The sequence below is a fragment of the Zingiber officinale genome, chromosome 6A (assembly GCF_018446385.1).
Source record: "Zingiber officinale cultivar Zhangliang chromosome 6A, Zo_v1.1, whole genome shotgun sequence".
Classification (NCBI taxonomy): domain Eukaryota; kingdom Viridiplantae; phylum Streptophyta; class Magnoliopsida; order Zingiberales; family Zingiberaceae; genus Zingiber; species Zingiber officinale.
The window spans coordinates 137445821-137567820 of NC_055997.1; the positions used below are offsets into that span (position 1 = coordinate 137445821).

General features: G+C 39.7%; 5 protein-coding genes and 1 long non-coding RNA gene across 10 annotated transcripts; 3 read left to right on the forward strand and 3 right to left on the reverse strand.

Moving 5' to 3' along the window:
• The first annotated feature begins 29587 nt into the window (after positions 1 to 29587).
• Positions 29588 to 31342, forward strand: LOC121995384 (putative disease resistance protein RGA4). The gene is made up of 3 exons (XM_042549136.1): positions 29588 to 30015; positions 30062 to 31231; positions 31306 to 31342. The coding sequence occupies exons 1-3, from the start codon at positions 29588 to 29590 to the stop codon at positions 31340 to 31342; spliced, it is 1635 nt and encodes a 544-aa protein (XP_042405070.1).
• LOC121998288 (phosphatidylinositol N-acetylglucosaminyltransferase subunit P-like) lies at positions 30751 to 36858 on the reverse strand. Of its 4 annotated transcripts, XR_006116474.1 has the most exons (6): positions 36600 to 36858; positions 36447 to 36519; positions 34826 to 34944; positions 34076 to 34219; positions 31209 to 31307; positions 30751 to 31107 (listed from the first exon to the last, which is right to left on the reverse strand). XR_006116474.1 is itself a non-coding variant. In XM_042553139.1 (5 exons), the coding sequence occupies exons 1-4, from the start codon at positions 36811 to 36813 to the stop codon at positions 34110 to 34112; spliced, it is 516 nt and encodes a 171-aa protein (XP_042409073.1). In that variant the 5' UTR covers positions 36814 to 36858; the 3' UTR covers positions 31741 to 33219; positions 34076 to 34109. The 4 variants fall into 4 exon arrangements, 3 of the variants coding, with proteins under 3 accessions (XP_042409073.1, XP_042409072.1, XP_042409074.1); XM_042553139.1 differs by lacking the exons at positions 30751 to 31107; positions 31209 to 31307 and adding an exon at positions 31741 to 33219; XM_042553138.1 differs by lacking the exons at positions 30751 to 31107; positions 31209 to 31307 and adding an exon at positions 31741 to 33250.
• LOC121998289 lies at positions 31428 to 31822 on the forward strand. Its single transcript, XR_006116475.1, has 2 exons — positions 31428 to 31565; positions 31744 to 31822. It is a non-coding gene; the product is annotated as an uncharacterized LOC121998289 (long non-coding RNA).
• Positions 36859 to 37602: 744 nt separating the features above from the next.
• On the forward strand, positions 37603 to 42628 carry LOC121998290 (tobamovirus multiplication protein 2A-like). 2 transcript variants are annotated; one of them, XM_042553142.1, is made up of 7 exons: positions 37603 to 37736; positions 37867 to 38150; positions 39290 to 39389; positions 40349 to 40429; positions 40524 to 40628; positions 42106 to 42315; positions 42410 to 42628. In XM_042553142.1, exons 2-7 carry the CDS (start codon positions 37903 to 37905, stop codon positions 42515 to 42517), a joined length of 852 nt encoding a protein of 283 aa, XP_042409076.1. In that variant the 5' UTR covers positions 37603 to 37736; positions 37867 to 37902; the 3' UTR covers positions 42518 to 42628. The 2 variants fall into 2 exon arrangements, with proteins under 2 accessions (XP_042409076.1, XP_042409075.1); XM_042553141.1 differs by having other exon boundaries at positions 37617 to 37736; positions 37870 to 38150.
• Positions 42629 to 46195: 3567 nt separating this feature from the next.
• LOC121998291 (SUMO-conjugating enzyme SCE1) lies at positions 46196 to 61397 on the reverse strand. The gene is made up of 5 exons (XM_042553143.1): positions 61236 to 61397; positions 61057 to 61140; positions 46793 to 46945; positions 46591 to 46704; positions 46196 to 46503 (listed from the first exon to the last, which is right to left on the reverse strand). Exons 1-5 carry the CDS (start codon positions 61302 to 61304, stop codon positions 46441 to 46443), a joined length of 483 nt encoding a protein of 160 aa, XP_042409077.1. The 5' UTR covers positions 61305 to 61397; the 3' UTR covers positions 46196 to 46440.
• Positions 61398 to 62382: 985 nt separating this feature from the next.
• On the reverse strand, positions 62383 to 66950 carry LOC121998293 (SUMO-conjugating enzyme SCE1-like). The gene is made up of 5 exons (XM_042553144.1): positions 66809 to 66950; positions 66638 to 66721; positions 63013 to 63165; positions 62810 to 62923; positions 62383 to 62717 (listed from the first exon to the last, which is right to left on the reverse strand). The coding sequence occupies exons 1-5, from the start codon at positions 66875 to 66877 to the stop codon at positions 62655 to 62657; spliced, it is 483 nt and encodes a 160-aa protein (XP_042409078.1). The 5' UTR covers positions 66878 to 66950; the 3' UTR covers positions 62383 to 62654.
• Positions 66951 to 122000: the final 55050 nt, after the last annotated feature.

The following is a 122000-nucleotide window of genomic DNA, read 5'->3' on the forward strand; positions in this document are numbered from 1 at the left end:
ATGCACCTATCCGTCAGGCTAGACTACAAAGCTACTAACAATGAAGCAGAGTATGAGGCCCTCATAGCCGGATTGCAGGCAGCACGGCATGTGGGAGCCGGTCGGGTGGCACTCTATTCTGATTCACAGTTGGCCGCTCAGCAACTTTCCGGCACCTTTGAAATCAACAGTGTTCGGCTCAAACTCTACGCTGAGGCTTTTGAAAAACTCAAAGCTGCTTTCCGAGAGGTGCTTATTCAGAAGATTCCCCGAACGGAGAACCAGGAGGCCGATGAGTTAGCCAAACTCGCGAGCTCAATAACGCCGGTCGCCGTTCAGCAACCAATTGAAAAAACGCTGCTGGTGGCGCATGTCGACCGGATGCAAGGCCTCGCGTTTTCAAATGACTGGAGGACACCTATTATAGAATTCCTCCGTTCGGGCACCACACCATCAGATGAATATGCAGCCCGGCTCCTCAGAAGAAGAGCCGGTCGGTTTACACTAATCGGAGATCAACTTTACAAGAAAGCTTTCTCGCGCCCTTTGCTGAAATGTGTAAGCTCGGAGGACTCAGCTTACATCCTCCGGGAAGTACATCAAGGATCATGCGGAGGTCATCCGGGCGGACGCTCGTTGGCCAAGAAGATTCTCTTGGCCGGATACTTTTGGCCAACTTTACAAACAGATGCCGCTCGGACAGTATCTACATGCCTTTCGTGCCAGAAGTATCACAACTTCTCCCACCGACCGGCAGAGGAGATGAAGGCATCAACCATCTCATGTCCGTTCGATCAATGGGGAATGGATATTGTGGGTCCATTTCCGATGGCGACCGGGCAGAGAAAGTTTTTACTAGTGGCAGTAGACTATTTCTCCAAGTGGGTGGAGGCCGAGCCGTTGGCAAAGATCACTGAACAAATGGTTAAAAAATTCATCTGGCAACACATCATTTGTCGGTTCGGCATCCCTCGCCGACTAGTGTCCGACAACGGACGGCAGTTCATAGGGAAGATGTTAGAGGATTGGTGCAAAAGCTACGGCATTGAGCAACATTTCACGTCCGTGGCCTATCCTCAGAGCAACGGTCAAGCTGAAGTCGCCAACCGGGAAATTCTTCGTATTTTGCGCGCTCGGCTCGACCATATGGGAGGAAGTTGGCCGGATGAAGTGCCGAGCGTCTTGTGGGCCATCCGAACGACGCCAAAAGAAGGGACAGGAGTCACACCGTTCCATTTGGTATATGGCGGTGAGGCTGTCATTCCGGTCGAAGTCGGCATTGAGTCAGCCCGGATCCAGAGCTATGGTGATGGCAATGCCGAACGAAGAAACATGGAGCTGGACTTGGTAGAAGAGGAGAGGGCAAAGGCGTCCGTTCGGCTGATGGCATACCGTCAGCGGATGAGGCAAAACTACAACCGGCGCGTCATTCCCAGATCGTTCCAGGTCGGCGATCTTGTCTGGAAGAAAGTGAAGCCGGTCGGCGATGTCGGCAAGCTTGAAGCTCCATGGGCAGGTCCCTTCAAAGTCATCGAAAAGCTCCGCTCGGGCGCGTATTATTTGGAAGACGAGGACGGTAGGCAGGTAGATAGACCGTGGAGCGCGAACCACCTCCAACCTTATCGGTCGGGGTGAAAGGTGTATCACTGTAAATCACCCTGTGTACTTCATTTTTCGACTAAATACTTGAAATGCAGAGATGAAAAGTCAAAAGAGCGAATATAAGGCATTATCATCGTGACCCGAAGGCCCCCGAGCCGATCGGCCGGGAGGTTTATGCCCGAACCGGGAGCTCGAACTCGAAGACCCCGAGCTGTTCAGCCGGGCTGCATACTAGTGTGGCAGGAAGGAAACCAAAACCCTGCGCTGATCAGGATGATAGAGGGAGATTATTGCCTGGAGAGAAGGCCTGAGCCGTTCGGCTAGGTACATTTTAGCCGAGACTACCTCAGGGATGATTATATACAAGCCAAGCGCTCGACGACGAAGGCCGCGCCGTTCGGCCGGGTGTGCAGTCTCACTGGACGCGCCGACGAGCTCCGTCGTTAAAAATCAAGAGCCGCGCCGACCGGCTATAAAAACCGCGCCGTCCGACGATAAATATCGAGAGACGAGCCGGCGTCTTTAAATAATCCGAGCGGACGCGCCGACGAGCTCCGTCGTTAAAAATCAAGAGCCGCGCCGACCGGCTATAAAAACCGCGCCGTCGAGCTCCGACGATAAATATCGCGAGAGCCGGCGTCTTTAAATAATCCGGGCGGACGCGTCCGTCGTTAAAAATCAAGAGCCGCGCCGGCGTCTATAAACCGCGGCGTCGAGCTCCGACGATAAATATCGAGAGACGAGCCGGCGTCTTTAAATAATCCGAGCGGCGCGACGAGCTCCGTCGTTAAAATCAAGAGCCGCGGCTATAAAAGCGTCGAGCTCCGACGATAAATATCGAGAGACGAGCGGCGTCTTTAAATAATCCGGCGGACGCGCCGACGAGCTCCGTCGTTAAAATCAAGAGCCGCGCCGACCTGGAAAACCGTCGAGCTCCAACGATAAATATCGAGAGACGAGCCGTCTTTATAAACTAAACGCCCGACGAGCTCCGTCGTTAAAAATCAAGCGCCGGCCGGCTATAAAAACCGCGCCGTCGAGCTCCGACGATAAATATCGAGAGACGAGCGGCGTTTTTAAATATTCCGAAACGCCCGACGAGCTCCGTCGTTAAAAATCGAGAGCCGCGCCGGCTGGCTATACCGCGGCGTCGAGCTCCGACGATAAATATCGAGAGATGAGCCGGCGTCTTTAAATAATCCGGGCGGGCCGACGAGCTCCGTCGTTAAAATCAAGAGCCGCCCGACCGGCTATAAAACCGCCGTCGAGCTCCGACGATAAATATCGAGAGACGAGGCGTCATAGCGAAAGGCGGACGAGCTCCGTCGTTAAAATCGAGAGCCGACCGGCTATAAAAACTGCGCCGTCGAGCTCCTAAGCTGGAGGTCTTGCGAAAATCCAGCGAAAACCCTTTGGAGACGAGGATTTCTAGCTAAAATAGAAGCTAAAATAGAGAGGAACAGAAGATTATCTAATATGCAAGTCAAAAAAGTCATTACATAAGCCGGGCCGAACGGCGGGAATTCAAAAAAGCTTACAAAAACGCTCTTCACACATCAAAATCAAAAAGAGCGTCGGGAATGGCATCCATCACGCTCGCTAAGTCCTCGGGGGGGGATGGTCAGCTCGGCAGACAGGTGACCTTTGGTCTTCAAGTAGCCCACCGCCGCCTTGATTGCCTCCTCGAACGTGAGGGATATCTTGTCGGTAAACTTCTCTCCGAAGCCTTCCGAGCGGAGGAACGCCTTCCTCACTTCCTCCGAGCGGGCCGACTCTCCCTCTTGATATTCCTTGAGCGCGGCATGGGCAGCGTCGCTAGCGGCTTGGAGATCCTTCAAGTCTCCATCGAATCTTTGGAGATCAGCCGAGCGGCTCTCTTTTTCGGTGGCCAGCAAAGCATCCAGGTCCTTAATGCGTTGCTCCAGCCCCCGGATCTCCACCTTCATGTGGTCCATATCATTGATGGCCTGTTGCTTCCGAGTGGTCGCCGTCTGGATCTCCTTGTCTCGTTGTTTAATCATTGTTTCAAGCCGAACGACCTTGCTCGCCAGATCAGCAGCTCGTTTCCGCTCAGCTTCTAGTGATTTTTTGGCCTTCTCTAGAGCGGCCGTCGACTGCCTGGCGTCCCCAGCTGTTTTTTGTTTCTTCAATTCCTCCTCCAGCTCGGCCAATCGATCGCTAATGGCGATCTGCTCCACCCAGTTCTGCTAGCAAACACGAGCAGGTTAAAAACTTCAAATAGGAGAGAAAAGAAGGGAAGGGGCCATACCCCGGTAGCTGATTGAAGGTTGCTGTCGCCGAGCTGCCCGGGAGTCAATTTGGCTATACTACTCCGAGCATCTATCCAAGCTTGTGTGAGAGGACCCGTCAGGGTGATCATCTGCTCGGGAAATACCGGCCGATCGGCGGCAGCCATGTACGCCTCCGAAGGGAGGCGCAGGACGGTTTTAAGTAGATTCTGGCCGCTCGACCCGCTCTGAGATGGCCCACCAGCAGAAGAGGAGGGTAGCTAGCCTAAACGCTTGAGACGTCGTCGAGTCCTCGAAGGGCTGGACGGCGGAACTTCCGAGCTGGCCCTCGGAGAATCCTGAGGGGTAGGGGTACTCTCGACGGAAACTGTTCCGGACAGCACCGGCGCACCTACACCCTGCTCAGGTTGTGGCTCATCAAGTGTAGAGGCAGGTGCGGATTCCGGTCGCCGGCGTTTCCGAGTGCGCAGCGGCGCATCATCGGCCGAACGGGCCTCCACTTCAGCTTCACTTCCATGTTCTATATTGCCCGTGGCCTCATCAGGAGGGGCAGGGGCGTCCGGGGCTTCTGGGACCGTTGGCGTCCCCTCACCTTCTTCGCCGGCCGGGTCAGCCGGAGCCAGGCCCCGTTCGGCGGCCTCCTTGCTCGTCACCGCCTCAATCTGAGCGGCTTTCAGTTTGAGCTTCTCGGTAGCTCTGGCTCTCCACATGACCTCAGCTGCAGAAGCAGAGAATAAATCAGTTAGAACAAAATAAAGGAGGAGATAGGGAAGCTTACTCATGCTACAAGGCAGATCGGCTGGTGCAGAAGACAAGCCGAATATATGCATTACTCCTGGGAGAAGCATCTTGTCAATGTGATAGCGCTGACCGACTAGCCGTTCGGCTGCATGGAGATAGTCTGCGTCACCTCTAAACTTGCCGAGTTCCGGTTGCGCAGGCATAGCTGTCTGCCACTTAGTGCGGAAAGTAGGCCGCTCGGGAAAACGAATATAGAAAAAATGCTCCTTCCAGTGTTTGTTGGAGCTCGGCATATTATCGAAAAGGACGAAGCCTATCCTAGATTGGAAAACAAAGGTACCCCACTCGGCTTGCTTGGGATAGTAGAAGTAGTGGAAGATTTTCGGGTTTAAGGGAATGCCGTTCAGTTTGAACAAAACTATCACTCCGCTCAGCAATCTAATAGAATTGGGAACTACTTGGCCGAGCGGAATGCGGAAATAGTTGCAAACTTCTAAGAAAAACTTGTGAGGAGGAAAACGTAGGCCGGCCAGGAATTGATCACGGAAGAAGACAACAGTGCCGGACGGAGGATCGTTAGGCCGATCGGAAGGCGTGGCTAACACTATTTCGTGGTCGGTCGGTAGGTCATATGCTCGAATAAGGCGCATGGCGTCTTCCTCGTCGAACCGACTTTCCATGTTCGAGTACCAAAGACCCGGAGCACCGCCGGTTGACTGCGAGGTACTGGTCATGATCGAAAGGCCAGAATGCGGGATAGAAGAGGATGGTTCAAGCAAAGGAAGAAAACCGACTGACGAGGATGATTAACAGAAAGAAGAACGCGTCTCGAGCGAGAAAAAGGATCTTACAAGCGAGGGAGATGATCGGAAGTTGCCGTGTGATCGTCGGGAAGTCTGAGCACAAGGTCGCCGGCGAAAGGAGGAGCGACAGGAATCTGGAAATGAAGAAGATGAAATGCGGCGGAAACGGAGTCAAGGGCTTTATATCGCCGCCCGGAAGCGATCTCCACCGTCCGATCCAGGTCGTCGATATCGAGGTTGTCATCTGATCGTCCGTTTCAAACGGCGGCTGTCCCATCGGAAGTGACGCAACCGCCATACTCTGACAAATGCACGATCGCCACGTGTCAGCCGGTTACTAGCCGCATTTAATGAACTCCCCTTACCATGCGCAGAGCACGTGATGGGAGGTGTGGGAGAACAACGGACGTCGATTCCAAGAAAATACAAGGCATGGACAAAGTATCGCCGAACGGACAGATATCGCCGCATGGATGAGCAGCCGTATGTCGCGCCGAGCGGCCTAATGCAATAATCATTGTTCGGCAGATCGGCAGTCCAGTCAGTCGGACTTTGCCTCCTTCGACTAGACTCGAGAGGAAGGCAAGTGATCCGGCGGTAAAAAGCCGGAACCCCACAAGGAGTCAACGCTGAGGGGAGGTCAAAGGGTCCAGTGGCTCACCCGAAAGGGGCGAGCCGACCGGACTCGGAAAAAAGGGAAATCTGATAGTAAAAAGACACCCTGGTAGGGACCAGGGTTCCGACGCTCAAATGAAGCAGTGCACAATGACCGAGCGGAAGGAAGCACCCCCCGGACGGCGCAAAGAATCAGGGCCGTCCGGACGACTTTCACCGCGTCCGGACTTTCACCGCCCGCCCGGTGGGCCGGGCTCCCCAGACAGGTGGTGGGTAAAAGATGGGAACATTTTCTGACAGCCGTCAAGTCGTATGGCTATGCCATACTTCTAGCCTGACAACGGGGGTCCTGCCGTCCCATCAAAGAACATTCTCTCACTGTAGTAGTATGGGATCAGGTAAGCTCTCTGACAAGTGCATACCGTGGTATGGGTTGCTGACACGTACGCATCTCGATGGGCGTGCATCAATTCTTTCTCCGTCCTATATAAAGAGGCTATTACTTCGCCAAAGGTACGCATGATACAGATTTGGCAGCCACTTTCTCCATAGCCTACCTGACTTGAGCGTCGGAGGACCGTCGCCGGGAACCTCTCCCGGCCCGATTTGTTGCAGGTTCGCCGGAGCACTCGAAGATCCAGCAGAGAGCGCCACGTGCCCAGCGTCCGCTGACTCTTGGTTCGGACAGGATCATAAAGCTTTTGAAAATATTTGCTAAGAATTTTTAATATAAGATTTTCAAAGTAATTGGGGTAGAATTTTCTAAAGAGATTTAAAGAGAAAAAATAACACTTAAGGAGATTAAAAAAACCTCCCCCTGAATTTGATACTCCTTTAATTTATTACTCTCCTTTAATTTATTAATTTTTCTAGGGGATTTAAAAAGAAAAAATTGAATCTCCCCCTGAATTGAATTGGTTACTCCCCTTAATTTAATATCTCTCCCTTAAGCTAATACTAAGGTTTGGTTGTGTCAAATTTCAAAAGCTCTAACACATTTGTTTAATTTAGTAACACTTATATTATTATCTCTGTATCCTTGGTATAACTGTTTATTTGAATTTGATTAATCAATTATTAATTAATTTTAGATTCAGGCGCGTAACTTTAGTTTAAGGTTAAATAAGATAAGATTTTATTAATTTAATAACAGTTAAGCATTATCAATAATTTATTGATTAGTTTTTACTTGATTTAATAATTTAATACTTAGTGAAATAATTTAAATTTCATATTACCTGATTGAGTTGGTCAATGAAAGTGTTAGTTATAATAATTATTATTTATTTATTTATTTATTAAATTTTTTTAAAAGGGATTTCTAAAACAGCATTTAAAAGGAATTTAAAATGATTTTTATAATATGTTTTATGTCAATTAACATACGTTTGATTCAGTTTTGATTTTAAATTTAAATTAATATTAGTGGTTAATTTAAGTTTAAGTTTAATTTTAAGTTTAAGTTAAAAATTTTAATTTTAATTGTAATTTCAATATTAAGTTTTAATTTAAGATTTAATTTTCAGTTAAGTTAAATTAACAAATAATTTTAAGGTTAAAATGACGTTTAAGATTAAAAATGAGTTTAAAGTCAAAATAATAATTTTTAAAGTGAAAATAATCTATAGAAATAATTTATTATTATTGCTATTTTTTTTGTTAACATAATTTTATTATAGTGAAAAAATAAGAAGAATTTTTCAAAATGATACAAAATTTTTAAAATAGTTTTAAAACAATTTTTAAAATAGTTTTTTTAAAATGATTTTTAAAAGTTTTTAAAATAATTTTAAAAATATTTTTTAAGTTAATTAAAATAATTTTTATATTAAAATAATTTTAAGTTCAAATAATTTTTAAGTTAAAATAATTTTTATGTTAAAATAATTTTTAAAATAATTTTTTAAATGAGTTTTTAAATAATTTTTTAAATGATTTTTTTTTAAAAATAGTTTTTAAATCATTTTTAAAATAGTTTTTCAAGAATTTTAAAATAAATTTTAAAAGTTTAAAATAATTTTTAAAAGAATTTTTTTTTAAAATAGTTTTTAAAGAATTTTTAAAATAAATTTTAAAAGTTTAAAATAATTTTTAAAAGAATTTTTTTTTAAAATTAGTTTTTAAAGAATTTTTAAAATAGTTTTTCAAGAATTTTTAAAATAAATTTTAAAAGTTTTTAAAATAAATTTTAAAAGTTTTTAAAATAATTTTTAAAAGTTTTTAAAATAATTTTTAAAAGAATTTTTTTTTAAAATAGTTTTTAAAGAATTTTTAAAAATAGTTTTTCAAGAGTTTTTTAAAATAAATTTTAAAAGTTTTTAAAATAATTTTTAAAAGTTTTTTTTTAAATAGTTTTTTTTAAATAATTATGTTAAAATAATTTTTAGGTTTAAATAATTTTTAGGTTAAAATAAATTTTTAAGTTAAAATAAAAAATTTTTAAGTTTAAAAAAAAATAAGTTTTAAAATAAATTTTTAAGTTAAAAAAAATTAAGTTTAATATTTAAAATAGATTTTTAAAAAATTTAATTTTAATTTAATTTAATCTAATTTAATTTTAATTAATTTTAATTTAATTTAAAATTTGAAATTTAATTTGAAATTCGGAATTTAATTTTAATTTGAAATTCAAAGTTTAAATTTAATTAATTTTAATTTAATTTTAATTTAATTTGAAATTTGAAATTTAATTTTAATTAATTTTAATTTAATTTGAAAATTAATTAATTTAATCCTTATTCATCTCACCCGATCTAGATTATCAATCAGGGAATCTTATAATTTTATCAGATGGATTAGATTTAATTACAGAGTTTGGTTTAACTTGTGTTAGATTCAGGTTTAGCTTTGGTCTCAACAAATAGGCATTCTTCGGATAAACTTCTAAGCTTGGTGAGTCACTTGGACGTCATTAGAAGTAACCAACCTTTCGAGGTTTTCTGAATAGTCCTATCCACGGAGCTTAGTACTAAACCTTGGTGTAACTAGTTATGATCCATTTAAAGGTAGCTTCGGTCGGTTCCACTTGGCCAAATGCACTAGATTGAAGTCATATCTTTCTAGACATGCGATGCCCAAGCTTCCCCAACGTACTATCATCAAAAAACTTCACCAGTACCATGATTCAAGTTAAACTTGAACCCTATTTACCTAGTTCTAATTACCCTGTCGGGTAGGTTGGTTGGGGTTACCCTTTTCGGGTAGGTTGGTTAGGGTTACCCTGTCGGGTAGGTTAGTTTTGGAGGTGCCGGCTATTCTGGAGCCTCCCCCTGAATTATTGGCCATTAGTTTTTAGTTCTGGGTTTATTATAGTTAAGTTTTGGTTAAAATTTAATGTTTAATTTGTAATTTAGATTCAAGTTTTTAATTTTGAATTAATTAAATTAGTCAAATTATCTTTCTTTAAGAGAATGTATTTAATATTTAAATTTTCTTTCAATTTCACTTTTATTAGGTTAATTGAATTATCTTTCTTTAATAGCTTATTTTTAAAGTTTAAGTTTTTATTCATTTTTAAATTTGAATTAATTAAATTGTTTGAATTATATTTCCTTAAAGATTTATCTTTTAACCTTTTATTAATTGTTAATTTTGAATTTTTCAGATTATCTTTATTTAATATGTTATTTTTAACATTTAATTTTAATTTTGTTAAATTTAGTTTTGATTTTATCAAAGTGTTTGATTTTATTCTTATTTTTTTTTATTTTTTAAGTTGATATAATTAGTGGAATTTATTAGATTATTCTTATCATTAAAATTTAATTTTTTATTAATTAAATTATCTTGGGTTTGGATAGGATTTTCTAGATTAATATTGTCTAGATTATTAAATAATTTATTAATTTTATCTAGATCAATATTGACCTTGTTATCTCTATCATTTGAGTTTTCAGATTTGTTTAGGTTCAAGTTTGAATTTTTTAAATTAATTGGATTTCTTTTATCAGATAATATCCTAGGGGTATTTTTGTAATTATTGTCAACTACATTATTTTCACATCTATTTTCTGAAATAATCAGATCAATGCTCATATTTTTTAAAACTACTATTAGCAGGGGTATTTTGGTAAATATCACTAACCTTGAGCGCAACCCCTAATTCAGTAGGCTTTTCGATTGGATCTAACCCGAGTTCGGATTCAATTTTTACTTGATCCTCGAGCTCCATCGGCTCCTCGTGAAGTTTGATTAATTGGGTCCAAAGCTCATGTGCATCTTTGTACTTTTTTACTCTACATAAAACATTGTTAGGTAAAACATTACAAATGATTTTACTTACATTTGTGTTTAGTTCTGAGTTCTGAGAAGGTTTTCTCAATATCAGCCAATAATCAAAGTTTATGCTTCCTAAGAAGCGTTCCATTAAACGCTTTCAATAGTTGAAATCTTGATCGAATGGTGGTGGTTCGTGGGGGTTCCGTCCTTCTTGAAGAGTCATTATTCTTGCACACAGAGAAATAGAAAAAAAATCCCAAGACTTGGTCTTGGATTAGCAATGCTGAAAAAAAATAATATTTCACTAATTTCAGAAAAAATAATAAAATATTATTAAAATATTAATAAAATATTTGAAAAAAAATATTATTTCAAAATTTTAAAAATATAATATTTTTTAAATACTAAACAATGGTGAAGAGATGACGATGTATTTTTCAAAAACCGTTTTGGAGGGAAAAAACGAAAGGCGTAAGGTTTTATTTAAAAGACAAACAATATCTAATTTTTTTTCTTTAAAACGACCCCCCTTTGCTTGATTGGTGGTTGCACCAAATCAGAGCGGTACATGCTCTGATACCCCTTGTTGGATCGTGAAACGTCGATAGAGGGAGGGGGGTGAATATCGATTTAAAAAATAGTGTTAAAGAGAGTTAAACGCAGCGGAATTTAAAAACAATAGACACAGTAATTTTTACTTCGTTCGGAGCCTGTGACGACTCCTACTCGAAGGCTCGTACTCCGTGAGTACTTTCATTGGGCAATTCACTAGCAATTTGAAATAATGATTACAAAAACAGTACAATGAATGCTAATGAAAATTAAAACAAAACTATACCGACAGAAAGAAAACCACAAGGACAAGAGCACGTTGTCGGAGCTTTGTTAGCGTCGTCGGAGCGCAGAGCAGCAGGGCAAGCAGTCTAAGAGTTCTGAGTTATGTCTACACCTCTGCCTCCGCCCCATCTTTTATATGAAGCTCGGGGCGCCCTGGATCCCTTCCGGGCGCCCTGGTGAGACGTGGTAAGTCCAACAAGCGAGCTCCAAGTGGCGACGCGCGATCAGGATAATTTTTGCCTCAAGGGCGCTCGGGTGCCTCCCGGGCGCCCGGACCTCCGGGTGCCTCCCGGGCGCCCGGACCTCCGGGTGCCTCCCGGGCACCCGGACCCCCTCCTGGCGCCCGAACCTCCGGGTGCCTCCCGGGCGCCCGGACCACCTTTTTCCAGCGAACAACTTTCCTGCAAAACAAGGTTAGTCCGAGACAAATAGATCTTGCAAAATAAAGTGTTAGCACAGTTTATGAGTTCAGTATAAGATGTATGACTTAGCAAAACAGAGTATGACTTAGATTCCATCTTTCCAAGACCGGAATCTAGTCACGATCTCGACTTAGATATCCGAAATGGATCTAAGCCGGATCGACGCCTAATGTTCCCTTCTCGGGAACGCGTCCTCGCAGTCACTCCCCTCTAGTGACTTACCTCACTTACCTGCCAGACGTCTAGTCAGCCCGTCGACCCGTCTGGACTTCGTGCCAGCTATCCGGTCAGCCCGTCGACCCGCTTGGTCTTCTCGCCAGCTATCCGGTCAGCCCGTCAACCTAGCTGGGCTTCGTGCCAAACATCCGGTCAGCCCGTCGACCTGTCTGGACTTCTCCTACACACTTGATCAAAGTGTCAGACAACAATAGACTAACTTAACCTGATTTGTCATTCATCAAAACCTAGGTTAAATCGTTAGTGCTAACTGCACCAACAGCTACATTTTGTATGATCGAGTTAGCAATATACCGACTGAGTGGTCGTCAGTCGGCCTATAGCAGAGCCTAGATACCTGTCATATCATAGTATTTTAGAAGTTTGTGCCAAAAACGATAGAGAATATCCAGTGTGGAGCCTACGGAAGAAATTTGATGGAAAATAGAGTTAAAATGGAGTCTAGAGCCTCTAAAGTGTCAGATCCATGTGGAACCTACACAGCCATGTGAAAACCCAGATTTTCCCATGCTCTGGCCATGTGGATTTTCTACACTGCAGACCAATTTTAAAACGGTAACTCTTTGGTTTATTGGAGTTACGGGTTGTTATTTATATCAAAATATAGATAATTTCAATATCTATAACTTTGTTGAAGACTTCAACCAGAGGAAACCATATCTTGATGGTTTAAAGGAAATTTCCATGAGACATAGCCAATACAAGGCCATGCAAGGGCCAAGTCATGGCCATGTGGAATCCACACGACCATCCTAGGGCCATGCAAGGGTCATGTCATGGTCGTGTGGAATCTACACGACCATCCCAAGGCCATGCAAAGGTCAAGTCATGGCCAAGAGGAATCCACACGGCCATGCCATATTTCTAGAGAAGAAGCAGACTTAGGCTGTGTGGAACCACATGACCGTGTGAGATTTCCAGAAACCAAGTAGACCCTAGCCATGTCGATCCACACGATCATAACAGGGGTCGTTCATAGCCCGTTCCAAATGCTATGAAAGGGATTTTTCTTTCTTTTTCAGTCATCTTGGATCCATCTTGGATCTTAGGGAAGGGTTCTCCCCCTTAGGGGAGCCCTAGGCTTTATATCCTCGCCGATCTTCACCAATCCATCTACCTTCAGAGTAAGGAAACATCTCCAAGGATGTCACGCTTCAAGAATAAGCATTCTCTACTCTCTCAATCCATGTTTTGAGTTGTAGATGCTATATTTATAGTCTTTTGGTTGTATCTTTCTTGTAATGGAGTAGATCTCTAGATATAGGATGTAGAAAGTAGTTATGATGTGATGTGATGTGATGCATGAACTTATATTTGGACATTTTTCTATGTAATGATGTGTTTACTACTTATTCTGTGTGTTATGCCTTTTATTTGTTTGACGAAATGTGTGAATGATGTAAACATATAGACGTGAGAGGTTTGTCTCTATGTTAAGGTTGTTGCTAGACTGGATAACCGGGGGATCCTTAGTGATAAAGGATACTCATTAAACCAGACATATTATGCCCTTAGTGATAAAGGGTATCGATACTTACCCACTTTCTAGAGTAAAAAAATCTTAACATAGGGACTAATTCTTGTTAGGGTATTCTAATTGGAGTGGATACTCCAGTGCTACCGTTAGGAAGTGACTGTGTAATCTAGGAACGTATGACTGGGGGTCCTAGGACAGAGATTCCCTCTTAACTGGACTTCCTAGGTTACCTCTCTATTTAATAATATTAGAACTTAGGTAGACTCTTCGGTGCAACCTATGCGGGGGTTGTGCTGGTGTTTAGTTAGAAAATTTCTACATGAGTGTAAGCACAGAGTTAGGTAGATGAACAATGCATAGGGATATTAACTAGTATCCTAACAAAATCGAAATCCTAACATCTATTATTTATCCCCTTCCAAGATCATCTCTTATTCCTTCTTTCTCTCTTCCTCTTTAATCTTTCTCTTACTTTCTCTCTCTTCCAAACAATCTTACGTTTATCTAAGGATTTCGCTATGTGAAATCAACTAGTGCTTAATCAACAGTCTTTGTGGGATTGATATTTTATTACTGACGATGTAGCCATGCACTTGCGGCTTCGTAACAATTAGATCAACAGCACATATAACTTTAATCCACTTATCATTCATCAAAACTTTGGTTTAACCATTGGTGTCAAATGCACTAACAGTCTCTCCCCTTTTAATGCAATGACAACTTGGGTTAAAGTTAGAAAATTAATGCAACACTAAAATAAAAATATAAAAATGATTCAAGAGAAATTAATGATTTTTGAATTTATTATCTTGAGCATTTTTAAGGTTAAGTTTTTTTAGATTTTCTTAGTTTTTTTTTTACTTTTTCTTACTTACCCCTACTCTTCTCCTTTAACATTCATTAAAAATTATATATATAAGTATACTAAAAGGAAGTAAAAGTAATTTGGTCGATTTCTGAAAGGAAAAGATAAATTGTTCAAGTAAAAATTCTTGCTTGAAATTTTAGGTCAATATTAGGGGAGATTTAGAAATTTAAAGATAACTTTTTTCCAAAGGAATTTGCAAAGCAAATTTGAAAGCCAATTTTTCAAAGCAACTTTTGAAAAGAATTTTCAAATAATTTTCAAAAAAATTAAACAACTTAAGTTTGGAAGCATTTTTAAAATATTTTTCAAAACAAGGATTGATAAAGTTAAAAAAGTAAAAACATTTTTTAAGTATAAATTTTGTCGGGTCTTCCTTTGTCAAGAGGTCGCGCCTCTTGGACTTCATCCATTACCAAATTACACTTGAACTTACGTTGTCAAGACTACATGCTTGTACTTACACCGTCAAGACTCACCCTTGAATTTTCCTCCTTGCCAAGATCATGCTTGGACTCTCCTTGTTATACTTATATCTTGCACACTCACATGTATATCAAATACAACAATAAACCTAACTTAAACCTTTGCTAAAATATCAAAACTTAGAGCACATAGATTACTCCAACAGTGCTAACCTTATGATGCAGGAAAACAAGTTGTTGAAAAAAGAGGTTCTAGGTGCCCAGACTATGTCCGGGCGCCGAAGGTCCGGGAACCTGGAGTTGGTCTAGGCTCTCGGGATGGGGCCAAATAGGGCGACCAGTGGAGCTGAGATGGCACACGTAGATTAGCCACCACATGCCCCAGTCTAGGAGCCCAGACTGGTTTATGCACCTTGAGAAGGATAAATTTTCAGAGATGAAGTTTTGCTAAGGAGCTGCCACGTCAGCAACAAAGGTGCTCGGGGGTGGTCCCGGCGCCCGGAGGAGGATAAGTCAGCGACATAGTAGGCCCTGTTGGAGGCGCCTGAGGGTGGTCCGGGTGCCCAAAGACGACATATAAAAAGGCCTTCGACCAGAAACTTCAATACAACATTCGCTCCAACTTTCTCTCTTGTGCTCTGCTCCGAAAAGGCTTTTATGACAACAAAAAGCTACTACAACAACCAGTAATCAAATTTCTTTTCCTTCTGTTGTCGGTACTCCTTTTATTTCTACATTTGTACTTAACTTTTGTAATATTTGAGAGCTTATAGTAATTGCCCAACAAAAGCACTCAACGAGTACGAGCCTTGGAGTGTGAGTTTCCAAAGGCTCCAAACCAAGTAAACTGAACCTGTGTTAGCATTTGTTTTATTTTTGTCTCTCTTTCTTTTCTTATATTTCCACTGTGCACCTAATTTTCAAAAGAAAAGAAATATTTTCAAAATAAAAAATCACTTGATTCACCCTCCCCCCCACCCCTCCCCCCTCCTCCTCTCATGTGCTCACGATCTAACAAGTCATACTAGTCTCCTCAAGGTCAACTCTATGAATAACTTTCCTTATAACCTTGACTTGACTCCTAGACTTAGAGTTAGTTCCTTAGCTATATGAGACTCTATGATATGAAATCATGCTTGCCTTGGATTTAGGTTTGTATCTCAAACCCTTCTTGTCCTTAGATGACTCTTATCTTCCTAAACATACACTATTTGTCATTTTCTCAAGGGTCTTTTCTAATTTATCAAGTCTTGATCTCAAAACTTGATTTTCAATCCTTAAATCACCAAATTTGGATTTTTCATGATTTCCTTGGATATTTTTTTTTAGGCATATTTCTAATTTCCTTATAATTCTTGCCTAGATTATTTCCATCTTTAGATTTTATAAGTCTACTATTAAACGCCCTAAAACTTTTATTATGCTCATGAAAATTTCTATTTTTATGGTAACTTGCACCAAGATGATAAAATCTATTTTTAACGTGCTTATTATGATATAAGGCAATACCATTAACTAACAGTACCTTAGTTTTACTTTTAAAAGCTCCCCTTGATTTAAGCTTTCTTTTTTGTTCTTGCTTGAAGATCTCCTCTTTAGACATTAATTTTGATAATGTCTCTTTTGAATGTACAAGAATAGAGCTGTCAATTTGGGTTGGGCCTATCAATTTGGCCCGCCCCGCCAAACAATTTAAGTGGGTTGGGTTAGAATTTTATTAACCCAAGCATGTCGCGGGCCGACCCGTCTAGGCCCGTGACTTGCGTGGGTCTGTCTACGACAGGCTTGGGTTGACCCGCGGGTTGAGAAACATATGTAAGCTAAGTTTTATGTAAATTTATTATCTTTCTTTGTTATAATTTTGAAATAAAAATAATATTTTTCATTAAATATGTGTACTCGTTTGTGTCCATTTATATTTAAAATATCTATTTTGGGATATATTTGATTGATAAAATTTTTTCGAAGTAAACCGTTGAAGATATGAAAGTTTTTAAATTTTTTTTTTTAAAAAAAAATTATGGGCCCACGGGTTGACTCGCCTAACCCGCAACCTGTTTTTGATTGGGTTGTGTTGGAGATTTCCCAGCCCATCAAGTTGACGGATCATCCTGCCCCATCCCGCCAAATGGTTAGCCCACCACGAGCCGACCCACCTCACCATGGGTCGACCCATTTGATAGCTCTATACAAGAAGTACACAATGTGCCCTTTGCCGTTTCTTATTAAGGTTTCAACTTCTTTTAACTTCTCTTTCACCTTGGGTGTCACTTGAGTCTTCTTCTTCTTCAATTTAGGACACTTGCTCTTATAGTGTCCTCTTTCTCTATACTCAAAACATAATATATAATCTTTATTTTTTAATACACTAATTTCTTATACCTTCATGAGTTGAGCTATCTCAACTTGTGGAGGTGGACCATGCTTCTTCCTTATTGGCTCTGAAAGTTGAGGGTTCTTGTCACATTGTCAATGAGCTTTTCCTCTTAATCCTTGAGGTGAATGCTTCTTTAATTTCATCCTCGAATGTTAAACGCATCTCAACCTCCGAGTCCTCATGCTCTGGATCCAAAGAGTCTCCATCTTTAGATTCATTTTCACTTGGCATTAAGGTTGGATCTTAGCGAAGCTTTGCAAGCTTGTTCCATAGATCCTTTGCATCATGATATTGTCCTATCTTGCACAAGATATCGTTAGGTAAAATATTTGATAATAATTTCGTTACATTTTCATGAGCCTTGGATCTTTGAACTTGCTACTTAGACCATTTCTTGTTCTTGAGAAGTTTTCCTTGGCCATCTCTCGAAACTTCAAATTCTTTTGTTAGAACGAGTCATTACTCTATGTCCATCATGAGAGTATTTCATCCTTGACTTCCAAATATCAAAGCTTCCAAATTCGAAAGGTGGGAATGCCCTAATTTCATATCCGAATCCATCTCGAGGCTTCATTTTGAAATTGAGCTCCTTTGAAGATTATTCCTTTGACTTGTTAAAATTTAGGCTAAAAATTTCAACTTCTTCTTCTTCTTCCTCCTCTAGTTCATGTTGGTGCAATCAACCTCTAGGGTTTCGATGTTTGACAATATATCTAAGTTTGATCAATTTGACCAAGAGTTGATCCAAACATGACTTGATATTTGAAAGAGAGAAGTCTAGTCAGGATCAGATGACTAGCAAAAGTAAGTGCTAACCAAAGGATGGGCAAGTGAGAAGTCTATTGAGTGACTAGTCCTATCTGAAGGTTAGGCAAGGTGGAAGTCCTGGTGAGTGAAGCCAAGCAATGGAAGTCCTAGTGAGTGAAGCTGGGCAGCCCTAGGGGAGGTAACCCTAGGTTAGGTCGACCAGACAAGCGAATCTTGAAATCTGTTAACACTGTCTTACTTTACTGTTTTATCTATTGTGCTAACTCAGTGTTGCAGGGAAGTCCAGCTAGGTCAATGGACCGACCGAATAGTTGGCACGAAATCCAGACAGGTCGATGGGCTGACCGAATGTTTGGCAAGATGGAAAGTTAAGGTAAGTCGCTGGAGGAGAGTGACTTGGTGAGGGCGCGTTCCCCGTTTGAGGGAACAGTAGGCGTCGATCCAACTTAGATCTATTTTGAAAATCTAAGTTGAGATCTTGACTAGATTCTAGTCAAGAGGAGACAGAATCTAATTACTACTCTATTTATTATATTGTGCTAATTTTGTTTTGCAGGGTGGTATAATTTTTATTGCCTCAGACTAACCTTCTTTTGCAGGAAAAAAACTGGTAAAGGGGGTCCAGGCGCCCGAAACTGTCTATATAAGCAGCCTTCCACTAGGAGCATTACACAACTTTCTTCTGCAATTGCCTTCTTGCACGCTGCTCCAAAGACACTCTTGCGACGCTGTGAAGCTTCTCCAACAACCTGCGATTCTGATTTTTATTTTCCTTGTAGTAGGTAATTTTATACTATAGTTCTTGTACTTATAGCGTAACCCTTTTTGCGAACTATTAGTGGATTGCCAACGAAAGTATTCGACAAGTGTGAGCTTTGGAGTAGGAGTCGACAAAGACTCTGAATCAAGTAAAACTTGGTTTGTTAGTGTTGTTCTTATTTTTCTCTTCCGCTGCATAGTCGATTTAATTCTCGATTTTTGACGATCGTTATTCATCCGTCCCCTCTAGCGTAAATCGATCGCTATTCATTCATCCCTTCTAGTGTTCTTTGTTGGATATTGGGGCCTTAAATGGACCAAAACGATTTTGAGGAAGGAAGCCATCAATTGTTGAAAGTCGTAATTGACTTCAAAATAAAATCTATGATTCGCGTAGATAGATTTAGACTATTAATGTGCTCAAAACCGATTAAGGGTGAATGAGAAATTAATGTTTAAAATCGGCCCAAAATAACATTTATTATTCATTAATAAAGTGCATGGGAGAATAGTCCCACATCGAAAATTCTCGATGTATGTTCTCTACTTATTAATGAAGATGTGTTAATGGAGTTAACACAAAAATAAAAGGACAGGTGCTCCCTTAGCCCAGGGCGAGCAGGTGCTCGCACCTGTGAGCCCGTCACCCGCCACGTGCGCAATGGGCGCTTTGTAGGCGCACTTTGCACTTCGCACGTCGTAGCAGTACCTATGCGGCATCCTCATGGGCAAAGGGAGATGACTGGACAGTTGACTTAGGGAATGGATCGCTGCCGTTGATCAACGTTGATCAAATAGGTATGATGGATCGCTTGTGATGCGATCTAGAGCGTTGGATCGCAAAGAGTAACGATCTGACGGCTTGGGATGAGACTTGATCTGAAGCATCGAATCAATGGATCCAGATCCGATGGCCGATGACAATAGGCGAGATTTGAGGGTCACAACTCCTCAGATCTGATGGATGAGATTGAAGTGGGCTTGGTGAAGGGTTACAACCCTTCAGAATGGATGATCTAGATCGATCCAGCCCAAGGAACACATCCACTCACCCAAAGGACACTCAACCTCTTCTTTCAGTATAAATAGAACCCTCCAGATGATGGAATATTCACTAAATCCTCTCTTCTCTTCCTCAAGCATTCATCTCATCTTGTGCATTCAAGAGTCCAAGAAGTCTACTAGAAGGTTCGCTGGTCCGAGACGTTCGTCGTCGTTGTATCTTGGGAACGAATTGCAACAATCCGTTAAGCACCGTAGCGGAGCAATATCGTTTACGGAGATAGTGTCGAACACTAGCATCGACGATCAGTTTGCATATTCCAGAAGCTACCCAGGGTTAACATTCTTTACGATGCAACGGTTCATCCCAAGTAAACAACAGATCATAAAGGGTCGACTTCTCTCCTAAGGTTAGAAAGGTCAACCAATCATTAATGTCGAGTTCTGTGTGGTGAGCTCTTAAAACTCTGTTTACCCTGAAGTATCGAGGAAGAAGAGAAAGGAATAAGTAGTGGGAAAAAAACTCATTGTGAAAAGGAAAAATATCAATAATAAATTAGCGAAGCTGAAGAAGAGAAGAAGGGTGGATAAAACTCACTGGCAAGGACTATAACCGATTGTGAATCCATCGGCGGATTAATTTTTAATTATTTTTATTTTCATCTAAATCGGATGAAAATCAATTTCTCTCCTTTTTACAATGCCTTTGCAAAGCTGAATTCCTTCTCGACTGGCCTCGCTCGGCTGTGGACGGCGGTCCTGTGAGGTCGTTGGCAAGGTGGCCCCACGATGTTGCTTGTGCGATCGCAACCTCACCAAACCTGACCCCGTGCGACCACGATTCTCTTTTGTTCTGTTTTTCTTCTCTTTGTTTTTTCCCTAAACATTTTCTCCCTAGTGAATTCTTTGTTTTTAGGATTTAGGAATAAACAGAGCCTACGTGTCCCTTCCGCTCGGCACGCATCATTAAGGAGTGTAAATGAATCAAGCCGCTCGTGAGTCATTCGAACCTCGATTTGATAAAAATTCATTTGAGCTCATTTAATGAGGCTCGTTAAGATAAACAAACCAAGCTCATACTTCGCAATACTCGGCTCGTTAGCTAGTGACCATGTTCGTTAAGCTCCTGAATGACCTTTTAAATTAAAAAAATAATAGTTTTGATATTAAATTTATAAATTTTACACTCTACTTATGAAAAATATAGATAAATATATTAAATTTATTTATTAGAATAAAATTATAAATTTTAATATGAATATTATAATTTTCTCTAAATATATAATTTAATTTTTAATGAATATTTAAATTTATAATTTATACTTATTGAGTTTGTTTAGGCTCGGTAAAAGCTCGAATAAGTTCGTGAGCCATGAATATATTCGTTAAATAAATCTCGAGTTCGGCTCGATTATAAACAAGCCAAGCTCAAATATTCAAAAGTTCGGCTTGGCTCGGCTCGATTACACCCCTACGCATCACTACGTTTAAATTCCCGCAACTATTATCCGTTCAAACCACTGCCCCCTTCCACTCTGACTTCCGCCCCATTTCAGCATTGAGCTGTCCTCCGTCGTGATCAAGTTCTCCCCTGTCGCGATCGAGCTCTCCTCAGTCCCGATCGAGCTCTCCTCCTTGCCGGATCTACCCTACTTCGGGCATCTCGCCATGGAACAGGGTATATAAACTCCGTCCCTCTCGTGCTTTCATTAATGTATCATTGTTTGTCACGGTCTCAAGGTGTGTTTGTTGTCCGTACTCTGTGATCGAATCTGTCTACCACCTCTTCCTTTCTAGTGTAAGGGCAGGACCAAAAAAAAAAAAAGTGAATGGTTTCTGATTAACAAAGCCTCGCCTATTGCTTGCCTTGCTTCGTGGTTTTCCCTTCCCCTGTTATTGTCCATTTGAGAAGGTTGATTCCGTCGATTCTTTTTCCAACAATTTGGATCGCTTAAGGTGCCACCACTAGTCACTAGAGAGGCACTCCTAATGAAAAGGCACTTCCATTCAACCATCTAGCCTTCTTAAATGTCCAATTTCTTTAATGAAATTCGTTTAAAACTTCCTTCTCAATCAATTTTAATTCAAAAGCTCAAAATCTTCATTAATGCTATTAACTTTCTTCGTTTTCAATATCTGCTTCGGTCAATTTTTTAAGTTCAAGTTGCATTTTAGTTCACTTTCATTTTAATTTCTGAATTCTCTTTTAATTTCCAGTAGGCAATTTCTACTGATTTTGATCTCAAAATATTCCATCACTTATTTTTCATTTTCCCTAAGAGAATTTCAAATATTTTCAAAAAAATTAAAATTTTGTGCATTTTCTTATGATTTTTAGGTCTTAAAATCTCATTTTTCTTCTCAGTTCTTTGATTTTCCTTAGTAAAGTCTCTTTTGGACAATTCAAAATTTTCACTTTTAGTGTATTTTTTTTATTAACAAAATTAAAACAATTTAAATCTATTCAAATGATCTGTATATTAAGTTACTTATAACTTTTACAACTTAAGGTAGATGTCCTGCATTAGATCATCTATTTTTTTTTAACTTATATTGTTATGTTGTTCTTTTTTATCTTGTATAATGTCATTTATTGTTATTGCTTTATCTTAAATGGTATAGAGGCTAAGGCTAAGTTTCAGGAGTTCGATTCTGAGGATGATGATTTTCCTTTTGGAAAGCAGAAACCAGATAGATGTTTAGTAATATTTTTGTAAGGGGAGTAAGTGAAATTAAGCTTGTTAAAAATTCATATGCATGTTTGTAGGGTTGGAAAAAAAAGAGAAACGAGGTAAGAATCCTGACACGAAGGGGAAGTCACCGTAGAAAAATCCTCAAAATAACACTTGCAAAATATGCAACAAGTATATTTTCTTCATTCTTACTTCTTCTGTAAATTTATCAATAATAATAATACATTGTTAACTATTTTTTTTTCAAGATCTTCAAGAGGAAGAGTGGTCTTCGTGATCATCTCAAAAATTCTTTTTGTATTTTGCATGGAGGGGTGAGCATTCGGTTAATTCGATTAATTTTATATTAATTTTGTATAAATTTTTTTACTATTATTTTAAACAAATTTAGCTAATTCGGTGTTAACTAAAATAACTAATTTGATTAATTCAGTTTTAGTAAAACTTTGATTTGATTCGATTAACCAATACTAAATCGATTTTTGATTAATTCGGTTAATTTATGGACCGAATTAACCGAATGCTCACCCCTACTTGCGTGGTGATGATTCAGTATAGAACCACTAAACATTCTAAGTGGATTTTCTCTATAAGGAAGTACAAACTATACTTTTTTTTTTTTTTTTTTTTTTTTTTTTTTGATACTTTGAAGCTACTAAATGTTTCAAATGCATTTTCGTTATAAGGAAGTACAAACTAAACTTTTTTAACAGTTTGAAGCCACTAATATTTCAAGTGGATTTTCTTTTTAAGGAAATACAAATTGAACTTTTTTGACTATTGAATATAAAAAAAGTTAAATTGAACTAAATAAGAATATATATATTTATTTATATCATTCTTTTTTAGTTTGGTTTGAAAAATAAAATAGTTGAATTCCTTCACCGTGTTTTCCTTTCTAATTTAGGCACGGTAATGTAAGGAGGAATATCCTTTTATTAATGCTATTAAATTGTAAATACATCCATGTTATATGTTTTCGAGTTTTGAATCCTTGATTGGGATTTTGGATGTATCATTTTCCATTTCATTCAGTAAATTTCTCTTTCCTTTTGTTCATTTCTTTATGAGATTTTAACCTTCTGTAATAAATCTTTAAATAGCGAATCTGGATCACACGAGGAGAATTCACTGGTTGTGTCCATTAATGGTACAATTTTTTTGCTATGTATTTTGATTTCTTTTTTATGTTCTTGTTTCTAATTTTGTATACCATTAACTTGTTATTGATATTTATTTACTTTTCTTCGATTCACGCTTTGTGGTTGTTTGTAATGAAAAGTCTAATAGTATAATGGTTTGGCAACCAGTGGTGAAACTATCAAATAGGGGAAAGGAACAATATTATCAGTCCATTGTTCCATACTAATTCAAGTGACTTGTACTTAAGCTAGTTACTGATGTGGTAGAGAGGGTTTTAACATCGCTCCTCTCTTTGGGAGGTGTGCTTGCCCTTAAGCACAAAATCGAAGAATTAAATGTCGGGCTTGATTTCCAATATCAACTAGGAGCCTATAAATTGGTTCAAATGGGAGATGATATTAGATTGCTAATTCCAAACAAAACGTCAATTAGTTAAACACTTTTGATGCTTAACTACATATGCAAATTAATTTTTTTGGTATTTATTTTCTGATTCACATGATTGTTTTTACCCATATGAACTCAAATTTTCTGATTCACATGATTGTTTTTGACCCATATGCAATCTTTTCGGGATGCTCCCAACTGGGGATGTTTTCAAAGTGAGTGTATAATTGAAGTCACGTGTAATCTTTCAGAGGCAGGGATGTTTCTAAAGTAAGTGCACTGTTGAAGTCTGATTTTTTCTAGGATGTTCTTAAAGTGGGCGCATGGCTGAAATTTTGTGTGATCTTTTACTCGGTTGCACTATCGACGAATGTAAAACAATAAGATCGTCTAAACGTATGGCTCAGGTCATCTCTATGACTATCTAATTGTTAGTCGTGTGACTAAGGTTTACATGGTTGTCTTCATCTATAGAGTTATTCGGGACAGCCATGTGGCTAGCCTGTGCAAGGTTGCAACTATAAGGCTATCTGAGCGCATGCAACGGACACTAACGACTTCTGTCGGAGGCATAGTACCTCGAGTGCTTGCTTGGTGTTTGGGACTTGGTGTTGATCTGACGCTCGACATTCGGCCGTTCAATTCTCGACCACTTAGCTAGGATTGGGACGTCTTCTTCGTAGCTTCTCGGGTGGGAGACCTGGGTACATCCCATGTCCCCCTTCCTAGTTGTGTCAAGGAAGAAGTGACAAGACTCAATGAAAGAAGTAAAGGCAACCTGTTCGGTTCGGCCTCCTTGGGTGTTTAACAATTGTCATGCATTCATAGTCGTCATTTAGACTCCCCTCCCTGCCATCACTTATCATTTATCAGTCATGCGTCATGAGTAATTATGCAACAACGGGCAACCTTAATTATCCTGCTGACGTCGATAGGTGTGAGGCGTGAAAATGGCTAATGTGATCTCCTTTTGACTAGGCCGTAAACGAGCATAGCCGAGCTAAGTTTTGAGGTGCTCAAGCTTATTTGATAAGGTAACCTACCCGAACTGAGCTTAAAATGAACCAAGTTATTGAAATGATTGTTCAAGTTTGACTTGATTTATTTTTTTATAAGTTTGAACTTGTTTGAAGTTTGACTTGAACTTGGTCCATTTAGATGTCATCAATCTTTCAATTCAAGCTTGGCTTGAATTTGGTTCGAACTTACCTTGTTTAGATATTATCGAGCTCTTAATTCAAACTTATTTGATTGTTTAAAATTTTTAGTTGTTTGATTGTTCATTGAACTTGATAATTTAAACTTATTTGTTTATTTTATTTTATTTTATTTTATTATTTATTTAGCATATTGAAAAAAAATTATTAATAAATATGGTTCGTGAACATTGTTCACAAATATTGTTCACGAACGTTAACGAACTGAACATATGTGTTCAAACTTATTTATTTAGTTTAATAAGCTATGATATGGATAAGCTTACAGGGGCCTAGGAGGAATTAGAGAGAAAGGGAAGGGCAGCTTGGTTAAATCACTATTAGGGCATTAAGGGGAGGATCACCGTTTCCACCGCTCACCAAATTACCGCCCCTCGGGGGTCGCCCCACACCTGCGGACGCACCTCGACGCCGCCTTCGCTAACTTCCTTCTCTTCTCTCCTTCTCCTCTAGTCGGCATACGCCTCCAGCCATCGCCTTTGCTAGGCATGCCGACACCACCTTCGTGAGGACATTGCCGCTGCTATCGAATGGACTCAACACAACCTTCATCATGCTGCCGCTTCCTCTCTCGTTGCTCTCTAACGCCAGTCATCTCCTACTCTGTTTGCCGTCGATGTCTGTCACCTCCACGACCGGACCACCCCTCTCTTCTCTTCCCCTCTCTCCAGTGGCTGCTATCGCATTTGGCCACTAGGACACACCTGGTCGTAGAGCCGTAACTTCCATGAGGCCAGAGAGGCAAGCGCCTCAGGGCCCAGTCCAATGAAGGGTCCATTCTTTTAATTATACTAAAAAAATGAGAGACATGAGCCCTAAATGACTGTTAAACCTATTCTCACGGCTCTGAGGTACACATCGACACATGACTCTTCTTGGCATGTAATTTCTTCTCCGATGTTGCTCTTCTTTGCACACGATTTCTTCTCCGGCGTTCTTTCTACCAAGGCATGAATCCATGGAACAGGAGGTAATCATAATCTTTTTCTTCAATAATCTTCTTCGTCTTGCAACACGTGGCACTAATTGTAACCTAATCGTGCAACAAGGATCGTTTGTGCGACCTAATTGCTTCAATTCTCGCAGTGGCTATCTCACTCGACGTGGGCCGGCGGTTGGCCTTTGCTCGTGTGACCTAATTACGTAGCACAGGGCTTTTGCACGCTACCTCAGTCGCTTGTGCGAACTGTGACCTAATTACATGGTGGTTACTACTTGTCGCCTTGCTACTGCTTGCGATCACCGCATTGGTCTTAGTGTTACATGATACACTAAATGAGCTATCAATGTTATCGATTGAGAAAGAAAGAGTTCGATGAGTAGTGTTTATATAATTATTTTAAATATTTATTAAGTCCAAGTATGATCTTGGCAAAGCAAGTCCTAGGGTGATTTGGCTAGGAGAACCCGACAACTAGGATGAGGCCGATGGAAGCTCCAGAAGGCAAGGCGTGAAGGATGGGGAGATATCCGAGGGATGCAAGGCTGATGGAGGAGGCTAGAAGGCTAGTTCAAGGTTGGTCTGGAATAGTCAAATGCTAGGCGTGCAAACCCAACAAGTCACGGTTGACCAAGAGTTGGGTTTGGGGAGCTGGACTTGAGTTTGAGTCAAGTCCAGGGTGTTCAATCGATCGGGCGATCGATTGAACAGGCTCCAATCGATCAGCAGATCGATTGGAGTGTGCTGCGAAGGAAGGAGTGACCCAATCAATTGGTCAATCGATCGGGACCATATTTCGTGAGCACAGAGCCCTTCCCAATCAATCGGGCGATCGATTGGGAGCTGCCAATCGATCGGTCGATTGATTGGGCACGAGTGTTCTCGCATGATCGCGAGAAGCACAGAATGCTTCTGGATCGATCCACCGATCGATCCAGATGTTCCCAATCGACCGGTCGATCGATTGGGAAGTGACCGTTGCGCTGGTTGCAGGCGATAGGCGGCTGAGATTGCTGGGTGATGACGTGGCAATCGATTGGGGATTATTTGAATCGATTGGGAGCACTGTTTAAAGCCTGGGCGGAGCGTTTTCTCCGCAGTTCTTTGCGAACTTTCTTGCGCGAGTTTACTGCGATCTACAGCGATTTTCTTCGAGCTTCTCTGCCAGTTCTTGAAGGCTCTTGGGGTGCATCCCCAAGGTTCAAGAGGCCACGACAAGCAACAAGTAAGCACGAAGAAGAGTGTATTGTGTTGTATTTTCGTTTCTTCTTGTTGTATTTGTGTTGTGTTGTGTGTGAGTGTTGTACGAGGCTTCTCCACCTCCGACTGCGACCGAGAAGGAGTTTTTCATAGTAGAGATAGACGTGTCGTGTGGATCCTTGGATTAGTCACCTCATCTTGAGGTGGATACCAAGTAAACCCTAGGTATTAGTGTTGTGAGTATTTTATTTTATTTTATCTTTGTATTCCGCTGCACATTATCAAGACGAAGCAAAAACGAGCAAGCGTGACAAAACGCTATTCACCCCCCTCTAACGGACACAAATGTCCCAACATGATTTACCTTTTTCTATTTTTTTTTCTATTTTTTAATATGCTAATTAGAAGGGGGAGAAAAAGAAAAGGGAAAAAAAGAAAAAAAAAAATAAATAGCATAAAGAAAGCATAACAGAAAATAAAAAAAAACATAATTTTTTTATTCATTTTTAATAATTAATTCTAATTGCGGGTGTATTTAACAATAAATTATAAATTGTCAAATTAATATTAGAAAATTACATATGCTAGTTTGTCAGCTGACCTAATTCAGAATTGACGATTCGACTATTTAGAATAGACATTTTTTGATAGTTTAAATTTATTGATTTGATGATTCTTGGAGAATCGACTTTTAATCTTAATCATTTAAGATGATTATAATTCATAGTTCATCATGATTTATTAGGGTTCAAGATTATTATATTATTTTTTTAAAAAAATATAAATTTGTAAAATTATTTGTCGGACCCTAATGTTGTTGGAATTATTACAAATAACTATATAATAAAAATAATTAATTTATTATTAAATAGATAATTAATATATGAAATCATTTACCGATTTAATAAATGATTATAAATTAATTAATAAATGAATAACTATTTCTCCTAATTTTCTTCAATTAATAATAATAATAATAATATAGTAAAAAAATATTGATTAGTTATTATATAATTAACTAACCTATGAAAACAATAATAACTATAGTATACTTAGTTAGGATATTTAATTTTAATCTATAATCTATGTTCAAATTCCTAACACATTTCTTTTTAATATCTATATTAAAAAAAAGAAAAACCAATTCGAATCTTTAAAAGAAAAAAAAGCGCTAGTTAATGGACGATTAATTTGGGCCTGAATCATATTTCGAATCTGGTCCATGATTAAAAAATAATAATCTCAATTAGTTTTATTAATTATCTTTAAGATATCGATCCTATGAAAATTTTTCACTGATCATTAGGATAAATTAAGAAATACACTACGGTCAATCTAAAAGTCCAGCATATAACATTGAAAATGTGAATGGGAAATAAATAGAAAATTTATATTAATATATATAAGAGTTTAGTTTAATTTTATAATCTAAAAATTGATTTATATGGAATCATAATTATAAATAATATTATGAATATATACAAATGAGAGGTTTTTCGGGTTCGATGACCAAGATAGAGAGAATGACGATGGTGGAAAAGAGAAAATTTTAATCATATAGATTATAACAACTTAATTAGGTCAGCATTTTTTTTTTTTATTAGACTTGAGATAGATTATAATTTCTAATTCCGTCCATGGTTTCTCGCAATATCAAGCTTTCCAAAGTATTATTTTTTAAAAAAAGTTGCTTAGGTACTCCGATCGGGAATGGATCGCCTTATAGCGTGTAGCATAATTTTCCATACACACCTCACCTTTTAAAAATAATCATAATAAATAAAAATAAAATCTAGGAATATAAAAAAACACTCATACATTAATATACGGCAACACAACCTTAACTTGTCGTGTTTTCCAAAGAAAAGGTGACTTTTGCTGCAGTTGTTCAAATCGTATTTCCATTCCTTGTAATAGGGAGCCGAAGTTCTATGCATTTTCGTAGTAATTACTCTAACAACATACAAATCAATTATTGACACCAAGATAGAAATCACTTTCAAATATCTTAAATATATTATGCTTAAGTTATACTCATTTTATAAGTATTCACGATTCAAATTCTAACTAAGCATACTGTAGAATAATTTTCTTACGTGGGAAAAAAAATCTAAGACGTTGGCTGTTAGATAAGAAGGCGTTGGCCAATCTGTGGAGCCGGACCATCCTCCTCAGTCCTCCCAGACTAATTGGATCAAAAGATACATGGATTATTAAAAATAAAAAATAAAAAACGAGAGAGAAAGAACGAGCCGCTTAATTGTCTCAATGGCAAGATGACTATAGGTTATAGTAGGTAAACAATCTTAATCAGAATGCATAATCGGAGATAAAGTATGTACTAGCTAGTGACTAAGCCTAGAGGAATTGACCAACATATATTATAGAGGTATGTAAACTACAGAACCTAAATTATGTACAAGTGACGAAGCCTAAAGAAGTTGACCAATATATATATATACTCTATGATCGTATGTATAAAAGACTTTCTTTAATGTAAATGAAAATGCATATTATAAACGTTAGTCTTTGTTCAAATTAGTTCCTCTTTTACATTCTCAAAAAGACTCTTTCAGGAACAAGGAAGAAGAAGAGCTTCTGAATCTTTGTTTCTTCCAGGTTCAGACAGCTATGGAATCAGCTTTGGTAACTGCTATGACTCGCATCATGGGTGAGAAGGTGGCAATTCTCATCCGACGCAACAAGAACGTCAAGGAAATAACTGATATTGAAGAGAAGATGGAGAAGCTCAAGGAGTTATTGCTGATTGTTAACATGGTGATCCAAGATGTCGAGTCCCGCCCTTTCACTTATGATGTGAAGATCTTGTCAAGGAAGCTCAGGTACTTGGTCTACGATCTCGAGGATGTTGTGGATTGCTATGATACTGAAGTCTTGCGCAAGCAGAGATCAAGAGCTTCTTTTAGGTCGGTGCATGATTTCTTCTCTTCTAATAACCAAATTTTGTTTAAGAGTAGGTTAGGCAGCATGATAAAAGCTGTAACAGAGTCTGGATTCAATTTTACTGCAAAAGTCGAAGCTTTTGAATTTGTCACAAGGCAATTTCTACATATCACCAAGTGACTACAAAACGACGCATTCCAGTATTAGCTCAGACATTATGGGGAGGGAAACAGAGAAGCAGAGAATTGTCGACTTGTTAACTGATGATGATGATGATGTCGAAAACAACCAAGATACCATGAAGGTCATCACCATCGTTGGGATGGGTGGCCTGGGGAAGACTAGACTTGCTCAGCTTGTTTTCAATGATGAGAAGGTGAAAGCTCATTTTGCAAGCTGGAGAATGTGGACAGTTATTGGGATGGAATTTGATCCCACAAAGATAATGAAGTCTATTTTAGAACAGGCTACTAATGCACTGTCCACCGTCTCAGAAACAAATTCAGTGAGGCAGAAGCTCGAACATACATTATCAGGGAAACGATTTCTGCTCGTGTTGGATGATGTATGGAATGAAGATGCATCACGATGGGGTGAACTGAGAACAGCCTTAACATGTGGGGCAAGAGGAAGTAAAATTTTAGTGACAAGTCGTAGCCTACATGTCTCTTCGATAATGAACTCATTCATTACCCACCAAATACAACAGTTGCCCCCAGATGATTGTCTGCCCTTGTTTCAACAATTTGCTTTTGGAGATGAAGAAAAGGATCAAAAGTTGATGGACATTGGCAGAAAGATTGTTGAGAAATGTGGTGGTGTGCCTTTGGCTATCATATCCCTTGGCAGCATGCTTCACAACATTCAAGATGAAACTCATTGGTCCTCGGTATTGAACAGTAAAATATGGCAGCTCAGAGATGAGGAACAAAAAGTGTTAGCTGCGCTAAAATGGAGCTACGACACTCTCCCTCCACAGTCAAAGAAGTGCTTTGCATTTGCCTCCCTATTCCCAAAGGGCTATACGATCGAAAAGGATGAATTGGTAAGATTGTGGATGGCAAATGGTTTTGTACAATCAGAAGGAAATGTCGATGCTAAAACAATGGGCAACCGTGTCTTTGATGATCTGGTACTGAGGTCATTCTTTCTCTTGACACCTTCCAAGGAGCATGATTTTGGAGATGATAGTCATGTAACCAAGTGCATGATGCATGATTTGATGCATGACCTGGCACGATCAGTGTCTGGAGATGTATATTGGAATGTTAAAGAAGACTTGGTGACAGATATTGGAAACAGAACATATCATTTGCTCTTATATGTTAAAAATTTATCAAACGCTTACCAGGCCTTACTAAGAAAGCCATTGTACTTGCGCACCCTTATATTGAGTGATTGCTATTTGTATCTGAATGCAAATCTACTTGAAATCATCTTCTCAGAACTGAAATTCTTGAGGGTGTTAGATTTAAGCAGTAATAAGATCAAGAAGGTGCCAAAATCAATAGGAAATCTGATACAGTTGAGGTACCTCAACTTATCTAGGAACAATATTGAAGTTCTACCCAACTCCATAACCCTTCTCCACAATTTACAGTATCTCAATCTTAGTTGGAATGAGGAACTTCAAGAGCTACCGAAAGAGTTAAGGAGCATGTGCAACATAAATGCATTTGTAATTCAAATGTGATAATAGTGACAGGTAAGATCATATTGGATATGCAGTAATTCAATTATATATACTTTTTTTTTCTTTCATATTTAATCATGACCCCATCTAGTAGGATAAGGCTTGGTTGCTGTTGTTATTGTAATATTTAATCATGATTTTCTTTTGACTCATTAAGTTCATTTGTGCTTTGTTTTTCTTTGACCTCTAGATTTGCAAGCTGAGGGTCAAGACTGGGCATGATATCTTAGTTGTTGCTCAAAGGTGTGTATGTAGCCTCTTATGAAGTCTTTGTATTGCAATAAAATTTGTGTTAATTTTTTATTTTCAGATATTATATATGTGGTTTTTGCCAACCCGGCCTATGGAATAAGGCTTAGTTGTTATTGTATTATATATGTGATTTATTATATGTCACACTAGACTTTATTTTATTGTTGGATACATTATGTTGTGTAATACATAAACTACTTGATATTGGGTTGATAATTTTGATTTAATATTGGTTATTTGTATATATTGTCATTTTTTTTTCTTATATGACAATGCCCTTTTGTATAAAATAGAGATGAGAGAAGGTTCTATCAAAATGTTTTTTTTTAAATAAAAAATTTTAAAAAAATATTAAATCAAGAAATTTCAGCTTTGATGTGATAAAGCTAATGCCTTTACAAAGTACAAAGTCCATGAGCTTAAGAAAATCCAATATTTATAACAATGTTCAAAAGAGCATTCAAGTTAAAGAAAGGTTACTTCACATTAAAATACTTACATATTTGAAATAAACTTCTTTATGTTGTTGGGTGAATCAACTTGTAAGAAAGGTTACTTCACAAATTTCAATTGCTACAATAGTTTTGGTTCTACCACTTTCAAAGCGGTTAGTTATGTTATAACCAGATGTGCCTCTTTCAAAGAAGCTACTAATGTGGCTCTTAATTCATTTAGCAATAAGAAGCAAACTAATTTGTCGCAAGTAGGTATTCCAGAAAAACAGAAAGAAGGTAGTATTTAAAGAAAAATAAGGACAGATTGGTAGCTAAGGTTACACGCAAATGAATGAATTAATTTCTTTGGTATTTATGTTACGCCAGCCAGAACCGTGAGAAGCCTTGTTCCACATTGATGTTTATAAAATTGACTAAAATTATAAAGAACATGGAAGCTAAGACCCATCAAAGCTCACAAGCTTCTTCTGGGAGAAGAAAAGGGCAACTCACATGAGTTGGAAATTTGGCCTATTTTGTGTTAATTTGCAACATTTTAAAGAGGTTGGCGATCTTTGTACAAAAGGTACTAAAATTATTTTGTGAAAATCTCATTGATAAACATTAACGAGAGAAAATCACAAGCTTACAATACTGCTCCATTAATCGCATAGATCATTCCTATATGCCATAGAAACATGTGAGCATTTGCCATCTTCAATCCTTGCTAAAAGAAAACTAAAACTCCCTGAGGGAAAATGTATTTCAAGCTCAGGAGTAGAGTGAGGAGAAGAAAGAATCAATTTTTAGGCTGCAAAGGCTGTGCATACTTGTCTATGGCCACCAAAATTCATCTCTCAGTAGGCCTAACTCGATCAAAGAATGACATATATATATTACATATAACGGCTTTCTATGAATGATCAGGAATCTAAGCATACCTCAGATCATATATCACATCCTCAGGGTAAAAGACAGTTCTGTTATAAAATATATATTGATAAACTTCCACTGCAGATACAACAAAACATATACATGAATTTTTGCAAGTTTAAAAGGGGTAAAAACATAGCATCTTTAGCAAGTATAAGATCATTAAGCTACTTTTCACTCGAGCAAATATTCTTTTTCTTGTTAGCCGAATTAGAAATTCATGTATCCTCTTTCACAAGTCACATGATGGAAATAGGAAGGATTATGAAATTTTTAAAAGGATAATCAGGAAAAGCCATTTGTATGAAGAATCACAATAATCCAGAGTTTGGCTGAAAGATATACTACAGGCCATTGCTTATTTATTAGAGGACATATAATTTGGAAAAATAAACAGAATGTGGTTGCTTGATCAAGTGAAAGTGAAGAGCAATGACTAATACCACCACTGAGTTAAGTTGGGTTGAAAGCATTAGTCCAAAGTTTAAGATTAAGACTACAAATCCCATGAATCTTTACTATGGCAATCAAGCAGCAATCTATATTTTCCAAATTGTAGCATTCAATTAAACAATAAAGCACATCAAAATTGATTGCTATTGCATTAGATGGGAAATTCAAGACAAGGTTATGGAGACTCGATACGTAATGAACAATTTAAGATTTGTAGTCAAAAGATGCATTAATATACACAACCTAGATTTGGAAGCTAGTATTGAGGCAAAATCCACCATTGGAACAAAAAAAAAGAAAAAAAAGAAAAGGAAAAAAAACTGATAGGTGGATCAAAATATTAACGTAGTGACTAGTGAGCAAGCACCATACATAAAGATGAAGACAAATTGCCATGACTCAAACATTTTGGATTGTCAGAGAATATAGTGCAGATACTTTTATACATACTAGTTCCTTCTTGGCTCAATGACTTGTTCTGTTGTCATCCAAATATAAGATTGTTAATCTGGTCAACTGGAATATCATAGATGGGCTCTATAGGTTGTTCCTCTCCTAAAAATGATACTGAAGGGCGCTCTCGGCTATGTTCATCTGCAAACAGTAATACATTACAAAAGCTACAAAGATATGTAGTTCTCGAACATTGAAATTTCAATTGAATTATAAAAGGAAATCTACAAATAAAATTTAAGTTATATTTATTTTGTATCAGGAGTTACTACTATCAAAAGATAGACACAAACCTCTAAATAGCCTCATAAGCAACCTCAAAAAAATGATTTGCAGTCCTAAATAAACAGCTATGCAGCATATTTGGTGAAAATTCTTCTAAGCTAGAGGATATATAAGCAATAAAACAAGCAAAGACATCAGTTTTAGAACTCAAATTATGGCCGTCCTATATCTTAGTTGAACTAATCTACTAAATTGTTTCTCATCTCTTAACACTCTTGAAACAGAAATAGTAAGAAACAATGAGTCTTAATTATTTGGATCAGTGGACAATGATACTGTTCAAACTACCAATATTTGACAAAATTTGGACAAATAAAATTTCATATCTAAGATTATAAGAGTTAATTATATGCGGCAATTACTAATGTCTAGATTTAGCTGCGATGACAGAGCCAAGTCCATAAGGGAAAAGTACCAACAAGCACAACACAACATTACCAATTCAAATGACAGCACACTTACCAAACAATACATTAAATGAAGTTGGAGAAGGTGTCACCATGAAGTTCAATCCCAAGTAAAATACCATTGCCAAAACCACTGTTACCATTATAAACGATGGAATTGCAATTGCCCAATACCTAATTATTACACCAACAAAAAAACTGAGATTAGTAACCATTATCATGGGTAAAATTAGCATAATAAATCATCTTAATCAGAATCTACTATTATTATGTGTTTTCTTAGTCATATTGCAAAATAGTTAATATATTATTAATAATTAGCATAAGGCGGCCAAGAATGAAAGAGACTCAAACTAGGATAATAACTTCATGATAGAGTTGATTAACAACATTTTTTTTCTTCATTTTAATCAGAGATTTATACAACTTGGATTTTCTAGTTGTCACTCTTGTCCATTATGGTCACTGATAACGATATGATAGTTGCAGGACAAGAAAGAAAAAATGATGGAAAAGGGAACCATTAAAATTCATAACCATCGCCCCAAGTCCTAGTGACATTCCAAAGCGCCCTTTATAAGTGTTTGGTCTAAGAAAACAAGGGTTTAAATGGTCATGGTTTCCAGAGAGAAACTGCTAACCTTAATATACAATATGTAAACTATTTGTGCAACACAAATTTGTATTACCTCCATCTTGTCAAAGCTAAAGAGATTATCAAATGAATTCAAAAACATCTAACCAACTCCTTATGGCATTTTAGCATGCTCATTATAAGTTTTTTCTCTAACGACAGTCAAAGTTTCATGTACATCCTATCAAGAACAATGCAATGAGTTCATGTACAATACATAACCACTTTATGTCCAACACTTGCACTTTTGGTTGCCTCCCTTCTTTCTAAGCTAAAGATTCCTCCGTTAATCTTGTGAATGTCTTGTGCAGTCTGCCATTAAGTCCAAACAAAATGTTGCACCTTTAATTGACAAAAAAAATCCATGGCTAAAAGACCTTGCAAGAGTGGTGAAGGGATAAAATCAATAGTAGTTGGGTTCTATCTAGATTGTAAGACTCAGATCTAGAAGAATATGCCAACAATGTAAGTACTATCAAATATCAGAAGGGTGAAGGAATCCAAAAGAAGAAAGATGTGCAATGGATATAGCCTATGAATTAAATACATAGATAGAACATTTTGTCGTGAAAGAGTGACCAGGAATCAAAGTCTTCTGAACAGCATACATAAGCTTCTATTCCTAAAGAGATGAAGTTCAATCTAACCATAGCTTTATTTTGGTCCCCTAAGACAACTAAGACAGGGATGCATGAATAATAATGATGGAACCTCTCCATGCAAATTTAGGTGCAGAATATATAATGCGCTTTAAATCCAATTGATATGAAGCAAAAAGCTACACGTGCTTGATAATCACTTTCAGTTAATATCATTCATGAACTATTAATAAAAACGAAAATATTTTGGTTGGTCACCCAAATAACATAGTCATGGTAATTTGATTTTGAGAACTTCAGTGAGCCATTTCAAACGCAATTATTACAAAGGCCGTCCGGATAAACATCAACACAGATCTCATGTCAAGAATCTTATCGTATCACAGAAAACAAATACATAATTCTCACGTAATAAGGAAATCACATAAGTAAAACTCACTTACTTACTCGGATAGTATGTGATTCCCAAATAATGCAACCACGGTTCAGGAGTGTACGCCCAAACTACGAAGATTACTGTCAACAGACGGGGAAAAATAAGATTTTTTGAGAAGTAATTTCTTTCTAAGAAAAACTTGGTTTTGTGTGGAGATTACCAGCGGCAAGGACAGTGGTGATGGATCCGACGAAGCCGTAGACCTCCGAGGGCTTCAGCCCGTGCTCCTCGGCGAACCCCGCAGCGAATGATACAGCGGGATTCTCGTCTGGATCTATAGCAGGATGCTTGTGCCTCCTTTCTCTCAGGAGGCTCAGTGTCCTCCGAGGACTATTAACCACCAGCGACGTCGGAGACGACGGTGGCGACTCCATCTCTTCCTGTTTTTCTTTTTCCCCTTTCTTTTCCTTTTTCTTTCTTTTTCTGTTCATAAATATTTAATCCTGACCATTCATTTGTGGACCGTCAAGATTACATCCGCTGGAATCGTATAGATTTTTTTGGGGGGGGGGGGGGGGGGGGTTTCCGTAATCTTCCATGAATACAGATTTCTGAAAATCACATGACTTATTTACAAAATATACATTTAATTAAAATATTTAAATATGATATTAGAATTAAGGATTGTGTACTCATATGGAAATTTAAATAATTAACTCATATTTTATTTATGCGGGAATATGTAGGTCGGTTTGTTTTATCCCTTTCCTTCTTTTTCATGATGTAATGAAAAGGAAAACCAATACTATATTTTAGTTTATCCATTCGATTCATTTAACTTTTCCGATCAAATATCAGTACAACTTAAAAATTGTTAATTATTCATTTAATATTTTAAAAAGGTATTTTAATATCCAAAGAAAAAATTTAATATTACTCAAATTATAAAGAGCATTTAAAAAAAATAAATATTGAGGATCATTTTGAAAACTACTTTTTCGCGTCCGGTTAATTTCACCGACTAGTGGCATTCATTTCCTGGACTGTTAGGTATGATATCATATATGTATGAAGTGGGACCCACCGCTTTCCTGGTTCCTCAACTTTTTCAACCGTCCATCACATCGCCCATCCTCTCCGTTGCTCGCCACGTGGTGGGACATTGTTCCAGGCTCCACCTTACGAAATGCAAATAAAATAAAATAATAATAATAATAATAAATAAATAAATAAATTCCTGGGAAAATGTTGGGTGACGGAGAGAGAGCGAACACGATCTTCGGCAGGGCAAGAGAAGGGCGACAAGCCAACCCCCGCCCCACTTCGCAATCTCTGGCGGAACGTACGATTTCTTCAGGTAGTTTCCTCTCCTAGTCGTGATTTGGCCTGCAACGTTTTGTTAACAAAAAATTATTGGCGTTATTCCAATATGTCCCCTGAGGTTTCTGTTGGGTTTGTTTGATTGAAACTGTCGGGTCTTGTACTAGGAGGCCGGTAGTTGGGAGCAGGTTTAGATACTGATCATGGCGTGCAAGGGATTCTGGGAATGTTTGCTAAAGCTTTTGAATTTTGTATTGACGGTTACTGGTTTAGCAATGGTGGGATATGGGATTTACTTGCTGGTAGAGTGGAATAAAATTGCCGCTGGTGGCGGCGGTGACGACGCGGCTCCGCCGGCGAGCAACGATTTGGAATTCTTGAAGCTTGGGCGGCCTATGCTTGTTGCTGTGTCCTTTTCATCCAGTTTTCTTGACTATCTCCCAAAAGCTTGGTACGGAATAGATCTGATTCTTATTTTTTCTTCTGTCAAGCATTTTGTGTATTTGATAACTTTGTTGCAATAAACATGAAATTTTTGTTTGTCAAGGGTTTATGTTTATTTAATGATTGCCAAACAAGTTTTGATTTTGTTTCGGCTTTTGTGTTGAGTTATATTACTAGTCATCCTCCTTTTCTCTTTCCTGGAAATCCTGTGCAATGGTAAACAGAATTCCCTGCTTGAATTAGTCAGGTAAATAATAATTGACGATTATGCTCAAATAATGTTATCCAAATTGGACCAGTGTGTGAACCAAATCCACTATTAGTTTTTGATGGCTTCAACTAGTCTGGGTAAAAATTTAGTCATTTATAAATAGAACAATCCAGTGGGACCTATCTAGGTTTGCATGTCGGATATGATTAGCTTTTTACCAAACTTCCTTTTAATGTTGAACTGGACTAGTTTTCAGTTCAGCCTCTTTCAAATGGGACAAGCTGAAACCTGCAACCCAATGCCCTTTCATCTATGGCTCCTTTCCAACCCTGAAATGGTTGATTTCCAAACAATTTGGACAACTTTGTGCTTTATGGAACCTTCAAAAGACAATCATCTTATAATGGCTTCAATTTCAGTTGCTTCCTTCTTGCAAATAAAGAGGCATTATGGAGGCAATTTCATATACTGCAATATCATCTCCTGGTTAATTAACTGGATAAGGATGCTATGACAGGCTATAAATGTTTATTGCTTCTTATCCTATTTTCACACACCTATTCTAGGATCTAATTAAGTCTAATCTCACAGTGCATGCCGGATATGCTCCAATGTATCGTCAACGCCATTGTATTTGTTATTCATCTAGGAAACAGTTATCGTACTTTTTTTCTGTGCTCTTAGATTTTTGTTTTTCAACTTTGATTTAGGTACTCATTGGTTTAGTATTTTCTTTAAATTTTCTTGAATGTTCCATCTTATGATAAAAAAAGTTGGTGTTTCTCTTATTGTTTGTAGTTTTAGTTATGATTGTCCAGCCAAACTAACATAGTATATCTTGGACAAACTTTTTCTTACTTTTTGATATATATACTTTTTACTTGTCATTGTCAAGTCTTTTTCTATCTAATTTGAATATATCTTTTCAAGTGCAGGTTTATTTATTTGTTTATTGGCATTGGAGCTGTTGTTTTTGTCATATCATGCTTTGGCTGCATAGGAGCAGTGTCAAGAAATGGTTGCTGCCTGTCTTTTGTATCCCTACACAAACTTATTTTTGGTTTCAAACTTATTTATATCAACTTGGGAAAAAAAACTTAATTAAGTACACCAATTTGAATTGTGGGAAAATTCTCATTGACATTTGACTGGAATGGCATTGTCTTCAACAGTTTAGTTGCTCATTTGCCCTTCACTCTTAAGGTTCATCAATGGCCTCTTCTTGTCCTTAAGAGCGTCATCAAACAGAAATAGAGAACCTGCTCTGTCTCTCTATTGGATAATAACATATGTGGATTTAAGTTCACTCTCTATATATCCTCTTATTTTAGAGTTATGGTTCATATTAAACTCTTATTATGATTTTGTGAGAAGGATGGAGAAAGAACTGTAAACTGTTAGTTGTTGGCCATATGTTCAGTTTAATCGCTGGACTTCAGCTGCAATTATTAGTTCATATATGTATAGAAACCATTGCTTGTGTGAAATAACCATGTTTTTAGTTTTCCTGGAAAGATATCCTAAGGCAGTTTGAGATTTGGGGATCAATTTGGATTCCTTCAAATTTTTTAGTTTTAAAATTCTGATAGTTGTTTTAAATATTTGTTTAGATTTTTAGAGAAGTCTGCTAGAGATGTTTATAAAATAAACTAGTCCATTATTTTACAAAGAATTGATCATATAATCTCTTTATAAAAGGAGTTAAGATTCTTGTAATGGATAACTTAATAACATTTTTGCTCGTCGGTGGATTGAGTATCAAGTTTTTGGGGTGCAATTTTTCATGCTGCATTATGTTGTTGTGCTAGAAGTACATAAACATTACACAGATAGGTTTGCATTGTTTACAGAAACACAACAATTTATACGACCTAATGTCATTTCACCTGTATAAAGTAGGATAATATTGTTTAATCTTTCTTGATGTGGCAGATTACTTCCTATTCTCAAACATTCTTGTCCTGGAGTTGATGTTTTCCTTAATATGAATTTAGTATGCTTTCCTAGTGTTTTTGTTGATCGTAGCTGAGTTGGCTGTTGCAGCTTTCATATTCTTTGACCATAGCTGGAAGGAAGTGAGTTTCTTCTTAACATCTGTTGCTCTCTTTTGTTTTTTTGTCTTTTTTCTTTTTTTTTTTTTAGCGAATTCTAACAGTAGATACTCTGCAGCTTATCCCTGATGATAAAACTGGGAACTTTGATGGAATATATGATTTCTTGGATAGTAACTGGAAGATAGCTAAGTGGGTTGCTCTTGGAGCTGTCATTTTCGAGGTAGGTCTTGTTTATGAAGCATTAGAATTATTGGTAACTGTTTGAACTTTCTATCAGTACCTCATTCTCATTTCTTTTATGTTGATGAATGTTCTTTGATAGTGTTGAGCTTTTAATTCACCCGTTTCTCATGGTAAAATTATTATCATGTAGAGATTCTTTTTACTTGAACTATAATTTAAAGTATAACTTCTTTAAAGTGAAATTAATTTCAAATACAAAATGGAATTTCAACCATAAGAGAAGTGAAAGAATGATTAAGATGGATGAATAGGAATTTTTTGCAAGAATTTTAGATATCTGGATTTATTATTCAACTAGGATGCATTGATGAGGATATCGTTTATAGAATAAGAAAGAGTAGTTAAAATGAAAGATCTTTTGGAATCTTGTGATTGTGTTGTGCTGTTTGGCAGTTAGGAAACAGTCTGTACAAAATGTTAGTATATCCAAGATAAGATAATAGAACTATATAACCAAGGTTAATGTATCTCAATATTTACCGTATTAATGTTACTTTTTGGATGCGCTTGTATTACGAATTTGCCAAAAGAATCCTACAAAAAATTGACACTTGTTAATTCCCATTGTGTTTTTGGAAGTGAGTGAGACTCAAAGATTGAGGGCCTGTATTTCTTGGAAAAATGACCAGATAATCAGGTTCGTGCTGGGTTTAAGGTGAGATGCAAAATATGAAACCCAGCCAAAATGTTATGATTACCCAATATTGTATGTTGAGTTACTGCATCTTTAGAATACCTGATGACACATTGTGTGCATAGTCGTGATTCTCCATTTCTGCAAGTAGCTAGACAACTTTATTTGTGCGAGCGAATCATCTTCATTCTATTAATCAATTATTCAGATCAACACTGAGGTTAGGTTTACTTGGTTGGAAAGATAGGAGGGGGTCCGCTACCTTAACGGCCCCCCTAGTGCCGGCCCCATGGATATGGAGGGAGATAAATACAAGTACACATATGTTAGACACATGGTGGGTAAATCCAGGAACTGAACTGAGAATCGACCTCTGGCCATGAACTGAGAATCGACCTCTGACCATTATGCCAGAGATGTCATGCTCCCACTGTATGCGCTACACCCGGGGGCAAGGGAAAGATACAAAAGAATACATGGAGCATGGATCACCATATACATTCTGTGTTACTTTTCAATATCTCCTTCCTTGTTGATTCTTTTAGAAATCAGGCTTTGTTTGGGTCATGTATTTTGCGAACCAGTATTTCAGGGGCCTTTTCATTCATTTGTTCTCTTCCTGTTGTATGTTGCAATGGTAGATTTACTTAAGAAAATTTTAACCTTCTGGTGCATGGCAGCTGCTGCATTATATTTTTTTTGTCCCTTGGCATTTGAACGTTATTTCTGATATTTACCTATAGATCATGTGATGGGATGTGATGTGTATGCTGAGCTACCTTATCAATCCAAGAATGATAATACAATCTACAAACTGCAGGGTTTTGTATTTGTGTTAGCTCTTATAGTAAGATCTGCAAACAGACCAGCTGAATACGACAGTGATGACGAGCTTATTGCTCCAAGATCTACCATCCGACAGCCATTAGTGAATCGGCAAGGAGCCGCAGCAAGTGGAGCACCTGTGCTTGGCAGTCTTGACCACCGTCCAAGCAGAAATGATGCCTGGAGCCAAAGAATGAGAGAAAAAGTAAACTGTTTCTTGTGTAACTATTTCAATATATTTTGCAGCTTATAAAAAATGTTGTTCTTACTGATTTTCTCTTTGCATATGCTTGTAACAGTATGGTCTCGATACTTCTGAGTTTACATACAACCCATCAGACCCAAACAGATACCAACAAGCCACTGCATCACAGACAGAAGAAAAGGGCCGCTGTACCATTTTGTGACCATCGCAGCTGTATCATTATACGACTGTTCTTCTTCTGGGTGAACTTTTTTGATGCACAGTGTCCAAGTCACATCTCTTCTATGTGAAGCTTTTAAGAGTTTTCCCTGTTTGCTCTTTGTTAGATTTCTTTCGTTTCATTAGTCATGATTTCTGCGTCAGTTGGTGATGCAACTGTTTCTTGTCTTCCTGTTTCTGCTGAATGCTGATTGCCAGCACCCCTTTGGGTGAAAACAATTGAATTGGATTCTCTCCAAAAAGAGACCTTTCTGCCACAGCTTCAAAGGGACAACTTATCAGAAGTGAATATCTCTGTTTTGACTTCTAGAGTAGCTCATCGAGTTGCAGTTCTATCACACCTGGGATGGGTTCATCGACATCACATTGTACCATCAACTCAGGGTGGCACAAAGCATCATCGGTGCAATTATTGCTCGATCAAATTGTTTGTAGCAGTCAACAAACCTACAGAATAATGGGATTCCAATCAGTCTTACCTTGATAACTATGGTATCCTTCATGTAGCCCCCATTTTCATCCAAACTTCCAGTGTTTCAGTAGCGGGAAAAGAGTGGAATGGAACGAAATTACATGACTTGACAACCTCAATAATATAAAGTGAGTAGGTTAGAATTATGAATCTTTCAAAAGAGAAAACAAGTAAATACAATAAAACATAAATATTTTTGGGCAAAAGTGAAAACAGCGTCTTTTGTGCTTTTTGAAATCATCAAGATGATTGTTTATTAACAGGGCATCCTACACCCATTTATAATACCCGACTATCTTCTGGTACAATATTTACTTCTGATACACGTATCTCCCGCTTAAAATGTCATTTAAATCTTGAATGAGAGTTGTGTTGTAACAATTATAATTTTATAGTTTGTAACAGTTTTGTTTTTATAATTATTACAACTGAGAGTGGTGAGTTATAATTTTATAGTTTATAACAGTTATGTTTTCATAATTATTACAACTGAGAGTGGTGAGTAAAAATATTGATGAAAGATTTTCGGATCTATTGTTGGCATATCTTTTATTAATTAGACAACATGGTCAAACTCTTTTATTAATGCAAAGAGCTTTTTAACAAAGTCATTATTTGCCTGTGAAAGAATTACACAATTTAAATTAGCTTTTTGAAGAATTTTAAGACTCCTTGACAATTGAAAAACTCATATTGGATTAGTTTTTAGATCGAGACTCAAATTAGTTTATCAAAAATAAACTCAAAAATATACGCATCAGATTAGTTTCTCAACTCAGACTTGGATTAATTTATTAGAATCGAATTCAAAGATATACACATCAGATTAGTTTCTCGATTCATAACGACCTTATCTTAGATTCAAAAAACATCAATTAAAATCTTTTGGAGAGTTTTAAAAAACTTTAGTCCTCTTTATTATAATTATTTTTCATATTATAATAGTTATAAAATCGTAACTACTATAACCGTAAAAGAGCTACTATGACATAGTTACTGCAACACCATTTTGAATCAAGATTTAGGTGGGAGATGTGTGTCAGAAATATGCATGTGTCAAAAGTAAACAATGGATCAAAATGTATCTGTGTCATTTTATAAGAAGATAGAGTATCTTTTTAATAAAAAATCAACATAGAATATCTATTTAATGATTTGATTAAAATTTTTTTTGATTTTTGACCTATATTTTTCTCATGAATGATCTTGTTTCTTATAATTGTCCTACTAGAGCTCTATTATTTTTTAAAAAAAAATAATTTAAAATCCTTAATATCACTTATACTATATTCCTAGAAAATTCCTTAACATGACCAGAGCATTGCCAACAGTAAATTGGTTAGAGCACCAGGACGAAACATTGCTAGTTCTTCTTGTTGGCTAGCTAGCACCATTGACAATTAGGTTAGACCATCATTTGTGACCAATAGATTATTTTTTAAAATAACTTGTAAATATTTTTTAAAAAAAATTATAATGAGAGGGTTTTAAAGTTGAGAGCTCTCATTCATTAACATAATCAATAACTTAACCATCAAACCAAATGGTTAAAATTGAGATAAAATATTTTTTGACGTTCATTCTTAATTTTAAACCTCATTATACCTCAATAATATAGAATATTTAATTATTTATTATTATCATCTTATTTTTGTATATTTAGTTGTTTAATGATTTTTTACATGGTATTATATAAATAATTATGGGAAACAATGGGTATTTGGTCCAAAATAACTATGATATATATGATTAATGCATCTAAACAAAGTAATTGCTCTATTTTAGTGCCATTAAATTTTAACTAAATTTTATTTAAATGTTAAAATATGTTTTACATTTATAAGAAATCACAGAGGATCCTAAATAACCATAATATGTCATTAAAATAATCTTATTCTAAGTTATATCTCTATATTGGCCTTCAATTATTTATTTTTTTAAAAAAAAATTTTAATCGAATGTTAAAGACATAATTCTGCTTAATCATAGGAAAAATATCAACCAGATATAAATAACAACCTATTCAACAAAAAAATTTCTTGAGGCATTTATTTTACATTTTGAGACAATTTATTCTAAAGGCATTTGAACTCAACTGCAGGGTAATTTAAAGTACAAGTGCCTCTCAATACTGCAAAAAGACTATTTGAACAGATGAAAAACTGAGATGAGATTCTCTGTCCCAAAAATAATGTGTTCTCATGTCTCCTTATCGATCGGACGAACTAAATCACATTTCTAAGATGCAATGTACATCACGGAAATATCATAATCATCCGATCGACGAAGAGACATGAAAACATATTATTTTCGAAGAGAGGATCTCATCTCTAATCTGATCTGATATGCTGCAAAATATCTGCAATCCTTCTATGATCATAATCAAATACCACTATAGTGGCTAGAAACTTTTTCAAATTCAGAACATTTTAAATCCACCAATAACTTTTTAAATCCATTAAAGACTTTTTAAAGTACAATTAAGCATTGTTGTAAATAACGATACACAGGGGTATAACAGTCAATAACTGCTCGTCGCCTAGGCAGTTAAAATTCTTTATATTATTTTTTATATATAATATTATAAATAATCATCATTCTTTACATAGTTAGACAGTGCTTCATCCAATAAATTCCTTCCTTAATAAGTCTCTCATCCAATTTACATGTGATCCAATCTTTTTTTTCTTTACAATACAATACCTCATAATCCCAAATAATATCACTAAACTTTAACTTTAATTTCTATCTTCGATTGTTTTTTATTTTCCGTCATTAATCTTCAATAATTAAATAAAAATTTAAAATAAAAACTTATTAGAAATATATAAAAGCTCACCTAATATGCTCAGTGGCGGGGTTGGTTCCAGGCAGAAAGGAAATCGATTATGGGTGATTTGGTGGAACTATTTATATTTTGAAAGGGTTAGAAAATGCATTAATATATCTAAGATTTTAAAATTTTGTTATCCGTCTCATCTACTGCCTCACCCGCCATCTCGCCCGCCTCACCAAGCTCTAATCTTTGACCGCCTAAGCACCACCTAAGACAGACAGTGCGATTGCTGGCCACCTCCCACCTAAGCAACGGCCATTTGGAAGACAGCAATTAAGAAATACTTCCATGAAGCTAGAATGCTTCGACTCCCCTTAGAATACTCGCATATGAAAATTTCAGCACGACAAGCAGGAACCAAAGCAACAGTCTTGTGAAATAGCATACAACTCCACATCCTGGCGGATGACCTTAAATACAGACGAGTTACTCATCAATTAGGTTTGCTAGTGAAAGGCAACCAAAACAACCATGCCCTGATCAGTTAGTTTTGAACAATATATACCGTTTGTTGCTGTATAAGAACACATCGTTCTTGTCCAATCGCATTCAAAGAGTTCGATGACAAATAGTAGCGAATATAATCACAAGGCTCACATTAGATCAGCGCTGGATACTGTTTAGCTTGCTGACGAACCCTCTTCTTATACTCGACTGGATCCTGCAAATTCTACGACTGTTATCAAAGAACCAATCTTATTAAAGACGATAAAATATCAATGAGAACCAAGGATGAAATATCCAAAACCTGGATAAATAGATGATAACCGTCTGTCTGAGCCGGGTCAGCAGGATTTGGCTGATCAAGCAGATCTTGTATCCCCACTAAAATCTGTTTCACAGTAATGGCTGGTCTCCATCCCTGAGAGACAGTGCAAATAATTATGCTATCCTCACATCAAAAAGGATGACAGCGTGAAATCTCATCAAGATTTCCATGGTTCGCTTACATAGTCTTCGTTGAGAATTGATAGGCACACAGTTCCGGAAGGATAGACATTGGGGTGGAAAAAACCTGCAGGAAACTTGCATTTGGGAGGTTTGCTCGGGTAGTCCTCACTGAAAAGAAGAGTAAGAGGAAAATAACCACCTTCCCAATCCGTCTGCAGCAGTAAATGGCAAACATTGCTTCAGTATTTTTGTTTCAGTCATATGTAATTTTTTAATAAAATAAAATAAAAGGCTCCTTATTAGAAGAGTTGGGAATATTAAAAAGTAACTAAAAACTTGTCAAATAATTTATTCTTGAATGTTAAACCGGAGACAAAAATTGCACTGGTTCAACAGACAGGTGGTACAAAGTTGTCATCGGGAAAAGTAACTTAAATGGAAGAAATTTTAAGCCATTTTAATTGCTCACTTACATGCCTATTTACAATTGGTTGAAGTAGCCCATGTCTACGACTTCAAGTTCCGATGATGAAATCCAAAAGACAAGTGTCAGAGACCATGGAATAAAATCAAGAGCCACCCCAACTGGCACTACCAAGATTAATCATTCTGTGCGGGAAACGAGACCAGACAATGGTTGGCATAAGCAAATACTACTCTGCTGCTCATGCCATCCATGTGGACCAAAACCAAGGCAATTCCAAATGGTATCAGAATACCAACCCATTTTTGTCTTATTGACCAAAACAAAGAGAAGAGGTTGGATAAAGTAAATACTCGTACCCAGATAGAAGCAAAGAGCATCAACTAGAAGTAGAGGAGAGGTGGGAGGGGAAGAAAGGTGGTTCTTCGCAGTAGGAAAGCTCATTGTAGGCAGTACCCAAGATAACGAGTGGTATTGACAAGGTGAGTGGGGGTTTAATAAAGTTAGAATATAAGTTTATATAACAAATAATAATTATTATGAAATTTAAAATATTAATCCTGACTTATTTAATACAATTATAGATTTAATTTATAAAGTATAAGTGCTTATTAATTAATCCTAATTTGTTAATGAATACGACAAACAAAAAAACAAGACATCTATTTTGAGTGAGGGAAACTTGACATGAAATAAAGTGAGAAAAAATTCCCAACTTACCTTTCTTCCTTTGAAGGCCAAAGAGAAAGGAAAGGAAAATACTAATGATTTCTCACTTTTCTTCTATATTACTTCAATTCGATTTGAGAGAAAAATAAAACTTCTGCGTGCAATTGTGCTCAAATCTTACCTTAAAATCAAGGTTATTTTTTCAAATCTATTTTTAATTTATTTTTTTACCAAACAAAGTTTTTAAAATTTTAAAATTTAAGTTTCCTCCCTCTTTCCTTCCCTCCAAGAGAACTACCTTTCCCTAACCCCTTTCTTTCCCTAGCCAGTTTTTTCCCAATGCCTTAAGGTTATATGTACTATTTAATGAGTAATATTTCAGGTATAAGTTATAACTTGTAAGCTTATAGTCGTAAGTTATAATTAAGTTACAATTCTAAAACAACTATACAGAATAATTAAGCTGTATTTATAACTTTAATATAAACTAAACATAACAATTAAGTTTAAATGTATATGATGTATATAGGTTAATGTTAATATTTTAGATAATTAACTCCATTTTAATAATTATTATTAATTTCTCATGTTCTATAAATTATAATTTATGAGTATTATTTTTAACAATAATTATTGAGTAAGATTATACACAAGTAATAACTTAAGATATAAATTAAAATATTAATTATATGTTGTAATTTACAACCTATTGTTTGTAATATTCATAAAATCATTGTTTCAAAGTTTCAATTTAATGTACTAAACCTCAATTTACTTCATCTCGGAATGCTTGGAGCGTGCTAATGTTCGTTGAGTGTCAGCATGGCATGGACGATACCAAAACTCTATAGTCAAAGGTCAAAATCCGGAATGGTATGCAATTTCAAAATTTGCAAGAGACAATTTGAGAAAGCCATTTCTATAAAAATGGTACTGACTGACTAAATATTTTCATAATGTAGTGACCACAAATTATTAAGTTGGAAGAAGTGCAAAAAATATTAATGAGGAAATCTATAAAAATTATTATCAATAAGATTAAAAAAAGAAGGCATGTGTTTTATGAGTGAAGGAAACTTGACACGAAATAAAGTGAGAGAAAAAATTCCCCAACTGCACGTTACCTTCCTTAGGAGGCAAAATAGAAAGGGAAGGAAAATACTAGCGATTTCTCTCACTTTTCTTCTATATTATTTAAATTCAATTTGAGAGGAAAACAAAACTTTTGCATGCAATGGTGCTCAAATCATACCTTAAAAAAAACAAATTTATTTGTTCAAATCTATTTTAAATTTACTTTTTTAACCAAATAAAGTTTTAAATTTAAGTTTAATCCATCTTCCCTTCCCTCTGTTCCAATAGAACTACTTTTTCCTAACCCTTTTCTTTTCCCAGCTAAATTCAATTTGAGAGGAAAACAAAACTTTTGCATGCAATAGTGCTCAAATCATACCTTAAAAAAAAACAAATTTATTTGTTCAAATCTATTTTGAATTTACTTTTTTAACCAAATAAAGTTTTAAATTTAAGTTTAATCCATCTTCCCTTCCCTCTGTTCCAATAGAACTACTTTTTCCTAACCCTTTTCTTTTCCCAGCTGTTTTTCTCCAATGGCTTTAGGCTATACGTACTAATTAATCAGTAATATTTAAGCTATAAGTTATGACTTGTTGGCTTCTAATAGTAAGTTATAGTTAAGTTACAAATCTAAAACAGCTATACAGAATAATTAAGCTATATTTATAACTTCAATATAAACTACATTTAACAATTAACTTTAAATTTATATTATGTATATTGGTAAATATTAATATTTTAAATAATTAACTCTATCTTACTAATCAATATTAGTTTCTTATGTTCTAATAATTATAATTTACAAGTATTATTTTTAACAATAATTTATTGAGTAAGATAATACACAAGTAATTCTTCAATTATAAGTTAAAATATAATCATATGTTATAATTTACACTGTGTCGCTTGTAATGTTCAAAAATTATTGCTCTAAAGTTTCAATTTAATGTATTTTTGAATTGTTATATATTTCAATTTGGAAATAGAAGAGCTAAGTGAATGAGGATTATAGAACAAACCTCATTTTAAATCATCTCGGCATGCTTGGAACATGCTAATATATGTCAAGTGTCAAAGCGCAAACAACACAAAACATATAATCAAATATCAAAATCGAACAGTATCAATTTCAAGCTTTGCAAGAGACAGTTTGAGAAAATCATATAGAAACAACACTAATTGACTAAATATTTTACCACCAATTATTAAGTTGAAAGAAGAGTAAAAAGTATTAATGACGGAATCTATAAAAAGTATTCATGAACAAATAGAAAGCAAGAAGACAGGTGCTTTATGAGTGAAGCAAACTTGACACGAAATAAAGCAAGAAAAAAAAACCAACTACAATTTACCTTCCTTTGGAGGTAAAAGAGAAAGGGAAGGAAAATCTAGCAAGATGTCTATCAATGAACAAGCGACATGTATAAAAAAAAATCTAGAAGTTTAACACAACATCCAAATCTAGTTGTGGTTCATCTTATCTTCCATTGAGCTTTATGCATATTCAAATCTGCTATATCATTTTTTTGGGTACATTAAAGAAAATTTTCTTAGGCCTCTACTTTCTACACCTGCTCTAATCCAACTCCTTTAACCATACAATCTATTGATTATGTTTGAAATGTCTATATACCATTTCAACTCATTTTATCTAAGTTTATTTTAGTAACTATTAGAGCTAATTTCTCTCTAATATTACAATATTTTTATTTTTGTCATTTCTAGTGACCAAACACATCTATGGTAGGGTTGTCATCAATATTTTATTAACTTTTCATGTGTATTATCTCCTGATAGTCTAGCACTCCGATTGTTGGGATGTCATACCACAATCTTACAAAATTTTCCTTTTACTTTAAGGAGCACTTGTGTTGTTAAAGGCGTTCCCAAGGCGCGCTCGAGGCATGAGGAGCACAAGGCGCTGGGAAAAGTATCTTTTCCCACACGAGGTGGGTATTGTTCGTCAAGCGTGCGCCTGGGCGCGCTTAGTGCGCCTTTGCACCTCAACTGAGGGGCGATCAAGGGACGTCTCGTGAACAATTTCTGGATTTTTAACCAAAAAAAAAACATTTCATTTGGTTTGGAATCAGGGCACGGAGAAGAAAATGATAAAAGGGAAGAAGAAAAGAACGCAAGAAGAAGAAACCTGAACCCGAGCCTACCCGGAGCATTTCCATCCGCCGCCACCGTTGCGTAAGTCGCACCGCCATACCTAGGTATGTGTTTTTTCATTTTTTTTTTCCTGTTCTTCTTCTTCTCTTTTTCTTTTTCTTCTATTATCTTCTTCTTCTCTTCTTCTATTTTCTTTTCTTCTCTTCTTATTCTTCTTCTTCTACTTCTTCTTCTCCTTCTCATTGTTCTGGTATCTTCTTTTCTTTTTCTTCTTTTCTTCTTGCTGAGTTGCTGGTTCGTGTTCTTGCTGCTGTCCGGTTTTGGCTTTTTTCTTGTTTTTCCAATTTTTTTATCATGTTTTTCTATTGCTGGTAGAGTGTTGATTTTATTTTGTTTTTGATTTTTCAAGCTATTTTCTTGTTCAATTATCATGGAAGATAATAGTGATGCTCCAACATATGCATCAAAAGATCCAGCATGGAATTATTTTCAAAGAATTAATCCGGATAACAAAAATGACTTGATTTGTAACTTTTGTCAAGAAGTTACAAAAGGGGATATCTATCATGCAAAACATCTTGTTAGGGGGTTTCGAAATACTACGATTTGCAAAAGATGTCTGGCTCATGTACATGAAGAAATTAAAAATTTCATGGAGAAAAATACGGAGAAAAGTAATCTTATTAAACTTGCGACATTGGACTTTGAGGATGTAGACTCTCTTGGTGATGATATTGATATGGATGATATTGGAGCTAAAGCTATGCCGAGTTCTAGATCAGTGAATATGCAAAAAAGGCCAAGACAAATAAGTTCAATGGATACGTATTTTGCTCCAAATGTGCACAAAAATGTTGAAAGTGAAAAGGGTAAAGAGAGGCAAACTGCGATAAATGAGGCATACAAGAAAGAATTGAGGGAAAAAGCTTGTATGATCATAACTGAGTGGATGTATGATGCGGCAAGTCCTTTAATGTCGTTAACTATTCAAGCTTCAAAAGGATGTTGGAATTGGTTGGCCAATATGATGTAGGTCTAAAAGGGCCTAGTTATCATGAGGTGCGGGTTAAAAAAGGTTGTTAATAGTGTGACAAATGATTACATTAAGTCGTGTGAAACAGAATGGGCCAAGTATGGTTGTAGTTTGATGGTAAATGGGTGGATATACAAAAGGCAGAGGACATTGATTAATTTTTTTAGTGAATTCTTCTAAAGGTTCAGTTTTTCATCGAATCGATTGATGTTTCTGATTATGTAAAGACTGGAGAGAAAATATTTCAGTTGCTTGATCGATTTGTGGAACATGTAGAAGAAGCAAATGTTGTTCAAGTTGTTACGGATAGTGCAAGTAACAATGTGCTTGCTGGTAAGAATCTATTTAATTCTTTCTTATCAATATGCTTTTTCTTATATATGTTAAACTTATTTAGATTCCTAATTTCTTTTGTAGGAAAATTATTAGAAGTAAAAATGTCACACTTGTATTGGACTCCTTGTGCTGCTCACTGCGTCGACTTGATCTTAAAGCAACATTGAAGAAGGCAATGAGTGTGAATGCCTACATTTATGTTCGCTCAGGTATGGTAAATATGCTGAGGCAATTCACAAGACAAAAAGAGATTTGTCGGTCAGGTGTCACAAGATTTACTACTACTTTTCTTACTCTTGAAAGGATGAACCTACAGAAGCAAAATTTAAGAAAAATGTTCATTTCAAATGATTGGACAGAGAGTAAATGGACAAAAGAAGCTAGGGGGAAAAAGGTAGCTAAAATCATCATGACACCTAGATTTTGGAGCAATCTTGTGCATATTTTAAAGATATATGACCCTTTACTCAATGTGTCCGTGTTCTGGTTGATTGCAAAAGAAACAATTATGAAAGTCTTTGAGGAGAAATACAAAGTGCTTGAGATCATTAATCAGAGATGAGAATGCAAACGTCATCGGCCTCCGCATACTGTAGGACATTATTTAAATTCAGAATATTTTTATTTATACACGGATTCAAATATATGTGGAGAAGTGGTAAATGGTTTGTTTGAAACTATGGAGAGATTGGTTTCAAGCACTGCTTAGCAAGATAAAATCACTACCCAACTCTCTATATATCGAAAGGCAGAAGGGTTATTTGAGAGGAATGTGACAATTAGAGATAGAAGAGCATTATCTCCAACAGAATGGTGGGAATGCTACGGAGCAAATACCCTAGAATTGCAAAAGTTAGCTATTAAAGTGTCTAGCCTCACTTGTAGTGCTTCTGGCTGTGAGCGCAATTAGAGTGTATTTGAACAAGTATGTAATAAATATAAATGTATAATACTATTAGTATGTTACTTTTATAAATAGAAAATATTCTTTGCTATTTTATTATACTTATTGTGATTTTTGACATTTTGTAGATTCACGGTAAAAAAAGGAATAGGCTATCTCCGCAACACTTAAATAATTTAGTATTTGTGAAATACAATCGTGCCTAAAAACTTCGGTATGATGCACGTGATCAGATTATCCCATTTCTTTGACAGATATTGATAACAATAATAAATGGTTGATGGATAGAATGGATGGAGAAAGTGATAATGAAGAAGATAAGTTGGTTTTTGAAGATGATGACTTGACATGGAATGTCGTTGCTAGGGCTAGTGGAGCTGAAGAGCCTGAATATTGTACTAGAGGAAAAAACATCGTATCCATGGCCTCTAGTTCACATGCTAGGCCTAAACAAGTCGAGAAGGGAAATACTATTGGTGCAGTTTGCACTAAAGGTCTAACTCAGGTTTTGATGAATGACAAATGAGTTAAGTTAGGTGTTTTTGTGATCTAATTGCTTTACCAAGTGTGCAGGAGTTGACGGGTCTGGAGGACCTGACACCTGGGTCCGCGGGACCTAACAACCGGCCGAAGTCAAGTTGGGTTTGCAGACCTGACAACTAGCATGAAGACTTGGTGGATCAAGAGGCTAGTCAACAGACATCAAGTTGGTAAGTGAGTTAAGTCATTGGAGAAGAGTGACCTAGTGAGGACGCGTCTCGGCGTCGGTCCAATTTAGGTCCATTTTGGATCCCTAAACTGGAACCTTGACTAGTTCCTGATCCTGGGAGGACAAGAACTAATTATTATTGCTTATTATTACTGTGCTAAACTTTGTTTTGTAGGTTAGATGTTTTGGTTTTGGACTAACACATTTTGTGCCTTCGAGGTGAAGGAAGACGCCTTCCTGTACATGGGAAGGCGCCTTCACATTGTGAAGGCGCCTTTGGTGCTATGGAAGACGTCTTCCGATAAAATTCAGACTTCGTCGCAGATAAGGAGCGAGTTGTTCGGGATAAGTTTTTATCGCTGGAGGCACCTTCAACGCTATGGAAGGCGCCTTCCACATCTTATAAAAGAGGTGCTCGCCCAAGGCTTTGAACACAACTTCCATACGAGCTTCTAAGCGTCCGATTGGCCTTCCGACTGCTCCGGCTTCCTGCTATAACTCTGCTACGACGTTGCTGCGTCCAATTGCCGTTGAGGAGTCACCCAAACACCGAGCTCGAGCCGACCAACTACAAACAGTGTTTGGTAACAAAAGTTAATTACTATACTTAATTTATACAAACGAGAAGTGCAGCGTGTTACACTTCTTCGACTCTTTCTGTACTCGATCCCCTCTTCCGGCGATTCCAGAAGAGGTATTTAATATTTAATGGATTACTCATCGATAGGTTCACGAGACCTGAGTCTTGGAGTTGGAGTCATTATAGGCTCCGAACCAAATAAATCCTTGTGTTCGTATCTTTTTCCGTTTCTGTCTATTTCATTTTTTGCTACGTGCTCTTGTTTTTTAAAACGAAAACGACAAGTTTTTTAAAACCACTAGTCTTATGGCTAGTGGTTTGATATTTGTGTGTGTGTGGAATATTAATAGTTATCATATATGGCATATTATATGAGTGTGTTAGTAGTTTAGTAATCAACCTCATGTTCAAGAGAGGCGCGCCTCGTGCCTCGGGCGTGCCTCGCGAGCACCTCAGGCTCTAGGAGCCCTTTGCGCCTCGGCGTGCCTCGCGTCTCAAGCAACATTACGCCTCACGTCTCTAACAACACTGAGGAGCACACCACACAAGGCTCAAAACACTTTTTTGTTTTCAACATTCATTCATAGCATATTAATGATATCTTCATCAATACCTCATTAAATTATAATCCAATATATATAAAATCCTAATAGGCATTTCATATCTATTCATCTTAATCTTAACCACTAAACTCAATCTTAGTTCCACTTAACTTGAAACCATGGTTTAAAATACCGTTCCTCACTGGGCAAAACAGGCGGAACCTACCGTTCTGCCTGCAGACCAAAACCGGCAACGACATTCCAAAGGTTCAGAGGCTCATGGCTGAACTCAGAGGCATCATGCTAGCCCCACGGAGAAGACATCGTGCGAGCCTTGAGGCCACAGTGGACTTCTTGTGCAAGCTCCGCGGCGGCGGCCTTGTAGTTGACTTGTCAAACGAGCCCTGAGGCCGCGGTAGACTCGTCGCGAGAGCCCCGAGGCCGCAGCGGATTGGTTGTGTACGCCCCGCGGCAGCGGACTCGTCGCGCGAGCCCTGCGGCGGCGGATTCGTCGCGCGAGCCCTGCGGCGGTGGACTTGTCGCGCGAGCCCCGCGGCGGTGGACTCGTCGCACGAGTCTCGCAGCGGCGGACTCATCGCGCGATCCCACCTACCGCAATGGACTATCACACGCGCCCCGAGATGGACTCGTAGCAAGAGCCCAGAGGTCGCGGCAGACTCATCGTGAGAGCCCAGCGGCCATGGCAAACTCATCGTGCAATCAATCGCGGTGGACTAGTCGCGCAAGCCTCGCGACTACGACAGAGTCTTCTCGCAAGCATAACAGTTCAAACAATAAAATTAAATAAACATAGTTTAATAATTTCAATCAACTCCTAGCTATAGCACGGATATTTTAAATAGGCTTAACTAAACCCTAATAAAACTATTACTTTAATTATATATATATATATATATATATATATATATATATATATATATATATATATATATATATTTAAAAATATTTTATTTTTGTATTTTAAATATTTAGATTAGTTTTTATTCTTAATTAATATATTTTATATTTAAAAAATATCGAAACCATATCGGCACGGCACGATACGAACCCGAAATCTCGGCATGGGTCGAAATTTTAAACCTTGCTAGAAACCTCTAGTTTCTAAAGTTTTTTCTCCATAATTCACCTTTCAAATTCCTTCTATTGCTATTCTTAACAATTAATACAATATTGTTTTGCAAATACATATATATGGTTGGCGCATTCATTTACTAACATAAAAGTATACAAACTTAAGTTGATGCTAGATGTAAACCTATGGTTATAAAAATAAATCATCTATTACATTTCTAGTCGCTCTTATAGTGATAAGTACATAATCATACATATTTTTTTATCACATCAATAAAATTACTAGATGAGTTCAATACCAATTAAATATGGGTTTTACATGTGATCGTAATACCACTTCATATAATGAGCACTGGGTAGCATTAGAAAAAGAAAAATATATAAATATACCAACTGGAAAACCAGGATACGGAATAGAAACAATCCTTTGATTGAACTAGTGAAGGAAAAAAGGTTAATCCAATTTATGATACCTTCCTAATTGAATTTGTAATATACCAAAAAAAAAAATTATAGATAAGGATTTAAAATAATTAAAGATTGATATAATTAAATTATTTTAAGAGAAATAAATATTTTTAATGGATAATTTATCAATAAACCAGTTTATATAAATTTATGGAATTTACTGAAATTTTTCTAGATTTTAAATATCTATTTAAAGGAGGAGTTGATTAAACATAAACATAAGTTTACAATTATCAAATCCTAAGTTCAAATTAGCATTTCCTTCCTCCCTCCCCACATGCGCGACAGCCGCATCTGCCCGTCGCGCACGACGTCGCCAGCGCTCCGACCACCGGCATCGCATCCTTGCCCACGCGATCGGCGATGTTGGCGTCGTTTCCCTGTCCTTCCCCGACCGCCGGAAGTTGCTCCTTCGTTGTTTCCTCTTCGTGCACGTGCAGGTTCCCCGGTGGGTGTGTCGTCGCGCCGACTGGCCGCGAACCCCAACGTCGGTGCCGTGTTTTCACGCCGCCGCACCCATTGCCCGGTCACTCATCCACGTCTCTTCTTTCTCAAGGCATTGTTGCTCCGCGCGATCTGACGCCAAGTAGCCGTGCGACACTGCCGCAACGCTTCGCCGCCGATGCCGCGTCTCACTCTTTAGCCGGACCTATTTCACCATCGGCCACCCAAGCCATCTCCAATGACCTTCGGCCGCCGTTTGCGACGACGATGATGAACAATAAGTAACGAGAGGATTGGAGCTTGAAACAAATCCTTTGACTTGAAGACCATTATGATATGATCTACATTTGAGGTGGGTAGATACTACTTATCTTCTTGATAGCTTTGATTATAGTGCATGATTGTTTACTGCTATATTTGATGAGGTTACAGTTACTCGCCTACTTTAAATCTGTCTTATATTGCTCCTGAGTTGATACCTTATTGGTTGTCCTTAAATATTGACCTATTGTTGATAGCTAGGTAGTCTTGTTTATTATTTGTGATTGTGTTTATATGTATGCACAATATTATCATACCATAGTGTAGGACATTGGATACTTTGCTAAGATCCTTTGGTAGATGATTTGAATTTGTACTTATTGTTAGGATGATCATACCGAGGTATAAGATATCGAGCATCTTGCTAAAGCTTTATTTGTTATTTCATACCGTAGTGTAGGATAGTGAGTATCCTACTAGACCCTTGTTATTTAGGCCTATGACTATACGCTAGTGAGGTTAGACTAAGGTGTGGCTATAGAGTGTTATATTGGATGTGACTATTCATTTTCTACTTATCGACCGTTGGTATATCGTAACGACCATTGTCTCCCATTCGTGGTTGAGAGAGTCGTTAGTGATCGTTGGTTTATCCTGTCGACTATTGTCTCCCATTCGTGGTTGATACATAGGACTGCCCACTAGACCAGATAGTGGTAGTGTCTATTGTTGCCCGCAGTCCATAGCTAGATAGTTACACATCCTGTCTGCCCACTAGATCAGATAGTGGTAGCGTGTATTGTCGCCCGCAAATAGTGGCATTCATGTGCTCTGATTGCTCACTGGACCAAGTACTGGTAGCGTGTATTGTCGCCCGCAGTCAGTAGCTGAGGAGCTAGATAGCTACCTCACCCTATCTGCCCACTGGATCAGATGGTGGTAGTATGTATTGTCGCCCACAGATAGTAGATATCCTGGCTGCCCACGAGACCCATTCGTGGTAGCATGTTGTTGCGTGCAGTCATGATTTTGTTATACGTTTGTTATATGCTTGTTATGTGCTGAGTTTATGCAGGTGGTTTTGGATGTACGGTATGTACTCCCAATTTGTTGGTTATACTTGATTGAGCAGGTTAGTGTAGTATCATGTTATTGGTTATACTTTTAGTTAGTAGAGGATTATGTTGGGGCACTTACGTTGGTTAGTAAGCACTTTATCTGAGATCGCATCCTTTGATCTCCTGTCAGTATATTATTCATGTGCTATTTTCTTCTACCCACTGAGTGTACTCACTACCCCTTATTTTTCCTTTGACTTCCAGGTTAATAGATAGAGGAGATGTTGTATCGCTCAAAGGTCCTGGCTGTCGGTCCCACTCGAGTTGGATTTCTGTTTCAGTTGTTTGAGTTGTTGGTGTACCTTTCACTGTTTTGAAATTTTGGTTTTCTTTTGTATCGAATATTTATGTTGTAGTTATGTTTTTGGTTAATTTAATATGATCACATGTTCATACATACATACATACACGTATTGTCGTTTGTGACTTGATGTTATTATATTGCATTGGAGTTTGTGTTAGCTTAAATTTGTTTGATATCGATTATTTCCTATATTGTCAATAGGGGGTACCGTCCAGTTTAGCGGACAAATATACCCTCGGGCCGTGACAGAATTAAATCTTAGTATGAATATATATATATATATATATATATATATATATATATATATATATATATATATATATATAAAATAGTTATAATTATTTGACTAATTACACTTACTTTTTATCCAAAAGAAAAAATTTTAGAATTGTATATTTTGAAATTCTCACGATAAATAAAATTTATTATTATAATTAGTTTAAATAAAAGGCCACGATTCATGAAGCTCTGGCCAATGCGCGGTTTCAAAGAAGGGTTGGATCATATTAAATTTATTATATGCAACCTTATCCTGCATTGCAAGATGATGTTTCCACAATTCGAACCTAGCAATTTTACCTTTGCACCAAGACTCCCCTTCACAAAATCTAATAATTAAATTAGATAAATAAACAAAAAATAAACTTCTAGAGAAGTGTTTTAGAAGATAGAAAGTAAATTAATAAAGAAAACCCAAAGGAAAACACAAAGTGCTAGATGATCAATAGGTGAAATCAGCAAGATACAAGTATCTATGTCATCAAGATGTTTCCTTTATGCATAAATTTTGTTCCCTGATCCACAACCCAACCCTAGTCAAACATAAACAAAATGAAAAGCCGCACCATCATAAAATTGGACTGAATGATAAGAGAAAAGTGAATAGAAATGAACTCATCTGAATGTATGGGATACGGATAGAGGACAGGGCAAAATGTCATGGAATTGATCTAACTATTCAGGGTCTAGTTATAAGTGAATATAAAAAAAGAATCCAAATCACTCAGCATCCTTCTGTGCATGTTCAACCTCTTCAAAGAAAGCCAAACTAAAAGAGAAGTTAATAGATAAAATACACATGTACAAAGTGCACATGCATACATGAGGTACTCATATCCGGATCTCCTGGGCATCTCAAGTTCCACCAGCCGCTGCCATTGAGGCAGGTCAATTTCCTAATTCTACCAATTCAGTTGGCCAAAAGTTATTCCCATGACAGTTTGTTACACAAGTAACAGGCTATTGATGTTCTTAGCAAGACTGAATTAAGTTTTTAATGGTCCTAACTAATTTATCATTCAAAGATGACAAGCCACTCTCATCAGAAGTAATTTGATTACAGAAGGCACCATATGAAGTGCTCAAGACATGAACAAAACCAAGAACTCTATAAAGATTTTTGAAACCATCCTCCATCATCATGATAATGATATCAATTACATATCTTAACAATATATGCATATTACAGGAAACAATGTGAATGCCCAACTTTAAAGGGAAGAAAAAAATTAAGTGAAATGTTAAACAACAATGAGCTCACAAGGACAATATGCTGCAAAATTATTTATGGCACACCACAGATACTATTATATCTTTATATGTAAACGTTGTGCACCTATAGATGCATGGGGATTGAATTAAGTGTGAGACCAAACAAAAAATTTGACATACAGTAGCAGAAATATGTCTTGTGTTCAGTGAAATAAGAAAAATAATAGTTTAGGTGCTAGTTCCTTTCTCTGCATTGGTTAGTAAACCAACGGCAATAGGCCTCCACCTCCCTCCTGAATGACTATAGCTAACTTCTAAATTTACAAACAATCATTACCGTGAGTTTAGGGCAACTAAAACATAAATATGGTTCTTTCAGAATAAAATAAGTTAAAAATTCCATACAGGCAGAAGATGGTTCTTCCCAGTAAACGTCAGTTTCCAGAACATAATCTAGGATGGAAAAGTATTCAATTTGAATAAAAATGGTGAAGTTTTAGAACACTGATCATAGCAATCTGGGAAAACTACAGTCTCTACCATGCTCCATGAATTTGCAAGAGCTTTACAAAAAATTATCAATCACCTAATTGAACAGAAACACATCGATTGATTGCATCTAGACGAACACATAACAATCCAGTAATCAAAGAACGTGAAGATCAGACAAATTGAAGAAGACATAGCTGGACATGCAACCAAACTATAAAAAAATGGCATCTTTGCATACGAGCAGCAATCAACGAGGAAGACACTTACCCCCTGTTTGCCAGGGATGGTGCACTGCCAGGTCATAAGATTAACGGAGCCATCGGGAAGCGTTTCGGGCTTCGCCACAAAACCCTAGACAATCAGGAACAAGAAATATCATGTTAAGATCTACGGCAAAAGAAGTGTTCGGATAAGGAGAAGGGGGAAGAGGAAAAGGGTACACATACATGGGGGTGATTCTTACGCCAGGCCTTGCGCTCCTCGGCGAGGCGACCACGGGCGATTCCTCCGGACATCCTTCGCAACCAACAACACGCACTTCTCTCCTTTCTCCGACGACTTTCGTTCCTTTTTCCAAGTTTACTCGCTTTATGCGATTCTTTTGTTTTCCAAAATTTTGCTTTTCATTAAAAAAATTTCAATTTACCTTTAAAATGTGGCCACTATATGAATTAGAGTCCATTTTATGAACTGAACCGGTTTGATAGAATTTTTTTTAAAAAAAATGTAAAGGTAAAAATGATCGACATTAATTAATTTACTTTATCATAAAGTAATTTGAAAGGCGAAAACTATAAAACTAAAACTAAAACAAAATCTACATTGGCATGTAGTCAGAGAGGAGATTCTCTAGATTATTTTTTTACGATCCAAGGATATTTTTTATTCATGTATTGATGGAGATGTATAATCTCCATTTATTTTACAAATGAAGATCATATATCTCCATCAATACATACAAAAAAAATATTCTTTGGATCGTAAAAACAGTCCAGAGGGGATCGAGGGCAGATCCTCTTATCCTGGAGGTCAGATCCTCTGGTCCAGAAAATTCTAGACCAGAAGAGGCCCTGTCCGTTCATTGGTTGGATGAACTGGACCCCACCTATTAAATAAGTAGGATCCAATTTATCCAATGAATGAATAGGGGATCAAGGATGGTCCAGGGATCCTGGACCAGACCCCTGCCCCTTATCCTGACCTGCTCCTAGACCGGGACAGAAAGATTGATGGAAAATAATGACCCCCACCTGTTAACACCCACCAATACAAAGATTAACAGATGGGAGGTCATTACCCCCCACTAATACAAAGATTGGACCATGATTTGATCCAATCTTTGCGGGCAAGAAGATCTGGTCCCCAGAGGATCCGGCCTGTGGCCTTGGACCACAATTATAAACCTGAATTGGATAGCCTGGCTATTTAATAATTTTTGTAATTATTGTGTTCAATACTTCAATTAGTAGCTATTAATTATTTTAGTGCCTGAGAATTATCTTAGTAAAATGTATATAATAACCTCAGATATCTAGTTTAACAAAGAAGCAGAATATCAAGAAGCTTCTCTCCTAACGAAGAAAATCAAAAAGGTAAAAGCCAAAATGAAAATACCTTCATCTTCATAGTAGATGACATTACAGACGAGTTACTTCCAAAACCAACAATGAAGTATTAGCTACATTTACTAGCGAGATTAAACCCAAACAACCATGGACTAATCAGTCATTTTTGAACAATATATACTGTTTGTTAGCATCTTATATGCCAAAATGAGTTCCACATGCTTTCTTGAGCCACACCACAACCTAAGAGTTTGATCACTTAACTAACAGAAGCAGCAGCTCCGATCACAAAGGTCGACATTAGATCAGTGCTGGATATTGTTTAGCTTGCTGACGAACCCTTTTCTTATACTCAACTGCATCCTGCAAAGACAGTAAACTCTTAACAAAAAACCAATCTTGTTTGAGACCAACAAAAAAAATACATGAATGGGAAGGGAGGAAATATCCAGAACCTGGATGAATAGATGATAACCATCAGTCTGGGCAGGATCGGCAGGATTAGGCTGATCGAGCAGATCTTGTATCCCCACTAAAATCTGTTTCACAGTAATGGCTGGTCTCCATCCCTGAGATGTAGAGTTTAAATAACTATCTTATGCACACACCAGAAAGGATGGAAATGGCAAGTCTAATTAACATTTCTCAGTCCACTTACATAGTCTTCGTTGAGAATGGATAGGCACACAGTTCCAGAAGGGTAGACATTAGGATGGAAAAAACTTGCAGGAAACTTGCATTTGGGAGGTTTGCTGGGGTAATCCTCACTGAAAAGAAGTGTAAGAGGGAAATAGCCACCTTCCCAATCCGTCTGCAGCAGTAAATGGCAAACGTTGCTTCACTATATTTGTTTCAGTCATATGGCAAATTTTGATGAAAATAAAGGGTTCTCTATTAGAAGAGTCGGGGATACTGATTTGTAACTTAAGAAACAAACCTTACGAACAATTTGTTCTTGAAAAAAAAAATAATCGAAAAAAGATACTAGCTCGACAAATGGAACAAAGTAGTTATCACACGAAGAAAAGTACCTTTAATCCGAAGAGTTTCAACCTATTTCTAATTGCCTACCAATAAGTTAGTTTTTAGTTCATTAAAATATCCTGTCATTGACTTCAAAGTTCAAAAGAAAACAAACCGATGAAAAAAGAATAAAAGACATTCACACCTCATGACTGCTAACCATTTAGTTGAAGAAGAGTAAATCAGATAATCATTTCTAGAATTTCTCTATCAATTTTCAACTAGATCCATACTAGGGACAACAGTTCCATCACAGTAAAATTTTAATTGATCAAAATCAAATTACATGTATAAGACATAATGTTCCACTTCTTACATTCTCTTTTAATAGATTCAAACACTTACTATAAAAAATATGAATTACCTTTGAATAGGTTTGCAGCCAGATCAACTAATTTTCTCTCATTATATTATCTATTGGATCTACAAATAATTTCACTAGAATACTAGTATATCTTTATATACACCACATAGGTCCATCTTAACATTTTTATTTCTATTACATATTTTTTGCACATGTTACTTCCTACCATCCAATCCTCAGCGCACTCTGATTCATGAAGTATCAGAACAGCCTTTTATAAAATTTTCTTTTAGAATAAAGAAGCACACAATGGTCCCTCTTCCAAAACTCTAGAAACTAGTCTCAATTTGAATCATCCATTAGTTATTTTCTGACTGATCTTATTGAAGGATAAATCCAAGATATCTAAAATTCTTACAAAAATTTTAGATATATCCATCTTAACTATTTATAACTATGCCCTCAATTCCTTTCTTACTATTGAAATTACAATTCATTTACACAATTTTTTGCCTACTTAACTTGAATGAACCTTACTAAAGATTTTCTCCCAAATTACACATTCGAATACTTCCATAACTAGCATGCGTTCCTTTGGATGAAAACAATAAGGAAAAACACATGGCTGGTGAATTTTTTCCAACTGCCCTTTCCCTCTGTTTTGTTGGGAAGAAATCAAGGATGGAAGGAAAAGCTAGGAAATTCTTCCATCAATTTTCTCCATATGTTATAGATACCCCAAGTTAACCTTGAAAATGACCTAGTAAGAACCCTTTGATGGAACTCAAACATAAAACAAATAAAGAAAATAGACTATATATCAGAGAAAGTGCTTCTAAAAGAAGATAAAAATTAGTAAAGTAAATCCAGAAGAAAACAACACTGTGATAGATAGCTAATAAGCCCAGTCAGCAAGGTAGAAGCATCTATGTCATTAAGATGGGTCCTTCATTCATAAATTTTTGTATCACTAAGCTGCCCAAAAAAAAAAAACAGCCCTAGATAAATATAAACAAATTGAGTACCAAAACCTTAGTGAAATTGGATTGGCTGATAAGAGAACAATAAACTACAACAACAGAAATTAATTTTATTTTCTGTTGAGAAATCAATTGACTTTACACAAAACTTGACATGCTTAACTGACAAGATAAAGCTTATTAAAGGGATAAAGGATAGGGCAGAATGACCTAAAAGTGATTTAGCTATTTGGGGGTCCTGTTAAAACTGTCAATGGCCAAGAATCTAAGTCACATCAACATTCATGGAAGGCACTACTAGAGAAATTAAAATATAAATATGCATGCACAACTGTACTTATGCATGTCAATTGCCTATGTTATTCTACCAATTCACTTGACCAAAGGTTATTCCCATGTTAATGACAATATGAAGTTCCCAACTACCAAGTATGAGATTCTTAGTAAGATCCGAGAGGTTCTTAACACTCCTGAGTCATTATGTTTCAAAATTACATGGCAAAATCGACTCTCATCCATAGTTATTCAAGGCATAAGGTGTCTAAAAGCGCATAAGTGTTGTGGGGTCCGAGAAGCAATGCACAAGGTGAGGCACACGCCATACCAAAGTAAGGTGCTCCAGATATAAATTTTTACAATTTTAACATATATAGGAAATTTCTACTAAAATATTTCATTATGGATAAAATATTAAACAATAATGTAAAATAAATACGTCATGCACATAATTCAAATTTTAAAAAAACTTCAAATATTTAAATCAGCAAAATCTTCATCATCTTGCTCAATCATATCATTATAATCATCACCGGATGTTTCTAATTTGTATAGTTGAATCTTCATCGGTTCTAAGACCAAGCGCTTTAAGTGCACCTGGTGCCTCTCACAAGACACATGCTTAAGGCAACGAGGTGCAAGTGCGCATTGCACCTAGGCGCAGCGAGACGAGCGCTTTTAATAACTATGCTCTCATTTGAAGAAATATGACTACAAAAAGCACCATATGAACTATGAAGCAATCAAGATATAAACATAATGCAAGAACTCCACAAACACTTCTGAAAAAAAAAATCCATCATCATGATTATGATAGCAATTACATGACAATATTCATAAATTACAGGAAATAATGTGGATACCTTAAGCTTAAAACGGAAGAAAAATAAGCAAAATGTTAAACAAAAATGATCTTAAAAGACAATATACTGCAATTTATGGCTACATAGACTAGAATCTTAAGAGCATCTCCAACGGAGCTTTTTGTCAGGTTTTTTAAATTAATCTTTCCTACATGTCATCAAAAATTAAGAAGCTGAGTTCGAAAAATCAAACCCAGCTTCTTACTCTCTTTCTTCATTTAGAGTGGGCCCACAAAAAAAAGCCAAAAACCATGGCCACCGTTGGAGATGCCCTAATATGCAAACATCGTGCACCTATAAACACTTAGAGATTTAAGTACATGTTAGACCCAAATAGCAATTTGGCATACAACAGAAAAAATGTGTTGTATTTGACCAAATTAAGTAAAAGAATCATGTGTAAGGGCAGCTAGTTTCTCTTTGGTTAGAAAATCAATGACCTCAGGCCTCCCTCCTGAATAACTATACCCAAATTTCCTGATTTCAAGTGCAGACAAAACAAAACCCCGTACAAGCAAAAGACGGTTCTTCCCCCCTGCACAAAACTTTGAAGTTTTAAAATATTGAGCATAACAATCTAGAAAAGCATAATCTCGACCATGAGTTTACCCTAGCTTATTATGACTATTCATAACCTAATTGAACAGAAACACATCAATTGGTTGCACCTAGACGAACAACCACGAACACGATCCATTTATCAAAGAACGTGAAACAACCTGAGTCAAAAATCCCAAACGGAGGATCCGATATAATGAAGAAGACATAGATTGACAACGAATCCGACTAAAAAGTTAACAACTTTAAATACTAGCAGCGATCAAGGAGGAAACGTACCCCCTGCTTGCCAGGGATGGTGCACTGCCAGGTCATAAGATTAACGGAGCCATCAGGAAGCGTTTCGGGCTTAGCCACAAAACCCTAGACAATCAGGAACAAGAAGAATCAGGTTACGATCAAAAAAAAAAAAAAATGAGGAGAAGGGGAAGAGGTGAAGGATACACGTACATGGGGGTGATTCTTACGCCAGGCCTTGCGCTCCTCTGCGAGGCGACCACGGGCGATTCCTCCAGACATCCCTTCACACCAGCCGCAAACACGCACTTTTGAACCTCTTCCGACGAACGATGGAGTTAAGTTTCCCCGTACTCCCTTTATGGTGTTTAGTAGCGTAATACGCACGCGTTGATTTGCCGATATTATTATTTAATTATTATTTTATAATAGATAATTGTAATATTTTTTTTTCCTATTTTGCTAAACTATACATTGCCCTGGAATTTATCGCTTTTTCCCTTAACTTGTCAGATAATGAACGGAAAACCCTAAGAAGAAATTTTAATTATATAGTTTAGAACATCACGAGCAAAGATAGTCCTATAAATACTTTGGACCAAATAATGTTAAAAAATATATCTTTTAATTTTTTTACTAAGATCAAGTGTAATTAAAATTTTATATTACCGGCTAAAATGAATCTTTACTAGTAAATAATTATAATTACTGGTTAGCAGATTTAGCTAATAATATTTAATTTTTTATTGGTCAAATTAGATTTAGCTGATAATTTTAAATTTTTCTTTGCACTACTGCAAAGGCCTGTAATTTTAATTGGTGGCATCCTTAATCAAACTAATTGCTTGTAAAGAATAAAATAAAATAAACTACAACCCCTAAAATATCTATTCTTGACTCCACCATCGAGCTCATCTCAAGTTTCTCCCAATCCTAACCCCACACAATTACTTGTTGGAGCATATCAACACCCAAGGCCATGCCTAACGTTTTTCAAGCTTAAGGAGAATTTAAAAAAAATGGGACCCCTCAAGTAATAAAACGTAATCATTTTTTTTATTAATGAGATGGTTTTTTTGAATAAAATATGAAAAATATAAACTAAAGTGTAAAATCTCAAAATATAACATATAATATTCAAAATGTAGGTAACATAATTGAAAATTATAAACTAAAGTGTAATTGATATCACAAATATATGACAAATTACTGAACCATGTATATTAAGTTTCGTATTAAGCAAATTGTATAGGCAACTTCGAAAATGCCCAAAGTAAGTACTCGACACTCATTTTGTCACTCTGCTCGTTCTCTTTCGCTCCCGAATTAATTACTACAATGTAGCATTCGATTCGGTATGTTTCTATGATTAAAAATTAAAATATTTTTAATTAATTATTATACTATAGTAATTAATTAAAAACTTTTTAAAAAAATATATTAAAAAGTCTTTTATAATAAAAAATTTACTACTCTTAATATGGTGTATCAAATTGATATTTGAGAGTACACACATAAATATATATATATATATATATATATATAATCAAGAGAATTAGACGAGCACATAAGATATGATTTCATGTCATTCCGAGTTCTTTGAGTTCATTAATCAATTTTAGTTGAAATTGATTAATGGACGTAGAAAGTTCGGAATGACATGGAACAAGGTCCTATGTATTAAGATTAGTGGATCAGTTAGAGGGGTATAAATAACCTACACGTTGGAATTTTATTTTCTCTTGCTAACATACTTTAGCAAGGACACACTAATTAATTAAAAAGAAATAACATAAAAATAAAGTAAAAGACTAAAGGGATTTATTTGATTATAACTAGGGTTGTAAACGAGCCGAGCTGAGCCGAGCCGAGTTTTAGGGTGTGTTTGATAAGGTAATCAAGTCGAGCCGAGCTTAAAATGAATCAAGCTTTTGAAATGATTGTTCAAAGTTGGCTTGATTTATTTTTTTTAACTTGAGCTTGTTTGAAACTTGGTTTGAGCTTCCCTTATTTAGATGTTATCGAGCTCTCAATTCAACCTTGGCTTGAGTCTGGCTTGTGCTTGGTTCAAGCTTAATTTGTTTAGATGTTATCGAACTCTCAATTCAAGCTCGTTTGATTGTTTGAAAACTTTAGTTGTTTAATTGGTTATTGGAGCTTGATAATTTAAACTTATTTGTTTATTTTATTTTACTTTATTATTTATTTAGCATATTTAAAAGAGTTTTATTAATGAATATGGTTCATGAACATTGTTTACGAACATTAACGAGCTGAACGCATATGTGTTCAAACTTGTTTGTTTAATTTAATAAGTTGTTCAAGCTTGTTTATTTAATTAATCTTGTGTATATTGAACAAACATAAACAAGCTCTTACTAAGCCGAACACCAAGCTTGTTCACGAACACTTGGTTGATTTACAACCCTAGTTATAACCTAAGTGGTTGTTAATCCAAGACTATGGAAAGCACTATCAAGTTCCTTCTTTGATAATGGTTGAAGGCTGAATAACCCCTTACAATGTTTGAAAGCAGGAAATGAAATACATAAATTGGAAATACAAAACTGAGTGTTTTTTTTCATTTCTAGCTCAAGGACTATATTTATAGTTCATTGATAAAACAATGACCCTTGCTGACGTGGCACATCTAAGGTGCCTCAGTTCCAACGGAGGCGTCTTAGTTTGGTTGAATGTGATCCACTCCATAACGTTCCTCTAACTGAGTTGGCAGATTGGAGGCGCCTCAGTTCATCTGAGGCACCTCAGGTCGGCTGACGTGGACTCTGCTGCTTATCTCCGCGATAACGACACCGAACCTTTGGAGGCGCCTTGAGTAAAAAGGTGTCTTAAGTCTCGCAAATGTAATCCACTCCTCTTTACATGCGAGGCGCCTGAGATCCATCTAAGGTGCCTCGGCTCTTCAGATCAAGGCACCTCCGGTCAATTAGAGGCGCAAGGGATGGTCAACTTCCAAGCTGACCATCCACTTTTTCTTACACTTGGGTGATGTTCCGACTGTCAAAAGTTAAGCTCACCTGAATCTACCTCCTACCTTCTCCTTAACCAGACTTTCTCCTGACTTCTCGTCCCTCGAATGCACCTCATGAGTCCTTCTCACTCACCAGTGTACTCTTCTGTAGCTTCTCATCCCTCGCCATCCTTCTTGCTCGTTGCATCTTCCGCTTGATTTAATTCTTGTGTTCCTAAGTTCCTGCACACTTAGACATAAAGCATCAAACACACAGGACTTAACTTAATTCAATTAGTCAACATCAAAATTAACCCGGGATATTTACAATCTTTCCCTTTTTGATGTATATCAATCCGAGTTAATGTTAGGGGAATCAAACAAGAAATTGTATATAAAAACTGATCCTGTTCGAACCAGAAATCAACAGACGCTGGGCACGTGGCTCCCTGGCTCGCTGATGTAGATCTCTGACTTGTGGCGCGATGCTCCGGCTAACCTGCACAGAAGTCGGGCCGGGAAGGGGGTTCTCGGCGACGACCCTCCGACGCTCAAGTTAGGTAAATTATGATGAACAAGGTGGCTCCAAAAGTCTCAGAGTACGTACCCCAGAATCCTTTGTCGATGAAACCTGAGGTTCTTTATATAGAGCTGTGAAAGGTTTGGGCACGCGTACCAAGGTGCATAAGTGTCCTCTGTCCTATCCTAGGTATGCGGCTGTCAGAAAGCTTACCTGTCCTTTCCTAGGTACGCGGCTGTCAGAAAGTTTACCTGACCCATATCGCTATAGTCAAAGCATACCCTCGATGGGACAGCAGAATCCCCTGTCACAAGATTTGGAGCATGGCACACACGTGAAACCTACAGGTTGTCAAAGAAAGAAATCCTCTGGCCTTTTCCTTTGCTCCAAACTTGTAGTCCGAGCGGACAGATACCTAAACATCCGACCGGACATCCGCAGCGGGTTTACTTGTGCTTTGGAGACTAACAAATGTGGGTGCTTTATGATCGGTCGGTCAAAGGTCAGGTCCATGACCTTTTAATCGAAAGGCCGAACCCCGATTTGACAGGTGCCTCCCAACTATAAGTGCGAGCCGGCCGGACCTCCGGGTACTCGATTCCATCGGCCGGCATCCAATCGGACCGGCCGTCTACGGTCAGTCCGTCCGGCCGACCACACCTCCTCGGTGGGCGGTCCTGACTTCCCTGGCATTGACTTTGCAAGAAAGGGGCCACTCTTACTACCGGATCACTTGCCTTCCCTTCAAGTCTAGTCGAAGGAGGCGCATAGTCCGACTGACTGGACTGTGAGTCTAGCCGAACGGCTCTTCCATGCTAATACTCTCCGCCCGGTCAGCGGCAGAGATATCCTTGAATGAATCAATGATGGCTTTCGCCGGATCTCCTCGCGTTCTGTGCCAATCTTCGACATCAATGTCGATCATACCTTCATTAAATGCTCCGAATGATTGACTGCCACGTGGAGCAATGCCATCAGAGTACGGAGGCGGTTGCATGATATTTTGATGTGACCGAAGCAATTCGAAATAAACGGCTAGATGTATGCATTGATTCCCGTGACCTGGATCCGACGGTGGAGGCCGACCGGCCCTCACCCTATAAATTCTTCGTTTCCTTCTCGCCTTCACACGCCTCCGTTACCTCTACTGTTGCTCTCTGCGCTGTGGAGCTCCGGCGATCTTGTTGCTGCCTTCTGACGCTCTCCGGCGCCTTTCCTCGATTCATCTCCCCTCAGTAAGGTTTTAGATCTCTCCTCCTTCCTTTCCGGTATCTAATCCGTATTTCTTCCCCTAGCTCGAGTCTTTGAAATTCCATTCCTTCGTCTTTGGAACTTCCTTTTTTTATCTCCTACTTCAGGTTCCTCTCCTCTCGAAGAACAATCCCTAGGCCCATGGTATACTACCATGCGATCCTGCTTCAACAACGGATTTTGATATATTGGTGACCATTTCAAATCCCGAGGATATCGGTTCGCCTGGTTGTCCCGCCGCCACACATGCCGCCGTGGTTTCGTGTCTTTCACGACCAATTTATCACGGTCTGGTTCCTCGTACATCCTTTTATAGCAGCACGCCCAATTATTTCGCGCCGCCGAAGTTTAGTACCAAACACCTTCCGTCTCCTCTGCGGCTGTCGCTTTGTTTAAGATTCACAACATCCCTCCGACCGGAGGTCTTCTTTATTTCTATTATCCTAAGCAAGCCGAGGGCACCTTTATGTTCCAAGCTCGGCCCGGTTTGGTCTTCTTCAATAAACTACCCACTTCCAATAAACATTGGAAGGACTATTATTTCTATATCCGCATGCCCAGTCAGTAACTTTCCGACCCAGTGGCAAGTCATCTACCTCCTACTCCCGAGTTGAAGAAATTCAAGACCCGACCGGATTATCTTCACGCCGCAAATGTACTAGCCGGTCTGCGGCTCGACATCAACAAACTTCTTCACGAGGGAGTGATGTACATTTTTGGGTTGAGTCCTATACGGACCCCACTTCCGGCTTTGGTAAGAATTTTGCTTGGGCACTTGCTTTAATTGCTAACGATTTCTTCTTCTTCATGCACCGACATCGTCATGGACCTTGATGGCCGGCGTCAAGAGGAAGGCACGGCCCGAGGTCACGCGCCAAGGAAATGAAGGTATTCAAATGGTCGGTTCTCCACGAAGGAGAGAGCGGCACTCGCCGAATCGCCGCCAGCTCTCAACAACAAAGCGCCATGAGCTACCCTCGAGGAACCAACGGCCCCGAGGAAGGGTCCGTCGAGGAGGAACAACCATCGCAAAAGAGGCGCCGGGAGATCACGGCCGGCTACCTCCGCGGTCCAACCATCCGATCGGGCCGCCGTGGCTACTAAAGGAAAGGAGCTGTGTCGAGACCATTTCGTCCGACCGGACGCCTTTGGCTGGGGAGACTGGCGCTTGCTGACACTCTTCCCCGCAGCCGGAAATCAGAGCCACCGATCAAGGATGCGACGTTCCCGTCGACCTGCCGCTGCCGTCGTCACGATCTCTTCTTCATCTTCCGATCAAGAGTTGCGGGGATCCGATGCGACACCATTACGAAGAAAGGGCCCCCGTCGAGATGTGGGCCGACGCCGAGCGCGCGTGGCGGTGATCCCCCTCCGGAACTTAGCCAACGACCACATGCAAGCGGCTACGGGGTAAGTTTGTTGTTTTTCAAGTTTTGCCTAAATATTTCAGCTCGGCTTTTAACAACCGGGCCTTCTTGCTTCAGAGATGGGTGGAAGAGATAGCGGTTTCCAGTCGCTGGCTATGGCAGACTAGGAGATAAGACAACTGCGGGCGGCAGGCGGTCCGAGCGGCTCCCAAGGCCCTTCCTACTCCGAAATGCAAAAGAGTCAAGAAAGCTCAAACTCTGGGTCGCCGAAAGGTAAGAAAACAGTGACGTGCCCACGCCTAGCCGAGTCCGAGCGATGTGTCAAGTCGCTTGACACAAAGATAACTCCGCCACCACTGAAGAACACACCATCTCCGATCCGGAGAAGAAAACGGGAGGCCCGGGCCTGAGTTGAAGATAAAGGAGCCGACGGCTCGACGGGAGAAGGCAGCCGCTCGGCCGATGCGGAGAAGATTGAACGTCTGAATGAGGCCCTCACAAGCTCCTGTGCAACCTTCAAAGAATACCGGGATGCCGAGCCGAGCCGAGTCGCCGCTCTCCGACAAAGCCACATCCGATCGCCCGAGTTCTCGAGAAAATTTCATGAGGATGTACTATTTCGACTTGGCCATTACTACCACTATGACCTATCTGTCGAGCCTTCTTCCGAGTCCACCAATATTCCTACGGCGATCGGTGGAGCTCTGAGCAACATTCAGAGGGACCTCTGACTACATCGAGTAATTCTTGTAATTTCGCCGCTCGGCTGAACATGAACCTTTTTGTACTTAGGCCACTCCTAAGGTTTTAATTTTAATGAAATGCTTCCTTCGTGTACTCTATCTTTTTGACTGTTCCTTGCTAACGCTTGTATTGTCCGCCGCCTTCTATCACATCATACCTGGGCATTTATAGCCGGACATGGCTCTCGATCTTTAACGACGGAGCTCGTCGGTAGCGCGGATATTTATGGCGCGGGCCTCGATCTTTAACGACGGAGCTCGTCGGTTCGTCCGCTCGGATTATTTATAGACGCCTCGCCTCTCGATTTTTAACGACGGAGCTCGTCGGTAGCGATCGATATTGGGACGGCTCTCGATCTTTAACGACGGAGCTCGTCGGCGCGGATATTTATAGCCGGACAGCGCGGCCCTCGATCTTTAACGACGGAGCTCGTCGGTTCGTCCGCTCGGATTATTTATAGACGGCCGCCTCTCGATTTTTAACGACGGAGCTCGTCGGCGCGGATATTTATAGTCGGACGGCGCTCGATCTTTAACGACGGAGCTCGTCGCGCGGATATTTATAGCCGGACGGCGCGCTCTCGATCTTTAACGACGGAGCTCGCGGCGCGGATATTTATAGCCGGACGGCGCGGCTCTTGATCTTTAACGACGGAGCTCGTCGATATTTATAGCCGGACGGCGCGGCTCTCGATCTTTAACGACGGATCTCGTCGGTTGTCCGCTCGGATTATTTATAGACGCCGGCTCGTCTCGATTTTTAACGACGGAGCTCGCGGCGCGGATATTTATAGCCGGACGGCGCTCTCGATCTTTAACGACGAGCTCGTCGGCACGGATATTTATCGGCGCGGGCCTCGATCTTTAACGACGGAGCTCGTCGGTTCGTCCGCTCGGATTATTTATCGGCCGCTCGTCTCTCGATTTTTAACGACCGAGCTCGTCGGGCGGATATTTATAGCCGGACCGGCTCTCGATCTTTAACGACGGAGCTCGTCGGCAGGATATTTATAGCCGGACGGCGCGGCTCTACGGTTTAACGTCTGGGCTAGACGACCTTCAAGGCTAACTCCTTACCAGGTCGAGCGACCTTGGCCTTCCTTTCAGCAGAGGATACCCTGTGCTTTCATCTTTCTACTCCCTGCATCGCAAGTACATAGGCGACCCAAAAGTATATAAGTTTATATTTAGCGCACCTTTCACCCAACTTGGAGAACGTATTCATGGCCGAACGGCTCAGGGTCTACTTCGTCGGGCATTTTGGCTTGAATAAGTTGCCTCCGTCCGAACGGCACGGGGCCTTCGTTCCTCGAGCGCTTGGCTCGACCCATTTACCTCCGGCCGAGCGGCACGGGGCCTTCGTTCTTCGATGATAATGCCTTATATTCGCTCCTTTGACTTTTCATTTCGCATTTCCAGTAATCAATCGAAAAATGTACACGGGATGATTTACATAGGCACACCTTTCACCCCGTCCGGTAAGGCTGGAGGTGGTTCGCGCTCCACGGCCTATCTAGCTCCCTACCGTCCTCATCCTCCAAATAATACGCGCCCGAGCTGAGCTTCGACGACCGGCCCGACTTTCAAGCTTGGTGACGTCGCCAACCGGCTGCCTTCTTCCGGACTAGTCGCCTACCGAATGATCCGGGAATGACGCTCCGGTTGTAGTTTTGCTTCATTCATTGATGATAGGCCATCACGACTACGGATGCCTTGATTTCGTCGACCAAATCCAACTCCATATTTCTCCGCTCGAGCTTTCCTTCATCATAGACACGCATCCGATCGGATTCCATTCCTATCTCGACCGGCCCTAATGTTTCACACCCCCCCCCGCCGTATACCAAATGGAACGAGGTGATGTCGGGAGCCTCTTTTGGCGTGGTGCGGTTGGCCCATAGCACGCCCGACACTTCATCCAGCCAACTTCCTCCCACGTGGTCGAGCCGAGCCCTGAGCCCTTTCAGAATTTCTCGGTTGGTGACTTCTGCCTGGCCGTTGCTTTAGGGGTAAGCCACTGAAGTGAAGGTCTGCGTAATACCAAGCTAACAGACCACTCTCTGAGCCTCCTCGTTGAAATCGGCGAGGGATACCGAACCTCAATTGATATGTTGCGGATGAATTTCTTGACCATCTGCTCGGTGATCCTGGCTAGTGGCTCGGCCTCCACCCACTTGGAGAAATAATCGACCGCCACTAGCAAAAATTTCCTCTGCCCGGTCGCCATAGGAAATGGACCCACAATATCCATTCCCCATTGATCGAACGGACATGAGACGGTTGATGCCTTCATCTCCTCTGCCGGTCGGTGGGAGACGTTGTGATACTTCTGGCATGAAAGGTAAGTAGATACTGTCCGGGCGGCGTCTATTTGTAAGGTCGGCAAAAAGTATCCAGCTAGCAAAATCTTCTTGGCTAGTGATCTTCCGCCCGGATGTCCTCCGCACGATCCTTGATGTACCTCTTGGAGGATGTAAGCCGAGTCTTCCGAGCTCACACACTTCAACAATGGGCAGAGAAAGCCTTCTTGTAGAGCTGATCGCCGATGAGTGTGAACCGATCGCCCTCCTCCCGAGCACTGGGCTTCATCCCGATCGGCTGGCTCCCGAGCGGAGGAACTCTATGATGGGTGTCCTCCAGTCGCTTGGAAATGTGAGGCCTTCCATCCGGTCGACGTGCGCCACCAGCAGTACTTTTTCAATTGGTTGCTGAATGGCGATCGGCGTTATAGAACTTGCTAGTTTGGCTAACTCATCGGCTGCCTGGTTCTCCGTTCGGGGAATCTTTTGAATAAGGACCTCTCGGAAAGTAGCTTTGAGTTTTTCAAAGGCTTCAGCGTAGAGCTTAAGCCGAACGCTGTTGATTTCAAAGGTACCAGAAAGTTGCTGAGCGGCCAACTGTGAATCCGAATAGAGAGTCACCCGACCGGCTCCCACATGCCGTGCTGCCTGTAATCCGGCTATGAGGGCCTCATACTCTGCTTCATTGTTGGTGGCTTTGTAGTCCAGCCGGACGGATAGGTGCATCTTTTCTTCTTGAGGTGAGATCACCAATATTCCAATCCCACTTCCGAGTCGAGTGGAAGACCCATCCACATATATCCTCCACAGAGCTTCCGGCTCTGGCCTCTGCACTTCGGTCACAAAATCAGCCAAGGATTGCGCTTTGATTGCCGAGCGGGGCTGGTATTGGATGTCAAATTCACTTAGTTCTGTCGTCCACTTGATGAGCCGTCCGGACGCTTCTGGATTCAACAGCACTCTTCCTAGTGGACTGTTTGTCCGGACGATGATGGTGTGAGCCAAGAAATATGGTCGAAGGCGCCGAGCGGCTAGAATCAAAGCAAAGGCCAACTTCTCGAGTCCGGTGTAACGAGATTCAGCATCTTTTATGATGGCTTAGAGTATAGAGGAATTTGTCAGATATGTTTTCAGCTCCGAACGATTGCTCACACTCCTCATCCCACTCAACCTGAGCTACTTTGCGAGATCTTGAAGAATGGTAGGCTCTTGGTGGCTGTTTGGAGATGAATCGACAAGCAATTACCCAACTAATCTATGCACTTCCTTGTATTTAGGCAGGGCATGTCTTGCGAGCTTTCACCTTGCTAGATTGCCTCAATTCCGCTCGGTCACTATATATCCCAAGAAATGCCCCCCTTTTGCTCCGAACAAGCATTTCTGGGGATTTAGCTTGACTCCATATCTGCGTAGCGTTTGAAAGGTTTCTTCCATGTCCTTGAAGAGATCGGCCGCTAGGAAGGATTTGATAAGAATGTCGTCCACATAAACTTCCAGATTCCGCCCGATCTGCTCCCTGAACACTTTGTTCATCAAGCGTTGATAGGTGGCCCCGGCATTCTTCAATCCGAACGGCATGACAGTAAGTGCCATCGGCGATCACGAAGCTAACCTTTTCCCGATCTTCACGGCGAGCGGTACTTGGTGATAGCCCTGGTAGGCGTCGAGCATGCAAATTAATTCACAGCCGATCGTAGAGTCCACCAGGTGATCTATCCGGGGCAAAGGATAAAAATCTTTGGGGCATGCTTTGTTTAAGTCCCGAAAGTCGATGCAAACTCTCCACTTGCCGCCCACTTGAGACCAATACCACGCTTACGCCACTGAACCGTGCACCTCGATGTGGCGTGCCTCCGAAGTTTCTCTACTCCGCCGGATGATAGCATTCGCCGCACCGAAATCTCTTTCTCTCGCTTCACCGCCGAGGCCCCGGTGACATGCAACTCATGCCATGCTAGGCTCGCGAAATTCGGCAACTCATGTGTCGCCCGCGAAGACATCATGATTTCGTTGGAGGCATTGGATCGCTTCTCCTTCTCTTCCTCCGATCGAGGCGATAAAAGTCGTGGCCTCCGATCGGGTCGGATGGATCTGAACTTCCTCCTTTTCATCATAAATTAAAGCAGGAGGTTTCTCGGTTATGGCGTGTACCTCGATTCGGGCGCCTTCCGAACAAGCTTCGCCGGATCATCTCTATATAGCACCGCCGAGCCGCTAGCTGATCTCCACGCACTTCTCCTACTTTATCCTCCACGGGAATTTTATCTTCGGTGGAAGGTTGAGACAACCGCCCGGAATTCGCCGAGCCCCAAAATGACGTTGTAGGACGAGGGAGAGTCGACCACCACGAAGTTTATTGTCTGTCCTCCCGAGCGGCTCCTCTCCCAGTAGGTAGCCACCGGATCCGTCCGACCTACCGAACTTGCTGTTCAGAACCCGTAGAGCGGGTCACATGGGCAAAGGCTCGATCAATTTGCAATGATCAAACGCTTCTTGAATATGATGTTGACCGAGCTCCATGTGTCAACAAATATGCGGTGAATGGTGTAATTTGCTATTACCGCTTTAATGAGCAAGGCGTCGTCTGGGGCACTTCTACTCCTCTAAATCTCCGAAAGTGATTTCCGGTCCACTTGCCCGCTCTTGGCTACACCGACCGCTGGATCCGCATGCCGGACGCCCGCCTTTCGCTCGATTGAATCTCCTCCTCGGCCCACCAAAGAATAACGCTGATCTCGCCGCGGAAGTATTGCTCCTATTTTCCTCCTCCCGAGCGACGGCCGTGACTGCTCGACGCCCAACATTCTCCCGCCGAGATCGGTGCCGATCGGTGTCACGATGTCGCCCCGCGGGTCCGGTCCACCATGAGTCCCACGCCTCCGCCGATGGGAGGCGCATCGTCGCTCGCTTTCCGGAACAGGATTGGACACAAAGGAAGACTTCGCAATCCCTCGTGTTGTGCGTCTGGTGGAAGGTGCGGAACATAGGGTCCACCTCTTCTTTGGCTTTGCGAGCGGCCGCCACTTCTTGTACGTGCGATCCGCATGCGGGATCGAATTGCTTCGCCCTCGGTCCTCGGGTGGTCACGAGCGGCGGTCGCTTCGGCATGAACAGTGCGCCTACCGGAGTTTTTTTTCCGAAGCGGCTTGCGCTTCTTCCACGCTTATATATTCGTTGGCCCGATGTAGCATGTGATCATAATCTGGGGCGGCTTTCGGATGAGCGACCGAAAGAAGTCCCCATCCAAGGCCTTGCGTGAAGGCATTCATCACGTCTCTAGGGTGGGGATATCCATCGCCACTTGGTTGAAATTGAATATAACCTCAAAGCGATTCTCTCGGCCTCTGCTTGATGGCGAATAAACTGACATGTCTTTTGATAACGCGACCACCGGCGAAGTGGTGGAGGAAGGGTTCGAATTCCTTGAAGCTAGTGATGGAGTCGGCAGGAACCAGCTAAGCATCATGCAGAGTAAGAAAGATCGGCACTTCACTCCATCGGTGTATTGATGGAGCGTGGCTGTGTTATCAAACTTACCTAGATGATCATCCGGGTCCGTCGTTCCATTGTACTCGCCGATCGTCGGAGGCACGTAGTGCTTGGGTAGAGGGTCTCGTAGAATAGCCTCCGAGAATTGGCGATTGATCCGCCCGGGAGATGAGTCCGGGGAGCTTTTCCTTTTCTCCATCCCGCCTTGGAATTTCGTCTAAAGAAGAGCCTCTATCTCTTCGAGCTGGTGCGGCTTCGGGTGCGAAATAAGGCCCGATGGAACGCGACGGTGGCTGGAGGTGCTTCCGCTCGGCCACCAGACGCAGATGTTGCTTGTTGCTCTGGCCGTTCGGCCGATATTTTTTGTCTTTGCTCCACTAGTTTGGCAGCCCTCATCTCGACCGAGCTTCGAGTTCTTCGCTGAAAGCGCCACTGCAGTGTTGTCGCCCACCGCCCATTGCTCTTGTTCGAATGCAAGTGCGTCCCACAGACGGCTCCAATTTGATCCTGCTCAACCAAATCAACGTACAGGCACGTGGCGCCCCCCGCTCACTGATGTAGATCTCGACGGTGGCGCGATGCTCGGCTAACCCCAAGTCGGGCCGGGAAGGGGGTTCCCGGCGACGACCCTCCGACGCTCAAGTCAGGTAAATTACGATGAACAAGGTGGCTCCCAAAGTCTCAGAGTACGTACCCAGCATCTTCTATCGATGAAACCTGAGGTTCTTTATATAGAGCTGTGAAAGGTTTGGGCACGCGTACCAAGGTGCATAAGTGTCCTCTGTCCTATCCTAGGTATGCGGCTGTCAGAAAGCTTACGCGGCTGTCAGAAAGTTTACCTGACCCATATCGCTACAGTCAAAGCATGCCCTCGATGGGACAGCAGAATCCCCTGTCACAAGATTTGGAGCATGGCACACACGTGAAACCTACAGGTTGTCAAAGAAAGAAATCCTCTGGCCTTTTCCTTTGCTCCAAACTTGTAGTCCGAGCGGACAGATACCTAAACATCCGACCGGACATCCGCAGTGGTTTACTTGTGCTTTGTGGAGACTAACAAACAGGGGTGCTTTATGACTGCGGTCGGTCAAAAGGTCAGCTCGGTCCATGACCTTTTTAACTGAGCGTCGGAACCCCGATTTGACAGGGTGCCTCCCAACTATAAGTGCGAGCCGGCCGGACCCCTCCGGGTACTCGATTCCATCGGCCGGCCGGCAGTCCAATCGGACCGGCCGTCTACGGCCGTCCGTCCGGTCGGACCACACTCTCCTCTGGGTGGGCGGCTGTTCCGGTGACTTCCCCTTGGCGTTGACTTTGCAAGAAAAGGGGGGGGGGCCCACTCTTACTACCGGATCAAAAACAATTATACAATCATAAGAAAATTGCAATTAAGTCCTCCCCTTAATTTAACATCATTCTCGCCCGTTGATTACATCAAAAGACATAAAAAATAAAACTAGTAGAGAAAATTTTGAAAAAAAAAATCTAGGGGAAGTACATATGTCATGCAAGTATGTGTATTTTTACCGTAACTATTTTTCAAATAAAATAATATTTAAGAATTAAACTTCAGATTTTATAAAAAAATTTAAAATTTATTTTTAAAATTTATTTTTAAAATTTGAAAAATACTAAAAAAAATTTATCAATTTTAAATATAATCAATATGATCATAGAAAAAAAAATCATGAGAAAATTGTTTTATAAAATATTATTCTTTTAAATTAAATACTCAAAATTAGTTTTCAACGTCAAAACAACTTGCTATTTTTTTAAACATTCAAAATATAAAAAATTAAGTTTTTCAAAAATTAATCTCTAAAAATTTTATTTTTTTGTTAAAATATTCATAAAAGAATATTTAATAGTTAAAAAATATTGGTGCGAGAAGCATCCGACAATCGAACCTAAATTTTGATAATGGCAAAGGGTTCAAAGTTAAGGTCATTTGTGTCTAACGTGTTTGAATGAGCTTGCAGGAAAGTCCTAAGTGTACTTAGGCAAAAGTCCTTGATGCGGTTAGACAGGTGAAAAACCCTAGGGGGTGGTAACCCTAGATCTTAGGGAGTGGTAATCCTAGGCGAAAAGTCTTGGCGGGTCGAGGGCTTCAGGCAAAAGCCCTAGGGGTGATAACCCTAGGTGGAAAGTTTTGGTGTCGTGAACCAGGTGGAATACTGAACGGGTCGTGGAGCGGACGTCCAACAGAAATTCCTGGAGCCTCGGGCATTGAGCAAAAGTCTAGTCGGTCTGGAGGACTGGTCTGGCAACAGGTATATTCCCCTGAGTGGAGTAGGTGAGGGTGCATTCCCCGATGAGGGAGCAGTAGGCGCCAGTTCTACCTAGGGTTTCTGAACGGAAATCTGAAATCAGAACCGGACAGTCCGATGATTGTCAGATATCTTAACTGTATTGTATTATGTCTAACTCTGTCTTGCAGGATATATTTTGTATTTTAGACTAGCACATTTTGTAGGGAGCAAAAAAAAAAGATGTAAAGCCTCGAATGAACAGTACCCAAGGTGCCCTCCATGGAGCTTGGAGGCACCTCGGGTGCACTAGTCGAACACCTCCGCACAACAGGGTAGAGGACGCCCTCTATGGAGCTGAGGGCGCCCTGGACGCTGGGCAAAGAGCACCCTCTATGGAGCTAAGGGTGCCTTGGAGGCTGGGCAGAAGGCGCCCTCTATGGAGCTAAGGGTGCCCTGGACGCAGGTCGAGGGCGCCCTCCATGCGGTTGGAGGTGCCCTCGGGCAGATAAACGGCGAAGAAGTCATAGCTCATCCATGCTACAGATTCGGTGCGAATGAGGGCACCCTCCAGGGTGTCGGAGGCGCCCTCCATGGGCCTTATAAGGCAGTCTCGAGCAGCAACTTGGAATAATAACGAAAACGTGATCCATCTTCCGTGCACTACTCAAAGAATCATCCGATAAAGCTGTAGCAAGACACCGACGACTTGAAGCTTCGAATTTCCTATTCTTAAGTTGTTGGTATATTTTCTTACTATACTTAATTGTTATACTCTAAACTGTAACTTTTGCGAACTTATAGTGATTGCCCAAAGTAAACGCTCAACGAACGTGGGTCTTGGAGTAGGAGTCACCCCAGGCTCCGAACCAAGTAAAAAACTTAGTGTTTGCGTGTTTGTAATTATTTTATATATTTCCGCTGTGTTTTACTCTTAATCTTCCAAAATGAAAGTGAAAGCCACGAGCGCTATTCATCCCCCCCCCCCTTCCCCCTTCCCCCTTCCCCCTCTAGCGCTTTAAATCTAACAAAAAATTCTAAAATTTTTCTGCTAATAAATAATACATTTCTTTATCATAGAAAAATTTAAACCTAAATAAAATCGAACATAAAGTTTACAAAAAAAGTAATTTTTCCAATAATATTAATAATTCAAATAAATTAATTTCTAGCAATTAAAAAAAATCTAATAGGTCAAAATATATTTTGGAATCTAAAATAAATTCCTACCTACTAGATTTATCAAGTATTTTTATGGAATATTAAGATTTAAAACTTTTCTAATTTAACCCCTATAGTTTCTAACATGCTAATTAAGCCTTCCATAATGTCTAAAATTTAAAATTTGTAAGAAATTTAAATTTGAGCATGAATAATCCTTTTCTAACATTTCTATTTGATCTTTTAATTTTGCATTTTCAATTTTAAATTCTCCTAACTTATTCTCTAGATCTAATTTATTTTCCTTTATTTCAATATATTCTTTCTTGTTTTGCACAGTGATCTACTTAGCATCTTAATAGATTCATGCAATTTATCGAAAGGTATTAAGAGTTGTACCTCACTTACCGTGTCAGACTCATAGGTGGATGCTCATCAATGTTCTCCGAATTGCTTTCGTTGTCTTCTTCTTCTTGGTGGTTGGCCATTAGTGTTAGTTCGACGTATTCCTCGGTCTCTAACTCTTTTGACGATGACTCGCTCCACGTTGCTTTGAGGTTCCTTTGCTTGGACCTTCTTGACCTTTTATCCTTTTCTTTTCTTTTATTCTTCAATTTAGGGAAGTTGTCCTTAATGTATTCTTCTTGGTCACAGTTGTAGCATCTTATGTTTTTGTTCTTCTTCCTCCGAAGTAGCTTTGTCGCTTGTTTCTTATCAAAACTGTTAGTTTTAAAGAATTGACACATTTCCTTACCAAATAAGCCTCCTTATCTTCGTCGAGAGATGACACTGAATCTGATATGTTCTTTTTTATCTTTTAGCGCTAGGTTATGATTCGGCTCATTTTCTTTTCTTAGTCCTATACATCGAGATTCGTAAATTCTAATGTTGAAAATAGATTTTCTAAACTACTCACCTCGAGAGTCTTTGGAGATGTAGTAAGAGTCTATATATAATTAATGTTCATTCTGAGATTCTTGGAAATGCATTTAATGCATACCTTAGTAAATCTTTATTTGTTACTATTTCACCAAAGTTGTTGGGATAAGTTATTAACTCCTTCGATCTGGCATGCAGTTGTGTTACCTTTTCTCCCTTATCCATCTGAAGGTTGCTTAGCTGATTTTTTAGCAAATATTTTCTTATTAGATTGGCTTCTGAGGTTCCTTCATGTAGTCCTAGGAACTTCTCCCAGAGTTCTTTGGTGAAATCGTATGTGCTGATTCAGTTGACTTCTTGATCTTGAAGCAGTAGTACGCTCAGAAGATGGAACTTGGTCTTATCGTTTGCCATGAACTCGATCTGTTACTTCTTTTCCATTAGTGTTCTTCTTTTTCTTCTCCATTTTCATCCTTGGGTGCTTCAAAATCATATTTAATAATTAATAATATATCAAAATCGATTTTGAAAATTACCTCCATTTGATGCTTTCAAAGCATGAACTTCCCCTCAAATTTTGGTGGATAGATGCTTGATTCAACCGTCTTCCTTATTGCATTAGTTAGCGGTTAGTCTTTTTAAGATGGTTGAACTCTGATACCATTTGTTATGATCAGTGGATCAACTAGAGGGGTGAATAACGTGCAAGTTAGAATTTTGATTTCTCTTGCTAACTTACTTTAGCAAAGACACACTAATTAATTAAAAAGAAATAACATAAAAATAAAGTAAGAGACTAAATTTACTTGGTTATAACATGAGTGATTATTAATCCAAGACTGTGGAAAGCACTATCAAGTTCCTTCTTCGACAATGATCAGAGGTGGAGTACTTTCTTACAATGTTTGAAAGTAGGAAACAAAATACAAAAATTTGAAATACAGAACTCAATGTGTTGTGTTCATTTCGAGCTCAAGGGCTTTATTTATAATCCATTAGTCGAAAAATGACCATTGTTGATGTGAGACATCTGAGATGCTTTAGTTCCAACGAAGGCACCTCAGTTCCAACGAAGGCACCTCAGTTCCAATGGAGGTGCCTCAATTCGGTTGAATGTGATCCACTCCACAACATTCCTCTAGCTGAGCTGGCGGATTTGAGGTGCCTCAGTTCATCTAAGGCACCTCGAGTCGGCTGGCGTGGACTCCGCTACTTATCTCCAAGGCAACAATTCCAAACCTTTGGAGGTGCCTCATGTAATCAAAGGCGCCTCAAATCTCGCAGATGTCATCCGCTCCTCTCTGCGTGCGAGGCCCCTGAGATCCATCTAGGTGCCTTGAGTCTTCAGATTAGGGTGCCTCCAGTCAATCGGAGGCGCCTGGGATGGTCAACTTCTGAGTTGATCATTCACTTCTTCACACACTTGGGTGATGCTCTAGCCATTCAGAGTTGAGCTCACCTGAACCCAACTCTGATCTTCTCCTCAAGCAGACTTCCTCCTGGCTTCATCCCTCGAATGCACCTCATGAGTCCTTCTGGCTCCACCAATGTATTCTTCCATAGCTCCTCGTCCCTCGCCATCCTTCTCGCTCATTGTGTCTTCCGCTCGACTTCTTGTATTCCTAAATTTCTACACACTTAGACATAAGACATCAAACACACATAACCTAACTTAACTTAGTTGATCAACATCAAAATTAACTCGGGGTACTTACACTTTGTGCTTGTCTAGTTCTCCTAATTATATCTATGTCCTCAAACATTAATTTGATACACTATATTAAGAGCAATAAATTTTTTAGACATATTCGTGTTCAAAAAATTGATGCTCTTAATATGACATATGGAAATGATATTTGAGAGTATGAATATAATTAGGAGAACTAAATGAATACATGGTACCTGATTTCATATCATTGTGAGCTCTCTAGGTTCATTAGTCGATTTTAGCTAAAATCGACTAATGGACCTGGAGAGGTAGGAATGACATGGAACAATGTTTTATGTGTTCGTTTAGTTCTCCTGATTATATCTATGTTCTCAAATATCAACTCGATATACCATATTGAGAGCAATAATTTTTTTATCATAGAATGCTTTTTCATCATTTTTTAAAAAAAAGTTTAATCTATTGCTATAGTGTAGCAATCAACTAAAATTATTATTCATAGTCATAAAAACATACTGAATCGATTGCTACACTGTAGTAACTGATTAAAAAAGTATGATTTATATTTAAAAACTTACTATTCTCAATATGTCATATGAAAAATGATATTTAAGGGCATGAATATAATTAGAAGAATTAAATAAGAATATAAGATCTTGTTTCATGTCATTCTGAGTTTTCTAGGTCCATCAGACGAATTCGGCCAAAACTGATTGATGGATCGACTGATGGACCTAGATAGTTCGAAATGACATGGAATCAAGTTCTATCTATTTATCTAGTTCTCTTGATTATATCAGTGCCCTCAAACATTAATTTGATGCACCGTGATCCGGCAGTAAGGTCGGGGGACCCCCTCTGGAGGGGGGTCAACGTCACGTTGAGGTCAAAAGTCAAAAGGTCAGCATGAGGCTCGGCCGTTCGGAGAAGGGGTGGGTCGACCGACCGACCGAGTGCGAGCGGAATCAAAAACAACCCGACGCTCATGGTGAACAGGGTCGCCGGGCCGAGCGGGTAGCCCGCTCGGCCGAGGCGTAAAGCATCAATACTGTGAAGGAACAGTCTCAGCCGAACACCCGGTCGGACCGATACCTACGTCCGGTCAGATCGATGCCTGCCGAGCGGAGGGACGCTTGGCTCGGGGAAAAAGGATACAAGGACCAGGGGACATTGGGAGACATCTTCTGACAACAGGCATGTTCGACAACCAAGCCATACGCAGAATCTTACGGCAGAAGGTTCTGCTATCCCATCAGAAAGGTGATCGGACTGTAGCAGTATGGTGTCAGACATATTTCTCTGGTAAGCCCATACCAAGGTATGGTGAAGGGCACATGTACTCCTCAATAGGTGTGCACAAGCCTCCTTATAGCTCTATATAAGAGCCCTCAGACTTCGACGAAGGGATGCGATCACGCGATCTCACATCTTCGAAGCCACTATCATTTTCCTCTTGTCTGACTTGAGCGTCGGAGGGTCGTCGCCGGGAACCCCTTCCCGGCCCGACTTCTTTGCAGGTTCGCCGGAGATCCATACGGCCGGTCAGAGACCCACGTCATCAGTTGGAAGAGTGTCACGTGCCCAGCGTCCATTGACTCAGCGTTCGGACATGATCAAATTAGCGCCGTCTGTGGGAACGCACCTGCATCCGAGCGGAAGAGATGGACAAAGCTGGACGACATCACACCGTGATGCTCTCCCAGGAGGAACTCGATGCTCTAATCGAGGCAAGAGTAGCTAAGCTTGTGGAACAACAGAAACAGAAGGCGCAAGCCGAGCGGCTGGAGCAACAAGCGACGTCAGCGTCAGGGGGCCGAGCAAAAGCACCGCCTGCCATGGTTCCATTTCATCGGGCCCTATTCCGTACGCCTCCTGAAGTCGCAACAGTTAACCGTGATCGGGGATCTTCATCCGACGAGGCGCTCATGCGAGACAACAGAAAAGGCAAGGCTCCCCGAACGGACGCCTCCCCCGAGAGGATCAACCGACAGTTTTCAGAGGTCATCTCGTGGGACCCTCTGCCAAAGCATTATGTGCCCCCGGCGATCGGGGAATACAACGGAACCACCGACCCGGACGACCATCTGGGTAAGTTCGACAACACAGCTATACTACATCAATACACAGATGGTGTGAAATGCCGGGTGTTCCTTACCACCCTCTCGGGATCGGCGGAACGATGGTTTCGGAGGCTGCCGGACGGATCCATCACCAGCTTTAAAGAATTCCGCGTCGCTTTTCTCCATCATTTTACGAGCAGTCGGCATTACCAGAAGACCAGTGTCAGTCTATTTGCCATCAAACAAGAGCCCAGGGAGCCGCTCAGAGCTTACATCCAACGATTCAACCGAGTGGCCATGGATATTCCAACGGCCACCTCAGAAACAATGATGAATGCATTCACGCAAGGCCTCGTGGACGGTGACTTCTTCCGTTCACTTATTCGAAAGCCGCCCCGAGACTATGATCATATGTTACATCGGGCCAATGAATACATTAATGTGGAGGAAGCCCAGGCGGCCCGAAGGAAAGAAACTCCAATTGAGCGACTAGCCCCTGCCGAGCGGAAGCCGCTTACTGGCCACCAGCCGCCCAGAGGACCGCGAGCCGAAGCAGTCCGTCCTCACCACGCAAGGTCCCACGCCGTCCAAGAGGTAGCCGCCGAGCGGCCCAAACCAAAAAAGAAGGTATGGACCCCCATGTTTTGCTCGTTCCACCGGACTAACATGCATAACACACGAGATTGTCGAAGTCTTCCCCTGATCGCCCACCTCGCTCCCCGAAGTGATCGTCGTCGATCGCCATCATCCGACATGTGACAGCGACACCATGAAGCCGAGCGGAGGATATCCAGAAAGTCTCCCGAGCGGTATCATCCTCAGGGGCACGCGGATAATACCCGGATATCCAAGGAGCGGCCTAGGCCGTCCGTCCGGGAAGAAGAAAATAGAAGCAACACGTCCCGGGGTGAAATCAACATAATCGCTGGCGGGCCGACCGGAGGAGACTCCAATAGAGCAAGGAAGGCAAGTGTCAGGCAGCTCCAGATCCATGCGGTCGGCTGCAGTCAAGAACGGGCGAGCGGTCCCGAAATCAGTTTCGGGCCCAGAGACCTTGAGGGAGTCGAAGTGCCACATGACGACGCCCTCCTCATCAAAGCGGTAATAGCTAACTATACTATTCACCGTATTTTTATCGATACAGGCAGCTCGGTCAACATTATATTTAAAAAGGCTTTCGACCAACTGCAAATTGATCGAGCTGAGTTGCTGCCCATGACAACCCCCCTCTACGGGTTTACGGGCAATGAAGTTCTGCCGGTTGGACATGTCCGACTGGCTATTTCGCTAGGAGAAGAGCCGCTCAAAAGGACGCGGACTGCCAACTTCGTCGTGGTCGACTCTCCCTCAGCATACAATGTTATCCTGGGCTGACCAACGCTCAGTGAGTTCCGAGCGGCCGTCTCCACCTTCTACCAGAAAATTAAGTTCCCCGTTGAAGATAAAGTAGGAGAAGTGCGAGGAGACCAGCTGGCGGCTCGGCGATGCTATGTCGAAATGGTCCGAACCGAAGTTAATTCCGCTCGGAAGATGCCACGGATCGAGGTGAACGCCATAACCGAAAAACCACCCTCTTTGGTTTATGAAGAAAAAGAGGAGGTTCAGATCCACCTGACCCGATCGGAGGCCACCACATTCATTGCGGCCGATCTGGAGGTAAGCCAGAAAAAGGAGGTGATCAAATGTCTCCAGAGAAACTGCGACGTCTTTGTTTGGTCGACGCATGAGCTGCCAGGAATTTCACCAAGTATCGCACAACATGAGCTTCACGTCCGACCGGATGCTTGGCCGGTGAAGCAAAGGAAGAGGGACTTTAGCGCTGAACAAAACGTCATAATCCGAGCGGAAGTTGAGAAGCTCCTGGAGGCTGGCCATATAATGGAGATCCAGTTCCCAAGCTGGCTCGCAAATGTAGTGCTAGTCTCCAAGCCGGGCAACAAGTGGAGGGTTTGCATCGATTTTCGAGATCTCAACAAAGCATGCCCAAAGGATTTCTACCCTCTGCCCCAGATTGATCAACTGGTGGACTCCACAGCTGGGTGCGAGCTGATATGCATGCTAGACGCCTATCAGGGCTACCATCAAGTGCCGCTCGCCCAAGAAGATCAAGAGAAGGTCAGCTTCGTCACAGCCGACGGCACTTACTGTTACAATGTGATGCCGTTCGGACTAAAGAACGCGGGAGCAACCTACCAGCGCTTAATGAACAAGGTATTCAAGGAGCAGATCGGATGTAATTTAGAAGTGTACATGGATGATATTCTCATCAAGTCTGTCCGAGCGGCTGATCTTTTTACGGACATGGAGGAGTAATAAGCACAAAATACTAATGTGTCACGAAAGGGCTTATCAAATTAATAATGTAATCTTCACTGAACCCCTTAATTAAACAATAATGTTGTAGTAACGAGCTCAGGATCGATCCGCGGAACCAACGGTAGAATGTAATTTAAGATTGTCTTTTTATTCCTATTTTTGGGGTTTTCGATATAAAAATAGAATTGGGGGGATTTAAGCTTTAAATCTAAATCTAATAAATGAAAAGCACAGCAAATAAGAAACTAATCTAATGCAAGAGTGAAACCTAACTATGTGCCAATGAACAAATCTTAACGCATTGTCACTCTACGTTGTAATAAATCCATTAACACACATCAAACTAAGATATAAAATAGCAAGACACAATTAAATCTGATCTAAAGCAAGATGTAAACCCTAGCTTAGAATTTAAACACTAAACAAGTAACCAAGCATCAACTAAAACTTAAACTAAGCTTCAACAAGGAAAGAAATGCTAACTACTTGCATAAAAATATAACAAAACATAAAAGTAATCTGTGCTAAGCTATAAAAACAATAACAAAATGAATTAAAATGTAAACCAATCCATTCTCACAATCATCTACCAAGCTACACACTCAAGCCGTCACACAAGAGGCCGAAATCGAAACCACCCAATTTCAGACCTCAGTGGAGCCTCTAAGCTGCGTATCAGCTCAAGGAAGGTTCAAAAACGCCGACGGACCACCCCCGACGAGCTGAAACAACCCTAAACCCAAGAAAATGCCGAAAATCTGGAAATCTGCCTCTGGATCTGATGGAAGGCTGTGGAACGCGGATGAACGTCGAGTGAAGCTCAGGAACACCGGAAGACCACCTCCAAATGTTGCTGATGGGAATCGGAGCCGTCGATTGGAAGACCACCTCCAAATCGAGCTGGAAAAGGGAGATGCCGTGAGCCAAATTCCACCGGAGAGAACACTCTCCGATGGCTCCAGAAGATCGGGACGACGCCGCCGAGAAGTCCTCCACTAAGTTTGAAGCTCGGGAAATGGATTGGAGAAGGAAAGGGATCGTAATCCCGGCAAAAGATCGCCGCGGGACGCGCAGCTGCGTGAGGAGATCGACACTGGAAAATACTGTAGCTTCTGTGTTTTGAATCTGTTCCAGATCTGAACCGACGGCTGGGATCAATTTGGAGCTAAATAAACGGTGAAAGTTCATCCAAAATCTGATCGGAAGATACTGATGTTGATCTAGGGTCTGGATCTACCCTCCCGTAGGTCGGATCGATCAGATCATCACTGGATGGCCCAGATCCGCCTAGTCTTCAATAAACGGCCCAGATTAATCCGGCTGGATCAATGGCTGGATGAACTCAGATCTGGATCAAAACTTCTGGATCTTCATCAATGGCTTAGATCTGCTTCCCATTAGGTTGGATCGGCCAGATCTTCAACGGATGGTCCAGATCTCTCCTATTCTTGATAAACGGCCCATAATGCTTCAAAGCTTGATCTTCTCGTTTAAATTCCGATTCGAGCCCAATTTCGGTCCAAATAGATCCAAATCTAAGATCCTTTGATGCCTACAAAATAAGAATCAAATATTAGCATCAAATAACACCAAAAATAATATCATTTGCAATTAAGTCAAAAAATACACACAATGCACAAAATATAATGTAACCATGATTTAAACTAGGAAACCAACATCATAACCATGCATAAATGAATCAAAATAATGCAGTAAAATCATGGTTATCAAATCCCCCACACTTAGCCTTGAACGTCCCGTGAAAGTAAAGAAAACTAAAAATCATCTCCATAGAAAATTCTCTAGCAATATCTAAAAGATAATAAAAAGAATTTAACTAAGATCATCTAAAGATCACAACAATCATGAATACAATCCAAACAATAATCAGTAGGTATGGTAGTTTCAATCCAATTGAAAAATTAAGCAAATTGCAATCTCACAAAGGATTTACGTATTCTAGTTCTCACACTCAAAAATATGTATAAGTGGAGCTCACTCAATGCAACTCACAACATTTCACTACCATAGGCTTGCTTATTTTCTAATTCTCCACCACTATAGAACATAGCATACATGAATCAAAAGGATTTCATCAACAAGAATTGAAATGGAATCAAGAAAAACAATTTAAGTGAATGAAGTGGCAAAGGAAAAGACTTAAATGAAGAAAATGAGAAAATGAGAAAATGAGAGTATTGGAGGAGTATACTTGATGAGTTGACCATTTTGATGTAAAAAGAGATGAATACCATTTGTTTTAACCAATTCAAAAGACCAAGCTAACCTCTCCTTCAATTTGATGGTAAACCTAGAATCTTGATACTCTATCTTCCACTTGATACTCTCTTTTCTTGTGCCATTTTTCAAAAATTTTCTTTCACTGTTTTTCCACTTCAATTTCAGCAACAATTCCAGCATTTGAAAGATAAAACAATCTCACATCAATTTATGAAGAACTCCCTCCCCCACACTTAAAATTTTGCCGTCTCGGACAATAAAACATAACCATCATTTCCAATAACTTAGTACTCTTCCTTTCCACTTCCTTTGTCTTTCTTCAATTTGCAAGTGTCTGCATTTCCAATTCCAGCAACCTTTGATATCATTGTCTATCAAAGACTAGCTTTCCAGAAGGATACATAACAAAAACAATTAATCGATAGGAGCTTCAATTCAAACATCATCAGATTTATTACACCAACATGTAATTGTTGTTCCATTAGTGTCATCTCTGCAGAATCAAATATTGCAGAATTTATCATATCGAAATCTGGAATCTGAAAATCAGCAACAAAATTCAGCTTCAGAAATCTAGAATACAGCTCAAAATTTCTGAATGTTGGCACAATTGATCCTTTTCCTTTCCTCAGTTCTGTAATGTCCCTGCACATTCCTGCCTTCTTGAAACTCCATTCATACAATTCAAGTTAATGTAACCTAGCAGTAACAATTCTAGGAATTTGGAACTAAGCTTGGAACAAAACACACCAACAAACATGTTACACAGATTTGATAAGTTTTGGAGATTACAGCACTTTGAAGTTGGAAGTAATTCTTTATCCAAGTGTGTAATTTCCACTCAAAAACTCCACATTCCAGCATCAAGGTAAATCAGAAATTCCAGCTAACAAATTCCAGCAGAATTTCACTTCTAACTTAATATGTTCAATGATTACGAAACTGCATAAAGAGCTTGACACACATCTTATAACTTAATCTGTTCTGTTGTAAATGAGATTCCCGAATTTGCAATCTTAAGATCATCAATGAGTACCATAGAACTCGGCACTGCAATATCAGTGACACTAATGCTAATAAGAAACAATATTAGCAGTTTGCACAAGAAATACAATCAAATGCAGCAACAAAACTTTATCAACAGCCGCCCTTCTAGCTAAAACTTAACAACCAACATCCAATTCCTTCTCACTCCTTACAGCTATCAGATTAAATTTTCAGAGAATCATTTGACACTCAAAAATCCACAACCCTTCAGAAGTCCAGTTCCAGAAATTACAATGGTAGGATTTAAATTCAATGTATTGCTGATCCTCATCAACTTTTAAATATTGGCACACAGCAGGTATTTTGAAGCAATAACTGATGCAACCAACTCCAAAATTATCACTTGAAACTCATTCCAACTTGATGATTTCTGCAATTCATTTTCCAGTAGTTTTTTCCTTTAATTCAAGGTGACTTGCAGATTCTTGACAGTTTCATTCTATTCAACAGGATGTCAAAGTTTAATATACTTTTGATCTATTCCCGTCTACAGCTGCACTTCAGTTCTTCAATATTCCATAGAATTGCAATAAAAACTTGACATTCTTATTGGTACAGATTCGAAATTCATCCTTCGTTTAACTATTGAAAATGTCATCTAGTTGCTCAGATGTAGGAGTTGCTCACTGTACTAGCTGCTATAATTCAATTTCAGAAATCAGGTTCAAGAATGCTCACTGATCAGAAAATCTAGAAGCTAGACAGTGCCAGAAATCAAGTCCATTGAATCTCAATCCTCTTCTCATCAGTCCCAAAAATCAAATCAAGGAGGTTTTAGGTTCTTGAGCACAACATATTTGGAAAGTACTTAGTTGTCAGTTTCAAAAATTCACTTCAGCAGAATGTTTTCCAGGTTAAGTATCAGCTCTTCAGCTACCAGCTAGAACTTCCAGAAATTCAGCATCTAGTCTTAAGTTTCAGAATTTTGATACCAAGATAACTTCAGTTAACTTATATAGAATTCAACTTGGTAAATGGAATCATTTTGGCACTGCTCTAAAAGAGAATTCACCTTGCTCCTGAAACCACAGGTTTAACAATTGGATTTAAGTTGATTCATCAATTTCAGAATTACCATTCTGCTAATATGCTTCTTCAGTCATTACTGATTAAGTTAAAATTCACTATTGTGTTCAGCTGCAACTTCTGATTTTAGTTCCAAGCATTGCAATCTGATCATCATTAACCTTAAAAGTTGGCTCAATGCAGGTGTTAGAAGAAATTTCTGCTTCAACCCATTCCAGAATCTCCTCTTGAAATTCATACCAATTGCTAATTTCTGCACTGTCATTTCCATTTCATACTTTTCAGCATTTAAAATGAATCTGGGTATACTATTGTTGCCAGCATTCCATTGTTACTTCGCGTTACAAAAACTTCATCTAAGATTCTCCCTTACTTGACCTCATTTCTGAATTCTTGATACTCCCACAGCTCTATACTTTTACAGAATTTCCCAGTACTGCAGTTTTCCTTACTGCTATCAATTACTGAACAGAATTGGACAGCTTACGAAACTATTGTTCACTTCCCTTTTTGAAATAGTTTGTAAGTTGTATCCTTCATGTACAAATGCAGGAATTCTAAATTTCAAACAGCTGCTTAAAACTAAATCTTATAGCAACCTCTGAATTTAAGAACAGATTCTGATTTGAAATGAAACTGAAAGAATTGAAACTGATTTCATGAATTCTGTTTTGATGCTCAGTTTCAGAATACAGCTTATAAAAGAAATTTAATCCGCACTATATTGGTAACATTTACAGTCATTTTCTGAATCAAATCAGATTTTCAAAGTTTAGCAAGAGTCTCCATTAAAATTGTTGATACAGCTATACAATACTAATCTTGCAGAATTAAGGAACACTTAATCAGAATGACTTAAGTGCTTTGCCATCTACACTTCATAATCTTCCAGAATTCTCTGTGGGTATTACAAATGTTGTACTGCCTCCTTCGAACAGAATGAATTCAGAATCACTTTTTAAGGAAGCAACTTCGAATTCCAGAAAAGCAATTTCAAAAATTAGCTCATCTTCTTCTCTTCTCTTTATAACTAGCACTCAATACCACACAATTGAAGTTATGCATCTCAATTGGAATGGAGGAAAACCAAATCAACCCTCATGGACTCCTACAACAGTCTTGATACCAACATATTATTTTCAGCATGCAGAATTCTCAAGGTATGCTGATAAAGATCAGTTTCACAGTTTTGATTCTTAAAATTCTAGATTTTAAATCACATGAGACTTGAGAAGAATGAAATGCTACTTGTCCTTGAGCAAGCAAGAACTTCACTTGGACTTTGTACTTATCAGAAATTTGCCACAAAGGCTTGGCACGCAACATGTCAAAGTTGACACATCAATTACAGTTTACTGCTATTCAAAATGCTTTCTTTTTGCTCAGATACAGGCATTAATTTCCTTGCAATAGCACAAGAATTCAGATCGAATTTACACTTGCTGTTTCTTCAACTACAACCCAATACCAAAACTACAGATTCGGTTCAAATTTCAGAATTCAAAAGTTGAAGAATTAGCTTGAATTCAATTCATTTGGCTAAAAACTCAACTCCAAAAATTGGTACAGAATACTGCCCAAAGAATAGAATTCAGCAACTTCATTGGGTTTCCAGCAACTTGAGATTCTCAGATTTTCAGCCTTCCTTCTTGAAATAGCTTGTGCATAGTTTCCTTGCTGTCAAATGCAAATCCAGAATCGTAGCAATGGAATTCCCAATGGTCCACATCAATTTCAATAAATCTGAATTCTGGAATCTGGTTGTGCCATTAACATTTGTTTCTAGTAAATCCTGTGATTAGCACTCAATTTTGAAGCAAAACCAAGCTTTTGAAGCACCACAGCCCCTTTAAACTCAATCTACAACAATTCACATATTGCATTAATTCTCAACGAACTATTAAACTCAACTAGCTGTAGTTTTGAATCTTAATACAAAATTCTGAATTTGTATCAACTTTGCCTTGTTTATCTACCAAAAATCTCCATACTTCTTCGTCTTGCTTCTTGAGATCCCTATCGATGCATGCTCAAAAGACTTCCAAGTTTCATCAACTTTAGCTCACTACACTTCATTTCCACTTGGCACAGAAATGTTACATACTCCATTATGCAGAATTCTGCATCTATGTTCATTTTTGTTTTTAGCAGCAACATGTCCTTTTGTTTTATCCAAACTCCATCATTGGCTTGATTTTACATCCCATCCATTAACAAATGAATCCAAGCATTCACAAGCTCTATACATCTCCCCCACACTTAAACCTTGTCATCTTGCACAATCTAACTCATCAAGAATTCATCCAAACATATCAATGAAATAATGACAAGCAAAGATAATCAAGGATTTGAATGCTAGATGAAATGAAATTGTTTAAAGAAAATTGTGGGAAAGAATTTAGAAAATATGAAAAATTTATGATGGAACAAGAATGACAAATATCCTTTATCTCCATGCACACAAATGCTATTGTGACCTTGAAAAGAAGATAAGCAAGTTCTAGAGTTTCAATTGTTGTAAGTGCATGCCACACAAGAGAAAATAATAGTGTATAGGCTTAAAGTGGTCCTCTCTAGGTATTTTTATGTGCTAACAAGCTCAATTGATCAAATTGGAATCCACTACCATTTTAACCAATATCATGTAAGAAAAGCATCCAATCATGCCAAGTGACCTAAAATTGATGATCAAATTTAAGAGACCTTTACCATCTTAAAAATATTACTTAGAAAATTCCCATGGAAAATTTTTATTCAAATGACATTCTATGTATAAACAAAATGAAAAGTATGGAAGCAAATATGGAAATAAAATGCAAAATGTAAAGTATGAAACTAAAGACACGTATAAAGAATTTATTAGACACAAAGCATGAATTAAAATGTAAGAGAAAACAAAATTGAAACCAACTCCCCTTTAATTCCCGGTGGTTGAAGAAGGTTTAGAAGAAGAAGCCACCCCGGAAGTGGAGTAATCATGGTTCCACTTAAATTCTTTTTATTCATCCTTTTTCCCTTGAAAACTTTTTCTGGAGGTCGAAGGCGGTTCAGTTTAAGCACCCACTCCGGAAGCTTATGTTCTCCTACACAATCAATAAAAGAAAACACCTCCCAAACACATGTGGGATAAAAAGAAAATAGGAGAAAATTAGTGTGAGTAAAAGATATTTCAAGAAATGATTCACATCTAATAAAATCAATAAATGGTACCTCTATAAAATTCTCTGAAAAATTACACAAAATACTCACCTTGTCATCTTGAAAGGTACCTGGAGTGGTGTTTATTACCTCTTTCTCAACTAATAGCTCAGACTCTAGTTCTGGTGCATGTACATCTTCATGTAGTGATTCTTGGGTGCTTGGCTCCATAGCACAAGTCCCTACACTTACATCTTCTATCCTTGGTGATTCTTGAGGTAATGCTTCCAGTAAGCACTCCCCTACACTTAAATCATCTTCTGCAACAAGACCTGCATCACTCACATCATCTAGAGCAACATCATCAGTAGATTCAGAAATTTTAACAACTACATCATCATCATAAATAATATTAGAAAATTCTTGTGAAGAAATAGAAGTAATGTCAGGTCTGACAAGATCTCCACAATCCACCTCTTCACTGGCTCTTTGTGCTTGTAACTGATTAATAGATGATGCTATCTGATCTAACTGACTCTGTATATTCTATATCCTTGCAAATTGTTGCTCTTGATGCTCTCTCATTTGTTGCATAACTTCATTGCATTTCCACATTGATTCTTCAATTTGTTCTTGTGCATCCTCATACCTATTCCGCTGCTCCATAGGTAGGTAGGACTGATAGAACTGAGTCTGAGGCTGATAAAAATAATTCTCCATCCCATCTCCAAAATACTGATGATATGGATCCATGGTCACATGAATTTCCTATTCTTACACTGACAATTAGCAAATAAAATCAGAAGACTCAGGAACAAATAAAATCAACACATGGATATATAAACATGAAATCAATCAAAACAACAATCCTAAAATTACTAAACATTGCATATTTATCCCCGGCAACGGCGCCAAAATTTAATAAGCACAAAATACTGATGTGTCACGAAAGGGCTTATCAAATTAATAATGTAATCTTCACTGAACCCCTTAATTAAACAATAATGTTGTAGTAACGAGCCCAGGATCGATCCGAGGAACCAACGGTAGAATGTAATTTAAGATTGTCTTTTTATTCCTATTTTTGGGGTTTTCGATATAAAAATAGAATTGGGGGGATTTAAGCTTTAAAATCTAAATCTAATAAATGAAAAGCACAGCAAATAAGAAACTAATCTAATGCAAGAGTGAAACCTAACTATGTGCCAATGAACAAATCTTAACGCATTGTCACTCTACGTTGTGATAAATCCATTAACACACATCAAACTAAGATATAAAATAGCAAGACACAATTAAATCTGATCTAAAGCAAGATGTAAACCCTAGCTTAGAATTTAAACACTAAACAAGTAACCAAGCATCAACTAAAACTTAAACTAAGCTTCAACAAGGAAAGAAATGCTAACTACTTGCATAAAAATATAACAAAACATAAAAGTAATCTGTGCTAAGCTATAAAAACAATAACAAAATGAATTAAAATGTAAACCAATCCATTCTCACAATCATCTACCAAGCTACACACTCAAGCCGTCACACAAGAGGCCGAAATCGAAACCACCCAATTTCAGACCTCAGTGGAGCCTCTAAGCTGCGTATCAGCTCAAGGAAGGTTCAAAAACGCCGACGGACCACCCCCGACGAGCTGAAACAACCCTAAACCCAAGAAAATGCCGAAAATCTGGAAATCTGCCTCTGGATCTGATGGAAGGCTGTGGAACGCGGATGAACGTCGAGTGAAGCTCAGGAACACCGGAAGACCACCTCCAAATGTTGCTGATGGGAATCAGAGCCGTCGATTGGAAGACCACCTCCAAATCGAGCTGGAAAAGGGAGATGCCGCGAGCCAAATTCCACCGGAGAGAACACTCTCCGATGGCTCCAGAAGATCGGGACGACGCCGCCGAGAAGTCCTCCACTAAGTTTGAAGCTCGGGAAATGGATTGGAGAAGGAAAGGGATCGAAATCCCGGCAAAAGATCGCCGCGGGACGCGCAGCTGCGTGAGGAGATCGACACTGGAAAACACTGTAGCTTCTGTGTTTTGAATCTGTTCCAGATCTGAACCGACGGCTGGGATCAATTTGGAGCTAAATAAACGGTGAAAGTTCATCCAAAATCTGATCCGAAGATACTGATGTTGATCTAGGGTCTGGATCTACCCTCCCGTAGGTCGGATCGATCAGATCATCACTGGATGGCCCAGATCCGCCTAGTCTTCAATAAACGGCCCAGATTAATCCGGCTGGATCAATGGCTGGATGAACTCAGATCTGGATCAAAACTTCTGGATCTTCATCAATGGCTTAGATCTGCTCCCCATTAGGTTGGATCGGCCAGATCTTCAACGGATGGTCCAGATCTCTCCTATTCTTGATAAATGGCCCATAATGCTTCAAAGCTTGATCTTCTCGTTTAAATTCCGATTCGAGCCCAATTTCGGTCCAAATAGATCCAAATCTAAGATCCTTTGATGCCTACAAAATAAGAATCAAATATTAGCATCAAATAACACCAAAAATAATATCATTTGCAATTAAGTCAAAAAATACACACAATGCACAAAATATAATGTAACCATGATTTAAACTAGGAAACCAACATCATAACCATGCATAAATGAATCAAAATAATGCAGTAAAATCATGGTTATCAAGGAGACCTTCCGAACGCTGAGGAAGTATGGAGTCAAGCTGAACCCTCAGAAATGTCTGTTCGGAGCCAGAGGCGGGCGTTTCTTGGGTTATATAGTGACCGAGCGGGGTATAGAGGCAAATCCCAGCAAGGTAAAAGCATTGCAAGATATGCCGCCCCCAAGAAATCTAAGGGAAGTACAACGCCTGACCGGGCGGATAACGACATTGTCAAGATTCATCTCCAAGACCGTCGATCGGAGTCTCCCTTTTTTCAAGACCTTACGTAAAACTACTAAGTTCCATTGGGACGAGGAATGTGATCGGGCGTTTGAAGAGCTGAAGACATACCTGAACTCTTTGCCCGTGCTAGCCAAGCCAGCTGTAGGTGAGCCGCTCTGTATTTATTTATCTTCAACCGAGCAGGCAGTGGGCTCGGCATTAGTAAGGATGAGCGGAGAAGAACAACCCGTGTACTTCTTGAGCCATATTCTAAAAGATGCTGAATCTCGCTACACTGGGCTCGAGAAGTTGGCTTTTGCTTTGGTCCTCACCGCTCGGAGACTTCGTCCTTATTTCCTAGCATATACAATCGTCATCCGGACAAATAGCCCATTGGGAAGAGTGCTGCTGAACCCAGAAGCGTCCGGACGGCTCATCAAATGGACAACGGAGTTGAGTGAATTTGACATTCAGTATCAACCCCGTTCGGCGATAAAGGCGCAGTCCTTAGCAGATTTTGTTACCGAAGTGCAAAAGCCCGAGCCCGAAGCTATGTGGAAAATATTTGTGGATGGATCGTCCACTCGGCTCGGGAGCGGAATTGGTGTGCTGTTACTCTTCCCCCAAGAAGAACGAATGCACTTATCCGTCCGGCTGGACTACAAAACCACAAATAATGAAGCAGAATATGAGGCCCTCATAGCCGGCTTGCAGGCAGCTCGGCATGTAGGAGTCGGTCGGGTGACACTCCATTCAGACTCCCAGCTGGCCGCTCAGCAGCTCTCGGGCACTTTTGAGATTAACAACGCTCAGCTCAAGCTCTACGCTGAGGCCTTCGAAAAGCTCAAGGCCCACTTCAAAGAAGTCATTATCCAAAAGATACCCCGAGCGGAGAACCAGGCGGCAGATGAGTTAGCCAAGCTCGCAAGTTCAATATCACCGGTCATCATCCAGGAGCCAATTGAGCAAGTATCCTTGGTGGCGCACATTGACCGGATGGAGGGCCTCGCATTCTCGAGCGATTGGAGGACAACCATCATAGAGTTTCTGCGCTCGGGTGTGACACCGTCCGATCGGGAGGAAGCCCAGCTATTAAGAAGGAGAGTCGGTCGGTTCACACTCGTTGGAGACCAACTCTACAAGAAGGCTTTCTCCCGCCCACTTTTGAAGTGTGTGAGCTCGGAGGACGCGGAGTACATCCTCCACGAAGTGCACCAAGGATCGTGCGGAGGACATCCGGGCGGACGATCGCTGGTTAGGAAGATCCTGCTGGCCGGGTACTTCTGGCCAACCCTGCAAGCAGACGCCGCTCGGACCGTCGCGACGTGCCTCTCCTGCCAGAAGTACCACAACGTCTCCCACCGACCGGCGGAGGAGATGAAAGCATCTACTGTGTCCTGTCCGTTCGATCAGTGGGGAATGGATATCGTGGGTCCGTTCCCTATGGCTACCGGTCAGCGGAAGTTTCTTCTAGTGGCGGTCGACTACTTTTCCAAATGGGTGGAGGCTGAGCCACTGGCCAAGATCACCGAGCAGATGGTCAAAAGGTTTATCTGGTAGCATATAATCTGTCAGTTCGGCATTCCTCGCCGGCTCATATCTGATAACAGGCGACAGTTCGTCGGGAAGCAGCTCGAAGAATGGTGCAAAAGTTATGACATCGAACAACACTTTACTTCCGTGGCGTATCCCCAGAGCAATGGTCAAGCCGAAGTAGCCAATCGGGAGATTCTTCGCATTCTTCAGGCTCGGCTCGACCATATGGGAGGAAGCTGGGTGGACGACCTGTCGGGCGTCCTATGGGCTATCCGCACGACTCCAAAGGAGAGAACGGGCGTCACGCTATTCCATTTAGTGTACGGCGGCAAAGCAGTTATCCCAATTGAAGTTGGCGTAGAGTCCGTCCGGATCCAGAACTATGATGATGACAATCCCGAGCGGAGGGAGATGGAGTTGGACTTGATCGACGAAGAGCGAGCCAAGGCGTCCGCCCGGCTGATGGCGTACCGACAGAGAATGAAGCAGAACTACAACCGGCGTGTGATCCCTAGAGCATTCCAGGTCGGCGACCTAGTGTGGAAGAAAGTAAAGCCGGCCGGGGACGTTGGCAAGATAGAGGCTCCTTGGGCGGGCCCCTTCAAAGTCATCGAAAAGCTCCGCTCGGGTGCTTATTATATGGAGGATGAAGACGGACGGCAGCTGGATCGACCATGGAGCGCGAACCACCTCCAGCCTTACCGGGCGGGGTGAAAGGTGCGCCAATGTAATGTATGCTGTATCTTTTCCGTTCGGTTGTATACTTGAAATGTAGGAGTAAAAAATCAGAAAATTAGCGCAAGTATAGGGCATCGTCAGCCGAATCGGAAGAACCGTCGAACTAGTTCGACGTTAAATATTGAGAGTCGAACCAGCGACTATAAACCTCCGACCGGAAGACCGTCGAGCTCCGACGTCAAATATCGAGAGTCTAACCGGCGACTATAAACCCTCCGGCCGAAAGACCGTCGAGCTCCGACGTTAAATATCGAGAGTCGAACCGGCGACTATAAACCCTCCGGCCGGAAGACCGTCGAGCTCCGACGTTAAATATCAAGAGTCGAACTGGTAACTATAAAACCTCCGGCCGGAAGACCGTCGAGCTCCGACGTTAAATATCGAGAGTTGAACCGGCGACTATAAACCCTCCGGCCGGAAGACCGTCTAGCTCCGACGTTAAATATCGAGAGTCGAACCGGCGACTATAAACCCTCCGGCCGGAAGACCGTCGAGCTCTGACGTTAAATATCGAAAGTCGAATCGGCGACTATAAACCCTTCGGCTGGAAGACCGTCGAGCTCCGACGTTAAATATCGAGAGTCAAACCGGCAACTATAAAACCTCCGGCCGGAAGACCGTCGAGCTCAGACGTTAAATATCGAGAGTTGAACTGGCGACTATAAACCCTCCGGCCGGAAGACCGTCGAGCTCCGACGTTAAATATCGAGAGTCGAACCGAGGACTATAAACCCTCCGGCCGGACGAAGGCAATAAAGAGGTCGGCTTATAAGTAGTTTGGCCAATCGGCCAGATTAAGTTGCTAAAAATATGGCGTAGCTTCATTACAATTTAGGCCCTTATGGCCGATCGAAAGGGTTACAAGGAGCACTACTCGAGAAATTCATAAATGGTATTCGGGATGGAGGAGAGAAGCGCCACATAGTCTTCGGCCGGGATAGTTGTGGAGTCGGGAAGTTGAGCCTTGCACTTCAGGTAGTCTGTTGTAGCGGTGATGACAAGCTCAAAGGCATTATACATCCACTCGCACACTTTTTCAGAAAATTCGGTCGAGCGGATATAATTCAGCCTCAGGGTTGCGACTCGGCCAGGTTCCTCCGCTTGATATTCCTTGAAGGTGACTTGGGAAGCTTCGAGAGACTCCTGCAACGTCTTCAGTTCATCTTTTTGTTTAGTTGCCTCGGCCGAGCGGCTCGCCTTCTCACTGTCCAGCTGCTCCATCAGCTCCTTAACCCATTGCTCCAGGCCTTGGGCCTCGACATTCTTCTTCTCCAGATCGGCGATAGCCGTGTTCTTCCGCTCGGTTGCCAGGCTTATTTTGCGGTCCCGTGATTTGACCTGTCGCTCGAGTTCGGCTAGAGTATGGGCCTGATCGGCCGTCTTTTTTTGCTCAGCCGCCAACAGATCTTGGGTCTTTTTGAGCTCTTTCTGCAGCTCGGCGTAGGAGGGGCCTTGAGAGACGAGCGGGCCGCCCGAAGCCTTCAGCCTCTTTAGCTCCTCGTCCACCATAGCCAAACGATTGGAGACCGCGATCTCCTCCACCCATCTCTGACATAAGCAAGATTGTTAGTGGCCGATCGGAAAGAATGCGTAAAAGACTTCAAAGAAAACATACTTACCCCAGTGGCCGAGCGGAATCATAGCGACGCGTGCCCGAGCATCGGCTATTGGCCAGATTGCTGAGCGGAATCATAGCGACGCGTGCCCGAGCATCGGCCCACATTTCGGCTAGAGGCCCCTTCATTGTGATCATGTGCTCGGGCGCGGTAGGCCGAGCGGACTCGGGCATCAATTCTTCGGTGGGGAGATGTAGTGAGACCCTGATAGTACGGTGTCGACCGGGAGTCATCTGAGTGGAGGTTGGGGAAGGATCGGAGGCCGGTGCAGACATCTGGGACAAAATGGCCGAGCCTTGGACTCGGCGGGGAGAAGGCGGAAGGGCGCTGATAGGCACTGCCTCGAGTGGGTCCGCAGGCGCGTCCAGGTGGGACGGAGTCCGATCGGATGAGATCGCCTCCACCGCTGGGGCTTTGCCGCGTGAATCGGCGGTAGTCCGTTCGGACGGCTGGACCGCAGAAGTCGCCGATCGAAGGGGTGTCTCCGCTCGGCGCCTCTTTTGTCGAAGAGGGCGCTCTTCCTCCTGAGTGGAGCCTTCCTCCCGGGCGGAAGGCCCTCGGCTGGAAGTTATGCCAACCACCGGCTCCGGGAGAGAAGCCTGAGCGGCCAACTCCCCCGCATTCGTGTCGCTCTCTCCTTCGTTGGAGCCAACCGGGGTGATGCCCAATTGCTCCATCTCTTTGGCAGCTGTGGTCTCGAGCGCCGTCGCTTTCCTCTTCAAAATGCCGGCCATCACGAACTCCATGACAATGTCCACTGCAAAGGAAAAAGGAGAAAATCAGTTAGCAATCAAAGCGAATACACAAGTAAAATTCTTACCGAAGCCGCTTGGGAGGGGGGTCCTGATCGGACTCAGGCCAAATATGTACATCACCCCTTCAGGCAAGAACTTATTGATGTCAAACTTCAGACCGGCTAGCATGTTGGCAGCGTGAAGGTAGTCCGGTCGGGTCTTGAACCTCTTCAACTCAGGGGAGATTGGCTGTCCGACCTGCCACTGGGTTCGGAAAGCGGCCCGTTCGGGAAGACGAAGATAGAAGTAGAACTCTTTCCAATGTTTATTGGAAGAGGGCAGTTTATTGAAGAAAACTAAACCGGGCCGAGCCTGGAACATGTAAGTGCCCATCTCGGACTGTTTAGGATAATAAAAATAGTAGAAGACCTCCGGTCGGAGGGGAATGTTGTGGATTTTGAACAAGACGACAACGCCGCATAGAAGGCGGAAAGTGTTAGGGACTAGGCTTCCGAGCGGAATGCTGAAAAAATTACAAACTTCTACGATGAAGGGATGGATTGGAAAGCGCAGACCGGCTATGAACTGGTCGCGGAAAACACAGAAAGCTCCGCGCGGCGGTTTGTGTGGCCGAGCGGAGGGGGAGGGTAAGATAAGTTCAAAATTAGAGGGGATGTCAAAATTATCCATCAGAATATCGACGTCGTGCCGATCGAAGCGCGACTCCATGGTGGTATACCACGGGCCGAGGGATTGGTCTTGAGGCTGAGAGGAACTGGCCATTGTCCGAACGGATGAAATCACAAGAGGCGAGAAGAAATGAAGATGATAGAAGGAAGAGGACGACAAACGAAACAGTGCCCAGAGGACCAAAACTCGGGAAAGAAACGCAAAGAGAACACAAGAATCAAAGATAGAAAAGAAGAAGAACCTTACAGATAAGAATGAAGATCGACGAGGAACACGGAATCGCCGGAAAGAGGAGAACTGAAGCCGCCGGAGCACTAAAATGCCAAAGGAAGCTTCTGGGCACGCGAGAGCAGAAATGCGGCGAAGGAAGAAGGCGAAGGCTTTATAGGGTTAAGCCCGAGCGGCCTCCACCGTTGGATGCCGGTCACGGGGACCGAAGCACGCATCGAGCCGTTCATTTTAAACCGTCGATGTCCCATCGGATACCACGCCGCCGTCGTACGATGACGGCAGCAGCGCTACGTGGCATTCGGCCACTGGAGTGCATTTAATGAGCGCATGCTTGGCCTTAATGATGGAGATTGGCACGAATTCCGAAGAGATACAAGGGAGGGTGGCGTTGACTGAGGCCGTAGCTACCCTCACACGAGCCGAGCGGAGGATGGTTTCTTAAATGCGCCGCTCGACACTACGGGGCGTCCAGTCAGTCAAACTATGCTCCTCCTTCGACTAGACTTGAAGGGGAGGCAAGTGATCCGGCAGGAAGGTCAAGGGACCCCCTCTGGAGGGGGGGTCAACGCCACGTAGAGGTCAAAAGTCAAAAGGTCAGCATGAGGCTCGGTCGTTCGGAGAAGGGGTGGGTCGACCGGCCGAACGGGTCCGAGCGGAATCAAAAACAACCTGACAGGGAGTCGGGTTTCCGACGCTCATGGTGAACAGGGTCGCCGGGCCGAGCGGGTAGCCCGCTCGGCCGAGGCGTAAAGCATCAATATTGTGAAGGAACAGTCTCAACCGAACACCCGGTCGGACCGATACCTACGTCCGATCGGATCGATGCCTGCCGAGCGGAGGGACGCTTGGCTCAGGGAAAAAGGATACAAGGACCAGGGGACATTGGGAGACATCTTCTGACAACAGGCATGTTCGACAACCAAGCCATACACAGAATCTTACGGCAGAAGGTTCTGCTATCCCATCAGAAAGGTGCTCGGACTGTAGCAGTATGGTGTCAGGCATATTTCTCTGGTAAGCCCATACCAAGGTATGGTGAAGAACACGTGTACTCCTCGATAGGCGTGCATAAGCCTCCTTACAACTCTATATAAGAGCCCTCAGACTTCGACGAAGGGACGCGATCACGCGATCTCACATCTTCGAAGCCACTATCATTTTCCTCTTGTCTGACTTGAGCGTCGGAGGGTCGTTGCCGGGAACCCCTTCCCGGCCCGACTTCTTTGCAGGTTTGCCGGAGATCCATACGGCCGGTCAGAGATCCACGTCATCGGTTGGAAGAGCGCCACGTGCCCAGCGTCCATCGACTCAGCATTCGGACAGGATCACACCGTATTAAGAGCAACAAATTTTTGATCATAGAAGGCTTTTTAATCATTTTTTTTAAAAAAAAAACATACCGAATCAATTGCTACACAATAGCAATCAATTCAGTGAGCAAAAGCAAACAAGAGGAGGGGGTATCAGGTATGTGATTTGTGTATTTTAAAGTTATGTTAGGACCCATGCAAGCTAGAGGGGGTGATTTACTCCAATCTCTTCTCATCTTGATTGTGGGCTTGTCGTTGAGAATGCATAGCAAAATACTTGAATCAACTTTGACACCACATGTACAATTCTAGGATTTGCTTGGTTTCCACCTCTTAGGTAACTAATCGAAGTCCTTACTCCTAGCGATCTCCCTCCACTATGAACTCCTTTTCGGATACCTTCCGAAGATGGAGAAGCCTCTTAAAAGTTGTTCTTACAACAAACACGAGCAAATACAAAGATACAAATGAAATTAAAAAAAGATAGAAACAAACACGTTTACACATGTGAGCTTTGCTTTGGATTCTTGTTGTTGCTTGAGAATACCTCTTGTTGGTCCAAAAATGTGACAACATTTTGCTCCAAAACTCCCCAAGAACCAGCTCCTTCTCCTCTAAATAAAACCCTACTTATATAGTTGTTGTTTGGGCTGATTTTTGCCTACCAATTGATTGGCCTTACTTACCAATTGATTGTCATGTCAATTTCAACCGTTTAAACCTATAGAACGATATTTTTTACCTAGTCAATCAAATGCATCAATCGATTGCTAGCCTCTAGTCGATTGGGCCAATCGGTTCAGGAGCGTTATGCCCACTTGAAATAGACTACTAATCGATTGCTTCAATTGATTATTCAAGTAGTAATCATATAGATTTCTGAACAAGCTCTGTTTCACATCTTAGATCACCTCATTATGATATTTGAGTAAAAAGTTATGGTCTTTAGAAGTTTGCTCTATCGAAATTTCCTCGTTGCCTACCATCCGAACAACCTTAACCTACCAGGACTTCACGCCTCATGTTAACTCTCTATTAGACTTTTGACTACCAAGTGCCCAGTCAAACATAACTCACTTGGACTTTTATCTTATCAACTATTTGTTGGACTTCCGATCACCAAATGTTTGGTCAACTTTAACCCACTTGGACTTTCTTCTTACTAACTTCCCGTTGGACTTCTGATCACAAAGTGTCTCATTAGATTTCCAATCACCAAGTGTCCTGTTAATATTGACCTACTTAGATTTTTCTCTTGTTAACTTCCCATTGAACTTCTGATCACTAAGTGTCCGGTCAACCTTTACCCACTTGGACTTTTCTCTTGCCAATTTTCCATTAGAATTTCGATCACCAAGTGTCTGGTCAACCTTGACTCATTTGAACTTTCCACTTTTAGTCAAGTATCTGGTCAACCTTAACATACTTGACTTCTCGTGCCAACTCCCTATTGAACTTCTAACATCATCAAGTATCTGGTCAAACTTAACCTATTTGTCAACTCTCTATTGGACTTCTAACATCGTCAAGTATCCGGTCAACTTTGACTTACTTGACTTTTTTTACTATCAAATATCTAGTCAACCTTAACCTACTCAACTCTTATTCAACCAACATAATATTGATCAAATATCGAAACCCCAACTCGAGTCAACTCAAGCTTCATCAACCTGGTCAATCTTGACTAGAGGTTGATTGCACCAATAATCTTTCTTTTTTTGATGTTTGATAATATATTTAAGTTGTTAGATCAAAAGAATTCACATATCTTCATAATGGTATGATATTGTCTACTTTGAGACTAAACCCTCATAGATTTACTTTTGGGTTCTATCCAAAAGGACGTCCAATCACTAAGTGTCCAGTCAATCTTGATCCATTTAGATTTTTCTCTTATCAACTTTCTTGTTTGATCATCAAGTACTCGGTTAACCTTTACCCACTTAGAGTTTCTACTTCTAGTCAAGTATCTGATCAACCTTAACCTACTTGACTTCTTATGCCAACTCACCATTGAACTTCTGATATCATCAAGTATTTGGTCAACCTTGACCTATTTATCTTCCTAACATCATTAAGTATTCCATCAACTTGGCCTACTTGACTTCTTTAACATCAAGTATATGGTCAACCTTGGCCTACTCGATTCTTCTTCAACCATCATAACATTTTGATTAAACATCGAAACCCCAACTCAAGTCAACTCGAGCTTGGTCAACCTGGTCAATCTTGACCAGAGGTCGAATTCCTTTTTCTAATATTTGACAATATATTTAAGTTATTAGGACCAAAAGAATTTATATATCTCTACTAGAGATGTAAACGAATCAAGCCAGCTCGTGAGCTTTTCAAGCCGGTTCGAATAATATTTAATTCTTATTCAATATTATTGAATTCGAGCCAAATTCAAACATGTTTGATAAGGTTTCGAGCTGAATTTGAATCTATAACATTTTGTTCGACTGTTCGCAAGCCACTAATGAGCGTTTCTTTAATTTTATTATATATTTATTATTTTCTATTATGTTATTCAACAAATGTATTTTAATGGATTTGAAACTTTAAATCCATTAACTCACTATGTCGGGTAAGTGATAATGCTTAATGGGTTAATGATTTGTGGGCTAATGGGTAATAGATTATATTTTATATTATAACCTAATCCTTTTACTAACTGACTAACCCTAATCATTCCACATATAGAGTGCGAAGAGTTTGAAATTCGAATGACGGCGGAAGGTAGCTAGGGTTCCTAGCAGGACATGCGATTGTATGATTGTGCTTCAGGTGCAATTGCGAAGAGTGCTGAGGTTGAAGATGATAGGGTCGTACGATTGTGCTTCAAGTGGTTAGGATCTAGAGTTGGTGCTGGAAAGGGAGAAGGCACCGGGAGAATGCCCCTTCTATATTGCAGACTTCGAGAGCTCTTAGCGGCTTTGTTGTCTCCCCCTTTGTCGGAAGATCAAGCACAACTTCTCTTGCTCTCACTACTCATGCCGCAGACCATCCGTAAGCTCTCTTCGCCCCCCACATACTTTTGCTTGGAAAAACCTAAGATGTATATCTTTTTTTCCTCCTCAATCTCTAATTTTTCTTTGAAGTACAGAATTGATTCAACACTATTCTTAATTATTTTTTCCTTTTTTTAGAAGAAATTATTTTCTTTTTTCTTTTAATCTTTTTGTTCATTTTATTTCTTGAAAAAATAGTTGTTAAATATTGTTTTTAATGCAATAGTTGTTGAATTTGATAACTTTCAGAGTTACAATTTTGGATATTTAATTATAGTAATGTTTCCATGTAAGTTATTTGTGTAATTTGTTCCTTATTCTTGAAGATATGTTGATTAGGATACTTTTAATACTTTATTGCATTATTAATATTTTTCATTGATACTTTCTCTTTCGATTTTCAAAGATTATGGCTAATTATACTCCAACAGCAAATTTATCTATTCAAAATTCATTAGATTCAAATGAGATTCCAAAATAAATAATAGATAAAGGGATAGTGTGAATAACAATTTAATTGAGGATGATAATTTGCTTCATAAGTCAAAGAAACAAAAGAGGTCTCAAGTATGGTCGATTGAGGTTGAGGATTCAAAAGGTGATAAGTACAAGTGTAAACATTGCAATCTATTCCTCGCAAAAATGCTCGCAAGAATGAAGTACTATAACACACTTAAAATGACACTTGGATCATTGTACTAAACACTTGGAGTTTAAAAAGAAACTTGAAAATAAACTCAAACAACAACTATTGTTAGGCTTCTAAAGTGTTGAAACAACTATGTCATTTTTGTTACTTGATGGAAAATTTTGTATGGAACGCATGAAAGAAGCAGCTGCCTATTGGATCCTAATGCATGAACATCCATTTACATTATTAGAATAAGAAGGTTTTAAAATGTTTTGTAGACATGGAATGCCTAAGTGGACTCATATATCATGAAAAATAGTAAAAAAAAGAGTTGTTTTGCAATATATGACTTTGAGAATAAAAAAATACATGGTTTGTTAAAAAAATATAACAAAGATTAGCCTCATAACAGATTTTTGGAAGTTAAAAAAATAAAAAATAGAATACATGATTATCACTAGTCACTGGATTGATTCTTCATGAAAATTGAATAAACGTGTTCTCAAGTTTTTTCCATATTCCTCCACCTCGTGGTGGTCCTTAAATTTCAAATACCCTTCTAAAGTGTTCAAGGGCATGAGAAATTGAAAATAAGATATATACTGTTTCTATTGATAATGCAAGTGCTAATAATGCTACAATTAAATATATGAAGCAAGATTTCTTGAAAATTAATACAAATCTAATTTGTGGAGGGGAATTATTCCATATTTGGTGTTATGCACATATTTTAAATCTTATAGCTCTAGATGACCTCAATGAAATTAGGGATATTATTCATGTAATTTGTTAGAGTGTGGATTTCATTAGAAGAACAAATGCTAACCTCATTCAATTTGTTGAAATTGTGAACAATTGAAATTACAAGAAAGAAAATTGGTTGATGATTGTAAGACAAGATGGAATTTAGCTTATGAGATGTTGAGAACATCAATTGCTTTCAAAAAACTTTTTTCAAAATTTAAAGATCGAGAACCTAGCTACATTCATTGTCCAACAGAAGATGATTGGGAGAAATTGTATAAAGTATTTTCAATTTTGAAAGTATTCTATGAAGCAACCAAAATTATTTTTGGAAGTGAATATCCCATTGCCAATCTTTTTCTAAATGAAGTCTATCGAGTAAAAGTAATATCGAATGAAAAATCTTGTGATGAAGAAGAATTTATTAGAAAATGATGCAAAGAATGAAGGAAAAGTTTGATGAATATTAGGGTGAGTTTAATTTATTAATGGTTGTTGGTTCAGTTTTGGATCCTAAATGCAAAATGTGAGTACTTGAATTCACTTTTCCTAAACTTTTTAACTCATTTGAATTAGATAGTAATATTAAAGTGGTCCAAAGGCTTTTGTATGCAATTTATAAGGAATATTCAATACAGTTGTTGAAAAGCTTCGAGGATCAAAAAGTAACTTTGAATCTCAAGATAACAACATCTCAATTAAAATAATAGAGAGCATACTACGTTTTCTTCTAGATGGACTGAATTCTCTTCTTATTTAAAGAAAATTGAAATGGTACAACTTGAAAAATCTGAGTTGGATGTGTACCTAGAGGAAGGGTGTCATGGTATAATCCACATGATGCATTTGATGCTCTTGGTTGGTGGAAGCTCAATACATACAAATTTATAGTGTTGTCAACTTTGGCTAGAGATATATTAGCAATACCCATTACCATAGTAGCTTTAGAGGTAACTTTTAGTGTTGGAGGTCATGTTATTGACAAGTATTGTGCTTCTTTAGCTCCTACAAGAGTAGAAATGTTAATGTATGGTGGAGATTGTTGTCGAAAGCGACATGGAGTGACTAAAAAGACTAAGGTATGATGTTAAAATATTTTGTTTATGCTTTTTTTTTACTTCCAATCAGAAAGTATATTTAAAAAATAAATGATACATTTTATCCTTATTATTGTAGATTGAAAAATAACATTTGACAATTAATTTACCTATAAATAAATTTAATAATTAGAAGTTGGTCAGTTATGTCAATGTGGTTGAGGTATAAATTTAATTTTTAGTATTTTATATTTGAGTTTACTAACATGTTTAATCACTCATACATTTTACTTTTGAATTTTGCATAGATTAAAAAGCTGGACCTATGGAAGTATAAAGCTTTTTTATTTTCTAAAGTTTTTGTATTATTTTGTGTAACGTGGAAATGCAATGGCAGGTGAACTTGAGATGCAACAAGAGGAATAGAGAGCTTTGGAATGGCAGCACGAATGGAGAGCTTTGGAATGCAACAGGAATGGAGAGCTTCTGGACTTAGGATTTTGGGATGCATCAAGAGATAGGCTTCTCGCAATCAATGTTTATTCATTAATCTCATTTTAACTCAACCTTATATGAGTTTAACTTCTATTTTGTCTATGTTATGAGATTCTGGAGTTAGGACTTGGGAATTGGGATTTGGGATGCATCAAAAGATCCACTTCTAGCATGTGTATCTCATTTTGGCCATTATTCTACTGTGATGGTTAATCTAATTCTGTTTTTGTATTTTTATTTTGTATATGTTATATGTTGTGTATGCTTCATGTTCATTTGTGTATATTCTATGTGCTATGTACTAGTGCATATTTTATCTTTATTTTGTATATGTTATGTCTTTTTATTGTAATGACCCGACCCTTTGGCCTGTTGGGCGGCCCTTATGTCGTCGGCCCATTTGGCGACCTCTAATGTCGTCGACCGACGACTCTTTGGCCGTGTCGTTACTCACTAGGACTTTCCACCCCTGGCAGTCGATTTTTACCTTCCCCAGGATTCGAACTCTAAACCTCTAGGCTTAAGTATTAGAGTTTATGAATCCTGGTAGCGCTCACTTGGCTACCAGGATTCATAAACTCTAATACTTAAGCCTGGAGGTTTAGAGTTCGAATCCTAAGAGAGGCAAAAATCCACTGACAAGGGGTGGAAAGTCCTAGTGAGTAACGACATGGCTAAGGGTTATCGGTCGACGACATTAGAGGTCACCAAATGGGCCGACGACATAAGGGCCGACGGTCGACGACATGAGAGGTCTCCAAATGGGCCAAGAGGGCCGGGTCGTTACAATAAAAGGTGCCTTTTTATTGTAACGACCCGGCCCTTTGGCCTCTTGGGCGGCCCTTGTGGCGGCCCTTATGTCGTCGGTCCATTTGGCGACCTCTCACCCCTGGCCAGTGGATTTTTGCCTCCCCCGGGATTCGAACTCTAGACCTCCAGGCTTAAGTACTAGAGTTTATGAATCCTGGTAGCCAAGTGAGTGGCGCTCACTTGGCTACCAGGATTCATAAACTCTAGTACTTAAGCCTGGAGGTCTAGAGTTCGAATCCCGGGGGAGGCAAAAATCCACTGGCCAGGGGTGGAAAGCCCTAGTGAGTAACGGCACGGCCAAAGGGTCGTCGGTCGATGACATTAGAGGTCGCCAAATGGGCCAACGACATAAGGGCCGCCAGTTGGGCCGCCACAAGGGCCGCCCAAGAGGCCAAAGGGTCGGGTCATTACACCTTCAACGCCCAATAAAAGGACATCTCGACCAGCAGTACAAATCATCACCTTCCAAACAACCTTCGAGCAACGAGCTACTAATGAGACGTTTCGGCCAAGCTACGACAAGCCCCCGACAACTTGGCTCTCCGATCTCCTTAATTTTTGTTGTCGGTATTACTTAAAATTCTTGTTGTACTCAATTTATATTTGTACTTTTACGCGATTATAGTGATTGCCCAAAGTAAACGCTCAACGAGCGTGGGCCTTGGAGTAGGAGTCACCCAAGGCTCCGAATCAAGTAAAAACCCTTGGGTTTTCTGTGCGTGTTTTTTATTCCGCTGCTTTAATTTTCTATCGCTTTACGAATTCGAAACAAGTGAAAGCCACGAGCGTTATTCACCCCCCCTCTAGTGCTTCTCGATCCAACACATCGAAAGTACTCTCACATGCGGGCCTTAAAGTAGGAGTCATCACAGAGTCCGAACCAAGTAAAAATCCTACTTGTGTTTGCGATTGCTTTTCCTTTCGTGTCTTTCTATTTTCCGCTGCATTTTAACTCTACGATTGTGTTTTCTGAAATGAGTGAAAAAGTCACGAGTGCTATTCACCCCCCCTCTAGCACGAACGATCCTATAATTGGTATTAGAGTGGGGCCACTTGGAATATGTGAAACCACCATTCAAGTAATTTTTTCATGGTATTAGTTTTTAAATTTTTCGGAGATGATCGAAATCGGTACAATTGCCCCTTCCGATCAATTTTTATCGTAATAGAGCTTTCTCGAAGTTGGTGCAACACTACTCGAGTTCGTTAATTGTTTTTCTTTTTTCTGCACTACTAATCCAAGACCAAGTCTTGGAACAAGTTTTTTTTTTTGTGAAGTTTTAAATGACCCACCAAGAAGACTATAGCACTGCTCGCCCTCCTCTTTTCTTTAGCGAGGACTTCAGCTACTAGAAGGGATGAATGAAGTACCATCTTAAGACCCAAGTCGAGATATGGATCATTATCCAAACCGATTTCGCTCTTCCACTCGACGGTACTGGAAAACTAGTATCATACGAAAATTGAGATCCAAATCTAATGAAGAAAATTGAAGCTGATGCCAAAGCAATGCAGACCCTCCAAAGTGGATTAACCAAAGACAAGTTGAACCGGGTCGGTCCCTTCAAAAGTGCTAAAGAGTTATGGCAAAAGCTAATCGAGCTGCACGAGGGCACTTTCGACACCAAGGTAAGCAAACGTGATTTAACATTAAATAAATTGTATAATATAAAAATGCAAGATGGCAAGTCGGCAAGTCAACTCCACACTTTGATCCAAGATTTACTCAACAGCCTCCACGCAATTGGACAGAAAATAGAAAACCGTGACATCAACAGGTATACACTTAATGTCTTTTCAAGAAATACTTTGTGAGCATCTATGGTAGATGCCTACAAAGTATCTAAGGACCTTTCCATTATTAGACTAGATGAGTTATTCTCTGAATTTGAGTTACATGAACAGACTAATGCACTTCTGGTCGAGAAAATTATTGTGTTGATTGCAGGTACAAGCAAGACGAAGGAGACTAAGAAAAAGTACCCAATCAAACTTGAGTCTGAAGATGAATTAAACTCAGAAGAAGACGATGATGAAATCACCGTTGAACTCATCAACCTCGTATGAAAACTGTGTAAGAAGAAGGGCTTCACAAAACGCGAGATCAAGAAAGTGATCCAGTCAAAAATGACGCAACCAAGTCCAACCACAAAAACTAAATTTAAAGTCACCTACTATGTTGTAACAAGAAAGGACATATCAAGGTGAATTGTCCAAATCAGAAGCAAACAAAGAAGCACCAAAAGAAGAAGGCGTTGTAAGCAACGTGGGATGAATCCTCCTCGGAAGACTCCGACGAAGAACTCGAACAGACGAGTTTTCTCGCACTTCCGGCTCGAGAGCAAGTTGACAAATCCAAGTCCGAGATAGAATCGAAAGCTGAGTCCGAGCAAAGTCACAGATCCGTATCCGGTTTAGAAGGTTCCTAAACCAATGTAAATATCTCTTTAATTAGATCACATAACTTAATTTCTTACTTGTTGAGAAAGTTAGCTAAGTCCAACCTCCAGATCAAGTCACTCCAAGAGGAGTTCAAAACCCTCAAGGAAGTGACTAACCCAAGCTCCTTGACTGAATCTGTTCAGACTGGAACTTCAACTCAAATCCAACAACTTGAGGAAGAAATTTCAGCCTGAAAAGTCAAGTCAAAGAACTAAATGATACATTGGAATGATTTACATTGGGTTCCAAGAATCTTAATCCGATTCTTGGAAAATAAAGAGTCGTATACAATCGATCTGAACTTGGATATAAAGCTAAACATAAATTTAAATCTTATTTATCTCTTGTTAATTGAACCAATAGAAGAGTAGTCTAAGTATCGGTCCCCAAGTCTAACTTGATTAATTAAGTTGGACTTGATCAATATTGGATCCCTAAGGATCAAATCCACTACCTTGATAGACCCTATCAAGGTTATGATCCAGGGAAAGCCAATAGAAAGACCATCTTTATTATTACATAAACTTGTTTGATGCTTGATTTATCACTTTTATTATACATGCTTAGACTAAGATAGATAAGGACTTAGGCTTGATTCATACTTGACTAGTTAGACCTAGGATTTTTAGAAAGTCAATTAAATATTCAATTTCTTTAAAAAAATTTGTCTAAAAGTGGTTGATGATCCAATACCTAAGAAGGTCTAGTATCTCGCCACAGTCTGGAAGCCAATTATTGAAATGAGTGTTTAATTAATTAACTGTCAAAACTTAGTTTAACTCAAATGTAAATCAATTCCTTAGATTTTAATTAAAATTAAAGATAAAATTAACCATCTTGCAAAACTTATAAGTTCCCTGATTAGCAACTTAGAATTAGGTGAGATGAACCTAGGTTAAAATTAGTTAAACTCAATTTACTTAAATCAAATTAAATCTAATCTAATTAACTTAAATTAAACTTAAACTTAATCAATTTAAATCTAGTTAAACTCAATTTACTTAAATCAAATTAAATCTAATCTAATTAACTTAAATTAAACTTAAACTTAATCAATTTAAATCTAGTTAAACCCAATTTACTTAAATCAAATTAAATCTAATCTAATTAAAACGTAAACTTAAGCAATTTAAATCTAATCAAACTTAAATCTAATCTAATTGAAATGAAACTTAAACTTAATCAATCAATTTAAATCTAATTAACTTAAATTAAACTTAAACTTAACTTAAATTAAAATTACTTAAATTAAATTAAACTTAAAACTTAATCAATTTAAATCTAATTAAACTCAATCAACCATCTCATAATCACCTATAGGTATAACATGATTGACAACCTAGATTGGGTGAGCTGAAAAATAAGGGGTCGAACTCAATCAATTTATCTTATAATCCGTTAAAATTGGATCCAAATCAAATATTTTATGTGTAGGAACATAATGATTCAGACCAATGGAGGTTGGATAGTGGATGCTCCAGACATATGACTGGAGACAGATTGAAGTTCACCAAGCTAAAACTCAAAAACCTAGGATCGATTGCTTTCAGCAATGATGGAAAGCATAAGGTAATCGGAACAGGTAATATCGATCTAAGTTCCAATTTTATTCCAAAAAGCTTTCTAACAATATCTCAATTGTCAAAAACTTGATTATCAAACTGATCCTAAACTCATGTATTTATCCCCCATGGATCTCATACATTTAAACGAGTTGGCACAGTCAAAATCAGCGCTGAAAACACTTTCAGGCTGGTATCAGTCGACTGCCCCCAAGTACCAGTTGACTGATCCCTTCGACACAACCTTACAGAAATATTTTGTGGTCGAAAAACATTATTACTAGTCGACTGGTAACTGCACCAGTCGATTGGTACCCTTTTCCAGCCTTTTTCAATATTTCTAACCCAATTTCAGAAATGCATAAAAAATTCTACAGATATCCAAAAATCTCTAAATTTTGTGGAGAGGTCTACTTGGGAAAAATACATTACAAAATGTATCTATCACCAATCCCAAGATTGACATAAAATTCAAAACTAGTTAAATGGTTCAATTGAATCTTGACCTAAAGTCCTAGTTTTGGCTTCCTCTTGATGTATTTGCCCATACTTACCCACAATACATCCCTAACATTGGTTTATATGACATCTATACATCCAAAACTAATTACCATGCTATATGACCCCAATGCCATATTTCTTGCATGAAACACAAACTAATTGTGACAAATCCTTAGGTTTGAGACTCAAGTCCATCTCTAAACCACTTGGCACATTCCATGGCTCCTCTAGACTCCCAAGTAAAATCCACTTGAGATCTATTTGCCATGGGTCTCAAATTGACTCTTTGAGCTCCCCCTAGAGCTTTTAATCTTAGTCACCTCCCTAGATGACTCATCCACAATTGCTAGGCCACATCGGCGCACCTCCAGTGACACTTGGCCTATAAACCTAACCTTTTTAACCTTGGACACCTTGTCCTTGGTTAACTTCTTCTTACCTTTAAATGACTTTTTCTTGTCATTTATTGACTTCTCCTTGCTATAGTCATATGTAACCCTAGCATAAGACTTTTTCTTAATCTTGGAGATATCAGATCAGTATCCCAAACCCAATCTATCATTGTTGGGTCTTTGACTACCCAACACCATACTCAACCCTCTAGATCCAACCGTGAATCTAGCTAGGGTTTTCTCCAATTGATCAAGCTTTGCCTTCAAAACTTGTTTTTTTTCTTTCTAAGTCCCTAATCCTAGAGTTGATTTATCCACATTGGACATTCCTAGACCTACCCTTTCTAGGCGTGTGTCTCCCCTTCTTGGGATTAATGCTTTGGTTCTCCTTAGGTCTATCGTGTCTAGATTTATCATGAATTGGTCTCCTAGGGTTATGATCCACATTGACCCTACTCCTATTATGATATTTAAATCTAAAATTTTGCATGGGCATACAATGATAATCAAAATCATTTCTCTTAGCATGCATGGGAACATAAGAATTTGAATTTGAATTATGATTCAAATTAGGATATACCTCCCTTGCCCTTGAAGCTCCCCCTTGACTTGATCTCCTCTTCTTCTTCTCCCATTTCTTCAAATGTGCAAGCTTCTTGATTTCCCTCTTCTTGGGGTATTTGGTGTTGTTGTGTCCCTTCTCCCCACATGTGAAGCATTTAATGCACATTCTCCTCCTTTGGGCTTCTTATTTCCTCCAACTCAAATTAGATTATAAAGGAATTGAATTGAGTTTAGGAGTTACCTCTTTCTTACCCAATGGACACCTACTCTTGTAGTGTCCCTTCTCATTGCACCGGAAGCAAATGATATGGTCCTTTGACTTCACTTCGGTGGAGATGCTCACTAAGTTGGTTTCTAAGACTTCTTCTTCACTTGTCTTGAACTTTTCTTCAATTCTTAAGGATGTAGATGATGCCTCATCTTCCTTGTCCTTCTCAGATGTTGAGCATGACTCAACTTCCGTCGGCTCCTCCTCAACTTGAGCCACTTCATCCTTTTCTCCGGATTTTCTTTCTTCTTGTGTAGGCATGAGTTCTTCTCCTAGAACCATCTTTACCTTGCTTCACAAATCGTGGGTGTTCTTGTATTCACCTACACGATTTATCATGTTAGAAGGTAAAATTTCAATCAACATTGATATTATCTTATCATTTGCCTTTGATCGTGATGTTTACTCCTCCGTCCAATATCGCGGTCGGAGTTTCTTCCCTTTATTGTCTTACAGGACTTCAAATGGTTCCTCGATGACCATCATTGTGTCTCAATCTATCTCAAAGAAGTTCTTCATTTTCACCATCCAAAAGGTGATGTCCCACAAGCTTCCTCCTTCATACTTCGGTGGTTCTATCAAGTCGGTCATCTTCTTAGCTTCCTCGGCGGTTAGTCATACGGAGAGCGGCCTCGCTCTGATATCACTTGTTGGTAATCTTGCGGCCTGCTAGAAAGGGAGTTGAATAGTCATACCCCCAATTCATTCTATAAAATATGGTGCCCAAATGATAATTAAACAATAAAGTTATTTGATAAATAATTTTATTGGATTTTTCAGGAATTTTTAGAAATTTTCGGGGACTTAATCGAAGCCCATAGGGTGTATTTTAAGAGGATAAATTTATAGGCTTGGTAAAAGCCCGTTTAGATATCCCAATTAAATTAGGAGTTGATTGATTTCAATTAACCTAAGTCTAATATATATAAACCTATGTTTTGTTTTTATTTTCATTTTTCCCTCTTCTCCTTTTATCTCCTCCTCCAGATCCCCAAATCCCCCCTGAACTCCATCTTCCCCAAACCCATCGCCGACACCGCCATCTTTCTCCTTCCCTTGCCCGAGCACTGCACCGCCGGTTCTCCTCCTCACGCGCAAACACCAAGACGTCACCGGATCTCCTCACGCGTGCACCACAGCCACGACCTCGTTCCCTCGCACGAGCGCCACAGACGCCGCCGACCACCGTGATTCTATGCTGATCGCAGTGAACCCTAGCTCCACCATCATTCTTCTTCGGCCACGAGCTACGGGCAGCAGACCTTCCCTCTCCTCCTATCTCTTGCAGATCAGCCCAAGCATAGCTTTGTCGCCAATGCAGTCGTGCCCTAACACCTCTCCACCGCTTCTCCAGCACTCCTCTCTTGAAGTGGAAATTCCTCCTCCAAACCGTGAGAAAAGGCAAGTAAATTTCCCCTGGTAAGTAGCAATGTGGGTCTCCCTTAGTCAGGCTAGTAGGAAACTTTGATTGCTACTTCACTTCCGATGAAGAAGTCTTGCTCGGCTTTTCTTCCAGATTTAAGAGATGATTTAGGTTTTCAGGGATCTCTTGGCTTCTTGGTATGAATTTTGGTTAATTGAATTAAATGGGAATGGGTTAACTGGTTTTGCTTCTTTGTGATCTTTCCTCGGGAAGGATTTCCAAATGACAATCAGTTTGGAAGGGGAGGTTCAGGTTTGATAGAATAAAGGTTTCTCTTTGGCTTGTTATGATGTGGTACGAGATTGCAATATGGTAGTTGCTCTTCTAAAGTTACCCAAATGAAATTTAGCTTGTATATGTACGATTAGCAAGTTATTAACTAACTGGTTTAATTGGTTAATTAATTGGATGGTTAATTATGATAATGAGGAATTGATGAAATTGATTAACTGTAGATAAGTTAATTGAATAATAATTGATTAACTACTCATATAGGTAAATGTAAGTATATTGATTTATGGATTAATGTTTGAATAACTTGTTCAATTGATTAATCGATTTGGGGATCAGCTAAGGGTAAACTAAGTAGTTGGCCTAATTAATTTGATAGTTAACTGAATTATTTGATTTACTTAGGTGTAGGAGCAATTAAAGGTTACCTACTAATTAATTAGTAGAGTAATGGAAGATGGGTAGATTGATTAGTATGTATATTATAGATCCTTAGTTTTACTTCGTATCTTGTATTTGTAGGATTCGAGTTGGATGTGATCTTTTGGACTTGTTGCAGACGGTTAGCTCGATCTACATTTAAGGCGGGTACTTCTTACTTTGTCTCTTTAGTTCTTTGAACTTAGTGCATGAGCTATTTTTGGATAGAAACTACTTTTACCTTGACTCCACTCTTATTTTTCCTGCGCTTGATACTTCCATGTGATCTTTGAGAAATTCGTTTCCATATCTATTCAGTCTTTCATTGTTGTTCATAATAAGTAGCAGATATTAGATACCATGGTTGTATACTTTTGTTTGTTGTTCATTTATGTATTATATTGAACATGCTGGCTTCATGTAGCATACCTAATTTTCTACTTATATTTGTATGATGACTGTTGCATTTGGTGCATCATATCATGGCATGCATATCAACGACCAATTCTCCCTTGCGGTTGAGAGAGTCGTTGACCAGGGCTGCATCCTCGACCACTCGAGAGAGTGGTAGTTGGAGTTGATGTCGCTTGTCCTGTCGTGTCGCACTCGGCCACGCGTGGGCAGTGGTAGCTGGAGTTGCGAGCAGCAGGGACCCCCTTCGCTGTGTAGCTAGTTAGCTACTCAGCACCTGTCCGTCCAGTCACTCGAGAGTAGTGTCGACTTTTGGGTGATACAGTTG

What these genes read in the sequence shown, in the direction of transcription:
- LOC121998290 (XM_042553142.1), top strand. Translation starts at nt 37,903, where the DNA reads ATGGCGTGCAAGGGATTCTGGGAATGTTTGCTAAAGCTTTTGAATTTT. An exon ending in TTGACCATAGCTGGAAGGAA is followed by an intron (nt 40,430 to 40,523) that starts GTGAGTTTCTTC and finishes GATACTCTGCAG; the next exon opens with CTTATCCCTGATGATAAAAC. An exon ending in TTGGAGCTGTCATTTTCGAG is followed by an intron (nt 40,629 to 42,105) that starts GTAGGTCTTGTT and finishes TACAAACTGCAG; the next exon opens with GGTTTTGTATTTGTGTTAGC.
- LOC121998291 (XM_042553143.1), bottom strand. Translation starts at nt 61,304, where the DNA reads ATGTCCGGAGGAATCGCCCGTGGTCGCCTCGCCGAGGAGCGCAAGGCC. An exon ending in CCATCCCTGGCAAACAGGGG is followed by an intron (nt 46,946 to 61,056) that starts GTAAGTGTCTTC and finishes TTACTGCTGCAG; the next exon opens with ACGGATTGGGAAGGTGGTTA. An exon ending in GTTATCATCTATTTATCCAG is followed by an intron (nt 46,504 to 46,590) that starts GTTTTGGATATT and finishes TAGAATTTGCAG; the next exon opens with GATCCAGTCGAGTATAAGAA.
- LOC121995384 (XM_042549136.1), top strand. Translation starts at nt 29,588, where the DNA reads ATGGAATCAGCTTTGGTAACTGCTATGACTCGCATCATGGGTGAGAAG. An exon ending in GCTTTTGAATTTGTCACAAG is followed by an intron (nt 30,016 to 30,061) that starts GCAATTTCTACA and finishes GACGCATTCCAG; the next exon opens with TATTAGCTCAGACATTATGG. An exon ending in GCCTTACTAAGAAAGCCATT is followed by an intron (nt 31,232 to 31,305) that starts GTACTTGCGCAC and finishes TCATCTTCTCAG; the next exon opens with AACTGAAATTCTTGAGGGTG.
- LOC121998293 (XM_042553144.1), bottom strand. Translation starts at nt 66,877, where the DNA reads ATGTCTGGAGGAATCGCCCGTGGTCGCCTCGCAGAGGAGCGCAAGGCC. An exon ending in CCATTCTCAACGAAGACTAT is followed by an intron (nt 62,924 to 63,012) that starts GTAAGTGGACTG and finishes TCTACATCTCAG; the next exon opens with GGATGGAGACCAGCCATTAC. An exon ending in GTTATCATCTATTCATCCAG is followed by an intron (nt 62,718 to 62,809) that starts GTTCTGGATATT and finishes CTGTCTTTGCAG; the next exon opens with GATGCAGTTGAGTATAAGAA.
- LOC121998288 (XM_042553139.1), bottom strand. Translation starts at nt 36,813, where the DNA reads ATGGAGTCGCCACCGTCGTCTCCGACGTCGCTGGTGGTTAATAGTCCT. An exon ending in ATCACATACTATCCGAGTAA is followed by an intron (nt 34,945 to 36,446) that starts GTAAGTGAGTTT and finishes TGTAATAATTAG; the next exon opens with GTATTGGGCAATTGCAATTC. An exon ending in TTCATTTAATGTATTGTTTG is followed by an intron (nt 34,220 to 34,825) that starts GTAAGTGTGCTG and finishes TACTGTTTGCAG; the next exon opens with ATGAACATAGCCGAGAGCGC.